The 144,179-nt window shown below is 41.3% G+C and overlaps 1 protein-coding gene and 1 long non-coding RNA gene across 2 annotated transcripts; one reads left to right on the top strand and one right to left on the bottom strand.

The window, feature by feature from the left end:
* Positions 1 to 51,449: 51,449 nt before the first annotated feature.
* Positions 51,450 to 93,009, top strand: LOC117514750 (basic helix-loop-helix transcription factor scleraxis-like). Its single transcript, XM_034175318.1, has 3 exons — positions 51,450 to 52,151; positions 52,398 to 52,614; positions 92,272 to 93,009. Exons 1-3 carry the CDS (start codon positions 51,751 to 51,753, stop codon positions 92,308 to 92,310), a joined length of 657 nt encoding a protein of 218 aa, XP_034031209.1. The 5' UTR covers positions 51,450 to 51,750; the 3' UTR covers positions 92,311 to 93,009.
* Positions 58,194 to 81,721, bottom strand: LOC117514751. The gene is made up of 3 exons (XR_004561953.1): positions 81,711 to 81,721; positions 80,431 to 80,434; positions 58,194 to 58,332 (listed from the first exon to the last, which is right to left on the bottom strand). It is a non-coding gene; the product is annotated as an uncharacterized LOC117514751 (long non-coding RNA).
* Positions 93,010 to 144,179: the final 51,170 nt, after the last annotated feature.

The following is a 144,179-nucleotide window of genomic DNA, read 5'->3' on the forward strand; positions in this document are numbered from 1 at the left end:
AATGAGTTCATTGTGGAGTAACTAGAATCGGCGCCGCCTCTGCTGCCAACATGGTAACACCCAGATATAGCCTTCATATCGGCGTACGAAGAACCTTGTAAATAAGCTCTAGCCTTTTTTCCATCACTATGTCAGCGCTTGATTAAATACCAGAAAATTCATAACATTTCTATTGATTTTGATAAAATAAATAAATAAAATTGCAAGCTGCCACTGCTAGCAGCTATTGGCAGCCAACAGCAACAGATCAATATTTAATGAATAAAAGAAGAAGAATCCTTTGTTGCAAATGGGTCAAATTCAATTTGCTTCAACAAGCAAATGAAGGTATGTCAATTTTGGACTTTTGAAATCGATACTCATCTTGTAAGAAATATCACAATATTGTACTATATGTGATGTTACTTTGCACTGTGTACTGTTACTATGACCACACAATCGCAAATAATGACTCAACAATAAAACGACTGTAAAAACCTGATCAAATATGTGAAACCTAATTTTCTTATAAACTGCAGGAGACCATCAAAGAAAAATCACATCATTTTATACTCTAAAATTAATTATGTTTTTTTGGATGAGCAGTTGCAGCATACAGCTATGGTGCAGATGGTCACAAGTTTGAATCCCACTCAGACGAGTAACTGGAAAACTCTCTGTGACCCCCTGACTCTCTTTAGAGTTGGGATAGGAAATGGGCGCCACCCTTCATAGACCATTCCCTAGAAATGATGGCCTATAGGCCGTACCTTAAATTGGTTACAAGTTTGCGTATTTATAAATTTTGCTTATCAGTATTTTATATTGTTGATTGGAGGTAGTTTAAGTGTCTCTTTGCACAGTACTGTAATTTGACTGAAGATGATTAAGTTTGAATAAAAAAAACACTTTAGATTAATCTGAAGAAAGGTTGTTTAGCGTGTTTTCATAAAAGTAACTGAAGCAGCAATACAATCTCTAAATCCCAAAGTCCGTCCAGTCAGGTAGCTATTGCAGACTCACCAGGAAGTCATCAGATTGGCGGGTGGTCAAAGTCCCATCCTGGCAATACTTTGCTACGCCCCTGGTTTCACGTCGTCTACTTGGACCAAGCACAGCTCAAAACCCAATCCTAACCGTAACCCAAACCCTGTAATTAGATTTTTTAAAAAGGAAAAATGCTCCACACAACTCATTTTCTGGTAATTGACTGCAAGTAGATTTTAAATAGTTACAGACATTTATACGTGCATGTATTCACCAAAACACACCTACTGGCCTCATAGACACTTACTCACATGAATGCACACAGACACATGGCGGTCGTGCAGCTGCAGCAAGTGTGATAATGAGACAATCCTTGGAGAGACTCATCTGGACTGTGTTATATCATGTCTTTGGAAACGCTCCACAGCTCTAAAATAAGAGTGTTTGGGCCCAGTCAGCTGCAGCATGACATCATCGAATATAATTCCTACAATCACGGAGGGAAAAATTGTATTTGATGACCCAGTTGTGCAAAGAACAGTGGTTCTCTTTATAAATATGGAGATTTTTGTGGTGTGGACTGATTTGGAGCGCTGTCGACCGCTAATGTTTGTCTAAGCACAGACAAACAGAAAAAAGTGGTGTCCAATCATTGCACCTGTCTCTTATTTTGGTAAAAGTCATGACGCCAAATCAACATGGAAAAACAATTATTTATAATAAATAACCAGAATATTTACTCTCTTAAGACCCTTTCACACCGGGCATGCGTAGAGTTGCATTGTGCTGCGTATGTTGTGCACAGGGATAAAGCTTGGGCCGCCGCTTCTTCTGTGGTTTTGAAGCTTCACTGCCAGCAAACTTCAGTAAAGTCCAGCGGGATGATTGAAATCTAGCAATGCAGGTATGTACTGATAAAAAAAAAAAAAAGCTAAAAGGATTTTTCACAGGACTAGCGTAGGGTAACGTACAATTACGGAGGCTTGGTGTACAGTAGCGCAGTGTTGCTTAGAGCACTGCATCCAGTGTTCTATGCCAAAAAATTAAACATGCAAAGTGCACCTCAGCGTATTGCTATGTACTCTAAAAAAATGGCTCTCTGGATGAACTCAATTAAATTATGTGCAGGATTTCCATCTAATAAATATATGTAGTCCCAACTCAAATAAAACACATCAATGCAAGATAATGTAATTTAATTTAGTTGGGACTACATATATTTATTAGATGGAATCCAATCCATTGAGTCAGTTTTGTGAGTGTATCACTCAAATAAATAACTCATTGGATGAACTCAATTCAATTATGTGCAGAATTTCCATCTAATAAATATATGTAGCCCAAACTCAAATAAAGCACATCCATGAAACATAATGTAATTTAATTTAGTTGGAACTACATATATTTATTAGATGGAATCCAATCCAGTGAGTCAGTTTTTTGAGTGTATCACTCAAACAAATAACTCATTGAATGAACTCAATTCATTTATGTGCAGGATTTCCATCTAATAAATATATGTAGCCCAAACTCAAATAAAGCACATCAATGCAAGATAATGTAATTTAATTTAGTTGGGACTACATATATTTATTAGATGGAATCCAATCCAGTGAGTCAGTTTTTTGAGTGTATCAGTCAAACAACTCATTGGATGAACTCAATTCAATTTTCGGCAGGATTTCCATCTAATAAATTTATGTCATCCAAACTAAGTTTTAATTAATTATCTTGCATAGATGTACTTTATTTGAGTTGTGGCTACATATATTTATTAGATGGAAATCCTGCACATAATTTAATTGAGTTCATCCAATGCATCAGTTTTTTGAGTGTAGGGCTGCATAAGCTCGGCGTAGTCGGCACGCCGCATTACCCAACTCTACGTAGGCCCAGTGTAAAAGGGGCTTTACCTTTAGATATTTGCATGTAGCACAGCTACAACCCCTGGCAAAAATTATGGAATCACCGGCCTCAGAGGATGTTCATTCAGTTGTTTAATTTTGTAGAAAAAAGCAGATCACAGACATGACACAAAACTAAAGTCATTTCAAATGGCAACTTTCTGGCTTTAAGAAACACTATAAGAAATCAAGAAAAAAAGATTGTGGCAGTCAGTAACGGTTACTTTTTTAGACCAAGCAGAGGAAAAAAATATGGAATCACTCAATTCTGAGGAAAAAATTATGGAATCACCCTGTAAATTTTCATCCCCCAAATTAACACCTGCATCAAATCAGATCTGCTCATTGACATTGACCCTATGCCATGACATTGACCCTATGTGTCTTTTTGCAAGGAAAGTTTTTGCTCTATGGCAAGATGCATTATCATCTTGAAAAATGATTTCATCATCCCCAAACATCCTTTCAATTGTCCAAAATATCAACATAAACTTGTGCATTTATTGATGATGTAATGACAGCCATCTCCCCAGTGCCTTTACATGACATGCAGCCCCATATCATCAATGACTGTGGAAATTTACATGTTCTCTTCAGGCAGTCATCTTTATAAATCTCATTGGAACGGCACCAAACAAAAGTTCCAGCATCATCACCTTGCCCAATGCAGATTCGAGATTCATCACTGAATATGACTTTCATCCAGTCATCCACAGTCCACAATTGCTTTTCCTTAGCCCATTGTAACCTTGTTTTTTTCTGTTTAGGTGTTAATGATGCCTTTCGTTTAGCTTTTCTGTATGTAAATCCCATTTCCTTTAGGCGGTTACTGTTGTGGGCTGGGGTGTTTGGCTGGCTTGGTTTTTGTTTTCTGTTTCTCCCACCAGGTGGTATGCATTCAGGACTGAGTGGCTGAGCATTAGGACCTCACCCTGAACACCTGAGGCTTGTTTTCACGTGCAGGTCATCAGGACTCACAGCTGTGGTGTATTTTGTCTTGATCAGAGATTGCTGCATTTAAACCTTGAATGCACAGTGTGTGATTGCCAGAGACTCGACCTTGTGAGCAGACGTGTGAGATCGACGTCAGGAGAGCAATCTCACCATCACGGACGCAGAGACCGCTCCAGGTTTGACGCCACAGTCTGTGAAGGAGGATTGGGTGAGGTCTCACGCTCTTCAGCACACTTCCTGAGGTAATTTGGTTTTGGTGACTTTTATGAAGTAATGACAGTGGATTTGGTGTCCCTCACACCTTGTGTTATTGAGCTGTCACGTTATGCTAATTGTCTAATCAGCTTCTGCTGCAGTGGAGATTTGAACTGAGTTGTCCCGTGCCTGCAGGGTGAGAAGCTGATGTATAGATTTAAGCCAGGAAGTGTTTCCTGATTGCGTGCACCTTTGAGTTGTGTCTCTCTGTGTGGAGTTGGACTCACCTCATGTTTTCTTTCTTCACAGACTCGGTTTGTCGCGGCCACCTGGGGGGTGTCGGCGGGGTCCCTGGGTCCAAACTGCTGTGGCTCCGGACCGTTTGCACTGTTAAGAACGCGCCGTGTTTCCACCTCACCAGACCGCGGACTTTTTAGTTGTTTAGCACTGCATCTCACTGTTATGTTTATTAAATTCTGTTATCCTTTGAACCGTGCTCTGCTTATTTTATGCTGGGTCCTTTCAAACGCTGGGTCGGTGCTCCGACCGCGTCCGAAACATAACAGTTTCTTACAGTTCGGTCACAGACGTTGACTCCAGTTTCCTCCCATTCGTTCCTCATTTGTTGTGTTGTACATTTTTCGATTTTTGAGACATATTGCTTTAAGTTTTCTGTCTTGACGCTTTGATGTCTTTCTTGGTCTACCAGTATGTTTGCCTTTAACAACCTTCCCATGTTGTTTGTATTTGGTCCAGAGTTTAGACACAGCTGACTGTGAACAACCAACATCTTTTGCAACATTGTGTGATGATTTACCCTCTTTTAAGAGTTTGATAATCCTCTCCTTTGTTTCAATTGACATCTCTCGTGTTGGAGCCATGATTCATGTCAGTCCACTTGGTGCAACAGCTCTCCAAGGTGTGATCACTCCTTTTTAGATGCAGACTAACGAGCAGATCTGATATGATGCAGGTGTTAGTTTTGGGGATGAAAATTTACAGGGTGACTCCATAATTTTTTCCTCAGAATTGAGTGATTCCATATTTTTTTCCTCTGCTTGGTCTAAAAAAGTAACCGTTACTGACTGCCACAATCTTTTTTTCTTGATTTCTTATAGTGTTTCTTAAAGCCAGAAAGTTGCCATTTGAAATGACTTTAGTTTTGTGTCATGTCTGTGATCTGCTTTTTTCTACAAAATTAAACAACTGAATGAACATCCTCCGAGGCCGGTGATTCCATAATTTTTGCCAGGGGTTGTATGGTGAATTTCGATGTAAGTTTGTGTTGATCTCAAATAACACCTGATGCTGCTGTTCTTTGAGGCAGTGGCCAGATTTATGCTCAGTACTGGATTTGTATGATATATTTTAGCCCTTTGCACAATCAATAATGTACCTTGTTTTGGCATGTCTCTGATTTGGGTCCAATCTTATTATTGATTGGACTTTAAACTGACCAGCAGCATGAAATGGAAAACTGACCTCAGATCTGCAATAACTATCAAATCACACCACCTTAGATGTCATGAGTCAGTCCTTCTCACCATGAGGTATTAGTAACTTGGGCATGTGCAAAATGAAGGGAAAGGAAGACGCGGTAGGGCGATGAGAGACTCTTGTGACTGGGCCTTCGTGTAAGGCACAATTTCAGGTTTATCTACTTTGCTATACTTGCTGTTTTTAACATCTGGCAACACTGCATTCCAGGTTCCCCCTCCCGCATGAGTCACCATGGGTTTGGACCTGGGTGCCGCCATGCAGTGAACAATCCCTCAGCGCCTCACCAGTCATCACCCGCCAATGGCAAGACCACCGGTGTTGTGGTTTGCTCTTTTCCAGCGATGAGGCTCCAAATGGCTTTTCTCCATCCCCTTCATAATCCATGCTACGCTCTGAGGGAAAGCAGCAGCTTCCCTCAAGGAGTATGGAAATAAGACTTCTTCTTTTTGGTGTTGAGTGTTGCGAGGTGTTTCATGGCAGCTTGGCCTGTCAGTTTCACCACTAACCCTCTTAGAAAAGGGTTATCTGTAGGCTGGAGGACTAACACCATGTCCAGGATGCACATACATAAAGTACACGTCAGGTCTAGGAGCATGCAGTGGTGCCATGTGTTTCCACATCTACTACAAAACTGCCTTGGGTCTTCAGCTGCTGGTTTCCTCAACACTGAGGCTCTGCATGCTGGAGAAACACACCAAATGGATAAAATGTCCAAATTGTCCATAATGTAAGGGAAATTACTCATCTGAGTCTCCCTAAACAACAACTTGTTTGACACAAAGTCATTCCAACAGCACGCAAGGACCCTCTGAACAGATACAGTTCCAAAGACATCTAGTCAGCACCTTAAGAGCAGCTGACTGAGAAAATCAGCAATGGGGTGGAAAGTCGGGGTTGGCGGATCTTGACAAAGCTCTTCACACATGCTTATTTAGGTGAAAAATAGCATTTTCCAAAGTATTTTTGAAAAATTTAATTTGGTTGCCATGGAAATGAGCTATGCTGAAAAAGGGGCTAAATTAGCCATTGTGGCCACTCAGATGGTCGCATTTTCAGCACTTTTCATGTGCAAATTAGAAAAAGATTCCCTAGACCTATACATGAATGGTACACATCCCTGAAATGTGCATGCTGTATATTTTCAAATGAGGTGCAACATACATATATGCCCATAAAGTGAAAAGAAAATATTTGCGTTTTATAACGTGATCTCTATTCAAATTTTACAAGTTTGAAAAATTCAAAATATTGTCAATTTTCCTTGCGCGACTGCCAGTGTTCGGACCATGGTAGGCCATTTCGCTAACATAAATATGAAAGATAGATTCGTGAGCTACACATTTATGGGAAAAAATCCAATTGCATCGGACCAAGGGAAAATTTGTGAACAATTCAGTCTTCACCCAGACTCAAGTGTTGGTAAATTTTAAAGAAACAGTGTAAATGGCTATTTTGATATGATCTTCCAGAACGTGAGGATCAACCTATCATTTTGTCATCATATGTCATTTATAGAGTGACCCCTGTAGACCATGATAGCATATTAAAAAGTTATTGCAACTTTGTTTCAATCCCAATATGTGTCATATACATCTCACCATATTTGGCTAAAACGGAAATTTGAGCAATTGTAATCTTTCAGAATGTGAGGATCAACCTATTATCTTGTCATCATGTCATTTATAGAGTGACCCCTGTAGACCATGATAACACATTTTTAAAAAAGTTATAGCAATTTTCTTCCAATGCCCATGTGTGTCATATAAATTTCATTTTATTACCATGGAAAAGAAATTTGACAAAAAACGGTGAAAATGGTTAACTTCACATAATCTCATAGAATGTGAGGACAATCCAATCATCCTGCCATCATATCTGATGTAAATAGTAATCCCTGGAGAGTATAAAAACACACTAAAAAGTTATTGTAGTTTTACTTCAATGCTGATACGTGTCCTATAGATGTAACCATATTTCGCCCAACAGCCAATTTTGAAGAAACTGAAGTAATGAAATTCTTGAAACAATCTCCCAAAATGTGAGAACCACAAGTCTCAAATTAACATACACAAGTCAATAATACCAAGTGATAACTGATAACTCACATGCAACTACAAACTATTGACAAATGGACACTTCACAAGTCACTACAACCAAATGTAGGTCACGATAACACACAGTCAAGGACAAGTCACCACCACCAGGTGACACAGACTTGGTAAGGAAAAGAAGCTGGTGCTGAATAGTGTTGATTACATCAAACAGTATACAGCAGAGGGGGCATATCCTCCTGGTGTATAAATTATGAACTGTATATTGGAATATAATTAATGCCAGAAATGCAAGCCATTCTAGAGTTGATAAATGGTCCAGGGAACTAGAAATTGTAGTAAGTGAAGATCACTGGAAAAAAATGTTTTACAAAGTTGAGATCCTGTACTGAAAATAGCCAACTGAGATCCTTCCAATATAAATTTTTGCACAAAGCTATTGTGACTAATGAAATACTAGTGAAATATGGCAAAAAAACAGTTAGACACATGCTACTTCTGTGGAAGCCACATTGAAACTATGGAACATCTATTCTATGATTGTATATATGTAAATGACCTGTGGAAAGATTTTGTACAAAGGTTTTACCATATATAGATTTAAGACCATATATGAATAAATGTAATGTAATGCTAGGAATAATTAGTGGAGAACACTTAGAACTAATGTTTCTGTGTAGGCTCTCAGTTGTCCAGGTGGTTTCCATAGTAGAGAAGCTTGAATCTTCAACTGGACTGGGTTGCTTGACGTGAGGACTTTTCGCTTCAAATCGCAGACGCCTCCTCAGCTAAAATTCTTGCTCTGGTAGTCTGACTTCTGTTTTGACTCTTGTAGAGAAGAATAAACAGAAGCCAACAAAAGCTGGAGCTCTTAACCAACCAGACCCCTCCTACCGAGAGGCCGACTGCTGCAGGCTAGTGACTAAACAATAGCTCTAATTAGCACCTATTGTGCTCTAGTTAGCACCCTCCTAATGACAGGGCAGCTGTCCCTCCTAATGATGGGACAGAAGCCTCTCCTGATGGCTCCCTTGACGACTCTCCTGATGACGTGAATGACTCATTACCATGAACAAAAGACTGAAACTGCTTTGACCTGAGTACCCCATTGTAAACAGGGGACAAAGCGTGTCTGAGACCCCCTCCCCGGTTAAGGCTGGGTTTCAACTGTTTTACAAAGAATGCTTCCTTGACACCTCTCTCAAACCATTTCTTCTCTCTGGCTAAGATCCTCAAATGTGTGGTTAGTGTCTTTCAGGTGGAGATGAACTGCAGACTGAGGTCCACTGGTGCCCTCTCTGCGGTGCTGGCATAGCCTTTTGTGTAAAGGTTGCTTAGTCTCACCTATGTAGTGTTCATTACAGTTTTCCTGACATCTGATAGAATACACTACATTGCTCTGTTTGTAACTAGGGATCCTGTCCTTAGGGTGAACTAATTTCTGTCTCAAGGTGTTAACCGGTTTAAAGTAAACTGGGATTTTGTGCTGTCTGAAGATCCTCTGTAGTTTTTCCCCTACTCCTGCTAAATAAGGGAGAGACACTCCTCTTCTTCTTGTCTCCGTCTCCTGTCTGTCTGCTCTCTTTGATTTCTGGGACTTCTGCACTTTCTCCAGGGACCATTGTGGGTACCCACATACTGTGAGGGCTTTCCGTACAAGTTGTTGTTCTTTAGCCCTTCCCTCTGCAGTTGTGGGCACCTGTAGGGCTCTGTGTTGAAGAGTCCTGATCATCCCGAGCTTGTGTTCAAGGGGGTGGTTTGAGCCAAAGAGCAGATATTGGTCAGTGTGAGTGGGTTTTCTGTAAACCCCTGTCTGGAGCTGCCTGTTCTCTCTTCTCTCATAAGACTCACAACTATACAGTTATACAGCAAGTACCATGAAGAACTTGGATCTTTGCAGGAAAACAAAGATTTTTTTTGCATCACCAAACACCTCGGTCCAACGAGCTCATAACTCCATATGTTCTTCCAAAGCATCTCTTGATCTCGAAGGCTAAAGACACAGTGACATGTATGTCATGCATGAGATAAGTGAAAGTCTCCTCAAGGTTGACTCCATCACCACATACAGACACATGGTTCTGATGGCCCAGTCAGAAAGGTGGTGAAGGCCTGGATCTTAGACCTGGTCCAGGACAATCACAAGACAGAGGCGTATCACCCAAAGAACATTCCCCACAGTGAAACACAGCAATGGGAGTATTATAGTGTGTGGATGCTTCAGTGCAACTGGAACTGGGGGACTCCTCAAGGTGGAAGGAATCATGAAAAAAGAAGGATATCTGAAGATTTTGAAAGAAAACCTGAAGCAGTCAGCAGCATTACTGGGTCTGAGTCCTGACACTGTCTTCCAACGTGACAACGACCCAAAACATACGTCACTCCTGGTGAAGAACTACCTTCAGAAGACCTAAGTGAATGTCACTGACTGGCCTGCACAAAGCCCTGACTTCAGTCCCATTGAAAATCCGTGGCGTGAACTGAAGACCGAGGTCCATGCCAGAAGACGTTCAGATCTAGACTAGCTTCAGAGATTCAGTTAAGACATATGGGCTGGGATTCCTCAGGAGTCAAGTCTGAGACTTGTTGAAAATTATAACCCACAACTAATAGCTTTGGCATGGGGGTGGGGGTGGCTTTTGTGAAATAATTTTGTTTCTGTGGGAAAAATAAAATCATATAATCATCCAAAGTGAAACTAGGATGTTTTAGGAATGCTGTTGTAAATTCCTTATTCTGTTAAAAAAAAAAAAAAACATCCACTTGGGAAAATTTTGAAGAAAACAATACATTTGAAAGTGGGGTTTAATAATTTTGTCCTCACCTGTAAAACCCCTCGGTTGGAATGTTCCAAGTGTTATTGTGTTCTGATGAGTTTCACTGAACTACCCCCCCTGCCTGCTATGGCCACTATTAAAAACTCTACATCTGCAGGCCACTTTTATAGTACATTTAGTCTTTTACAGTAGCACATGCAAGCAAAATGCTTACAAATGAATATATTATTGGTGTCTGTATTTCCTATTGTTGTTTTTTTTTTTTTCAAACCTGTTCAATCAGCTGGTTGGTTTAAAACCTAAATTGGACCGTCCGCATTATGAGTTTCCTCTACAGTGGCCCCTAATTTGTTCTGGCTGAGGGGATATGAACCTATATGCGAGGGTGACCGTGTCACTCTTGCCTTGAAGGAGTTTGAGATTGGCTGGATCTGGCCTGTTTCCCTGCCAATGGCTTTATTAAAGACTGCATCTGCGTATGTGTCTGTGTGGTTTACTGACCGGCTGTGGTGGTTCTCAGCGGACAGGCCTCTGCAGCTGCTCTACTTTATAAAAAAGGAAACATCAAACACACACACACACACACACACACACTTCAATACAAAGGTGTGACTCAATATTTCACTCCAGATTCCTCCCACAAGTTCATTAAATCAACTCTTCTTTTGTCACCTCTCCCACTGTCAACACGCCAGATTATCGCTCTAGCCATTTTGTGCACTACTCTTTCCAGATAAGTTGTAAAAACAGTGAGACAGTTGAAGAGTAATAATGTACTACAAATACTCAGATAAGTGTCAGAGAGTGGGCATAATACACTTGTACTGAGCAGTAAAGACAAAGTCAATTCCCAGACGGGACTGTACTTGGGTTTTTTTTTTATGTGAAAATGTAGTTGCACGGCAGCAAGCACAGTCCTTGACAGATCCTTAGCCTGGTCCGATTGCTGAGAAATCGGAGATGATTGAGGTCTGAGGACCTGCTGCAGTCGTCATCCTCCTTCACAGCCGTTGGGTTACAAGCCATCACCTCCTCTGCCTGATCCACCATTGAGGACTTCTTCTTTCACCAAAGCCGTATTAACCATGTGTTCAGGGTTCCCATTAGCCCTTCATGGTTACCATAAAGGCCAAAGGGCACACAAGGTGCCCACCATATTTCACCCCAACAGTCAATCCCCTACTTGATCCATTATCCAGGTGTCATGACACGAACAAGGGGTTGGATTTTGACACCCCGTATTGACTGTACCAGATGAAAAAGGACGTTATAAATGCAGTTCATTTACTCTTGGAAGTAAAGTTGCCACACGGCGTTCAGGCGGGTGGTTAAAGTTACAACATGTACATGTGCAGTGTGATACCACGTCTATGACCGACTAGTTTCAAACACATTTGGAGAATGCTTTTTTAGACAGATACATTTTTCCAATCCTATTCAAATATCACTTATTGTTTTTGAAATTTTTTATGGCTTCAGGTGAATAAGTAGTTTTTCAGCAAATGGCCCAGAGGTAATTGGACAGTAACCATTTTTTAATTTTACCTCTGTACACCACCACGATGTTTAATTGTAGTTGTCCAATTACTTCTGGCCTTGAGAATAAATAATTGTCTTCTTTTCTCTATCTCCTTTGAGCAATAACAAAATAAAGTCCATTTTGGACTTTTGTCTCTCAGTTGGTCCTGCCTCTGTAGTCTCAGAGTGTCAGGACTCTTCTGGTACTGTGAACTCAGTGGAGTATGACGGAGCCAGCTATTACAGCATGGAACCAACCGCAGCCAGCCAGAGTTTGGAACCATAGTACGAAATGTTTTATTTATTGTCACCTTGTAGACGACATTGAATTATTTATGACTGTTGAGAAATGCATTTTAAACAACTGCTAGGAACCACATATTTGTACAGAGCCTCCTCATTGACACTGGTGACAAAATTATTATTGCACAGCCATATAATAATTAAGTCATGGCCAAGAATTATTAAGATGTGGGAAGGCAGTAATGAAATTAAAGCCACATCTTAATAATATGTGGTGGCACAATAAGGAATCATATTCAGATGTGGTAAAATAAGATCTCAGAGCTTAATTCCATCCTGCAGGTGCATCTAAGAAAAACTGGAATATTGATAAAAAAAAAAGTTCAATATTTTTTGTCAGTTATTTCAGGAGGTGAAAGTTTCAGATTTTCTAGACCAGGGGTGCCCAGTACGTCGATTGTGATTTACTGGTCGACTGCAAAGATAGTGTTGATAGATCACATGGCATTAGAACTGACCAGTAGCCAGGGGGAGGGTTTTCTGGAACAGCACACTTTTAGTGTTTGCGAGCTGTTCGTCTGCTGTTTTGTGCAGCGATTTGCAACATTTTTACAATTTCTTTAAAACTCTGTGCTGCTGTCACACCCTTTCTGTTTGCGGACCAAAGTCAGGTTTAATGTGAATAAATTCTGATCTTATTTCTGCGAAAACAGCAAGTTTTATCTGGACTGAGTTTGTCCTCTCTGTGTGGAGACCAAAATCAGGTTTACAGGTGGGTTATTTTTCTTCATAATTTGATAGACGCTCTCAGTCCTTTCCGCACACAGAACAGGTAAAATCAGTACAGCACAAACTTTCCATTTTTTATGTATGGCAAGGGGTCATTTCAGTCTGTGACATTGCTTTGTGAGTGTCCTCGCTGTGGTTAAACAAAAAACAGAGTTAAAGATCCACGATGTAGTTTTTTTTTCCCAAATGCACCTAAAGTCTTGACGTAAAATGCACTGACAAAACCTTCTTACCTGCCATAAATACACACATTAAAACTAAAAAATTTGAACCCTGCTGTCCCAGAACATAAACTGTTCCAAAAACTGTTTGATATTGTAGAAATAATGAATGTTTATGAGGGCAATGGTGAGAATATTTGCATGAGTTGAAAGGTTGAACTTATTCAACATGGCATCAAAGAAGAAAAATATTCTTTCCATTATAGGAATGGAAAACATTCATTATTGTTTTTTAACACCTAAGTAGATCCATATCATTTTATTTATTTTACGGACTGGTGTTAGAGAGGTGCTTCTTGGAGCAGATAACGGAGAACAGCGGCACCCAGCGGTTCAGCCAGCAGGCAGCTCCGCCGCTATACCGCTGATCAGAACGAGAACCTGAGGAGCTTTTAGCTGTGTGTCAGAGTTGTTCAGAGTTGGACCTGAAAAGAACAACTCAGTTAACACAGAAAATAATCACGCAGGAGACACTGAATTTCTTTTCCTGATCAGGAGAGAGCAAACGAGCTTAACCCTCATCACCAACTGTCCCGTCAGCTCTGAAGGGCCCCACCCATCTGTCTCTCATATTTATTGAACAAAGTTACATACAAGCATATAGGACAAAACAAGAAAAAGACACAGAGTCTGGTCTCACGTTGATATTCAATCAATCAATTTTTTTATATAGCGCCAAATCACAACAAACAGTTGCCCCAAGGCGCTTTATATTGTAAGGCAAGGCCATACAATAATTATGTAAAACCCCAACGGTCAAAACGACCCCCTGTGAGCAAGCACTTGGCTACAGTGGGAAGGACAAACTCCCTTTTAACAGGAAGAAACCTCCAGCAGAACCAGGCTCAGGGAGGGGCAGTCTTCTGCTGGGACTGGTTGGGGCTGAGGGAGAGAACCAGGAAAAAGACATGCTGTGGAGGGGAGCAGAGATCAATCACTAATGATTAAATGCAGAGTGGTGCATACAGAGCAAAAAGAGAAAGAAACAGTTCATCATGGGAACCCCCCAGCAGTCTACGTCTATAGCAGCATAACTAAGGGATGGTTCAGGGTCACCTGATCCAGCCCTAACTATAAGCTTTAGCAAAAAGGAAAGTTTTAAGCCTAATCTTAAAAGTAGAGAGGGTGTCTGTCTCCCTGATCTGAATTGGGAGCTGGTTCCACAGGAGAGGAGCCTGAAAGCTGAAGGCTCTGCCTCCCATTCTACTCTTACAAACCCTAGGAACTACAAGTAAGCCTGCAGTCTGAGAGCGAAGCACTCTATTGGGGTGATATGGTACTACGAGGTCCCTAAGATAAGATGGGACCTGATTATTCAAAACCTTATAAGTAAGAAGAATTTTAAATTCTATTCTAGAATTAACAGGAAGCCAATGAAGAGAGGCCAATATGGGTGAGATATGCTCTCTCCTTCTAGTCCCCATCAGTACTCTAGCTGCAGCATTTTGAATTAACTGAAGGCTTTTTAGGGAACTTTTAGGACAACCTGATAATAATGAATTACAATAGTCCAGCCTAGAGGAAATAAATGCATGAATTAGTTTTTCAGCATCACTCTGAGACAAGACCTTTCTGATTTTAGAGATATTGCGTAAATGCAAAAAAGCAGTCCTACATATTTGTTTAATATGCGCTTTGAATGACATATCCTGATCAAAAATGACTCCAAGATTTCTCACAGTATTACTAGAGGTCAGGGTAATGCCATCCAGAGTAAGGATCTGGTTAGACACCATGTTTCTAAGATTTGTGGGGCCAAGTACAATAACTTCAGTTTTATCTGAGTTTAAAAGCAGGAAATTAGAGGTCATCCATGTCTTTATGTCTGTAAGACAATCCTGCAGTTTAGCTAATTGGTGTGTGTCCTCTGGCTTCATGGATAGATAAAGCTGGGTATCATATGCGTAACAATGAAAATTTAAGCAATACCGTCTAATAATACTGCCTAAGGGAAGCATGTATAAAGTGAATAAAATTGGTCCTAGCACAGAAACTTGTGGAACTCCATAATTAACTTTAGTCTGTGAAGAAGATTCCCCATTTACATGAACAAATTGTAATCTATTAGACAAATATGATTCAAACCACCGCAGCGCAGTGCCTTTAATACCTATGGCATGCTCTAATCTCTGTAATAAAATTTTATGGTCAACAGTATCAAAAGCAGCACTGAGGTCTAACAGAACAAGCACAGAGATGAGTCCACTGTCCGAGGCCATAAGAAGATCATTTGTAACCTTCACTAATGCTGTTTCTGTACTATGATGAATTCTAAAACCTGACTGAAACTCTTCAAATAGACCATTCCTCTGCAGATGATCAGTTAGCTGTTTTATAACTACCCTTTCAAGAATTTTTGAGAGAAAAGGAAGGTTGGAGATTGGCCTATAATTAGCTAAGATAGCTGGGTCAAGTGATGGCTTTTTAAGTAATGGTTTAATTACTGCCACCTTAAAAGCCTGTGGTACATAGCCAACTAACAAAGATAGATTGATCATATTTAAGATCGAAGCATTAAATAATGGTAGGGCTTCCTTGAGCAGCCTGGTAGGAATGGGATCTAATAAACATGTTGATGGTTTGGATGAAGTAACTAATGAAAATAACTCAGACAGAACAATCGGAGAGAAAGAGTCTAACCAAATACCGGCATCACTGAAAGCAGCCAAAGATAACGATACATCTTTGGGATGGTTATGAGTAATTTTTTCTCTAATAGTTAAAATTTTGTTAGCAAAGAAAGTCATGAAGTCATTACTAGTTAAAGTTAATGGAATACTCAGCTCAATAGAGCTCTGACTCTTTGTCAGCCTGGCTACAGTGCTGAAAAGAAACCTGGGGTTGTTCTTATTTCCTTCAATTAGTGATGAGTAGAAAGATGTCCTAGCTTTACGGAGGGCTTTTTTTATAGAGCAACAGACTCTTTTTCCAGGCTAAGTGAAGATCTTCTAAATTAGTGAGACGCCATTTCCTCTCCAACTTACGGGTTATCTGCTTTAAGCTACGAGTTTGTGAGTTATACCACGGAGTCAGACACTTCTGATTTAAAGCTCTCTTTTTCAGAGGAGCTACAGCATCCAAAGTTGTCTTCAATGAGGATGTAAAACTATTGACGAGATACTCTATCTCACTTACAGAGTTTAGGTAGCTACTCTGCACTGTGTTGGTATATGGCATTAGAGAACATAAAGAAGGAATCATATCCTTAAACCTAGTTACAGCGCTTTCTGAAAGACTTCTAGTGTAATGAAACTTATTCCCCACTGCTGGGTAGTCCATCAGAGTAAATGTAAATGTTAATAAGAAATGATCAGACAGAAGGGAGTTTTCAGGGAATACTGTTAAGTCTTCTATTTCCATACCATAAGTCAGAACAAGATCTAAGATATGATTAAAGTGGTGGGTGGACTCATTTACTTTTTGAGCAAAGCCAATAGAGTCTAATAATAGATTAAATGCAGTGTTGAGGCTGTCATTCTCAGCATCTGTGTGGATCTTAAAATCGCCCACTATAATTATCTTATCTGAGCTAAGCACTAAGTCAGACAAAAGGTCTGAAAATTCACAGAGAAACTCACAGTAACGACCAGGTGGACGGTAGATAATAACAAATAAAACTGGTTTTTGGGACTTCCAATTTGGATGGACAAGACTAAGAGACAAGCTTTCAAATGAATTAAAGCTCTGTCTGGGTTTTTGATTAATTAATAAGCTGGAATGGAAGATTGCTGCTAATCCTCCGCCGCTAATCCTATGGCTTTAAGCCTCCAGTCTCCTAGTCCTTCGATAACCACGTTCAGCCCTGAACCAGTGTGCCGGTCACACCGCTCTTCCCTCAAGGCTGACCCGTTAATTAAAGACGCACATCTGCACTCAGCAAAAACATGATCTCAGCAAAACAGTCTGCCCTCTCACTGAGTCAAAGATCATCTTGTGAGCAGTTTAATGATTACTTAAACAGTTCAGTGAATATAGTGGATAGATATGTATCAATCAATCAATGTAGTGAATATAACTACTTTAGCAATTTGGTGATTAACAAATAAAGCAATATTAATGAAACACATTGAAACAGATGTATATAAATGTGTATATGGAGAATGAGATCAAAGACAAAATCAAAGACAGCAAATCAAAGTAAAGACAGTAATATTTGATAATCATATTGCTGATATATAGAAAACCCTGTCACTGTGTGTGTGTGTGAGAGAGTAAACACAGCTGTTTTTTAAATCAGCAAAAAACTAAAAAATCGCAAGAAAAATTTTTCCTATTCGTCTGATTCGCAAAAATCTCTGTGAAACGTTGGCGAAGTTGCGCTCCAGAGGTCCAAATTTTCTGTCTCCTACACAAGTCCATGTAGCCCAGCAGAGGGCAGCACTGTACTTTGAGGTACATTGACTCGCACAGGACTTAGTTTAACTTTTATTTTATAGTGTGCTCCTCGGAGCAGTGGCCTAGCTTGGTGGTGCTAATCGTTGACTTCAGTGTATGAGGCGTCATGATGTAGCCTCCATGTAATTGTGCGAACACTTGCTCCTTGTGTGTCGCTGAGACAGGTTCTATATATTCCTTCACATTTTTTGATATTTCTACATATTTATTCGTGACCAATGGATCCAGAGAAGGTGGTGCATCCAGTCAAGCCTATGATATTGGCCAGCGGATTCCAGCCGAGGGGAACTGGAGAAAATAACAGCACATTAGCAGATGTGACGTAGCGGTAGCGGAGCTCAACTCTTTCCGGCGTTTTAGTATGAATGTTGAAGATTTTAAGCATGTTGAAAAATTTTACAGGACCGCAATGAACATTAGCGTTGCCTGTCTGACGTCGACGTAGCTCCTGTGGAGTCTGGTGGACCTTGGCGCTAGTCGCCATAAGCACCCTTTCCTTCTCCATCAGCAAACGCCGGGCTAATAGCCAGCGTGGGAACAAGCCAAGACTGTGAGCTTAACTTTGGACTTTAACTTTTAAAAAATAAGCTTTGTTTTGTGTTTGTCCCGCTGAGCACAGACTGTTTAACAGCTGCCTTCAGCTCTGGAAACGATTGGATTTCAGCGCAGATGGACTAAACTCATATAACCAGTCGAGGAAAAACCACAGGCCGGGAAAAAAGAAAAAGTGACTGGTAGGCAGAGACGGTGGCAGATGGGGGGAAAGAAAAAGAGAGTGAGAGAGCGATTGGAAGAGTTTAGAAGAAAGTTAAAAATACAAAGAAAGAAGGGAGGTGGTGAGTGAGTCAGGTGGTCAAATTGTTCCTGCCACCTCATTAGTGGCGATGACATCACTGCTGATTTCTTTCTACTACTGCAGCACTACGTTACCACAGCACTGTGCTTCTACTGACGGCTTTAACTACGGCGTGCGGGGAGCTGCTTTTATGTCATTAACAACATATAAAATAAAAAAAACAGCACTAGGTGTATTGTGTCTGTAGCAGACGACCAACCACAGCAACTGGGACACACTGTAGAAGTCTACGCTGGTGTAAACGTTCCCTACCGACAACAAATACAAAAAACGCCACCATTAACTTAACAAAAGATACTTGCATTTAAGATAGCTGTATTATAAAAAACTATTTTGCAAATTGAAAACTTGTAAATGTGGAATACAAATACTGCATAACTTACAGCACACAAAACAAATTCATGTGTTAATATCTTCTGCAAATTTGCACAATGCATGGAAAAACAAAAACAGATGCCTTGGAAAGAGTCACTGTAAATATAGTACACAATCGTATAGAGTCGTCACCTGTAGGTTTTCCGAAGAACGGCTTGGAACCTCAAAAGGGGCGACTCTATATGTAGCCATCTTGGCAGCACTGGATTTCCAGCCGACCCATAAATTGGTTAAGATGTGGATGGTTGGTGAGACTACCATGACTTGAGTGAAATGAATCCCAAACATGCCCCCACCATCCCCTGTCATCTCTGAGTTAACAAACAAGATCACGCTAACATGCTAACCTTGGATCGGGTAGCATATTTTGCTACCTGGGAGGTGCTTTTCATATCTTGAGTATGGGTGTTACCAAAAATGAACTGCATATTGGTTCAGTAACTTTGGCACCATCAGTGTAACAACACCAAGCTATGAATACCTCCTAATTAATTCAATTCAACTTCAATTTATTGTATTTATGTAGCGCCAAATCACAACAACGTTGCCTCAAGACGCTTCACACAAGTAAGGTCTAACCTTACCAACCCCTGGAGCAAGCACACAGGCGACAGTGGTAAGGAAAAACTCCCACTGATGATTTGAGGAAGAAACCTCAAGCAGACCACATTCAAAGGGGTGACCCTCTGTTTGGGCCATGCTACAGACACAATTTACAGAACAAATATACAGCAAATTTTGGGAGTTCATACTGGTGTACAGGACAGGAGGCTTGCAGAAGAAGACACCCACTTCTGAATTACTGTTAACAGTGCTAATATACAAATTAAACACTACTGAAATTTTACTCAATGAAAATACTGGAACACTGATTTCTTAGTTGGTCCGCTAGGAATTTCAAGGAGTTTATTTACACCACACACTAAAATATACAACAAAATTAAAAGAAGAAATATATAATATACATAGGTAGGATGTAAGGCTGTCCAAAAATAACTTAAAAGCTAACCTAGCTGGATGGCAACGAACTGGTTATAACAAATACATAGTCAATAAACCAGGTACTTGTAGTTTTGGTACTGTGGACAGGTGCCAAGTCCTGCTGGAGGGGTACAATTAACCACACAGCTAGCCAAATGATCTCAGATATTTGAAATATAATCTTCAGAATGGACAAGCAGTTGTGTCCACAGCAACATGTGGCCACTAGTAGGGGCTAGTGATGCTTTGACATGACATACTAGCTAAAGCAACTACACCCCTATTTATTCATAACTTTATGGCTTAAATTTGTTCAAACTGATGAGTTATACATCATAAACTGGGAAACACGCTATTTTGTTGTTTTGTTTTTGTACCAGACGATGAACGTGTTTATTCCTGTAAAGTTGGACATTTTGATATTCAGGACTATCGTGAGTGACTCCCTTTTGGAGCCAGCATCAGTGGCCAGTCAAGGAAATGCAAGTTTGTTCTGCTACCACAATACATACATGGGTGGGCGACAACAACGTTTTGGCGTCTTGCTTCTCACCATCGGGAACTTCCCACGCGTCCTAGGGTCCACTAGTCCTAGTCCTAGTATTAAGGAGAGCAGTGGCGTGTGTTTGTTAACGCTCAAACCTTCAGATTTAGTGGATTACTTTAAAAGATATTTTAAACTAATTGCTATTTTCACTTTGTAAAAATGACAGAGTTGTCGTTAATGTTGATATACTGTCTGGAATTAGTTTGGTTTATAAATGAAACCATGAGTGAAAAGTGCTTTGGGTTTGATGTCTCCTGCCCACTGTCTGTACTGTCATATGTGGAAAGTAAATTGTGCTCTTCTGCTGGGGGAGGATTGAGCTCACAGCGGCCTGGCTGTTGCAAAACACGCAACAGATAGGAACTAACATGTATAATTTTAGGGTTTATAAATGTTTTGACCATTAAGCTTTACTCACTATGCCAGCAAAAAAAATGCTAGCAGACTGAAAGTTAGCAGAACTAAATTTAGCGGAAGCTAATTGGTCTGCTGATGGTTTTCAAAGTTAGCTGAAAAGCTAATCATCTAACAAAAAAGTTAGCTTTACTAATTAGCGGTTAGCAGAACTATGCCCACCACTGGACGACAGTACAATTGAAGGTGATTAATGGTGTATGTCACCAGAATCATATGTTTTATTTTTGTAAATAGGATAAAACTGGATCTGGTTTGTTAGCTATATGAAATATTACATTTATTTGTGAACTTTAAAATCAGTTTGGGGTTGTAATATACACCATAAGAAAAAGAGGTTCGGACCAGTGGACCCTAGGACCAGTGGACCCTAGGACTAGTGGACCCTAGGACTAGTGGACCCTAGGACTAGTGGACACTAGGACCAGTGGACACTAAGACTAGTGGACCCTCCCCCTCATATCACGTAACATGCTGTTAATCATATCATGTCCAGGGTTAAACATGCTGATCACGACAAGGTTTCCACTTTGAATCCCTCGAGGAAAAGTGAAGGGGAACGGTAGGTAACACTTTCCCGGCTCCCACCTCATGCTGGTTACGTGCTCTTGAGCAATGCACTCTACCTCGAGTCGAGCCGTGGCCAGTAGCTGTGTGTGGAGCGCAGTCAGAGTAGGTGTGAATGTGTGTAACTGTGTGACACTAAACCAAAACGCTTCACTGACAAAAAACACTCGCCTCAAGGTTAAACGGCAACTCGGACTCGCTGCAGCCGAAAAGAATCAGAAGACAAACGAGTATCCGATAACCAATTCCAGATTGTTTCGTTTATTGGTGCATTGTGTTAAAATGTGGTGAGACTCAAACAAACTGGAAAAGACTGAGTCAGGCTGAAGCAGCTGTGCGACGACAGCTTTCAGACGCACTCAGACAAACGAGATAAAAGTCGTGCAGGCTTTCATTTCCCGCCGTTTGTTTCATTGCTTTACAGCATTCTGAGGGACGTCCAATCAAACAATAGCCTTTAACTATGTGTTTGAACCCAGTGCACCGCGAGCGTGTTTGTGAGAAACTCCGTCATAAAATGGGATATGAACGGAAAAAACTAAGAGCGAGCACGGTTTCAGCTGATGTCTTCCAGTTGTGTGACCTCTCTTTCCTTCGCGCTCTCCTGTTTTTTTCAGCCTCTCGGTTTAATAAGGCCAGCTGTAGAGTCTGGCTCTCTGGGGAAACACGGGAGAGTGTGGCTGGAGTCGGGGCTGAATGAGGCTGAAATTGGGCCTGATGGAGGGTTGGGAGGGGGGCGAGTTTGGGGGCGAGCACTTCCGACCATTTTTCCCCATGCAACACACCGTGCAGTCTGGAGCGCTGGCAGGCCGCCCCTGACTTTCCTCTTCTTCTCCTTTTCCCTCCCGCCTTCATTTCCTTCCTCACGTCCCACTTTTCTTCCTGTGTCCCTCAACCACGACCGTCTCCATTTCATTTTCTGCTTTCTACCATCACCTTCTGGTCATGTCCCACCGCAGATGTCTGCTCAGCGGCACAAGTCCCAGAATCTGACTTTCAGAATCGGCCTTGCCGTCTTTCTCTAAATACTAACTTTGCGGTATCGTATCAGGCAGGCAGGAAGTAAGTCGGAGTTGGGGGTGTTGACAAAAAGTCTAGGCTACTGTATGTGATGATTCTCGAGTCTTCCAACCAGTCGTTCCAACCAGCATTCATCACTATAAGTGTAGCCATGTGTCTTATCATCAGTTATCCTGCCATTCGCTCTATTGTGTTTCATTTTTTGAATACTAACCATTAACGTTCCATTTGTAGTGTCAACATAGTGTTAGTAAATAAAATAATAACTTCTGTGATGTAGGGTGCCGCTATGAGCCTTTGTTATCTCCAACACTTAACTACCTAACAGCTGTGGGTGTCGTTTAAAGTTTGTCAGCCCTTGGGTGCCCCCTACTGGCCTGGGGGCCCAAAGAAGTTCCCTGCCTTACCTGTTGGCGGAAAACGCCTTAGATAATGGTGTCATTCTTCTAAACAGCACAGCATTCATGATTGTTGTATGAATTTGATGAATGACATTTTACATTTAACAACGGTTTAACATTTTATAATAGTTTAAATCTTACACCAATTTTACTACATTTTGCACCAGTTTTACATTTTACACCCGTGTCAAAAAACACTTTACAGCTGCCTTACATTTTATACCAATTTTAAACCATTTTACACACGTTTTTCCAAATATTTTAGATCTGTTTTATAACAAATAGCAAATTTAGATGCCACCTTTCTTTTGTCTCCTAGTGTTATGTAGTATTAATTACAACACCTGTGGTGCTCTGCTGTTGTTCATCAGATAAGCGACATCAAATACATTACATTTGATAAATATCCTAAAATGAAATCAAATATTATAAAAATTATTCAACAATGTTATGTCTACAGTGATGCTGTTATAAAAATAGCAGGAAAAGTAAAGTTTTTCTCAACAGTAAAGTTTTTGACTTGCAGTCCCTCAGACGTAGGGGTGCTGAGGCGGCCGTAGCACCCCTACTCCGAGTACTATCAGGTCCAGACTTGCTTCCGCTGTCCATAAGCGGTTCAGTCGTGTTGGGAGCGGGGATGCAGAAAGTCTACGTGTGTCTTTGTGTTGGTGTGAGCGACTGGCCTGGCTAAGTCGGTGCGTGTTTTTCATCAGTTTAATGAATAATACGTCTGAGCTGAGAGACGAGTATCAAGCGAGAGGAGAAGAGGAGGCGAAAGGAGAGGGGGCGAGTAATGACTATCAGATGGCGTTCTACTACTGTGTTGCTGCTGCAGCCGTCGCTGCCGATGCCACAACCTTAAAGCGGGAATACCGTTCAATTTGAAAAGTCACATATGTGATTATAATTCTCTGGAAGTGTGCAATTATCATTTTAAATGGCTGCATCCTAAAGTTAGAAACAAGAGAGCTGGAGCGCAATCAGTGATGTCACCATGGTTAAAAAGCCGGCACATGTGAAGACAGACAAGAGGAGAGTATGTGGATCCACATAAGGGTTACCAGAGTGTTTATTTTCACATGAACATGATGTGGATTTATTCTTCTAATGAGCAAGTCATGATGACAACGGGTGAAAAGGTCGTGTGAGTGTGGAAGAGGAAACATTACATTTTGGGGTCATCTGCAAAAATGGCACAGTATTTGAATTTTAAATAAGATATGTTATGTTTTGCGGCAGGATTGAACTCAAAATTGCAGACAGGGAGCAGACAGGAGTATAAAAATTTCAATGGTTTATTTACCAGAAAATGAGTGTGGCCAAGTGGTTAATGCGCTTGGTTTCAGTTCAGAAGGTTCCGGGTTCAAATCCCACCCCTGCCACATTTCTCCATGTAATGCGGAGTTGCGTCAGGAAGGGCATCCGGCGTAAAACTTGTAGCAATTCAACATGCAGATCCACCTTGGATTTGCTGTGGCGACCCCAAGTGCAAACAAGGGAGCAGCCGAAGGGACTTACTATTTACCAGAAAATGAGGTAAGTCCATAACTGATGAACAGTCCAAATGTACAGGAACACAGGAGGGGAGTTGGCAGCAGCATAAGGCAAGTGGAGTTGAACAAATACAGAACTAACTAAACCAGACAGCAGCACAACAAACCAGTGTCGCCGACTGAATGATCCCTGCTAAAAACCGGTCCGCCCTGCCTTCACTGCGTGTGCGTCATATCTGTGTGTCAGCCACGGTTCACCAATTGTCACCTCATTTCCAGTCATCATCTATCTCAGCGACAGATATCTGAAGCTTTTGTACAACAATCAATTCCACTTAAATTCAACATTATTTCATCATAAAGAATGGAGGAAGCGATCAGAGCGCCGCAGCCACATGAGCTGCTAGTTGCTGTGTCATTTCAAAGCGTCAGTAGTGACTCACCGATTATCACCTCGTTTCTGCTTAAAACGGCATCATTAACTATTTTAATTTACATAGCGCCAAATCAATCAATCAATCAATTTTATTTACATAGCGCCAAATCAATCAATCAATCAATTTTATTTATATAGCGCCAAATCACAACAAACAGTTGCCCCAAGGTGCTTTATATTGTAAGGCAAGTCCATACAATAATTACGTAAAAACCCCAACGGTCAAAACGACCCCCTGTGAGCAAGCACTTGGCGACAGTGGGAAGGAAAAACTACCTTTTAACAGGAAGAAACCTCCAGCAGAACCAGGCTCAGGGAGGGGCAGTCTTCTGCTGGGACTGGTTGGGGCTGAGGGAGAGAATCAGGAAAAAGACATGCTGTGGAGGGGAGCAGAGATCAATCACTAATGATTAAATGCAGAGTGGTGCATACAGAGCAAAAAGAGAAAGAAACACTCAGTGCATCATGGGAACCCCCCAGGAGTCTAAGTCTATAGCAGCATAACTAAGGGATGGTTCAGGGTCACCTGATCCAGCCCTAACTATAAGCTTTAGCAAAAAGGAAAGTTTTAAGCCTAATCTTAAAAGTAGAGAGGGTGTCTGTCTCCCTGATCTGAATTGGGAGCTGGTTCCACAGGAGAGGAGCCTGAAAGCTGAAGGCTCTGCCTCCCATTCTACTCTTACAAACCCTAGGAACTACAAGTAAGCCTGCAGTCTGAGAGTGAAGCGCTCTATTGGGGTGATATGGTACTATGAGGTCCCTAAGATAAGATGGGACCTGATTATTCAAAACCTTATAAGTAAGAAGAAGAATTTTAAATTCTATTCTAGAATTAACAGGAAGCCAATGAAGAGAGGCCAATATGGGTGAGATATGCTCTCTCCTTCTAGTCCCCGTTAGTACTCTAGCTGCAGCATTTTGAATTAACTGAAGGCTTTTCAGGGAACTTTTAGGACAACCTGATAATAATGAATTACAATAGTCCAGCCTAGAGGACATAAATGAATGAATTAGTTTTTCAGCATCACTCTGAGACAAGACCTTTCTAATTTTAGAGATATTGCGTAAATGCAAAAAAGCAGTCCTACATATTTGTTTAATATGCGCATTGAATGACATATCCTGATCAAAAATGACTCCAAGATTTCTCACAGTATTACTAGAGGTCAGGGTAATGCCATCCAGAGTAAGGATCTGGTTAGACACCATGTTTCTAAGATTTGTGGAGCCAAGTACAATAACTTCAGTTTTATCTGAGTTTAAAAGCAGGAAATTAGAGGTCATCCATGTCTTTATGTCTGTAAGACAATCCTGCAGTTTAGCTAATTGGTGTGTGTCCTCTAGCTTCATGGATAGATAAAGCTGGGTATCATCTGCGTAACAATGAAAATTTAAGCAATGCCGTCTAATAATACTGCCTAAGGGAAGCATGTATAAAGTGAATAAAATTGGTCCTAGCACAGAACCTTGTGGAACTCCATAATTAACCTTAGTCTGTGAAGAAGATTTCCCATTTACATGAACAAATTGTAATCTATTAGATAAATATGATTCAAACCACCGCAGCGCAGTGCCTTTAATACCTATGGCATGCTCTAATCTCTGTAATAAAATTTTATGGTCAACAGTATCAAAAGCAGCACTGAGGTCTAACAGAACAAGCACAGAGATGAGTCCACTATCTGAGGCCATAAGAAGATCATTTGTAACCTTCACTAATGCTGTTTCTGTACTATGATGAATTCTAAAACCTGACTGAAACTCTTCAAATAGACCATTCCTCTGCAGATGATCAGTTAGCTGTTTTACAACTACCCTTTCAAGAATTTTTGAGAGAAAAGGAAGGTTGGAGATTGGCCTATAATTAGCTAAGATAGCTGGGTCAAGTGATGGCTTTTTAAGTAATGGTTTAATTACTGCCACCTTAAAAGCCTGTGGTACATAGCCAACTTATAAACATAGATTGATCATATTTAAGATCGAAGCATTAAATCAAATCAAATCACAACAAAGTTGCCTCAAGGCACTTCACACAAGTAAGGTCTAACCTTACCAACCCCCAGAGCAAGCACACAGGCAACAGTGGTAAAGAAAAACTCCCTCTGATGATTTGAGGAAGACCAGACTCAAAGGGGTGACCCTCTGCTTGGGCCATGCTACCGACACAAATTACAAAAACAATTCACAAAACGAAATACAGGAAATGTTGTCGGTGCACAGGACAGCAGGCCTTCAGAAGTAGACACCACACCCATCTCTGGATGGAGCCGCACCTCAAACAGAAAGAAAAAAATCAGGCATCAGAAAGACAACAAATACAGTATAATTAGTCAGCATTAAGCAACAAGCAAAACAAAAGAAATACTAAGGTGATCGCCGGCCACTAGCCCTCAGCTTCACTAAAAGACCCAGACTTGAGATAAAGTTGAGGCTGCGGCCCGCTCCGTTTGCTGATAAAATGAATTTAAAAGAGTAAAAGCATAGTAACATACCATGCCAGTATGCTAGCCATACGAAAGGGAAAGGAAGTGTGTCTTATGTCTGGACTTAAAAGTCTCTACAGAATCTGACTGTTTTATTGACCTCGTTTCTGCTTAAAAATGACTTTAGAATGATTTAAGAGGTTTTACCTTATCTGATGGTTAATAATCACATTATTCCCTTTGATCACTTTGGGTGTAGAGAGTCAGATTCAGACGTGCTGCTGTGGTCCCAAATGATGCATGCGCAGTGAAGGCAGGGCGGAACCATTTTTAGGGGGGACCGTTTGGTCTGCAACACCGGAATAACCCAGCAAGTGAGGGTGGAACAGTGACAACCTTAAATAGTGACATGCAACAAGAAGACGAAAGACAGGTGTGGTGATTGCAATGAGACATACCTGCAAAGGAGCACCAAGTGACAAAGCAACTACAATCTACAAACACACTGGGACTGACAGAGACAGAATGAAACATTCTGTCTCTCTCCTGGGGGTGACAAGAATCCTGGGGGTGACGAGAACTTAAAAGAAACCATAATACTAATCAAACTAAAGGGGAACCACAAACTAACAGTACACAATGAAGGAACTGTGCTGTCCCTCTAATATGCTCATTCCTATCCTATTCATCCTCATTGCTCCCAAGGAAGCATCTTCAGCTCTCCTACGTCTTTTTGTTAGCAACACCCCCTGTAATACATAGTTTGTCTGATTTGAGACTTGCTGGTTCATGACTTGAGAGTGACTTCGTCCCACCTCCCTTCCCACTGCACACACTGTCCTCATATTAATCCTGCATCATCCTCACATACTTCTCTACTATTCCTGACTTACCACAACTCTCCTCTTGGCACCCTGTCACACACTTTCTCCAAATCCACAAAGACACTACTGTTCCCTCTTCTTCTCAATCAGAAGTCATGCTCGCAGTTTGATGCACGCTTGTTTTGGCAAAATTTATGCGGGATGCCCCTCCAGATGCAGCTTTCCTCAATTATTCGGGTTTTGGATCTCCACTCAGAATGCATTGGCTGTGCACCCCAGGCACCTGAGTTCAATGTCAGATTCTATCACGTTATTTTAAACTGGAAAATAATAAGTAAAGCTGAGAAATTTCTATTAATGACATAAAAAGTCTTCTTATGTAATTTGGATAATATACATTTGGTAAATTAGAAAATTCTTTCTTGAATGTAAACACTAAAAATGATAACAGCAGGAAGTGACATTTATTAAAAAAAATCAGTTGAATTGAAAAGTCATTATTAAAACTTGGTATTTGCTGGACGTTTGCATGAAAATCATTGCCTGCAGCTGTAGGCTGTGTGTTGTATGATATTTTCACAGTTAGTCCATACCATATGTCCATTTTGGTTAAAACAAAAATCTAAATAATTTCTCACACAGCTTGCCACTGACTTCCAGCACTCTAACGTTCAGCGTACCAATGAAAAATCCACTCTGTGGATTCAGGTCAACATTTTTGTACTTTTATGCAAAATCATCCATTACTGTGGTGTAAAGTAGCTATTTTCTTTTCACCTAACATTTGTGTGACAAATGCAACAGTGTGTGTATGAGTATGAAATACTCAGACAAATGTTTTCTGGCCTGCAGGCAACAATTCAGAAAGAATCTGAGACTGTGTGAGACACGTGGGAAATGCAAATCACAGGAAGATCATGCAAACGCATGTAATGACGGACCATAGTGTGTGAGAGGGATTTCAGGATGCACACCCTTATACTGAAGTAGCTGCTCAAAATGGATACACACCAGGGATATCTGATACACATACATATGTATGTGTACACAAATACTATATATATCTGTATCAGACATACAGTGGCCTCCAAAAGTATTGGGGCCTTGGTATTTCACACATTTTAATTTGTAAAAGTAAAAAAGTAAATCAGGTTTCTCAAAATAAAATAAAAAAAATCCTTCCTTAAACTCAAACTGAAAGTAAATCTCTACAACTTGATATAATTTAATTAAAAATATAAAAGCCAAGATGATGGGTTGCATAAGTAATGGAACGTTTTGGTATAATACCTGTAAATAACCAGTATTATATAACGGCTGAGTGGATCCTTGTCATTTGATTGGTGCTTTGTATGTCACATGACATGGATTAATTCATCCCATTTGTGTTGCATTGCATTTAGAGTGCAGCTTGGTTCCATTTAGAGTGCAAATTTGGTTCCATACGTTTGTTACCATTGCACTCTGCACATGCACGCACACACACGCAAGTGAGCATTTCCTCATGCACGTGCATGTACGTGTGGCCACATGTGCTCGTGCACACACATGCATGCGTGCCCACACATGCGCGTGCGTGCACACACAAACAACACGTGCATGCATGCACACACAAAACGAATCCACTGTGCTGTCTGGAGGCTATTGGGACGAAGTTGGAATAAAAAGCTGGACTAATTTCTGGATGTACAGTCTTTTTTTGGTAGTACACGCACGCACAAGTGCCGGCCCGGTTGTGTGTGTGTGTGCGTGGGCGCGGGGGACCACGACTCTCCCGAGACATAATTTCATTGAGCTAACTGATGCAGCTAATTCTTATAAGACACACACACACACACACACACACACACACACACACACACACACACACACACACACACACACACACACACACACACACACACACACACACACACACACAAAACAAATCCATTGAGCTAACTGATGCAGCTAATTCTTATAAGACACACACACACACACACACACACACACAAAACAAATCCATTGTGCTGTCTGGAGGCGGAAGAAAGAATGAAAAGCTGGACTCATTTCTGCGTGATTTTTTTTTTCGCTGCACTGAGGACGTACACAGTCAACTGAGCCGGTTGTGTGTGTGCGCGCACGGGGACAAAGACACAATGATTTGATTGAGCTAACTGACGCTGCTACAGACACACACACAAAATCCACTCGGCTGTAAGCCATCTGGATGCATGAAGAGCTGTTCACATGAAACTCTGATGTGATTTTTGGCGGGACTGAGGAACTACACAAAGCCTTTTTTTAATGGAAGTCCAAAGTCAGTGCACAGCATCACTGGACTACACGTCACAATTTGGACTTTAGCAGCAGTGGAACACCAAAATGTAAGTCCCTTTTCTGTTTATAAATTAATAAAATATCAAATGACAAGGATCTATTTTAGCCGTTATATAAAACAAATAATGAATGTTTTTACATTCTTTCAATGGAACAAATATTTAATTTGATGAAAGCTGGAACAAACCATTCAACTCAGCTTTGCCTTGTTAAATGGTTTTGTTCCAGCTTTCACCTCATGAAATATTCATACCATTGAACTCATAAACATTCATTATTTGTATATTATTGCCAGTCAGGGGATGGATACATGAACATTTCACTGAATATGTCTTGGACTTTATTTTACATCAAATCTAAAGAAACACAAACAGTATGACATTCTATGGTAAATCTGTGTGGAGTAGACACTTCTCACAAATGGAATGTCTACTCCAGTGTGAGGAAAGCCACCACCCAGACAACCCAGAAGAAGTTACATGCTTCTGTGGCTGTGATTAGAGAAATTGTGCATAGTGCACGTTTTGCATTTTGTATCCCCAGGTATACATTTTCTTTCACCAAAACAGATCAAATCTAGACTTGCATGTCAGATGTACCTTCTGGCAAATTGTATCTAAACTTTCAGGTCTTCTTTTTAAGAAAATCCTCCTCTATACCACTTCATCATGAAGCTATATAATTCGGGATACAAAATGCAAAATGTGCACTCTCTGATAGTTGTTGGGGTGTCTTGGTGGCTTTCCTCACTCTTCTCCTTGCACACTCACTAGATTTGAGAACTGTCTACTCAACACAGATTTACCGTAGAGTGCCATACTGTTTGTATTTCTTTGTAATTGACGTAAATAAAGTCCAAAACATATTCAGTGGTAGCTTTACCATCAGAGAGCCTCGTCCACAACAACTCCAAGCTGTCATTGATGTTCAAGGGGGCAACACACGGTATTAAGAACAGGGGGATGTAAACTTTTGATTAGGGTAATTTGGGTAGTCATTATGATTTTAAAAGAGTGCTTTGACAGTTGTTTGACAATAAATGGCTTCACCCAACCACTAACCATGAGTGAAAAAAGTTTTTTGTGTTATTTTTCATATGAACCTTTGAGCACAACTGTATATTATATATATATATATATATATATATATATATATATATATATATATATATATATATATATATATATATATATATATATATATATATATATATATATATATATCAGGTTGGACCCCCTTTTGCTGTCAGAACTGCTTTAATTCTTCATGGCATAGATTCAACAAAGTGTAGGAAACATTCCTCAGAGATGTTGGTCCATAATGACATGACGGCATCAGACAGTCGCCCATTTGACTGGTCTGTCCATTCTCCTCTGACATCTACAAGGCATTTTTGTCCACACAACTGCCACTCAATGGATATCTTCACTCACTATTTCGGACCATTCTCTGTAAACCCTAGAGATGGTTGTGTGAAAATCCCAGAAGATCAGCAGTTTCTGAAATTCTCAGACCAGCCCGTCTGGCCAAAACAATGACCATGCCACGTTCAAAGTCACTTAAATCCCCTTTCTGCCCCATTGTGATGCGCAGTTTGAACTTCAGCAAGTCGTCTTCACCACGTCTAGATGCCTAAATGCATCGAGTTGCTGCCATGTGATTGGCTGATTAACTATTTGTGTTAACAAGCAGTTGAACAGGTGTACCTAGTAAAGTGGCACCAACGACGCACATCTGCTTGTGCCTCTGCAAGATTGGTGTAACGGTGTCCCTATAGATGTTCTTCCAGCATAGAAAAAAAAAGTGGGAGTGCACAAGATCCAGATTTGAGCCACTGCTGCGCATCCTTTGTTTGTCGAATCGTGCACGCATGAGCATTGTCATAAAAGGACTCCATGTTTTCCAGACTGAGCCCATATACATGCACACACATATGAGTCAGAGCTTATCCATCCGCTCTGTGGCTGGTACAGGGTGCCCACTATGGGCCTGGTCATGTAGACTCATTGTGGCTGGACTTCCATGCTTCAAACTCTTTGCCCACTCGTGACTGCAGTGACATCCACAGGTATTGCCATCGACAACACATACAGTATTTGTCGATAAGGGCATGTTTATACTATGACTCCAACTGGCATAACAGATTCTCAAAAATCTCTGTGGAACACTGGAGAACACACACTCTGGGGTCCAAATTTCCTGTCTTCAATGCAGGTTGATGTAGCTCAGCGGAGGTCAGTGTTGTACTGGTGAAGTTTGGGAAAGGTCCACAGACTTACTAGTGGATGTAGTTCAACTTTAACCATTGGAGGGAGGGGTCATTGGTAGCGCACTCCGCAGAACAGTAGCATAGCTGGTCGTTGACTATGCATTTGAGATGTCATGTAACATAGCCTATATAAACTCAATGTCTGTGATTTTGTCACTTGCTACTGGTGCATCACCAAGACAGGTTCTACACATTTCTACATATTTCTTGGTGCCCAGAGGATCCAGAGGAGACGTGTGTCCAGTCAAACCTCTGAACGAATGGAGTACGAGCAGAGGTGACATAGTGGTAGTGGGGCTAAACTCTTGGAGACGTTTTAGCATGAACATTGAAGATGTTAAGCATTTTGAAAACTTTTTTCCGCGACCACAACCAGCATCGGCATTGCACGACTGGCGTCACCGTACCTCCTGCCAACTCTGGTGAACTTTGGCACTGGTTGACGTGAATCAAATTTTCACTTTAAGTTTGCAAATGCCGTGCAACTTGTCAAAGTGTAAATGCAACATAAATGTCCACAGGTGCACAACCCTCCACGTGAGGAAGTCAATAACAGCACATTGTTTCAAATGCCCACCCATGTATACGCTGCCATTTTTTTTTTTTACTGACTGTTGTGCACATTAATGTCGAAAGAGATTCAACATAAACAAAACGTTGGTATTTTTTATTCATAACATATTAATGAAGATACATGGGGTGTGCAGCCAGTACATTCTGAGTGCCAGTCCAGCCCGGATAAATGAGGAGGGTTGCATCAGGAAGGGCATCCGGCGTAAAACAAGACAACCCAACTATGCAGATTAAGAATCGAATTACCATACCGGATCGGTCGAGGCCAGGGTTAAAAATGTCCACCAGCAGTGCTGTTGCCCAACAGGGTGCCAGTGGAAATTGGGCTACTGCTGGGCGAAGACAACGAAGAAGAGGAGGAGAACGTTTCCACAAACAGCGGGAGAAGAAGAAAACTAGAAGGGTGGAAATGAGAGTGGGACTTTGAATGTTGGTAGTATGACTGGTAAAGGGAGAGAGCTGACTGATATGATGGAGAGGAGAAAGGTAGACATATTGTGTGTGCAAGAGACCAAGTGGAAGGGAAGTAAGAACAGCAGCATCGGCGGTGGGTACAAGTTGTTGTACCATGGTAAGAACAGGAAGAGAAATGGTGTTGGGGTCATTTTAAAGGAAGAGTACGTTAAAAGTGTGTTGGAGGTTCAGCGAGTGTCTGACAGGGTGATGAGTGTGAAGTTGGAAATTGAAGGGATGATGATGAATATCATCAGTGCATATGCCCCACAAGTAGGTTGTGAGATGAAGGAGAAAGAAGATTCCTGGAGTGTGTTAGATGAGGTGGTGGAGAGTGTGCCCAAGCATGAAAGAGTGGTGATAGGAGCGGACTTCAATGGGCATGTTGGTGAAGGGAACAGAGGTGATGAGGAAGTAATGGGTAGATATGGTATCAAGGATAGGAATGGGGAAGGACAGATGTTAGTTGATTTTGCAAAAAGGATGGAAATGGCTGTGATCTGTAGTGAGAGTAGAGAGCAAGTTGAGTCTAGTCTGGAGAGGTGGAGATATGCTTTGGAGAGAAGGGGAATGAAAGTCAGTAGAAGCAAGACTGAGTACATGTGTGTGAATGGGAGGGAGCACAGTGGAATAGTGCAGTTACAAGGAGTAGAAGTGGTGAAAGTAGATGAATTTATATATTTGGGTTGGCGTTACCCTGACCTCTAGTAATACTGTGAGAAATCTTGGAGTCATTTTTGATCAGGATATGTCATTCAATGTGCATATTAAACAAATATGTAGGACTGCTTTTTTGCATTTGCACAATATCTCTAAAATTAGAAAGGTCTTGTCTCAGAGTGATGCTGAAAAACTAATTCATGCATTTATTTCCTGTAGGCTGGACTACTGTAATTCATTATTATCAGGTTGTCCTAAAAGTTCCCTGAAAAGCCTTCAGTTAATTCAAAATGCTGCAGCTAGAGTACTGACGGGGACTAGAAGGAGAGAGCATATCTCACCCATATTGGCCTCTCTTCATTGGCTTGCTGTTAATTCTAGAATAGAATTTAAAATTCTTCTTCTTACTTATAAGGTTTTGAATAATCAGGTCCCATCTTATCTTAGGGACCTCATAGTACCATATCACCCCAATAGAGCGCTTTGCTCTCAGACTGCAGACTTACTTGTAGTTCCTAGGGTTTGTAAGAGTAGAATGGGAGGCAGAGCCTTCAGCTTTCAGGCTCCTCTCCTGTGGAACCAGCTCCCAATTCAGATCAGGGAGACAGACACTCTCTCTACTTTTAAGATTAAGCTTAAAACTTTCCTTTTTGCTAAAGCTTATAGTTAGGGCTGGATCAGGTGACCCTGAACCATCCCTTAGTTATGCTGCTATAGACTTAGACTGCTGGGGGGTTCCCATGATGCACTGAGTGTTTCTTTCTCTTTTTGCTCTGTATGCACCACTCTGCATTTAATCATTAGTGATTGATCTCTGCTCCCCTCCACAGCATGTCTTTTTCCTGGTTCTCTCCCTCAGCCCCAACCAGTCCCAGCAGAAGACTGCCCCTCCCTGAGCCTGATTCTGCTGGAGGTTTCTTCCTGTTAAAAGGGAGTTTTTCCTTCCCACTGTAGCCAAGTGCTTGCTCACAGGGGGTCATTTTGACCGTTGGGGTTTTTCCGTAATTATTGTATGGCCTTGCCTTACAATATAAGGTGCCTTGGGGCAACTGTTTGTTGTGATTTGGCGCTATATAAATAAAATTGATTTGATTTGATTTGATATGTTCAAAGTAATGGAGAGTGTGGTAGAGAGGTGAAGAAAAGAGTGCAGGCAGGGTGGAGTGGGTGGAGAAAGGTGGCAGGAGTGATTTGTGACCAAAGAATATCAGCAAGAGTGAAGGGGAAAGTTTACAAGACAGTAGTGAGACCAGCTATGTTGTACGGCTTAGAGACGGTGGCACTAACAAAAAGACAGGTGGCAGAGCTGAAGATGTTGAGATTCTCTTTGGGAGTGACGAGAATGGACAAGATTAGGAATGAACATATCAGAGGGACGGCTCAGGTGGGACGGTTTGGAGACAAAGTCAGAGAGGCGAGATTGAGATGGTTTGGACATATGCAGAGGAGGGACCCGGGGTATATAGGGAGAAGGATGCTGAGGATGGAGCCACCAGACAGGAGGAGAAGAGGGAGGACAAAGAGGAGGTTTATGGATGTGTTGAGGGAGGACATGCAGGTGGTTGGTGAGACAGAGAAAGATACAGAGGACAGGGTGAGATGGAAACGATTGATCTGCTGTGGTGACCCCTAACGGGAACAGCCGAAAGACAAAGAAGAAGAAGAAGATTAATGAAGATATTTCTGTTTGGTTTTACATAACATCAAGCAGTTGTTCCCTTGTGTTTTATTATTGTGGGTGGTCCTGAATAGGGCACCTCAAGTGTACCAACCTCTTGTACCATCATGTTGTCCATACAACGCAAAAATAATGTTTTGAAGTTCCAAATTGTACTTCAGATTTTAAAAATTTCTATTTGATTCCAGATCAAACAATTTCACTAGGTTTCAGTACGTTTTGTTAAAAAAAATGTTAGTTTTGGTGTAATCCTCCAAATAAACAATCAAATGGATGCAAAAAAGATAAGTGGAGTTTATGAAAAGGACAGGATGCACATAAACAAGTAAACAATAAAATAAACCTACTGTCAAAAGTACTGTGCTGTACTTGAAGTGCTCATAATCTCATACGACTGCTGCGTCTCTATTTTGGACTTTTCACTTTAAGAACTGAATCTTCTTGAGTGAAGAACAATCCAGAGATCTGCTGCTAATCCTCATATAAATATCAATGATCTGGTAAGCGACCAAAGCATTGTGAATTCCTGCAGCTGTGTGTATGCGGCGTTATTCAGGAAATGTGTTCTGACTGTGGAGTCCTATGAAATGGATATACTGTATGGGATATTATTTGGCTGCCGTGCGAGCGTGCAGATCGGTTGTGGGGGCGATAGACCCAGTGTAAGTGGCTGCCAAATCCCTCCAGATTCACAAACATGTTTGAACTCACATATGACTTAGAATTTGACCACACACAATTATGTACATAAAGAGACTGCAGAAAAATCGATTATTAAAAAATATGACTGCCTTGTTGCACAGAGACTTCTGCAGCAGATTGTGGAGTTTAGATAGGTGTATAAAGTCTTTGCTCTGCCAATATGTAGACCTGGGTTTGAATGCCGCTCAGGCTGTGTCCTTGGACAAGGACACTTAATCTGTATTGTCTCAGTTCACCCGACTGTAGAAATGGATACCGGCCTCGACAGTGGAGGTAAATGTGAGGCATCATTGGAAAGCACTTTGAGCATCTGCTCATGAAAAGGCGCAATAGAAATGCAGTCCTTCATTTTAAGTGTCATAATGCTAAACTACTGCTTCTGAAACTTGTTTATTCTTTTCAAATGTTTGAAACACAAAATGAAACAATTGACTGGGAAAATGATCAACCTGTTCAAAATGCTGCTGCCAGAATTTTGACCAACAGCAGAAGGTTCGACCACATTACACTGATTTTGGCCTTCCTTCATTGGAGTCCGGTCTCTGTGAGGACTGATTTTAAGGTTCTGTTACTAACTTATAAAATTATTTATGGACTAGCACATCTAGCTACTCTTATTACACTCTACGTACTGGCCCATGCTCAGTGTTCTCAGGGTGCAAGTGTAATGGGGGCCAGCAGGTGTCGCTGTGCAGATGTAGTTAGTAAACCTCCATTCCAACAGATCAAAAGGATTCTCTGGTCACAAGGCCAGAGCCCTGGGTTTTAGCCTTCTGGTTAGAGAGTCCGACTTCCATGCCGAGGATCGCCAAGTTCGCATCCCGAGGGGAGCGAATGGGCGGAGTCATAACAACACAACACAGAGTGCAGCCGCTACAATGGTACCATGTACCCGGATGGGAGTGAGTTTAGGGGTGTGAGTGTAACGGAGGCCAGCAGGTGTCGCTGTGCAGATGTAGTTAGTAATCCTCACTCCCAACAGCTCAAAAGGATTCTCTGGTCACAAGGCTAGAGCCCTGAGTTTTAGCCTTCTGGTTAGAGAGTCCGACTCCCATGCCGGAGCTCATGAGTTCGCATCCCGAGGGGAGCGAATGGGCAGACTCATAACAACACAACGCAGAGTGCAGCCGCTACACAAGACTATTTTGTGTCCTTAATGTTAATTCAAAAAAGTCTGCAGGCTACAGAGTCATCTCTTATCACGTGCCCATATTGTGGAATGATCGTACAAAGATAAAACAGTCAAATTCCGTAAAGACATTCAAGTCCAGACTAATGATGCATCTATTCTCCCTTTCACATGGGTAACATACCAGTGTAGTGTGGAACTATGCTTCCTATCCTTTTAATTCATATTATTAGCAACGGAACAGGTCTCAGCTTCACTACATCTAAATTCTGGGTCTGTGAGTGAAGCACAGGGCTAGCTGCCGGCGACCACCTTAGTAATATCTCTGCTTGTCTGTTGATTTACTGTTGGTGAATTAATGCCTCAAGTGCAGTTATTTCCGGCCGACTGATTCTACTCTTTTTCTCTCTGTCTGAGGCACTGTTGAGACTTTTAACGGATGCTGGCCCTGGACCTAAGGATGCCAAAGTGACCCTTGGAAGTACTACTTTTTCAGGACCTATCTATTCAACCATCTGAAGACCCCAGATGGTCTGCTGTTTGATTTCAATTAAGGACTCTGTTTTTGTTGCACTTCTGCTTCTGTTTTATGATTCTTCTGTTTGTAAAGAATTTTTTTTTTTTCTGTAAAAACTTGTAACTGTTAAAATGGCCCAAACAGTGGGTCACCCCTCTGAGTCTGGTCTGCTTGAGGTTTCTTCCTCAAGGGAGTTTTTCCTTACCACTGTCACTGGTGCTCGGGGGGTTTATAAGGTTAGACATTACTCATGTGAAGCAGCATTGTTGTGACTTGGCACTGTGCAAATAAGATAAATTGAATTGATACACCGTGTCAAAATGCTTTAAGCATTAAATTCAATAACTGCTTCTGAAAACGAGTTTGTGTTTCAAAATGCTGCAAACACTGAATAAAACAATTGCACCAATAAAATCTGCTGTCATGCTACCAACACAAAATGAAACAATTGCTTCAGCAGATGATTTAGTCTTTTGAAATGTTTGAACCACAAAATGAAATCGAGGCTGCAGAAAATAATGCACCAAGTCAAAATGTTACACACATTAAATTGAACAAATGCTTTAGAAAACAAGCTTGTGTTTTCAAAATGTAATAATGTCTCCATACATGAGTGACTTACCTAAGTGCCAAGGGTTAAGAAGAGGTCAGCAGGGCACATAGCATTTTCTTTTCATGCACTGTTTTTGTGTATTTCCCACTGACTTAATTCTTTAAATTTGAATTGTTTATCGAATTTTACTGTTTACTGTTTCTTGCAACAAGCTGGTGCTTCAAAATGCTTGGAGCACTGAAACAAACAATTTAATTAATTTATTTCATTTATAAATATAGCACCAAATCACAACAGAGTTGCCTTGAGGCGCTTTGCACAAGTAAGGTCTAACCTTACCAACCCCCAGAGCAAGAACACAGGTGACAGTGGTAAGGAAAAACTCCCTCTGATGACACTATGTAATACAATTTTTGTTCCTGGCTTCTAAGTGTTATATTTCAACTGCTTATGTCTAAAGTCTATGGAAAAATGACTACATTCAGCACAAACTTTGATTTTATTTTTTTTTTTACATTCTAGAAAGTTCTAAAATTTTCTTGAAATTTCTAGATAATTCTGGAAACTTCTAGAAAATTCTGGACAGTTCTAGCAGTTAAAGAATATTCTAGAAGACTACTCAGTAGTAGTGAAGGCGAATCGAGAATATTCTTGAAAACAGACAAATTTCAAAATATCATTGTCCTGATCACAGAAGCAAAGTTTCTGTGGAATAACAGCTATTTCCTATTTATTTAAGGCATAACAGGTTAGGAAAACACACTGTGTACCCAGGAACAAAACAAAAATAAAAAATTTGTTACATAGTGTGATTTGAGGAAGAAACCTCAAGCAGACCAGACTCAAACAGGTGCCAGTCCGTGAACAATTTTATAGGCTAGCAACAGAACATTAAAATCTGATCTCACAGAGGCAGGAAGCCAGTGAGATGCCAAAATGGGTGTAATGTGGTCAAACTTTCTGCTTCATGTCAAAAGTCTGGCTGCAGCATTTTGAACCAAATGGAGACTCCTAATGCTGGACTGTGGTAAACCAGACAATAGAAGTAAGTAAGTAAGTAAGTAAATTTTATTTATATAGCACCTTTCACAGACAAGAGCCACAAGGTGCTTCACAACATAAAAGCAGAGTACACCACACAAAACATCAGACATTGGCCAAGACATAAAAACATAAAACATAACATAGGATCACAGAGCAGCCTAAAAGCTAAGCAAACGCTTGAGTAAAAAAGAAAGTCTTAAGTTGGCTTTTAAAAGTATCAACAGAGTCCAGTGAGCGCAGAGAGAGCGGGAGACCATTCCAAACCCTGGGAGCAACAGCCTGGAAGGATCGCTCTCCTCTGGTTGCAAAATGGGTGCGAGGAACCATCAACAGATTTTGGTCCACAGACCTCAAAGCCCTGGCAGGGGCATAAGGCTGGATGAGGTCACAAATATAGGGAGGCACCTGGCCATGTAGAGCTCTAAAAGTTAAAACCAAAATTTTAAAATTGATCCTGAAGGACACTGGCAGCCAATGAAGCTCCTTTAAAATTGGGGAAATATGAGTCCTTCTGTTAACTTGTGTCAGAATTCTTGCTGCAGAGTTCTGTACCAACTGCAGTTGACGCAACTCCTTCTTGTTTAGACATGAAAACAAACTGTTACAATAGTCTAAACGTGTTGACACAAAAGCATGAATAATAAGCTCTAAATCATTTCGAGACACCATTTTCCTGAGCTTAGAGATATTTCTTAATTGAAAGAAGCAATTCCTCGTCAGCTGTTTACAGTGCTGTACCAACGACATGTCTTTGTCAAAAATGACACCCAGATTTCGAAGACATGATTTAGCAGACTGGCCCAGGTCTCCCACGTACTGCTGAATACCTGGAATATGGGCATCAGGGGCAATAACCAATGTCTCTGTTTTGTCTGCGTTAAGCTGAAGAAAGTTATTCGTTAGCCATTGTTTAATTTCCGCCAAACAATGGAGGAGGGAATCAAGCCTCTTAATCTCAGATGGCTTAAAGGAGCAGTAAAGCTGGATGTCATCCGCAAATAACTGGTAAGAGACATCAGTAAATCTTTGAATGATCCTACCTAAAGGGATCAAGTACAATAAAAACAAAATGGGGCCCAATACAAAACCCTGAGGGACTCCACATAACAGGTCCGCAGACTCTGACCTTATCTGGTTAGCAAAAAGCTAAAGCTGCGCCCAGACAGATATGAAAAAAACCACCGAAGAACTGACCCCGACAGTCCGACATGATCCCTCAGTCTATTCAGCAGGACCTGGTGGTCAACAGTATCAAAGGCAGAGGACAAATCCAAAAGAACCAACACGGTGGATTTCCCAGCATCAGCAGACATCATAATGTCACTGGACACTTTCAAAAGAGCCGTTTCCGTAGAGTGTTGTCTACGAAAACCGGACTGAAACCTGTCATGAATGTTATTCTGATCCATTAAGAGTGTCAGTTGGTCTGAAACCATCCTCTCAAGGATCTTAGACAGGAATGGGAGCTTAGAAATAGGTCTAAAACTACTTAGCTCCATTTGATTTAAACCTGGTTTTTTCAGTAGAGGCAACACTATGGCATGCTTAAAAGCACTGGGAAACACACCGGTGGACAAAGAAAGATTTACCATTCTAGTAACGCACGGACCAATTACCTCAAATACTTTAATAAAGAGCCTGTAGGGAAGGATGTCCAAAGAGCAAGAGGAAGGTTTCATCTTGCTCACCAATGCCGAAATATCAACAAGTGTCACAGCCCTAAATGAAGACCAAATGCTGGGAGCAGGCTCAATAACAATAGAAGTACCACACAGGGAGGGTGGAATTTTATCCTTAACAACTTGATTTTGTCAGTGAAAAAACTCAAAAAAGCATTGCTGTCAGCTTCAGAAAACACAGGAGTAACTGAAGCAGCAGGACATACAAGAGAGTTGATTGTATCAAACAACACTCTGGGATTCTTCTTATTCACAGACACCAGCTGACGTATGTAGACAGAGCGGGCACTCTCTGCCATTTTGCTATATGATAGAACCAGCTCCCTGAGATGAAGCCTGTGAACCTCAAGTTTAGAGGATTTCCACAGGCGTTCAGTCCTTCGACACAGTCTCTTAAGACTTAAGAGCTCTTCATTTATCCAAGGGCACTCATTTTTCTGTAAAGACACGTATTTGACAGGAGCCAACTGATCAAGAATAGAATCACAGTGTTGGTTAAAACACTGGATAAAATTGTCCATATCAAGAAAATCAGTGAACAAACAAGGATTAAACATAGAAGAAAATCTTTCTGCAGTTTCAGCAGTGATGATACGCCTCCGAGACTTAACTTCTAAGGGCTTCTGATCAGAGCTGGAATGCAGGTCAAACGAAACAAGACTATGGTCGCTCAAGTGGACATCTTTTATAGACATATTTAAAATGTCTAGGCCAAGTGTAAAAACTAAATCTAAAATGTGACCCTTTTGGTGAGTGGGCTCAGAAACATGTTGCACAAAATTAAAAGCTTCAGTCAATGTAAAAGCTCCATAGCAGAGCAAGATAACTTGTCATCAACATGAAGGTTAAAATCTCCAAGAATTAAAACATTGCAGTAGTCCAATCTTGAAGAGATAAATGCATGGATCAGGGTCTCAGCATCAGCCACAGATAGGATGGGACGAATCTTCGCTATATTTCGCAGGTGGAAGAAAGCAGTCCTTGTAATATCTCTAATGTGGAGGTCAAAGGACAACATAGAATCAAAAATAACCCCAAGGTTCCTCACTTTGTCAGTGTAATGTATGACACACGAGCCTAGGCTAAGGGTTAGCTGGTCAAATTGATGCCATTGCCTCGCTGGACCAGAACCATCATTTCAGTCTTATCAGATTTTAAAAGCAGGAAATTGTTAAATATCCAGATTTTCACTGATGCAAGACAATCTTCTAAGGATTTTATGTGGATGAGATTACCGGCAGTTATCGGCATGTATAACTGAGTATCATCAGCATAGTAATGAAAGGTAATCCCAAAATGCCACAATATGTGCCCAAGGGGTGCTATATAAAAGGGGAAAAGCAGGGGGCCTAAGACGGACCCCTATGGAACCCCAAATTTTATGTCACTAAGGTTAGAGGTGGTGTTATTGAATAAAACACAGTGAGAACGACTGGTCAGGTATGACATCAACCATGCAAGGGCACTCCCAGAAATGCTAAAATGATTTTCCAGCCTATCAAGTAGAATATGATGATCCACTGTATCAAATGCAGCACTAAGATCTAACAGCAACAGAACCGTAGTCCGAATCCATTGCAAGCAGATCATTCACCACTTTAGTGAGAGTCGTCTCTGTGGAATGATATGTTCTAAATGCAGAGTGCAGTGGCTCAAAAAGATTATTCTCAGTAATGTGGTCCATGACCTTTTCCAGAATTTTAGAGCAAAATGTTAGATTTCATATCGGCCGATAGTTTTTCATTACACTAGGTTCAAGATTAGGTTTCTTAAGTAATGGTTTAATCACTGCAGATTTTAAATATTTAGGAACAGATCCAGAAGTTAATGAGAGATTAATAATTTCCAGCACAGTCGGCCCAATAATGGGCCACAGGTCTTTAAACAGTTTTTTTGGTATGTGATCAAATAAGCAGGTTGTGCTTTTTGTAGATGTTGCGAGTTTCGTCAGCATGCTTAGTGAGATACTATCAAATTCTGTAAATCTAGGCAAGGTGTAGTGGCCGGGATAAGGCATGCTGGGATATGTTTAACCTAATGTCGTCTATTTTCTTCTCGAAGTAATCCATGAAATCTTGTGCTGTAAAAGGAGAACGACTTACAGGTGGTTGTCCATGAATAAGTGTTGCCACCGTGTCAAACAAGAACTTTGAGTTATACTTGTTTTTGTTGATCAAATCAGAGTAATAGGTCTACTTTGTAACCAGTAGTGCATGCTTATAGTCTAAGATAGCATCACGCCACACAAGGTGGAATACTTCTAATTTTGAACTACGCCATTTCCATTCTAGACCTCTAGCCTTATGCTAGAGGTCTAGAATGGAATAGAACTTGGTCACGCAAGTAATCACTGAACCAAGGTGACTGTGTTTTGGGGGGGCGTGGTTTTAACAAAGGTGGCGCCATCATGTCAGTTGTACTTTTGAGCACTGAGTTTAAACTATCCACAAGACTGTCCACTGGTTGGGCATTTGCTAAACATAAAGCTAAGATAGTAGGCAGTGCAGCTTCGAGTTCAGTCATAGTTGAGGAGCTGGTGTGTCGCTGCAGTCATAAATAAGGTTGTTGTTCCACTAAACACAGCAGCGAAACTGTAAACCTAATAATTAAGTGATCAGAAACCACTGATGCAAGAGGCATGATGCCGATATTTATGACAGCAATACCACGTACGAGAACCAAATCCAGGGTATTTCCACTAATGTGCATCGAATCCTGAATGCATTGCTGGAATGCTAATACATCCACAATTTCCATAAATTATTTGCAGAGGGGATCAGAAGGCTTATTTATATGAATGTTGAAGTTAACAAGAAACAGAATGTTATCTGCACTAGTTGACAAGTTAGAGATAAACTCACCAAATTCATCTAAGAATTCAGAGTATGTGTCAGAGGGCTTATATACAGTGACAAAGTAATACGGCTGATTTTTATTCTTCTGACCTTGACAATACGTAGCATCGTGGGCAGAGTGGAGAATCAAATGCTCAAACGAGTTATATTTGTGACCCCCAACAACTAATAAACTAAACCTAGATTTATAAATAACAGTAACACCCCTGCCTTGCTTTGCATCACAAGGTAGGTGACTAAATGTGTACGCCAGTGGGCAGGCTCATTTAAGGGGAGGACAGCTGTAGGCTTAAGCCAGGTTTCACATGACCCAATCATATCTAAGTGATGATCCATAATTAGATCATTAATCAACAATGATTTTGAGGATAGTGATCTTATGTTAATGAGACCCAGACTAAGGACCTCAGTGGGGTTGACAATTGGACTGTTTGGATTTAGGGGTGGCCCCAGAGTAGCATATATAAGATGCCCGGATTTAGGTTTAGGTTTGAGACATTCCACACAAGTTGTAAACAAATGTTCTGACAAAAAACATCCTGTGTGATAATGTTTTAAACATTAACTGAACCACTTCCTTTAGAAAGTGATTTGCTCTTTTGCAATATTAGAAACAAAACTATACATTTTTTTAAACGGGTCCAGAAAGTGATTCCCCTGAAAACTCAAGTGACAATAACTGCTTCAAAAATTGCAAAATACACATGCTATCAGCATCTGCTAAATTTTCTTTTGACTATGATGAATCGTGTTGTGTGTGAATATCTCACCTATTTGCATGTTTCCTCCCAGAACTTTGCACACTTGGGTGGACAAACACCAGATTGCATATTTGTAAAGGCAAATGTGCTAAATTGACAACACGTGCTATTTTGTGCATTTGACAGACGCAGTCCTCGACTGTTAGTAACTCAGCATGCTGGAGTATGTGTAAGTGCAGTCATGTTTGTGTATGTTTCTGTGCACGGAAACCTTTTGTAAATCTGATCCTTAATGTTTTCGTGTGTTTGTGCAACATATTCTCCTGACGTGTTTTCTATGATATATGAAAAGTTAAACATGCGATTTCATTTGTATTCCTACAAATTTACACACACATGCACAACATGTGTTTTACATGTCAGGGTCAGCGTTAGAATAACAATAATAATAAGTATAAAATGAATTTCTACCTTTTTTAAAGTCAGAAGATCGGCCTTCTTATTGTTGGGATATGTATGATTTTTTTGTGCATTACTTCTCACGATTTCCTATTAATTTTTCATGAGAATGCCTGACTTTATGGCATTAAATCCAAAGTTGTCTTGCAATATCCTATTTGTTCCAGCATTGAGACAGTGGTTTAATCCTCCTCAGTTCACATCCTCTATCCCAAGTGCCTCAAACACTTCTCTGTAATCCAGCACCGCAACTAAATTCAGCCTTCGTTCACTCAGCCGCCACCACAGCATAAACGCCATGACTGAGATTGAAGGGTACTGAGAGAAAAAGAGAACAGAGGGAAGGAAATATGGACAAAGGAAGAAAAAAAAGATGGAAAAGCAAGGACAGAGTGATGAATGCTGACTGTAACATTGTGTAACTCAGACAGATTATTCATCGTGCTATTAGTTTTCGGCAGCTGCTTACTGTTGCCAATCTACACAAAGGAGGCATACCAGCAATGACAGTGGGGTTTAGAGTTTTCATTAATGTACTACTGAGGATTACAAACTTCATACTTGTGTAGTGTGTAGCATGTCAACCTTTAACCACAGCACACTTGAAGAAGGGCACTAAACTCCAAGGTCAATCTGTTTTTTTTTTTTTCTTCTTTTTGGAATGAGCACTTTATGCCATTTCATAAAACACAAAAAGGCTTAAATCTGCCAATAATAACCAATAATGATGACATCACCTCGCACAAGGAGGTGTCAGCATGAAAACTGAACCAGTAATTAGAAATGTTGAAGAAACCCTGCTGCTCCTCTTGTCAAGTCCAGCAAATCCCTTCACTGGTATTCCATTGGTTTTTACACTTTACAGCCAGCTCATATAGGCCCTGAGGCCCATTATCCCCGGATTCCATAGTGTGAGGTGGATGATATCTATATCTCCCCCTCATCAGGATGCCAGTCCATTCCAGGTTACTTCCCAGCCAAGGTTGGTACCCATTTACAGCTGGTTGGACTGGGATGATGCACATGAAGTGTCTTCTTGAAGTACAAAGACAGGCAGCCTGATCGGGAAATGACTCGGAATTAAGAAATGTCACAATGTATCGTCCAAGAGTTAAGCCCCCCGTCACATATAGCAAGAATGTGCAGGAACCAGGGGGGAAACGGCAAATATTGACACAATCGGATGCAGTCCGGAGGAAAAGAGGTGTGGTCAGCAGTGTCAGAACGCATCCAGATTAGCTCGTCCACACCTGCACGATGGCATCCAAAGCGTATGTGGACAACAGGTAGATGACACAGACTGCTGTCAGACGGCCATAAAAGGAGCTGAACACTGCCCGATGTCCAAATGTCTGGATGGCAAACACAGGACCAGAGTGGGAGGGAGCGTTGTGTTCAACTTGGGGATCAAGGACCTTGCCCAAGGGCCATTAGTGATTTTCCGGCCAGGCTGGGATTTGAACCGAGGATCCTCTGGTCTCAAGCCCAACACCTAACCACTAGACCATCATCTTCCCCAAACCCAAGTAAAACCCAAGGCCCCTAGCGTCTGTCACTACAATGACTTTTCGTATTGTGGAGTGAATTTAATTCGCTGCACAGCACCTCCTGCTGGAGACTTGAGCTTAGAGAGGAACAGCAATATTTTTCAACCTGGCGCCTATTTATAAATAGGAAGTGGCTACTGCCTCAGCACTTTGTCACGAATGTAACCTTTTGTCTATTGACACAGCACCAATCAGATGCTGCCATTTCTTCTGTGTCAATAAGTGACTCTGGTACATAAATCATTCTGCCCATTCTGTCTGTTATTGAGTTCTTACCCATGTAAAGTTTGAGAATACGGACACTACTTATTGACACAGTACTGTGGCAGTGGAGTAACAGGACTGCCATTGGTTACAGTCTATCAATAAATCAATCAATCAACATTTATTTATAAAGCACTTTACAGCAGCCAGATGGTGTCCAAAGTGCTTTACCGTAAAAACACAGATTCACAAAAATAAAATAGAACCACATTACTTATTCCATGTTACATCTGTGCCCAATGTAATGTGGAATATGACTGGCTCTGTGTCAATAGACAAATGGAGCTCCTATTGACACGGTACTGTGGCAGTAGCCACTTCCTTATGAATATTTTTGGTAAAACTTTTAACCCAGGATAGAACTGATTTGAATTGGTCCAGTACTTATTTTGAATGTTAAAACCATTACGGAGTAAACACCATTTGTATAGTCTTGTCCTGTAAAAACCCTTGTGCCCACCCCCCGTTTTTACAGTGACATTACTCGATACTCACCGCATACCTGTTGAACTGTTGGTGACTTTCCAGAAATACAAGTTGGACTAGAATCCACACTCTTCCCACATACAAAGCCGCTAGACCCCATTAAGACTCCCTCTGATCGCTCTGTTTAACACTGTGGAGGGAGTGGGAGGAATGAGGAGGAGTGGCCAAGGAGAAAAGTTTTGTTTTCTTGAAGTCTGGTACAAGTGCAAGATCTAGTGACCAAAAAAACAGATTGACAGCAAATGGAACTATGAATATAAATATTTATTCAGATGCAGGTGGCTCCTTGCAGCACCCCCATCACCCCCAACCCCTCAGAAAATCTGGATATGCCCCATAAAGGTTTTATAGCACATGCTTTCCCAAACTGTCAGAACACCTTTACCCTTTAACCACCGTCCTGCACTCAGATTAAAGATAGAATGGTTGAGTTTGCCATTGGTTTTGCTCTCATGCTTCATCCCTCCTCCACGTTTCCTTCCATTTGCTGTCTGTCCTCGTTCTTCTGGCTCTTTAAGAGGAAGACAGATAGTTTAAGGGAGTGCAAGTGAGTGACGCAACAACTCCCAGACTGCAAACCCCTTAGCCTCCCCATCAGCTCGCCACCCAGCGATTTGACTCCCTGGAGGTTAAACTATCTGCAGGCCCCTCGGTGTCAACACTTTTGCAAATAAAAGGAATGTTGCTCGCAGAAGAATAATCCCAGTTTCCAGCTGCAGCCACGAGTCCGGCCTTAACCTTCAGCTTCCAGTTCTGCGGCCGCCGGCCTCCAAGCGTGTTGTCCAGGGACAATCAGAGCACAGAGGGGGAAGCCGAGGGAAGAAAAGACTACACACAGGCAGAAAACCAAACTCTCACTGCACGCTCACGTTCTTGCTGTCAAGAAAATAACTGAACAAAACATCTGTTTTTGTCATTTTAAGCATCGGTCGTGGTCTTTGTTTGATGCACCATCAGATTCAAGTGAATGCCATCCACTGAACACTCTGAGGTTCTGCTTTCTGCGTCAGTTACAAAAGATTTAATCATCTAAAACAGTTTTTCTTTTAAAGACGTTTGTGTGTATAGACAATTTAACCTGCAAACATAGAGACAGCTGGTTTTGGCCCTGGAATTCTGGATGTAGAAGATTTTATGCATTATCTTGGATGTACCTTTCACAGATTTTTTTAAATGACTAAAACTAAGAAATAGCACTACAGCTTGATTGCTTACACCATTTCATGCCACTAGGGGGCACTGTTGTAACACTGACAAGAGATGTAAAAGGTTCACTCTTTGCTTACATGTTTACAAATTTTTGTTCACGAGATGAAACCACAGAAAAGTCAACTCACCTTTGACAACTCCATCACATGACAGAAATTCTATTTTTTTGGGGGGGGGGGGGGCAAAAAAATGCTGAATGGGAAAACCGCAAGACAACATACACAATGTTGTAAATGATCTAAAACATTGTTATTAATGTAGTGTTATTTATTATTTATCATTAATATTAACATTAATTATTATTAGCATTATTAATATAAAGATTAATATTAGTTATTATCAATGTAGTGTTGCATTTTTCGAACGCTTACAACATATATTACTGATGACATCACATTTATGTGGGCTATTCTCAAGGTCGGCAGCGCCCAGCGCCCTCTGGTGGCCGCTTTTGGTCGGTGAAAACACTGCCGAACGTGATGACTTTTCAAAGGGGTCAGACTCGTCAAAATCTCAATGGTTCATTTCAGGTCAGCGTGGTGTATAAATCTCATCGTTTCAGGCAATAAGAGCTGTCAGCTGGCTGATAGAAGCAAGTTAGAGAAAAAACAAACCAACTGATTTCTACAGAAAATCAATACAGCCCGAAGATGTTTTCACCCAGCGGCCAGCCACAGAAGTACTAATTCTCATCTTCGGATTTGCCACTTCACCAGAAGTGACGTGTACCCGACCTCACCAATATTTACTGTGTGCCACATCCAGGGGAAAGAAACCGACTGGAACTATCTTGTAAGCCTAAATTCAGTCACATAAGAAAAGAAGAATGCAAAGGAAAAGGTCAAGCTAGATACGCACTGAATGGGGTCTGTGAGAGAGAGAGAGAGAGAATTTTGCACAGACATTTACTGAATCAGCGAAATAAACACTTGTTTTGTCAATCATTAACAGCAGTTATGTTCTGAAACGTAAATAACACGGTCATACTTCCATACAACCTTACAAAAAGGATTTTGTATGAAGCTAGCCACAAAAGAAAAAAGAGCAAAGGAACTGGTCATGCCAGGTACACAGTGAATGGGGTTTGTGAGAGACAGAGGGAGAGAGAGAGAGAGAGAGTGTGTGTGTGTGTGTGTGTGTGTGTGTGTGTGTGTGTGTGTGTGTGTGTGTGTGTGTGTGTGTGTGTGTGTGTGTGTGTGTGTGTGTGTGTGTGTGTGTGTGTGTGTGTGTGTGTGTTTCTGCACGATAAATCAGAGAAATAAACTGGTATTTTCTGATTGTATAATAGCAGCTATGTTCTGAAATTAATTTAATATGATCACAAATCCACACAACCCGGCAGAAAGGATTCTGTATGACTGTAGGCACAACACAGCTTTCTTCTCTTTCTGTCAACATATGTGGATTTGAAGTTCCATGTAGTCAGAAATGATCTTGGCTATCAGTGTCTTACATTTCCAAAGCTGAGGTGTGGAGGCCACCAAGGCTCTCTCTCACACACACACACACACACACACACACTCATCTTCAACCGCTTATTCCCTTTAAGGGTCACGGGGGGCTGGAGCCTATCCCAGCAGTCATAGAGCGTGAGGCAGGGTACACCCTGGACAGCATGCCAGTCTGTCGCAGGGACACATATAGACAAACAAACACAGTCAAAAACTCGCACACACATCTACAGACAATTTAAAGATTCCAGTTCACCTAATCTGCATGTCTTTGGATGTGGGAGGAAGCCGGAGCACCCGAAGGGAACCCACACAAACACGGGGAGAACATGCAAACTCCACACAGAAAGGCCACAGGTGGGAATCAAACCCATGACCTTCTTGCTGTGAGGCAACAGTGCTAACCACTAAGCCACCGTGCTGCCCACCACCAAGGCTATCACTGATTATTATTATTTTTTTTTTATGTAACATCTTTAAGGTCACCTAAAGTAAAATTACAACATCCTGACACATATTATATTCAGTGAGATGAATGAGTTTCAGCAGTCGAAGGTAACGAAATCCACCCAAAGAAAGAGGGTGATGCAAGTTCTGTTTTAAGGTGGATTTCGTCCAAAACACAGCAGCGTGGAGCCAAAACAAACTCCCGCTGATGGTTTGCCTCTTGCCTCCGGTCTTGCTGGCCTGCTTCTAGACAGCAGCCCGGAGACCCTCAGTGCTCAAAGGGAGGAGCAGAGGAGTCCTGCAGCCCTCCCACCGGCTATAAGACCAGAGGCAGAAGGAAACACTCAGACAGCAGGCACACGTGGAGCTCTGAGCAGAGACAGAAAGTGACGGAGAGACAGAGTCAAAGTCCTGCCGCAGACCGGCAACAACTTGTGGCCTCTGGGACTGAAATAGATCCAGAAAGGAAGAAAGAGAGAGTTAGAAAAACTAAGGGGAAAAAAGAGGATAACACATCGACATGTCGGTGTAGCGACTCCTGTTTATTACCAAGGATTTACTGAAAGATGATCTGGACTTTGGGATGTGAGCATTTTCTGTAAGATTAAATGCAGCAACTGGGACTGGAACCTACATCAACCTGTGACGCAGAAGCTCTGAGGTCAAGCTGTTCCTGCACAGTTTGTGCAGCTGAAGATTCGTCATTGGTGAACGTCAGATCTTCTCAGCATCTTAGAGGCTATGTGTTGACTCACCTGACTTAAACTCTAACAGGTGGACAACTTTACTTTGTTGCATTAATCGACTGAATTTGTTGAACCGACGTTATCGTCTCAACAACCTCCAGCGTTTGTCTTTAGGACATCTCACCAACAGCTGCCCAATCGCTGCCCTAACTAGAGAAGATGACATTCGCCATGCTGCGCACGGCACCACCAGCAGGCCGCTTCTTATACGGCGACATCGCCCTGCTCTCCGAAGACGACGAGGAAAACGGGAGCGAAGGTTCGGGCTCAGAGGATCGGACCACCACCTCCTCCAACTCACACTCCGCCGCCTTCCGCCTGTCCTCCTCATCTCCATCTGCTTTCCACATCAAGGTGAACCGGAAGAGGAAGCTGTGCGGGGGAGGTGTGGGTGGGGGGGTCGGGGGCATCGCAGCCAGGCTCGGCCCCCCGGTGTCATCTCCGCCTGGGGAAATACGCCAGAGGTCCGCCGCCAATGCACGGGAGAGAGATCGCACCAACTCTGTCAACACAGCGTTCACGGCGCTGCGCACGCTCATCCCCACCGAACCTGCAGACAGGTACATGGCAGTGTGTGTGTGAGTGTGTGTGTGTGAGATGCCGTGTCAAACCATCACACTGAGCACACAAACGAGTCCTGACACGGGACTCGGAGTTTGTTTCAGTAGCTCAGTGTGCACCTTTAAGTTCAGTGACTTGGTGACACTGTCACAATACCAGTGTCATTCGACAAACATCGCACTCGTGCATCAAAACACTTTGCTAAACTGCACTAATGCGAAAAATCTCTTATTTTGATGAATCAGGAAGCTGTCAAAGATTGAGACTCTGCGTTTGGCGAGCAGCTACATCAGCCACCTGGGGAACGTGTTGCTCCTGGGAGAGGGACTTCATGACGGACAGCCCTGCCACGCCCCCTCGCCACCTTTCTTCCACGTGAACTCCTCCCCGAACCGAGGCTCGGACCAATCAGCTCAGCCCAAGCACATCTGTACATTCTGCCTCAGCAACCAGCGGAAAATGGTGAGCTGCCGAAAACTATAAACACATCGAGAGACAGAAACAGAAAATTCTGCCTGTTTCGATTGTAAAAAAGCGCCGGAGCAAAAATGCACATGTGCTGTTTCTTGTTCACTCTTATAACTTTTCGAAACCTATAATCAGACCTTCACTTTGCAGTGAGAACAAAAGCCGATGGTAGAATTAAAGGTTCTTCTGGGAAACGTGTGCGGTGGTTTGGGGGTCAGTTTGGTGTTTAAAGCTGACCTGAGATCAGTGACTGTGGCTGTAAACCTCATTGGCCCTGAGGGACATTAAAAGCAGAACCTCTTTAAAGTCCTCTTCTGGGGGCTGAAGGACTGCGTATTATTGTCCTGCTGGGGCTTCGTTTTACTCAAGCAGGTGGCTTGAAAGTTTGAGGTGGTGTGTGTGAACGTCACCGGACAACACGGGCCATCGAGGTGTTGCTTTTTCCAACGAGGCCGTTCCTGAGCTCCAAGTCCATAAACTCCTGCTTGCAGGGTCAAACCGTCACCACAACAGGCAAAGTGAGCATGATGGCTGCATGAATACAGTCAAAACCTCTACTGTGGCGGGTTATTTTTTTCCTCTTTTCTTTTTTAAAAATGTGAACGTAAACTTTACAAGCGTAATTATCCAGAGAGTGAGATTTACGACCGGGAGTCCGCGAACTCTCGCCAAAACCATGTATAATTTTAAGAATGTATTGACGTCAGCCTGAATAGAAGCAGCTTTTAATCAGAACGTCTGAAGGTCTGACCTGAAATATAAAGGTTAAAGGTGTTTTAACCTTTGGTTTTTAAAAGGTTTTTCTGCTGCACCACTACAGTTTGTTCATTAGTATTCAACTAAAAATGTGATCAAGAAGGAATAAATCGGCACCCATTTGAAACGCTACGTCTGACTTATTTAACCCAAGAGGCAGCTACATATTGCAAAACCGTTTCTGGAGATAATTTAGACTTTCGACACAGGTGGGTTAAAATACTGGGATAAGACGCCATGACACACTTCCTGTAGTGACATCATAGATTACCTGAGGGCTCCGATGCCACGACCACACTAACGTTTCATATCCTAGTATTAGTTAGTATCATGTAGCAGAAGAACTGTTGTCGATCTTCAATTGCACAGACAGTGTTAATTTAACACTGTCTGTGTTCGTTTTACACTGGTGATTTTACTGTGCACTTGTGGTGATCCCTCGGTGATGAGGAAGATGGGCTCTTTGTCAAGTCAATCTAGGGATTCTTGCGTGTGGGTTCTTTTAAAGTGGGAATGTCGTTGCACGCCAACAAACACACAGTCCCTGACAGATCCTTAGCCTGATGCAATGGCTGGGAAATCACAGATGATCGGGGTCTGAGGACCTGCAGCAACCTTCATCCACCTTCAAAGCCCTTGGGTGACAATCCATCATCTCCTCTGCCTGATCTGCCATTGAGGACTTCTGTTAGCTCGAACTAGCAAATCAGTAGGCAGTGAACAGGGGAGCAACCAGCGATTTGGCTTCTTTGTTTCCAGTTTTCTGGCCAAACTGTGAAACATGAAAGAGAGTAAGTGTATCCCTTTGGAGCTACGGTATCAACATGGTGACCTCCATGAGGTGGTCCTCTCCCATGTAGGTATGAAAGTCTCATTCTAAACTCACGAAAACACACTGGCTACGTTTACATGCCGTTAATATTCGGGATAAGGTCAATATTCCGGCTTCTGAATCATTAGGAATAACCCGTTTACATACTGAAGCAGACAGAGTTACTCCTGTATACATGGTCATTGGTATCATTTGGAATATCCCCATCTAAACAGCGACGCACATCTTCCACCGGTGCTGGATTTGGTCTGGCATTCGTGCAAATCCTGCTTTGCGTAACTTTTCGGCCACCTTCTTGTAAATGTCGCTATCTCGGTACTTTCTACCTTCAATAAAAGACATTATATTATCTCTTTCACGATACTAATGAAGGACTCGGTTTCCTCCTCGCTCCAAAAGTGTGGTGCTGTGCTGCCGCGTCTGGATTTCCCCATGCTTGTTTACGTCTGCTTCTGTGGTGTCCAGTGGGTTGCGCGCGCCGCATACAAGTAGTTGTCGTACTCAAAAGACCAAGATTCCTTGTGGAAAGGACATGCGCAGAACACAAAATAATGTTCCTTTCTATGGGGATATTCCGATGCGCGTTTATATGACCTGATATTTGGATTAGAAAAGGAGTAACCCAGGGGTCATATTCAGGTTTTTAAAAACCGGAATATGAGCATATTGGGGGTTTTGCGGGTGTTTACATGGCCGTGTGCAACCGGGTTATTGCTTATATTCCCGTTATGAAAGGGTTATTGGCTGCATGTAAAACGTAGTCATTTGATTTCTCATTCTAATCTGATGAATGGTGATGATTATTAATACTATATTACATTTCTGCTAATAAACACCTTTATTTAAATGTTACGTCTCCAACGTACACTGGTGGACACACTACATATCCGGCGAGTTGTGATCGAAAACAGCCTCTGCTCCCCGTCACTCTCATTGAATCCCAGGCTGGTCACAATGGAGTCTCCATTATCGGGAAAAAACAATCCGTCTTGGTTGCCATCACGCCCCATCGGTCTCCAGCAGGTGTGCAAGTGTATTGAAGCGTTTAAAACACTCGCACAAGTTGTGCGACCAGTTAACAGATACGTGTCTCATAATCAGTCTTGATGAAACTCTCCCATCTCAACTCACTCTCAGCTTGATCCTGTGGGTCGTAATAGACTCTCAGTTGACTCTGCATGGGGTTGTATCAATGATCTCGGATATTAAGATATTTTTCACTCAGTTGTAATGCAAGTTCGGTGTAAACACAAATAACAGATCACAGCGGAGACCAGAAGATCATGACAAAATGTCATGATCTTATATAGGTCTCAGTCCAGTAAACTGGGCATTAAAGACAAGTAAATACAAGAGCAAGACCTCAGTGTTAATTACAAATATAGGAGTTGGGGAATTGTCCCTTAAATTAAGATGCACAATTGGAAAACTTCATCCACTGAGAAGTCCAGCTTTCATTGGAGTGATTCAGCACAGGGAATGGATCTAATGCTCTCAGCATGAGCGAGCTGGAGAAGAAATAACAGAGCCGAGGCTCTCTTATGGGTTCAGTTGATCCACTTTTTATATGAACGGTTCACTCAAACTGAACCGACTCCAGGGCTGACTTTTACGATAAGTGCGCAATAGATGATAGAGAGGTGACGTCCACTCTGCTTTCCTCCTCGAACCCTGCCGCTGCCCATTTAGCGGGATTTATGGGTAAAGAGCTGACATCTGGCAGACTCCAGCGTTACCCCAGCAGTGTGTGAAAGCCAATACCGTGCTCGGTGTCTAAACCCACAGGCCCTTTAGCTGGGGGAGAACCGTTGTCTTCTCCCTCCCTCCCCTCTCAACCTCAGGGAGTGAAAGCCTAGACGTGCTCGGTGTCCAAACGCAGACACCCTCGACCTGAAAACTCATCCTTTACTCCGGTCTCTCTGTCCTCCTGTCCTCCGTTCTGAATCTCTCTCTCACACGCTCGCTCCTTTCATTTTCGCCCCCCCTTTAACCCTTTCCACCAGTGCCGTGCGTCTCCCACGGCTCTCTATGTATCGATCAGCCTGGCGGAGGTCGGAGTTGGCAGTCGTAGTGGTGTAATACTATCTGCTGCTGTCAAACCGCTGCTGCAGAGGCCTGGCTACTCTGCAAAGTGCATGCTGGGTAAAAAATACTTCAGAAACTTTCTCATGTCAAAAGCGTCAAACGGAGCCACTTTAACTTAGTCTAGCTTGATTAACTTTACTGTTTACAGCTGTTTCCTCTCAGCTTCTATTTACAAGATTTTCTGCTATATATGAAATATGTGGGACACTTAAAAGGTTTTGTTGAAGTCCACCATTGAGGTGAATCCAGACAAAAGTCATTACTACTTACTGATTTATCATAATACAACTAAAACATTCACAAATGGAAAAACAAAGACAGCTGAGGTGGGTCAGGTTTAAAGCCGCACTGTGTCAAATTTAAGGGTGTTTATTAGCAGAAATGGAATCCAGCATTCATAACCACCATTATTCTTCATCAGTGTATAATTGCCTGCAACAATAAATCGATGTCTTTTCATGAGTTTAGAACGAGCCCTTCATAGCTACATGGGAGCAGGTAACTTCAAGGAAGCTGCCATCTTGATACAGTAACCCAGAAGGGACATACTTAGTCAATAGCCACCTTTACGCTGGCACAAATGTGATCTTCGCACTGCTGCACAATTCGCCATGCCAGTGTATCCCGCTTTGCCCCACTTGACGCCACGCTATATAAATAATCATTTCATAGTCGATGACGCATTTGCTCTCAGAACCATCTCTGATCGCTAACAGAATCACAGAGAAATAATCCACAGCTGCAGGTTGTCGTGTGCACGTCGTGCGGTGGAGAACACATCTGGAATCTTGTCTCAAAGGTAATTATTTAAAATATATATTTTGCAATGGATTGGTAAAACAGGTCTTATGAGTTACATAATGTATCTGTAAAGTTATGTTTATTATAGATGTAACAATTGTTCAGATGCCCTGCGCTCATTGACACGCATTGACATGCAGTGTTTTCGAATAGGTTGCACAATGTTCACGACTAGTTCACAAAATTAATGCGTGCCAGAAATTTTGAGCATTTTTAAATTGTCTTTGCGCACTGGCATGCGGCCGTGCACAGTTTACGCAAAAGTTTACAACAGTTTACGACGGATTTACTCACCAGATTGCGTGCTTGCTCGGACATCAAATTCGTGCAAAGGTAAAGGTACATTGTCTTTCACATTTTACAGCTTGTCTGGAAGACTGAATAACGAGAAGAGGAATCAGTAGCTGCCTCTAGAGGTGCACGATACCAGGAATTTTGGTATTGATCCAATACCAAGTATATACAGGCCCAGTATCGCTGATACCGATACTGATACTTTTTCATATTTAAGCTTCATAGATCCAAAGGATCCAAAAGACCTAGGATAGAATTTTGCCAAACATTGTACGTGACAAAAAAATACTTTATTATCACAATCAAAATTTTTGTTTAAAAAATATCACTCAACACAACTTAAAACAAAATCTACTGAGGTAGAGGCTGACAAACCACAATACAAGGGTGCGCTGCTCCGTGTTGTGTGACACAGCACAGCGCTGCTCTTACAGACAGAGAGTAGACTTTGATGAATCTGCATGCGCAGCAGTCAGTGTGTGCGGGAGAGAAAAAAAGCTTGAGTATCGATCTTTTTACACAAGGATTGTTCAATATCAATACCAGTGTTGGTATTGGTTATCGATATTAGGATCTTTCTGCCCACCTCTAGTTGCCTCCCTTCACACCATCGACTGGTGGCTAGTGTAGGCGAAGGAAACACACAGCAACCATCCCGCTTGCTTTGAGGCTGCGTTGCGTGCTGATTTCATTTCGGGATCCTTGTTAACAGACTAAAACTTGTAGACAGGCAGCAGAAGGGATACATCCCAGATGCCTGCATTATGCCACATGCACTGCAACCTGATAGACCCGGTGCAAAGAGAATATAGTACCAAGAGGTGACACTCAATAGAACACGCCGTAGTAACAGATTCCCTCATGGCTTCATTCTGCCGCCGCCATGTTGGACTGTTTTAAACCCGTCCAACCCACACAGTCTGTGGTCAGACCACATGATGTGGCTGATGACAGCAGCCAAGATCATCACAGCTGTTGCAGAGATGAACTTTTTTTTTTTTGTCTTTTCCTCATACTTTGATACTATGAATAAGTAAAATAAGTACATTAATATATAAGTGGATTTAACACGTTCATAATGTGTAATGAACCGACACTTCAACCCTACAGTCACTTTCACTTATGGTGTCAAATTGGATGTATGGGAATAATATAGTTTGACATCACAAATATAAGACAAATTATAGATAAATGAATATCCGCCACAGACAAACCAAAGTGTCCACATCCATAAAATGATGATCTGATGTATTGACAGCATTGTGACTCTTCCTCAGTATGCTTTAATTTGCAGTTGCGTGGCTTCACACTGGTTAATAGAGTGCAAGTTTTTTGAAGTGCAGTTCATATTTCTGACAGAACCCGACACTGTTAAAGTCTCTATTTCCATTCAAAACAAATCCCCAGCCAGTGAACAGGAAGAATAGCTGTTAGATCCTGTATTTGAACAAAAATGAAGTTTGCATCATTTGAAGGAGACACACAGTAAATCAAGTTTTTTTTAATCTGACCTGTTGGTGTTGTTTCTCTCATAGTTAAAATCACATCCTGAGGAAAACGTATCCACAAAAGACGTCTGGAAGCACTTTGCTTATCGTGTGAATAACCACAGCGTTTTTAAAGAAGTCCCTCTGTGTTTGCTTCGGGTGCGTTTCTCAGCAGCCAACAAGCAGAAAATAAATCACTTATTTTAAGTTTTGAACATCTTTTCTGTAATTATTTTATTAGTCACAATGGTCCCAGCATTCACCGTGGCCATTGTGTGTTCAGTATTCTGCTTGAAATGAAAATAAACCCCAATAATGATCCGTCAAGACAAAAAGTATGTTAAATTGCACTGTCGTGAATGCTGATGTTGTCATCAGCAGTACAAGAATGATCTGTCACATCATACTGGAAACATTAACAGGTTTTAATGGAAGTTCTATGACTGGGTAATAAATTACTGCCAAGGAAAGAAAAGATAAGATAAGATCAACTTTATTTAACCTGAAGGAAATTATTTCGCCAGAGTACAAAAAACATTAAACATGCTAACCAATCGTTAGCTTACCTGGAATTTATGCCTCTCCGTCATGTTAGTTATTGGCTAACCTGGCCTACATGTTGCTGCAGCCACGAGCCTCGAGTTCTCTTTAGCCTGGAATATAATCCACCTTTATATCCTTTCACTCAGGTACTTATATCATGTCAAATATACATTTCAACACGCTTTACTTTTTCTTGTCCCCAACCCACCCCTTTTTTTATATTATTATATTTATGGAAAAATTGGAGGAGTCGGGTACAATTAGTTATACCTAACAGCTAACGTTAGCTTATCTAGCTGGCTGTAGCACCGTTTACTGTAGCTTACATAGTAGTTGGTTCTTTTCTGTTTGATAACCCACATTAATTCATACTTTTGTACACATTTATTTTTATATGAATTTGTTAATACCGTTATTGTAGGTTTAACTACGCTATTATGCTTTATACACTAATTACCTTATATGGGGTGTGCAGCCAGTACATTCTGAGTGCCGGTCCCAAGCCCGGATAAATGAGGAGGGTTGCGTCAGGAAGGGCATCCGGCGTAAAACAAGCCAACCCAACTATGCAGACTCAGAATCGAATTCCCATATCGGATCGGTCGCGGCCCGGGTTAACAATGTCCGCCACTGGTGCTATTGCCCAACAGGGTGCTGGTGGAAATTGGGCTGCTGCTGGGCGAAGACGACGACGAAGAAGAGGAGGAAAACGTTGCCACGAACAGCGGGAGAAGAAGAAAACTAGAAGGGTGGAAATGAGAGTGGGGACTTTGAATGTTGGTAGTATGACTGGTAAAGGGAGAGAGCTGGCTGATATGATGGAGAGGAGAAAGGTAGACATATTGTGTGTGCAAGAGACCAAGTGGAAGGGAAGTAAGAGCAGGAGCATCAGCGGTGGGTACAAGTTGTTGTACCATGGTGAGGACAGAAAGAGAAATGGTGTTGGGGTCATTTTAAAGGAAGAGTATATTAAAAGTGTGTTGGAGGTTAAGCGAGTGTCTGACAGCGTGATGAGTGTGAAGTTGGAAATTGAAGGGGTGATGATGAATATCATCAGTGCATATGCCCCACAGGTAGGTTGTGAGATGAAGGAGAAAGAAGATTTCTGGAGTGTGTTAGATGAGGTGGTGGAGAGTGTGCCCAAGCATGAAAGAGTGGTGATAGGAGCGGACTTCAATGGGCATGTTGGTGAAGGGAACAGAGGTGATGAGGAAGTAATGAGTAGATATGGTATCAAGGATAGGAATGGGGAAGGACAGATGGTAGTTGATTTTGCAAAAAGGATGGAAATGGCTGTGGTGAATACCTACTTTAAGAAAAGGGAGGAGCACAGGGTAACATATAAAAGTGGAGGAAGGTGCATACAGGTGGACTACATTCTTTATAGGAGATGCAAGCTAAAAGAAATCACAGACTGTAAGGTGGTAGCAGGAGAGAGTGTCACTAGACAGCACAGGATGGTTGTTTGTAGGATGACTTTAGAGGTAAAGAAGAAGAAGAGAGTGAGAGCTCAACAAAGGATCAGATGGTGGAAGCTGAAGGAGGAAGACTGTTGTGTGAAATTTAGCGAGCAGGTGAGAGAAGCACTAGTTGGAGGGGAAGCAGTTTTGGACAATTGGAAGAGTACTGCAGATGTGGTGAGGGAGACAGCTGGGGAAGTACTGGGTATGAAATCTGGACAGTGGAAAGAAAACAAGGAAACTTGGTGGTGGAATGAAGAGGTCCAGGAAAGCATAAGGAGAAAGAGGTTGGTGAAAAAGTTTTGGGATAGTTGGAGAGATGAAGAAAGTAGACAGGAGTACAAGGAGATGCGGCGTAAGGCGAGAAGAGAAGTGGCAAAAGCAAAGGAAAAGGCATATTGCGAGCTGTACAAGAAGTTGAATAGTAAGGAAGGAGAAAAGGACTTGTACCGATTGGCCAGACAAAGGGACAGAGCTGGAAAGGATGTGCAGCAGGTTAGGGTGGTAAAAGATGCACATGGTAATGTGCTGACAAGTGAGGAGTGTGTGCTGAGAAGGTGGAGGGAATATTTCGAAGAGTTGATGAATAAAGAAAATGAGCGAGAGAAAAGGCTGGATGATGTGGTGAGAGTAAATCAGGAAGTAAAAGAGATTAGCAAGGAAGAAGTGAGGGCTGCTATGAAGAGGATGAAGAGTGGAAAGGCAGTTGGTCCAGATGACATTCCAATGGAGGCATGGAAATGTCTAGGAGAGATGGCAGTAGAGTTTCTAACCAGATTGTTTAATAAAATCTTGGAAAGTGAGAAGATGCCTGAGGAGTGGAGACAAAGTGTGCTGGTTCCTATTTTCAAGAACAAGGGTGATGTGCAGAGCTGCAGTAACTACAGAGGCATAAAGCTGATCAGCCACAGCATGAAGTTATGGGAAAGAGTAGTAGAAGCTAGGCTTAGAAAACAGGTGAAGATCTGTGAGCAGCAATATGGTTTCATGCCGAGAAAGAGCACTACAGATGCAATGTTTGCTCTGAGAATACTGTTGGAAATGTACAGAGAAGGACAGAAAGAGTTACATTGTGTGTTTGTGGACTTAGAAAAAGCTTATGATAGGGTGCCAAGAGAAGAGTTGTGGCATTGTATGAGGAAGTCTGGAGTGGCAGAGAAGTATGTTAGGGTAGTACAGGACATGTACAAGAATAGTGTGACAGCGGTGAGATGCGCAGTCGGAATGACAGACTCATTCAAGGTGGAGGTGGGATTACACCAAGGATCAGCTCTGAGTCCTTTCTTGTTTGCAGTGGTGATGGACAGGTTGACAGATGAGATCAGACAGGAGTCCCCATGGACTATAATGTTTGCAGATGACATTGTGATCTGTAGTGAGAGTAGAGAGCAAGTTGAGTCTAGTCTGGAGAAGTGGAGATATGCTTTGGAGAGAAGGGGAAAGAAAGTCAGTAGAAGCAAGACTGAGTACATGTGTGTGAATGAGAGGGAGCCCAGTGGAATAGTGCAGTTACAAGGAGTAGAAGTGGTGAAAGTAGATGAGTTTAAATATTTGGGGTCAACTGTTCAAAGTAATGGAGAGTGTGGTAGAGAGGTGAAGAAGAGAGTGCAGGCAGGGTGGAGTGGGTGGAGAAAGGTGGCAGGAGTGATTTGTGACCGAAGAATATCAGCAAGAGTGAAGGGGAAAGTTTACAAAACAGTAGTGAGACCAGCTATGTTGTATGGTTTAGAGACAGTGGCACTAACAAAAAGACAGGAGGCAGAGCTGGAGGTGGCAGAGCTGAAGATGTTGAGATTCTCTTTGGGAGTGACAAGAATGGACAAGATTAGGAATGAACATATCAGAGGGACAGCTCAGGTGGGACGGTTTGGAGACAAAGTCAGAGAGGCGAGATTGAGATGGTTTGGACATGTGCAGAGGAGTGACCCAGGGTATATAGGGAGAAGGATGCTGAGGATGGAGCCACCAGGCAGGTGGAGAAGAGGGAGACCAAAGAGGAGGTTCATGGATGTGCTGAGAGAGGACATGCAGGTGGTTGGTGTGACAGAGGAAGATACAGAGGACAGGGTGAGATGGAAACGATTGATCTGCTGTGGCGACCCCTAACGGGAACAGCCGAAAGACAAAGAAGAAGAAGAAGTTTATCGTGTTAGCTTGCTGGGTACGGTTGGCTTATTAATGGCTAATTTAGCTCTTCTAACTATAACTAGCTTATTTTCGTTATTTACAATTTTATTTTACATGGTGTTGATTTTTAATTATTCAGCAGTTTGTGTTCTTTTAAAGATATCAACATATAGTACCTAAGTTCTTAGGTTTCCATTTGATAGCATATAGATTATGCTTTTTATTTTCCTATAGTGTGCTAACAGAGTTACTTTAGCTAGATACCAATACACATTACATCATGGCTTCTGTTTCTATAATAAAATACCAGATTTATAGCTTAGCCTACTAACTATAATTTAATTTTACTACTAGACTACATACTAAATTACCTATACTACAATCTTCTCCTGTATTAATATTTTGATTTTAATACCTACTCCTGTATATTATATAGTACAATATTTATTGTATATGTTGTTTATTACCCTTAATATTTAAATATAAGTTATATATATACATATTTGATGTCTTATCTTTCTTATGTATTATCATTTATTATTATATATACCTTTTTTCTTGAGCCGCTTGGGTGGGTAGGGAGAGTTCCCATGGGATAAAAAAGCTTTTCAACCTACCATCCCTGGTTCTCAAGACCAGGCACCTAAATGCCTCTACTCTACTCTTTTCTAGTCTTCTATTTTACTTTTCCTTTTTATATATTTAAATATTTCTTAGTATGCTAGCATAGTTCCACCTTAGAATTGGAATATAATAGATAAGATATACCTTACTGAATTTTCATGGTGTTGATGGGATGCCGGTAGTAGGGCTCTGAATAAACTCAAACTACTTTTTTTTTACAAAGCTTAAAATTCATATTTCTCCTAGTACAGCTAGCATATACTTATGGTGATATTGGTAAATTTCTCTGCATTGCATTAGTGATCAAAAAAGTGAATGCCGCAAGGTTGATTTAAACCAGTTCATTTATTTTCTATACCTGCTTATTCCAGTCAAGGGTTATGGGGAGACCGGAGTCTATTCCAGCTGTCACAGGGCACAACAGCTGGGTTCCTGATATTCGTAATGACATTTTCAACTGTTCACCAATGACAAGAAGTGGTTCATTTTTAAATTGGCTCAACCAATAATGTTATATAGCTGGTTAGCCTGTGAAATTTTAAATCAATATTGCACCAATTAATTACATTTTTTTTTTCTGAATTTAAAAAAAAATGGCCTTTAAAATATGTAAAAACAGAGTCTTGGTTGAAGAATTCTGGAGTTTCTTTCTAAATCTGTGAAAGACATTTTGCATAGGACATTTTGTCTGCAGCAACATCAGTAAGGGTAAGATGTCACTGATGTGCGACTGGTTGAGAGGAGGCAGAGACCAAAAATCACGTAAAAAACAGGCAAGAAGGTGATAACGTTCTCATGTGGAATCTTTGCTGAATTGGTCCTCCGTACACGTGTGCGCATGGGGGCCTGCTGTCTGCTGAATGCCATCTGGAGTAGCGGTGAAAATTACAGCCACAAATCTCAATCAGTCCACACACATACTGTGGTAGAGACACTGACATGGTGCACAGCACACACGCAAAAGTCAAACGCCACTGGTGCCATCTTTGCAGGCGCAAGAATTTGCGTGTGAATACCACACAGCACTCTCAGGATGGCTAGGGGCTATTATATTGTTATTATGTGAAAGAGGCTGTGAAAGTTCCCCCAGCTTTAGGCAGAAAAAGCACTGTAAATAATAATAATAAAATAATAATTTAAAAACAAGAAGAAAAGCATGAACGATCACTCACAGACTTACAGAATGATGTCCAGGAGCTGTGTTTCTCAACTTCCACTGATGTCCTCACAGACAATGAAAATAAAAACAATAAATCCGAATTATCTCGTCCATGTTCTCCACACAGGTGAAGCCCGCTGTCCCTGTGTGCATGATGGCTGCCGCCGGCAGCATTAGACTGCAGTCCTCAGAAAAGTTAATAAATAAAAAGTGAAAACACAGGAAATCCAGTTTGTGTGGCTTCTCTGTGGCCGGACAGAACACGTCCAGCGTGGGTGCACAGCCGGGCTACGCAGAAACCTAGTTCCATTAGATGTAGCGGCGGCTCCAAGGCAGGACAGAACTCTCAGGTATTGCGAGCTTTTGGAAGTGCGCTGATAAAAATAAAATTAACAAAGTCAGAGTGCTGACATCCTCTGTCCAGTGCACATGTATGCATGCACAGCAGGTAGCCGCCGGCTAGCATCATTAAACTTAATTCCCACTTCTGTCCTCAGGAAAATAAATAAATAAATAAATAAAGAGGTAAACACAAGAAGCCAGTTCGAGCAGCTCGTCCGTGACTGGACAGGACATGTCCAGCCCACTCACACGTGTGCATAGGGCCACGTGTGTGTGTGCCGGCCGCCTGCAGATTCCAGAAGTGTTGTTCTGCCCTGATTATACAAAAGGAAAAGTGTGTGTCAATCCCTCACAAGTTATCCTATGTTGCACACATTCTGAGTTGCACAGACTACAACAGTTAGGGGTACAAGGTGTCCACCTGAGGATTTGGTGAGAGAGTTTACCATGCGAAATTTTTGGTCTGTTCAAGAATCAAGGGATGCGTGGGCGCCGCCCCTCGATTAAGGTGAGGTGATGGTGAACGCTGCAAACCTCACATCAGACTGCATGAATTGCCTTGCCGATGCTATTTGCAGGCTGTCACAGCCCAGTCAGATACCCTAACAACCCCTACATTCATGTCATGTGGCAAATTTTCAGGCATATCTGTGTTATCTGTGCAACGTGAGCCACAGAGGTGCACAATCACATGTGCTGTGCAGAATGATGTCCGTGCCTCGATTACATCCCATACAGTGCGTGCACCTTGTTGCACCCTTGTAGCTGATTTTGAACTAAACAGTAGAGGTGGGCGATACCGGGAATTTTGGTATTGATCTGATACCAAGTAAATACAGGCCCAGTATCGCTGATATCGATACCAATACTTTTTCATATTTAAGCTTCATAGGGCCAAAGGATCCAAAAGACCTAGGATAGAATTTTGCCAAACATTGTACGTGACAACAAAATACTTTATTATCACAATCAACATTTTAGTTTAAAAAATATCACTCAACACAGCTTAAAACAAAATCTCCTGAGGTAGAGGGCTGACGAACCACAATACAAGGGTGTGCTGCTCCGTGTTGTGTGACAGCGCAGCGCTGGTCTTACAGACAGAGCGTAGACTTTGATGAATCTGCTTGCGCAGCAGTCAGTGCGTGCGGGAGAGAAAAAAGCTTGAGTATTGATCTTTTTACACCAGGATCGTTCAATATTAATACCAGCATTGGTATCGATATTATCGATATTAGGATCGTTCCGCCCACCTCTACTCAACAGGCTTTAGAGGCTTCACCTCAGATGTGGATTGTGCAAAGAAGGAGCTAAAAGTCACTCCACCTGTTATTTAAGAAATGTAATGGCTTCGATTCACTCGGCATCTAAAGAGTTAAGTGTGACTGGTAGAACGTGAGACTATTTTCTTTGGAAAAAGTGGCTATACGGTGAGTCTAAGTGGGCTAAAGGGCAGCGTCAGTGCTGTGATTATAGAGCAGAAACGATTGTGAAGGTAAAATGAGTCTTTCTGTCCTGAGTGGTCTCGCTGTATGTTTTCTTGGTCATTGAGGTTCATCATAGCTGTCAAGATTGCTCAGAGCAGCTGCTTCAATTACGCTGATTTCCAATGCGGGAGAGGGTAAAAGTGAGAAAAGTATATGCTCATTTCCTCTTATTATGTACGTATATAGTATCGCTGTTTCAAAACAAACACTTGTTAGTAATGACTACTGCAGAGAAATTATTGCATTTTAGAGTGGAGTACTAATGTGATTACACCGTGTGCTTGTATATGATACAGGAAGACTTACCATCAGTTTCAGGGAGCACATAAAGGCAGTATATCTACTTATTACAGTCAAGCAGTTATATGTAATTAGTTTTGTGTCATAACTTATCAATCTCTGCAGCATATGGACTATTTGGAAAGGTACTACTCTCACACACATGCAGACGCACACGTGCATGCACGCACGTGTGCATCTCCGTACCTTGGTGTACCAAGTGCCTTGGTGTACCAATCACTGTACCCAGTGAACAAATCTGAATAACATATATGTGATGATACAATTACTGCCTGCAACAATCCCAGACATGTCCACCAGGTGGAAGACAAGCTGGATGCAACTTCAACCACACCTGCTCCTAATTTTCATCATCCATCCAGTTGGTGGCAGTGTTCATAAAGTGGCAGACAGGTAGATGGCAAATTATATATGCAAATCAAAGTTGCTTTCTGGACTGATCTGGTGCTTCAAAATTAATCAAGTTACAAGGTGATTGGATTCGTTGCTTTTGAGAAGCTGTGAAAAAAGCCACATTCCCTCAGTGCATAAAATTTTGCAGAAAGATATCTTGTAAGTTTTCCTTTGATCTCCTCATTCAGTTTTGTATTTCAAGACAGGTTTGAATTTTAAACTTTATGACATCACAAAATCTTGATTGGGATAAATTATGACTCCTGTCTTCTGATGTCTGATTGTGGTCAGTATGCAAAAGGCGCACAATATTTTCTCTTTTGCCTCCATGAAAATCTTATTATGCGTGCAGTGTGATTGACTGATGAATCCCTGACTGCATCAAATATTTGGGCAGGACCGGCTTTATGTGGGGAGGCGGGGTGAAGTAATGATCAGTATTTTAACACATAGGAATGTGCCAGACAGACTGCGCACATCCACTGAGTCGGCGCCTTTTACCTTCTATAAAACAAGGTCAAGTCTTGTGTGAACACAAGCGTCTGTGTAAAAGGAGTTTTCCACCATTTTCCCTCAAGCGTGGAGGTTTTGAAAGACACATCTAAAAGACACTTTGTCCCATGCAAACTAGTCCACAGCTCTGAATGAAGATTTTTAAACAAACAATCCAAACACGTCTGTTCTTGTGTAACACGTCTTCTATGTATATAAAAGGTGGACGGATCACCTGCTTTTCACAAGGGATGCATAGAGCTACATTTCAGAGCCTTTGAGCTGACCATCTCTTTGTCTTTTTAGTCTCTTCTCTCACAGTCAGTGTGACAAAATGTTCTCGACACTTCCATGATAATCAGACTGCGTTGTCCCACTTTGGACTTGATGCTGAAATTTGTCCATGTTTGTGTGACTGTGTCCATGAGGTGTCAAAATTGAACATCCAGTTCACAATCTGAACCAAATCTGTAACCAACACACAGGGACATGTGTGTGTCATGCATTTCTTTTTTTAACTTACCCAACGTGTCTGAGTGATCTGCACACACAGACCACATGCGTCCTGTGATGTCTGCATGTCCTCAAACAAACCAACTGCCCCGAAACATCAGGAGTTCCTAACATACTTGGTACGATTTGTGTTGAGAAATATGTCTTAATTACTTTTTTATTGATAATTAGGGATAGACCGATAATTGGCTCAAGCAATTATTGGCTGATTATCTGCATCGGCCGATTATCGGTTCCAGACAGTTATCGGTCCCAGCCAATTATCAGCAAAACCAATTATCAGTCTGTTCCTACAGAGCACTCACAGAGATTATCGGACAATGCCGATTATTGGCCCAAATGATTGTCGGTCCCAGACAGTTATCGGTCCCAGCTAACTATCGGCAAAACTGATTATTGGTCTGTTCCGACAGAGCACCCAGAGCGATTATTGGATGATCCAGATTATTGGCCCAAATGATTATTGGCCCCAGACAATTAATGGTCGCAGCCGATTATCGGCCCAGCTGATTATCGGTCTGTTCCTACAGAGCACCCAGAGAGATTATCAGGTGATGCAGATTATTGGCCCAAATGATTACTGGCCCCAGACAATTATCGGTCCCAGCCAATTATCGGCACAACCAATTATCGGCCTATCCCTACAGAGCACCCAGAGAGATTATCGGGTGATGCAGATTATTGGCCCAAATGATTACTGGCCCCAGACAATTATCGGTCCCAGCCAGTTATCTGCGCAACCAATTATCAGCCTATCCCTACAGAGCACCCAGAGAGATTATCGGACGATGCCGATTATCGGTCCAGCTGATTATTGGTCTGTCCCTACAGAGCACCCAGAGAGATTACACTATGTAACACAATTTTTGTTCCTGGCTTCTAAGTGTTATATTTCAACTGCTTATGTCTAAAGTCTATGGAAAAATGACTACATTCAGCACAAGCTTTGATTTTTTTTTTTTTTTTTTTTACTTTCTAGAAAGTTCTAAAAGTTTCTTGAAATTTCTAGATAATTCTGGAAACTTCTAGAAAATTATGGACAGTTCTAGCTGTTAAAGAATATTCTAGAAGACTACTCAGTAGTAGTAAAGGTGAATCGAGAATATTCTTGAAAACAGACAAATTTCAAAATATCATTGTCCTGATCACAGAAGCAAAGTTTCTGTGGAATAACAGCTATTTTCTATTTATTTAAGGCATAACAGGTTAGGAAAACACACTGTGTACCCAGGAACAAAACAAAAATAAAAATTTGTTACATAGTGTTATCGGCCAATCCCGATTATCGGTCTATCCCTATTGATAATCATGGTACGTGGTAGGTGGGTTCTCCCCTTGTTAACGGCAGCATTCACGACAGACTATAGCGTAAAAAATAGCGTATATGAACCAACATTTTTACAAAGCAAAAATCATCGTTAGACCAGAAAAAACACTAATGGACTCTGGCCGAGGTCCTTAATCCTCAGTTTGTCCCACGGTGAGCGCCTCGTCTGCATCTGTAAATGAAATGCACAGGGCTGAGGATGGAGGACTGAGGTGTGCTCTGGGTGGCTTAACTCCCGCCGCTGTCTGCTTGATTGATGCAGATATCCTGTTGTCGGCTCGCTTCTGCTGACCGCTGAACCTGTCAGACTTAAGCCTTCAGCAGGAATTCTGATTACAGCTGTTAATTATTACCTCCTGATTTCAGTTTCTGCGGGTTCACCGTCTCCCGGCGATCTCAGCCAAGAGCGGCTTTGAGACCTGTTGCACATGTTGCTGCAGCAGTGCATTTGAAAGGACGGCAGCATATATGGAAGCTGCATGTGAACGCCAACAAAACATCTGCAGGACACAGCACATGGAGAGTTTTTTCCACCTACTGTGTCTCATTTCTTCTGGCGAGATGCAGGAAAACAGTGTGTTAAAATGGTAAATAGAATGATGTCATCGGTCAATATTAGCAACCGTGCTGAATATTTTTTTTCTCTCATGTTTGGATGCCACAGGCTCTTTGATGGCAAAGATTTTCCAAAATTTGAATTTTAAACGGACTGAAGGAGCATAAAAAACACAAGAAAAATAAAGCTACTATCATAATTAGAGTGCGGTCGCTGTAAACTGACTTGTTCCTTTGAGATGGGTAAATGTAACTGGGTTTACAAGCATCATAAAGCACAACCCTGATTTAATTATCACACCAATGAACATATTTATTTGGAATGTCTTAGAAATGAAAAAGAAATGAGTAAAATTCACGAAAGAACAAACGAACCAAGTGATTTACAGACTTTGTAATATTGTGAAAAGCTCTAATTTACATCTGGGACATAGTAAAAGTTTTACATATCATTTTTGTGGGTGGCTGGTAAAGAGGGCGTGTGGAAAGACAGCGGCACTAAAACGGCATCATGCAAAAGGACCCATCTGTGCTCCAGTCAATGCTAATGTGCATTAAAACAAGTGCACGGAGAAACTGTGGACACACAGCGTTACGTGTGTTTGCATGAGATAAGTGCACAGTGGATAAAATATTGCGTGCACGTATAGATTCTGTTGACACACGATGTGTTCCCCATGTCTGGAAGTCATTGGCAGCTCAGAGCAGAGCAACAAATGAGCTAATTGTTCTGTAAATGATTTATCCTCTGCTGTGGCCTGTAGAGCCAGAGTTTAATTCAGCGGCTGCTATTAGAAACACATTGACGTTAGCCTTTGATGGTGATGGTAAAGAAGCCTGGAAACCACTCTGTGGAACGCCCTCTCTGCTTAAACACGCACACCCGCACACATTACACTAAGTGTGCCCTCACACACGTGCAGCTCCATGAAAATACACCACAAACTGACACATAATCACACAGTGGATAGCAAAACTTGAAATGTTACTTACTATTTGACTTATTTTTATATCAATTTGTTTGACAGAGATTTGTACAGAGCATCTAGACAAGAATCCCAAGCATTATTGTGGACATGATGTTATATGATTGGCTGTCTGGATCAATTTATATTAAAACTAGAGCACCACGCTCATAGAGCACAAACCTCTGCCAACACGTTTTCAAATTCGCCTATTTTTACCTTGGAAAAAAAAATCCTTGGTCAAAGTCCTGTTAGCAGTGGCTTTTCATATACTAGGGGAGCTACGGCCACTACCTTTGCAGCCACCCCCCTAGGATGAAACCAAACTAACTTTTTAGGTTCCTTAGATGACCCCAAAACACAATCAGGATGTTCCCAAAAATAAAAGCTGGCCTCAAGCCAGTTATCCAAGATGGCGTCTAAGTGGCCACCAAAATAGGGTTTTTTTTCACTAAAACACCTACTATGTATTTTAATGATAAAGGTCTATTGGCGGCCATTTTGGACACCATTCTGAATGTGAAACCCATGAATGAATTTAGTTTAGGCACAAATGAGTTTGCTGTGACCTGCAATGGTCTTCCCATTGAATCTCTGTGATATGTAAGTTGTTTATATGTTGTTTCAAGGTGTTTTAGTGAAAAACCCCATGTTGGCAGCCATCTTGGATGTCATCTTGGATAACTGGCTTGAGGCCAATTTTTATTTTTGGGAACATCCTGATTGTGTTTTGGGGTCATGTAAGGAACCTAAAAAAGTTGGTTTGGTTTCATCCTGGAAGGGGTGGGGGGGGGGGGGGTGCAAAGTGGTTGTAGCTCCCCTAGTAATAAACTAAAATATAATACAAAATATAGATCAAAAGGGCTTTTCAATGTTAAAATTAAATCTCCACTAAATCCGCAATAAGGTTCAGTTCCAGATCAAACTTTATGTCAGGTGATAGTGAGTGCCAGTCTGGACCTCACTTTCAAATATGAGAGTGATTGGGCCGCGTTTGATTAAGATATAATCAGTGTTGCCAAAGTAACTGTGAAAAGTTACTTTATTAGTTTCTTTATACAGTTATATTTTACAGTTACTTTATACACTTACTTCATTAGCAGCTGTGGACAACTTGTGAGCAGCTGCTGAATGTAATTAATAGAATAACTCATAATTTAACTTGGTTATTTTTAAGATTTAGTACTCAGAAAAGTAACAATTAGCTACTTTGCTGATTAGTTACTTTGCTGACTGCTCAATCTTAAGTGTAACCAAGTTAGATTACTAGTTACCTGTTTAGTAACTTTACCTATTAGTTGCAAGTTTTCGGCAGATTCTAATAAAGTAATTGTATAAAGCTGCTAATGAAGTAACTGCATAAAGTAACTGTTTAAAGCACCTAAAAAAAAGTAACTAAAAAAGTAACTTTTCAAAGTTACTTTGACAACACTGGATATAATGTCAAATATACATTAAATGGGGTTTTCAATGATAAAGTTAAATGGCCACAAAATCTGTAATCTGGATCAGATCCAGCTCAAACTGTGTCAGTCCATACAGGATACCATCCTACATAACACTCTTAAATATGAAAGAAATTTGATCTTTTTTTGACAGAGTTATGATTTTTTTGAAAATTCATTCAATGTTAAAGATAGAGATTTTTTTTTTTTTTTTCTCCAAGATTTTTCTGGACTATTCTTTTTGACCTATAACCTTGAACATTGAATCAGTTCTTGCCTATCATGATATTAATCTTCAGTAAAAATTTCATAATGATATATGAAAAATTGTGTTCTCCAGGCTGTTCACAAACAAACAAACAAACAGACAGACAAACAAACAAACAAACAGGGGCAAAAACACAACCTCTGCCCAACAAAGTTTGAGGAGATAATGAATCATAGTACAGCTCACTTACGCAGTCTGTTTCACGGGGGACCGTAATCAGTTTGATTTATTGCACCATTATAAAGATTAGTTGTAACAGGTCTGTTATTGTGTTGCCTTGTTAGAGATGTGGGAATGGACTGGTTGTCTGCCTGGGTGGTTGCCATTGCCCATGCTCCGAGACTTGACTCAAACTTCATTTCATTTATTTATATAGCGCCAAATCACAACAAAGTTGCCTCAAGGTGCTTCACACAAGTAAAACTTGACTTGGCAGATGCATGATGCCTCCCCCCCGACTGAGTCTGGGCTGCTTGAAGTCTCTTCCTGCAAAATAATAATTAAAAAAAGCTGAGGACATTTTTCTGTACCATTGTCAACTATGTGTTTGCTCACGGGGTGCAGTCGAAGCATTACATGTATGTAGCACCTTGAGGTGACTTGAAATGATTCATACCCTGCACGTACACCGAACACTGCAGAGAAGAGTGTGTATAAACTCTCAGTTTATACACACTCTGTGTTAATCTGCTCATACTGGGTGCAGATATCCAAGAAATGAGGATTTCAAACATTTTCATGGAACCGAAATTACACCACTTCTGCAACATGACATATGACAAAATCAGAATCAAAAGATTTTATTAATTCCAAAGGAAACTGCTTATGTTACAAGTGCATAGATAAACTGAGACAGAAGCAGACACAAAGAGCAGTACACAAGTCTAAGAAAAGTAACCATATACGCAGAAATTAAAAATAAAAGTAATTAAGGGACATAACTGTTAAGTTCATATTTGGCTGTCAGGCCATCTTATTTTTGCCAAAAGTTAACTTCTCAAATGAATAAACTTTCGAGACCTTGCTGCACATTTGCGCAGGTTTTGTTGCCATCTAGTGGTTGATGTGAGCATTTCAGGGCTTCTGGTAACTAACCTCAAATTTCAGTTAAAAAAAATGTGAGTAAAGTAAATGTGAGTAATGTATGATTTTCTTTAAAAATTGATTCATTCATTTTATTTTTTGGCCTAACAGTATTAATGTATAAAAACTTTTTCTTGAGATTTTCTTGCGTTTCAGGACGCGGAAGGTTGTGCTGTATGAACAGATGTAAGGACAGCAATTTCTCGTCACAAGCAGAACTTACAGTTGTGAATAAATATCCAAATAAGACTTCTATAAAAAAAAAAAAAACTGAACCAGAATAAACTTTGCGTCACCTCTCCAGCCCTACGTATTTGTTGTAAGGATTGTGTAGAAAATGTGTTTGTGATTTTTCATAATGTCACTTTACATCATCGATCTGGTCTTATTTGTTATAAAAATAAACCTCTTAAATGTGTTTTCAGATCATTATGACATGATTTTATGACATCTTTGTCACACTGTCCTCATGCCCCTCATTTTACATCAATAAAATTATTTACTGATTAATATAAGCTTTACATCATCTCCCTAGCTCAATTTGTTGCAGCGATATCCTAGAAAATGTGTTTTTCAGATTATACTTTTGAAAAAATCCAAAACGTTAATCACCTGGAAGACACTCAAGGAATATTCCCATCAAGTTTAGTGAAAATCTACTCACACATTTTCCAGGTGAATGTGCTGACACACAGACACATACTCACAGGAGTGACTGGAATACTTTGCACTCACGCTAGCGCATAAACTAAAAAGAATATAGATGTAGCACAGTAAGCAGAATTCAAGTTGAGTTTTGTCTTCAATTACACTGTTAGGTTTACACTACATAACAAGTATTTTCAGCAGTTACCAAATTCGGCACACCGTTTAAAACCCATGTGTGCAGCTAGCAGCTGGGAAATTTTCCTGCACATTGTGAACAGGCCATAAAAACTCCAGTACACTTGCCCACAAAAGTGCAATCACTGGATGCCATCAGCGATTCTTGTGATGAAAAGTGGGCAGGCTTTTCTCATCCAAACACTTGCCTTTTCCAGCAGTTTGAGACTTTAATTAGACTATAATGAGGTCATAGTGATTCTATGTTTTAGCTAGAACTTTAGTTGCTAACATTTGTGGAACTGACGAAAATTGTGCTATCATTTGATTTGACAACACAACAAATATTGTACATTTATTTGTTGTTTAATCTTTCTTAAATGCTGATGCTACAAGAACCTATGCTACACAAATTTGGCATGTTGAAAGTTAGGTTTTGTTTTTTGTTAGCACTTTGTAAGAGCTGCAACATGGCAGCTGCTTGTCAAAGCTATATTTAACTAAAGTCCTGTGTGTGCGTCGCGAGTTCTAGTTTTAAGTTCAGCTGCCTCCTGAATGGTTGGCTTTGATTTTTGTAAGTTAACAGGTTAGATAGACTAGCTAGCTACCACTTTGTTTTCAACATGGGTAACTAAGACTGTTAGCTAAGACTTACCACACAAACATTTATATTTTTAACTTCAGTTAGCTAATTTCCTAGGTTTTACTTAGTAACTCAACAATTGTGTTTCTTTTTGTTACCAAGTGTAAGAGTCTGTTAACTTAAAACATGAGTTTTGATTTTTACATAGCAAAAAGAGATGCAATGAGGTAGCTAACGGTTGCTTCAAAGTTCATATTAATGTCATCCACTGTTGCATTTATGTTAACACTGAAGCTAATGTCAGATGTGTCAGAAATGCTTTAACTATCTCAGTGCTGATAATAAACAACCCAGTCTCACGGCAAGTCGTGATTCAGGAGCACAAAATATACATTAATCTATTGGTTTGTGATATTGTGACGAAAAGCGCCTCATTTTTGTCACAGCAGCATGAATTCATTGTCATTCATTCTGTGATGGCTGCATGAAATTAAAAGCATAGGGTTGGGGGAAGGAGTAGGGTTAGTAATAATGAGTTAAAAAAAAAAAACCTGTCACGAAAATTTGAATCATTTCATGACGGGAACATGAAAAAAAGTGAGACTGGGCTGGAAGTCGAGGGTTGTTTTTTTTTTTTTTTTAGTTTGGGAGGTCCCACAATTTATACTCCAGAGTGACATACTGGAAAAACTACACATTCCTTGTTGATAATAATAATTATAATGACCACTTATGTAAGTCACTAAACAAATTAATTCCAATAATAAAAAGAATTCCAAAAAACCCAAATGAAAGACCTGATACTACACAAAAAGGTGCAACTTCCAGTATATTCCAGTGTGACTTATACTCGTATATGGGTTTTTGCTCTTCAAGAAGCATTTTTAACAAGTGAAACTTATCCTCCAGTAAAAATTATACTCCGGGAAATACGGTGTCAAGTTGAAAATGTCTTTATTTCCATAAGGTAATCAATGGAACAGTCTAAAATTTCAATGATGACAGCAGTGGTTCAACAGGTTGTACAAACAGGATTGGGCAATTGGACATCAGTAGCTGACTGATATTAGGAGTTTTTCTGCCTGGATGCTGATCCAACCATCATGAGGCACATGCTCTTGACAAATGTCCTGTGCTGTGTTTCTCCTCACAACACACCCTACAAGTTCTTCATCCATCACTATGTTTTAGTGTAGACATTGTGATTTTCTAATTAGTTTAATTAAGCTGACATCACAGAACCCTATGTGCAAACAAATATCACACTTTCTATTTGCTAAGAAATCCTTTTTCTTGTGCATTTAACCTTTCATCATGTCCAACTGGTGCAGTATAACATGGTTTTATAAGGACTCATAGAAGCAACAAATAAATATCATGGATTAAAACTTGTTTTAAGTAATGTAACCCAACTGTAGACAGCTTGACTCACAAAGAAGATGACCACACTGCTCACACTAAAACTGAAAACACTTATACTGTCACTTTTTAAATAGTGCCCCCTTGTGGTTAAGAAGTAGTGTCAGCAAACCTAAGTGGCAAACAGCCCCAGTCTCCCCTAGAATTACATAGACTCATCATTTTGACCGTTGGGGTTTTTACGTAATTATTGTATGGCCTTGCCTTACAATATAAGGCGCCTTGGGGCAACTGTTTGTTGTGATTTGGCGCTATATAAATAAAATTGATTGATTGATTGATCACGTCAAAAGACAAATAAACACACACATACACAATATATATATATATATATATATATATATATATATATATGATTAATTCACTCACTCTTTTCTAAAACATGCAGTCAGACAACAATCTGCTACTTAATTTGATGCACACACACACACACACAGACACACACTCTCTCTCTAAGGCGTATATGATTACACAGTTAAGGAGTCCTGGATCTAGACGGTGCTTTCAACACTTTCTAAACTAATGGCCTGCAGAAAGTTGTGGAAACAGACACGAAGAAAGAAAGGGCGAGAGTAATAGCATGAAACTCAGCGGCACAGTCAACGTCGCTATTTATCCTGCAGTTTGGACAGTTGGTTTTCGACTGCGCTGAAATTACACTTTGCTTCTTTATAGAGATGAAATGAAGCATGCACGTGGGGCTTAATGCATGGATAGGACATGTGCACGCGCGTGGTGAAGACTGTGGTTTTACACACGTTTGGTTATTACTAGTCTGTTTTTACTGGAAAAAAGGATTGCGTCATTTGTGTGCATGAAGGCGGCTTTTCAAGGTCATAGATGAAACATAAATTACCCTCATTTACTGATAATGTTGTGTTGACTTGAACTTAATGGTTTCTGCCTCATAAACAAGAACTTTGCCTGCTTCTCGTTTCAAGTTTGATGCTGATGAGCTGCATCGACTCGAGCTAATTTACTGGAGGCAATCGTCAAATTTATTCCTGCACACGTTTGGTGTGAATGTGCATGCCTTTTTTTTCTTTTTTTGTCTGCCCTTTCATTCGCAGACCCGTCTGTATATTTTCAGCACACATGGAAGCAGTTAAACCCTAATTTAGCACCAACAGAAGAAGTCGGGTCAGATAACTAACAAAATCTATTAATAAAACTATCATTCTGTTGTCATTTAGTCTACAGGGAAAGAACAGCTCACGGAGCAAATTAAAACAAAACTACAGCAATGTAATCCAGGTATAAAGACACAACATCTAAAGGAGGTCTACCATTGGAAAACAAAGAAAGAAAAATGTGATCTTTTAATTGTGCAGTTTCTTTAAACCATAAAGCTGATTATGTGTTGCTTTCTGCAGGATGGACATCTCAGTGCAGATGATTAATGCATAATGTGAGAGCTGTTCTGCAGTCACAGTTTACACAAACCTTAAGAATAACGTGGTTTGCTGCCGAGCACCTAATCTAAAATAAATCAAGCCACACTAAAAGGCTGCATCATGGAAAACTATGTTCATATTTAGTGGTAGTTTAATGTAAACGTCTTAATAACACTTTCTATGCACCTTTTTTTTTTTTTTTTAAATTGCAAGGCTGCATTTAATGTTAATTTTCATCATTACATCAGCCAGATGGATCAGGTCAGGTCTGGGAGTTGGCACTGGTGCCGTTGCAGCCACCACACCACACCAGGGGCCTCATGTGAAAAGACTTGCATGGATTTCCTACTAAAACATGGAGTACGCCAAAACCTAGAATCAACTTCAATCAACTTTTTTCTTGTATAGCGCCAAATCACAACAAACAGTTGCCCCAAGGCGCTCCACATTGCAAGGCAAGGCCATACAATAATTATGAAACACAGTCTACGTCTAAAGCAACATAACCAAGGGATGGTCCAGGGTCACCTGATCCAGCCCTAACTATAAGCCTTAGCGAAAAGGAAAGTTTTAAGCCTAATCTTAAAAGTAGAGAGGGTATCTGTCTCCCTGATCTGAATTGGGAGCTGGTTCCACAGGAGAGGAGCCTGAAAGCTGAAGGCTCTGCCTCCCATTCTACTCTTACAAACCCTAGGAACTACAAGTAAGCCCGCAGTCTGAGAGCGAAGCGCTCTAATGGGGTAATATGGTACTACGAGGTCCCTAAGATAAGATGGGACCTGATTATTCAAAACCTTATAAGTAAGAAGAAGAATTTTAAATTCTATTCTAGCATTAACAGGAAGCCAATGAAGGGAGGCCAACACGGGTGAGATATGCTCTCTCCTGCTAGTCCCCGTCAGTACTCTAGCTGCAGCATTCTGAACCAACTGAAGGCTTTTTAGGGAACTTTTAGGACAACCTGATAATAATGAATTACAATAGTCCAGCCTAGAGGAAATAAATGCATGAATTAGTTTTTCAGCATCACTCTGAGACAAGACCTTTCTGATTTTAGAGATATTGCGTAAATGCAAAAAGGCAGTCCTACATATTTGTTTAATATGCGCTTTGAATGACATATCCTGATCAAAAATAACTCCAAGATTTCTCACAGTATTACTAGAGATCAGGGAAATGCCATCCAGAGTAACGATCTGGTTAGACACCATGCTTCTAAGATTTGTGGGGCCAAGTACAATAACTTCAGTTTTATCTGAGTTTAAAAGCAGGAAATTAGAGGTCATCCATGTCTTTATGTCTGTAAGACAATCCTGCAGTTTAGCTAATTGGTGCGTATCCTCTGGCTTCATGGATAGATAAAGCTGGGTATCATCTGCGTAACAATGAAAATTTAAGCAATACCGTCTAATAATACTGCCCAAGGGAAGCATGTATAAAGTGAATAAAATTGGTCCTAGCACAGAACCTTGTGGAACTCCATAATTAACTTTAGTCTGTGAAGAAGATTCCCCATTTACATGAACAAACTGTAATCTATTAGACAAATATGATTCAAACCACCGCAGCGCAATGCCTTTAATACCTATGACATGCTCTAATCTCTGTAATAAAATTTTATGGTCAACAGTATCAAAAGCAGCACTGAGGTCCAACAGAACAAGCACAGAGATAAGTCCACTGTCCGAAGCCATAAGAAGATCATTTGTAACCTTCACTAATGCTGTTTCTGTACTATGATGAATTCTAAAACCTGACTGAAACTCTTCAAATAGACCATTCCTCTGCAGGTGATCAGTTAGCTGTTTTACAACTACCCTCTCAAGAATCTTTGAGAGAAAAGGAAGGTTGGAGATTGGCCTATAATTAGCTAAGATAGCTGGGTCAAGTGATGGCTTTTTAAGTAATGGTTTAATTACTGCCACCTTAAAGGCCTGTGGTACATAACCAACTAACAAAGATAGATTGATCATATTTAAGATTGAAGCATTAAATAATGGTAGGACTTCCTTGAGCAGCCTGGCAGGAATGGGGTCTAATAAGCATGTTGATGGTTTGGATGAAGTAACTAATGAAAATAACTCAGACAGAACAATCGGAGAGAAAGAGTCTAACCAAATACCGGCATCACTGAAAGCAGCCAAAGATAACGATACATCTTTGGGATGGTTATGAGTAATTTTTTCTCTAATAGTCAAAATTTTGTTAGCAAAGAAAGTCATGAAGTCATTACTAGTTAAAGTTAATGGAATACTCAGCTCAATAGAGCTCTGACTCTTTGTCAGCCTGGCTACAGTGCTGAAAAGAAACCTGGGGTTGTTCTTATTTTCTTCAATTAGTGATGAGTAGAAAGATGTCCTAGCTTCACAAAGGGCTTTCTTATAGAGCAACAAACTCTTTTTCCAGGCTAAGTGAAGATCTTCTAAATTAGTGAGACGCCATTTCCTCTCCAACTTACGGGTTATCTGCTTTAAGCTACGAGTTTGTGAGTTATACCACGGAGTCAGACACTTCTGATTTAAAGCTCTCTTTTTTACAGAATCTGTAATACGTACAAAAATATCCAGATGTATCAAAGTATGCATACGCTTGAATGCAAGCACATTCCGTTTGTACATTCCAGTCAACTTGGAATTGAATGCACATACAGAAGTACCAAACCCCTCCCTTTCCATGCCCTATTTAAATATGCAAATTCATGTAAATTGGCTCTGGGAGCTAGGATTCCCCTCTCTATCAGATCAGCCAACATGAACACAGAAAAGAAATCATACAGTGTGAGCTACAGATGATGAAAATGACATGGAGACATGCAGGAATAGTTTATTTGGTACGCTGTCAAACGGAATAAACATGAAACGGAAAAGAAGTTAGTGGGAGCATGTGTGTGTGTGTGTGTGTGTGTGTGTGTGAGGCCATAAATGCTGTGAGCTCAGAGCAGCACACCCACACTGACGTTACAACAAATATGGTGCGCCGCAGCTGATAGTGTGGCATCCACAACTTTACACACGTGTTTATTGACAAATACTGAACACAGGGAGACAATCGGGGGCCTGTTAAGAATCTGCAGCTCTAGTTTCACCATCATTTGGAATAATTACACAAATAAAGTATATACTCAACAAGCAGCCACCCATCGTGCACCATGCCAGCCTCTAGCCTGTTACCAACCCAACACAATGCATTTCTGCAACACATATGGTTTGAACATTGATGGAATGAAAATGTTTCGTATTAACAAAAACAAATTCATCATGTGATGGTGCCTTTATAGCAATATGTGTGCAGTCAATAGCTCCGATTACATTAGGGAAACTGGCTCTTGCTGCAAACTGCGCTTTAATGTTGGAATGTGATGTACCTGGATAACATTCGGATGATTCCATCACACACAGGTTGACTGGCACAGTCTTGAATGATCAGCCAGCTCCCGCTGGAATTGTTGCCAGGACGCCCAGCGTGATCAGCACCTGTGTGGCTACAGACAACCCCTGGTTCCTCGCTGTGTTGCGCTCTGGGCCGGTATGAGACCCCAGCAGTCTCCCCAGGGCTGCCACGATACTAGAAATTCAAACTTCATACCGATACCCAGGAAAATACTCAATACTCTATGCCATTTTTGATACCAGTGATTTTTTTATAAAGACTAGTACCACACAAACAATAACATCCAACACTACAGTATTTTGAAGTTGTCAGATGTAGTGCAAAACAAAAATACAGTTACATAACTGCAAGGTGTATATACAACAAAATTTTGGAGTATTTTTTTATAGGTAGTACAAAAAAGGACAATATTGTTAGGGTGTCTGAGGAAACAGGAAAATGTTGTTATAACAACTTTATAACAATTTATTTCTGTTTTCCTTGTAAAAACAACAAAGCTTGAATATGTTAGTGCAGGTGATCAAGCAGTTAGCAGACCTGGACATCATGACTGACACCAAACGGCACTTAGATAAGAGCGTGCAATCTGGTCACATCTAACACCACTCCATGACTTTTTTTTTTTTTACACACTTTCATTTTTATGACCAAAGGTGCGGCTGCATCGTGGCTGGCTCTCTCTGACTCACGAGGTGCTACGAAGCACTGGTTCTCCATTCACTTCAGACCTGACAGTCACGACTTTGACATCAAATGACACATGAGACAGTGTAATCACTTTGCTCTGTGTCTTATTTATCTGCTTCAAACTAAAAGGAGAGCAGTCAAATTTATTATTTATTCATTTATTTTGTGCTTGAGGTTAATGTTGGCATCAATTCTGCTGCAAATGAGCATCTAATCCAACAGCAATTCTTAATATCAGATAACAATTTTTTTTTTCTTTTGCCAACCCTTATCCCCACATCCTGAATGTAGTCATCCATCTGCCACAATAAGGTGATACACTACATGAGCACCTTCTTGGTCTTTTCCATGTGCTGAGGACCTCACCACCTCGGTGTCTGCACACAAGCTCATGTTCATGCTCAACCACGTGTGCCACCTGACCATAGTGTCACTGCTGATGTCAGTGGACTACACAACCATACCCAACATCAAGTCCATACAACCACTAGATGGGGTAGAAACCACAACACATTCCGGTCAAACACCAGAATTCGCTAGAAAGAAGTCTGAGACTATGTTATCAGTTGTCACAGTAACTGCATACTCTCAAAAAACCGATGCATTGGATGAACTCAGTTCAGTTATGTGCAGGATTTCTATCTAATAAATATATGTAGTCCCAACTCAATTAAATTGCATGATCTTGCATGAATGTGTTTTATTGTTGAGTTGGGGCTCATATTATAAGATGGAAATCCTGCACATAATTGAATTGAGTTCATCCAATGAGTCATTTGTTTGTCTGATGCAGTAAAAAAAACTGGCTCACTGGATTGGATTCCATCTAATAAATATATGTAGCCCCAACTCAAATAAAACATATCCATGCAAGATCATGTAATTTAATTGAGTTGGGACTACATATATTTATTAGATGGAAATTCTGCACATAATTGAATTGAGTTCATCCAATGAGTCATTTGTTTGTGTGATGCAGTAAAAAAAAAAAACTGGCTCATTGGATTGGATTCCATCTAATACATATATGTAATCCCAACTCAATTAAATTACATGATCTTGCATGGATGTGTTTTATTTGAGTTGGGGCTCATATTATAAGATGGAAATCCTGCACATAATTGAAATGAGTTCATCCAATGAGTCATTTGTTTGTGTGATACAGTAAAAACTGGCTCATTGGATTGGATTCCATCTAATACATATATGTAGTCCCAACTCAATTAAATTACATGATCTTACATGGATGTGTTTTATTTGAGTTGGGGCCTCATATTAATAGATGGAAATCCTGCACATAATTGAATTGAGTTCATCCAATGAGTCATTTGTTTGTCTGATGCAGTAAAAAAAAAAACTGGCTCACTGGATTGGATTCCATCTAATAAATATATGTAGTTCCAACTCAAATAAAACATATCCATGCAAGATCATGAAATTGAATTGAGTTGGGACTACATATATTTATTAGGTGGAAATCCTGCACATAATTGAATTGAGTTCATCCAATGAGTCATTTGTTTGTGTTATACAGTCAAAAAACTGGCTCATTGGATTGCATTCCATCTACTAAATATATGTAGTCCCAACTCAAATAAAACATATCCATGCAAGATCATGAAATTGAATTGAGTTGGGACTACATATATTTATTAGATGGAAATCCTGCACATAATTGAATAGAGTTCATCCAAAGAGCCATTTTTTGAGTGTATGATGTCTAGCAAAATAGTGGGAATCACACAAAGTCTCAGAATGGACAACATAGGAGTTGGACTATCAAGGTGTAGACCTGGGCTCAATTCCCAATCAGGTTACCGCTCTGCGACTGGACAAAACACTGTCTGCAGGGGAAGAAGGGGAAGGGCCTTTATTGTCATGGTACATACACTGCAGACCCAGGGATGCTGAGAGGCAAGAATGTTAACCAATGATCATCCATGCCTTTTGTTTGTCAATCAATCAACTGTTCCAGTCCACTCAGCTGTAAATGGCCACTGGACTTGGATGAGGAAGTCACCTGCAGTGGACTGTGGTCCAGTCTGGGAGGTGTCATAGACTCTCATCCACTTCATGCTGGAGATAAACACGGGCACCACTGAGCTGTACAGCAAACTGAAACAAGCCCTTGACTAAAGACGACATAGGATGATATTCGTGCTTGTATTCAATGAGCACTCACAGAGTTAGCATGCAGTCAATGGTTGACTTATTGGGTGTGAGGATTCAGTGCCAGGCTGGTAAGCAGCTGGCACTGAATCATGTTGAAAGTTCCATCAATCATCTTTTCCAGAGAGGAACAATTCCTTTTTTCCAGTCTGCTGGGATGACACTTGCCTCCAGAATGGAAGCCAAGTTTGCTTGCAACGCCAGTAGAACAGCACTGGCGTTCCAATAACAGATCCATGCAGCTTTAGCCGTTCACAGCTATTTCACCACCTTTGCAATCTTGCTGAGACTTGGAGGTCTGCAGGTGACTGATGGATGAACCACAATAGTCCTGACACTCGAGTTGTCCAACATCCATTAATCTTTTTTTCCTTTTTTTTTTCCCCCTTACAAGGTATCTTGAAAAGTGGTGAATGAAAACTAAAATTTGTGGAGGGATGATATCTGGGTCTAAGACAAGTTATTCCCAAATTTTACAATTTAATCTACAGAATTCTTTCATCTGGTTTCAATTATGTGGTGTTAATTTAGCCACTAAAGGGTGATTGCGCACATCTGTCTAAAGATCACAGTGAAATCTGAAATAAATCCATAATTTATGTTCATAAATTTGCTTTATTATAAAAAAAAGACAGCTATAAAAATGGAAAGAAAATTGGCTTTTGCAGAAATATACACTTGAGGGTACAGCAACCTTTTTTTGGTCTATAAAATATCTTTATATGAGTTTTTTAAATTATTTTCAGTGATATTCCCTAGATGCAATATAATTTATTATTAAATTAAATGCTTTATTTTGTCTTGTCAACAGTCCAAAGCCCAGTAAGATGCAGTTTACAAAAATATTAGAAATCAGCACAATGCTGGAGAAGCCAGAACTGGTCCCATTAGGGATTTTTTTTTTTCCATTTTTAATAACTGTTGTGGCTGTTTAATTGATTTCCAGAACAGCTACCACTGGATGTATGAGCTCCACTATATTGTGTGTTTTTGTGTCTGTTGTGTAGTTGCTGATTATTTATGAGTTAAATATTGTTGCTGTTGTCAGACACTTGAGGTACTGACACATTTTCACTCAGTACGCTAAAGGAATATTACATGTTTTTGTGTCACGGTTGAATGGCAATCTCCTTATATGACTGTCGGGCCAGTACCCAAGTGGAATTATTTTTTCCAACCAGTCATTGCTGTCCTCGTGCAGCCAGAAACTAAATTAGATGTTTGTATTTGACAGAATAGCTGAATGCAGGAAAAAAAGAGTGTGTGCATGGAAAACCCACAGCTGTAGGTAAAGGAATGGCCCAGATTGCACTTCGGAAAAACAATACTAGAACTGGAGCTGGAAGCGTTGATAAGAGTCCTTATATGTTGGTCATATTTATATGTTAATACAAGCTCCTTTCACCTCATTAATTAAAGCAATAATATTGTTCTTATGTGATAATATCTTGGTGAGGTATCTAAAGTAAATATCGTGGGGTAATCGCATTAGTGCTGGACAAATGGCCCCTCAGGGAATGTAGTGGGATGCCTGGGTGTATTTGCTGGCAGACTAGAGATGCCCAATAAGTCTTCATGCAGTTGTTTTGACTATCAGAACTGGTTAAAATCAACCTCCCCCTGTTTTGATGAACTCCACTTACACTCCAGCTGAACTTTATTGACACCTACAGCAGTTTTTCTGACAAAATACCACTCTGGACTCAATGCTAGATGTGGACTGGTTCTTCAAGGCTTATAGTATGGCATTAAGGACTTGGGCAGTCAATACCATGGTCAGTCATTTTAAGTCTAACCCTGACTGATACAATGAGATAATGATGGAAATCAAGTCAAACCAACACTGGTCACGTCTATCACACCACATAGCCACCTTGGGTCCTGGATGCCTGGACAGACAACTGGTCCATCCCCACCTCTTCATAGCAACCATGTACCTGCTGCAGCCAGGTGAAATGTGTGTGCATCTTTGTCCTTCTCCAGCCACTGGGGTCATCAACACTGAAGCACCTGCATGATGGATCATGGACAGATAAACGCCACGTGGCCAAAATGTCATAGCTGAGGCTCCCTCATCAGCTAATCATAGATATACGCAACAAAAATATAAATGCAACACTTTTATATTCACTCCCCATTTTTCATGTGTTGAAGTAAAAGACCTCCTATGCATGCAAAATGTGGATTTTCCATGAGTTGTGCTCATAGATTCGTTAAACTCCATGTTAGTGAGCACTAACCCACCTAGCTCCCAGGGCATATGAAGATGCAGATTAAACAGCATGATTACTGCACATACTGTATGTGCCTCAGGCTGGTCACAATAAAAGGCCAATCAAAAACGTTGCAGTGGATCTTGAGAAAAGATGAAGAACCTAGGTGTGTAGATCCTAGCAAGGCATGTTACCTATAGTCCACAGATTATGTTGTGATAAAACTGCACATTTTTGAGTGGCGTTTTTGTAACCAGTCAAATGCACACGTGCAATAATCATGTTATTTAATCATGATCTTGATGTGCTACAGCAGCCAGGTGGATGGATTACATTGGGAAAGGCGAAGTGGTCACCGACGTGACATTCATACATTTGTGAATAAAATTAGAGAGAAACTAGTGCAGTGCTCTAGTTTCCAATTCCAACACTAGTTTCCAATTCCACAAATTTTTGCCATGGAAAAATTTTCAAGGTCAAAGTCCTGTTAGAAGTGCCTTTTCATAAGCTAAAATAGATATGATTAAATGTCAGGAGGATATATTTAGTTCATGCACTTGAATCAAAGTTTTTTGTGGTGTTGTCAGGTTGTTTTTTCCAACTTTTTTGGGTTTCTGAATTCTTTTTTAGATCATTTTCACAGAACACTGGTTATCTCTGCTACGCACAATTTGTCATTGATTTTTGGCACTTGGTTTCTGACTGATAACTGGAAGACAAACAGGCATAAAATAGGAACCTCTGTCCAATTTTGGTGGTGTAGGTAAATCCATAACAGAAAAATAAGAGTGATTCAGGCACTTTTGATTAAGATATAATGCAAAATGTGCACCAAATGGGCTTTTCAACATTAAATTCAAATGTACACAAAATCTAAAATCTGGATCAGATCTAACTCAAACATTGTCAGGTGATACTGAGTGCCAGTCTGCACCTCACTTTCAAATATGAGAGTGATAGAGAGTGATATGACTGGGGCACGTTTGATTAAGATATAATGTAAAATATACACTGAAATGCGGTTTTCAATGTTAAATTTAAATGGCCATAAAATCTGTAATCTGGATCTAATCCCTATCATACTTTGTCAGTTGATAAAGGATAACATCCTACATAATGCAAATGTGAAGGAAATTCCATCTGTTTAGACAGAGTCATGAATTTTTAGGATAGGGATTTTTCCAATTTTCCAAGATTTTTCCTGATTTTGACCTTTGACCTATGATGTTGAAAACTGAATCAATTCTTGCCTATCAGGATATGAATCCTCTGTAAAAGTTTTGTAATGGTATATGAAAAAATGTGAGCTGTTCACAAACATGAGAGAATGTAAGTCAAAAAAAAAAAAAAAAGGCACAAACCAGATGTGTTGCTTTTACATTTTTGTTGAGCATATTTCTAATGTATGCAGGAAAAAAAAAATCAGAGGTGCATCTACATTTGTTGTTAAACTGGCCAAAATGTAGAATATTTGCTGTTTTTTTTTTTGCAAGATTAAGAAAAAAGTTAATTTGTGAATCTGGTGCACGTGAGCGCACTCTCCTACATTTTCAAATGGTTTTGGGTCATCCAGCCGATGTTTTTATGAGTCAGTGGGGAAGTGCAGTAAGAGTCGCAATAGTAACGGGAGGAAAAAAAAGGACTACTCAGTTCTTGGATGACCGTACTGAGAATAATGTTTCCATGCTTGGGCTGAAGTCAGACACATTCGTGGTGAGTGTTGGACTCTGTTGGGGTCATGTCATCGATTCTGTCTATGATTTTCATGGCCAGAGTCTGAACGTGCAGCCGCGGGTCGGAGAGTGTCCTTTAACCAGGTCTCGGGTTGTATTGCTGCTTTTTCCAGATGATATAGCTCTGATGGCTTCTTCAGAATGTGAGCTTGACAGTTTGCACCTGAGTGTGAAGTGGCTGGTAGGACAATCAGCTCTGTCCAGTGGAGATGTGTTATTGCCCTGATTGAAGGTGTTAAAACGCCTTTTGTTTTTGCTCATAAGTGAGCAAAAAAATTAGCGATCGACAGGGAGATTGGAGTGGCATCAGTCGTAGTGGAGGCATCAGATGGGATTATCATCCTTAAAGTGGAGTTGAATCAGAAGACCAGTTGATCTAATTTGTAATTGGTCATGACACCTGCTGCTACTCTGCAGTGGAAGGAGACAGCTGAGGTGGTGTGGACATCTCATCCGGAACACTCCTGGATGCCTTCATGCGGTGGTGTTCCAGCAGGTCCAACTGGGACCAGACCTAGAATGTCCCGGAGTGATTATATATCACATTTGGCCTGGGATTGCTGGAGGAAGTGGCTGGAGAAAAGGGCGCCTGGCCTGCCTCACATAACCTGCCACCGCCACAACCTGGCCTCGGAAAGGCGCTGGAAAGCCGGCGGATGGAAATTTTGACTTGCGACATTTACAAGGACAATCGCTGATCCAAATGTCAGGAGCTGGAAGCGGTGGCCGAAAAGTTACAGAAGGCTTGTGACCGTAGGGTCGTCGGTTTGTCGAGTCCTCAGCAGAAAAGCTTTGGTCCCACCCTCATTATCACCACTTAGGGGCCCTTGAGAAAGTCATTTATTCCGCAAGTGCTGCAGTGGAGCTGCTCAGCGGCCGACAGATTAGACTGCGGTTGTACTGGGCAGCTTCCAAGTGTGAGTCTGTGGAAGCTTGTGAATGTGAACAAACCGCTTTATGGCTGTAGCGCATTCTGGTCTATCAGAACATCCATCTGGTATCTCCTTGACAGATTTCTTGCTTCAAGACACATGATATTTCATGTCAAATGCAGTGCATAAAGACGGCGTTATCGTTGGAATGAAACAACGTGACATTCACCAATTATGTCTTGGAAATCATTCCTGTAATTTTCTCCTACCGAAAATGTGCTACCACAGAGCCAACATGGCAAACGAAGAAAATCACATTACCTAATCGCAATCTGATAATGACCCTCTACTCCGAGTCCAGCTGGAGGATGATTTGACAATAATAGTTCCTCTGTCTCCTCGCGCTCACCTCAATCAGTGGGAGGACCGATTCCTGTCCAATTCCAGTGAGCTCACGCTCTCATTACCGCTTGACACCAGTCCAAACACCTACCCACCTTTGTTGATGTCAGTCAAATGACTTTTTTCCGAACACCTACACCTTCGGCACGGTCTGAGAGGAAATGTGGAACAGGTGTTCAGCCGAGGAGGCGAAGGAGTCGGGGGCGAGCGCGGCGGCTCGTCAAAATGATATGAGAAGTCAGGAGAGGACAGAGGAGCTGCGGTTGAGACTGGGGAGTAGGTTTGGGGGGGCGCTTTCTCTCTCTCTCTCTCTCTCTCTCTCTCTCTCTCTCTCTCTCTCTCTCTCTCTCTCTCTCTCTCTCACTGGTGCTGAAATTAATTATAAAAGCAAAGACAAAAGAAATACATCATAATTTTCAGCGGCCTGTTTGATAGATTGATCAAATTCCCCCGGCTGCTGTTTGAATACGATGTGGTAGATGGTCTGAGGAGGGAGCGGAGCAGAGGTTAGGTGAGGAAGGAAAATGTGATGTTATTTTTCCTGGCCATAGAGAAAGTCTCCTCACCAGCCAGGAAACCAAGGCCTCTGTGTTCTGATACCACAGATAAATGAGACGCACATCATGCACTGCAGTCATACGTCAGCTCATGAGGTCACTGCTCACATATCAAATACCACGGTCAAGGTACGCATACCGCTGTGCACCACGTAGGGGTGTGAGCGCACGGCCAAGGTTATTTCACTTTTTTTTTTTAATAGAAATCCATAAATCTAACCTGACGTCTGCAGTAAAACAAGACTTATTCACAAAGTCTACTATTGGTTGTTTTTTTCAAGCGATATACTAATTTAAAGAAGAATGACAGTTACTGATAAGGCTTGATAATCAGAAATGACTTTGTTGTAATTGCTTTGAAAGTGCTACATACATATTAAATTTGGCTTATGAGGGTTTTTTTTATCTCCGTATGTGCAAAGATGTGGAACTGTGACATTTTGAAGAAGAAGTTTAAAATGAAATCCCAGCTTTATCTACATAAAAGGTCGATCAAAACAATTTGAAAGTCTGTTTCGACATAATTGTGGAGCCAGTGCAGTAAGGCAGATGTTACAGATTCATTTCTTCAACTCAGGGTTGAGGACAAGTAACTGAATTTAGAGTATCAAGTTTCATAGAATTCCTAAATTGAGAATTACTATGGCAAAAAATGTGGTGGTGGTGGTGGGTCTTATTTACAAACTTTGGAGAATATTTGATGATTAAATTTTAGTGTATCAACAAATATTTTTCTGTTATTTATTATTATTTATTACATTTATTTCAATTGAGGATTGCTCAGGGTCGTGATGCTGACATTGTTTATTTTATATTAGTTATCTATTGATAGGTATATTTATTCTTTTTATTATTTATTATTATTAGGACTGCCAAGACACAATTCGTTCTTTTGGGGTTTTTCCTTGGGTGGAATGACAATAATGAATCCTTGGTTAATATAAAATTTGTGTGGCAGAGTCATAAAGGGTCCTTGCAATAAGCATAGCTAGTAATATGCGTTCTTAGAAATTGTTTATAATATTCTTTGTTAATCAGACTATAAAAGTGTCAGTAATAGCATTATAAACATTTATAATGTGTTTATAATCTTGTGATTTGGCGCTATATAAATAAAATTGATTTGATTTGATTTATTGTTTGATTATATGGCACTATTCTAGTTCTAATAGATGTAAAAAGCACAGTTAAATGTTAATGTTAATAAGTTAGAATTAATAATGACTTAATTTAACTGCTAATAAATGCATAACTATGTATTCATCTCAATACAGCAGCAAACCTTAGTAAAGGTAATACAATGCCTTAATAGGCAAGTTATTTGAACTCATTAAATGTCTAAAAGAACCTTAATCTACAAACTAAATAAATGTGTTTGTCATGCTTTGTCAACAATTATAACAAACTCACAAAGATTTTCTTAAAATTCATGAGCAGTTAATAAATTTTTGGCAGGTTTCATGTTTATAAAGTCATTATTAACACTTGTGTAATCTTGTTAACAAAATAACATTAAAAAGCATCGTCTACCACTTCATTATAAATGAACTAACACTTATTAAAATAACCTTAATAAAAATATGTTGTTTGCAGTTTAGCACAAAACTCAAATTTTATCTAATTGTAAACGGGATATGAGTTTATTACTGGAATTAAATTTTGAAATGTATGACTATTAAGTATTGTAGAAGGCATTTATTAAGTTTTATTGGGATTGAAAGGGTGTTAGTTTTTCTATTTAAATGCTACGAAAGAAAGCTGCTCAGCCAGATATTGTACATGGATATTTGTTGTAACAATACCTGTTCTAACATTGCAAACCATAATTAATAATGACAATTAAAAAAAAAATCATTATTAGCACTTGCATACTCTTAATGAAATAATATTAAGATGCATCTTCTACAACCTTATAAGGGCCTTATTATTAACTCACTAACACTTATTTCAAGGACCTTAATAAAAATATATGCTTATAGAGATCAGACTTGTATTGTGTTTGTTCACCTGCTCAGTCACGGTAACAGGAGGTTTCCACATTCAATCGCTGATTTTGTTTGTCTCTCTTCCAGAACAAAGACAGAGACAGGAAGACCGCCATCAGAAGCTAACAACGAGGACTCCGCCACACCCAACGATTCCTTGTCACTTTTCCAGTGCCTTCAGTGGTTTTTCAGATGCTGTATCAAAGACTTTTTGCCTTTCACGGACTTTTGAAGGACTTCAACAGCACTTCCGAGACTTCATCCAAGAACTTTATGATGTTTTTTTTGTAAACGTTTTGTACTTCTTGACATGAACGTGCTTCTATTTAATTGCTTTTGAAACAGTACTTTCAATAGGCTTTGATGTGCTTATAAACATAATGAAGGACGTTTTAACGATACGCGTAAGAACGTTTTACTGTATCACTCAGAGACTCTGTGACTTTTAGTTCAGCCTGTCAGTCTAAAGTGGCACATGATCAGAAAACACACACAAAAAGACAAATCTGTATACATCAAAGGCTGTGTGTTAACTAATGTGCAAACTGAAATACAAATGTATATTTATGTGGCATAACATTATATAATGAAACTATGTTATTTAACTGGCATATCACATTTTTGACCATTACTGAAGGTTAATTACCTGTTCAACATTGGCATTTAAATACCTTTAAAAAAAAAAAACCCTACGGATGAAAAAAAAAAAAAAAAAACCATGCTGGAACTTATGTGGTTATAATGTTTCTAATATTCATTTTTTAAAGTGTCTTAATGCTGGAAGAAACTCAAGGTTACCAATAAATTGTTTGTAGATCTGGTAATGAATTTCCTTCATATGTTTGTGGTATACTGAGCAGATTATACTGTCAAACCCATCGATAATTCTTTCCATTATCAATGAATAAAGGTTTTCAAAGTTCCCATTCTATTTTTTGATGAACAGAGATACAGCCATACTAAATGGTACCACAGGAACTGGGAACCTTTGAGGGACTTTTTTGTTGTTTTACACCAAGGAACCATTAGCCATTTTAGAACTTAAATTATATTTACTCCACCTTTTTTAGTGGCTACTCCAAAGCAGATGTTTTCCCATGGTGGGTGGAGCATGGAAGACTAACCAATGACTGGCTGGTGAGTGTTTAACGTCCATTAAGGAAAGAAAGAAGGGTAACATTAACAGCACCTTTTCAGAATTAAAGCAAACAGCATTTACGAAGAGCTGTTATATCAATTATACGAATGAGTTGTTGACTTGAAATGAAAGTCTTTCAGTATTTTATTTGCTTGATGCTAATCAGTGCTGAGAAAAACTTAACAAGTCAAAGAAACAAGCAAAAAACTATTAGTATAGTAGTAGTAGTAAATGGTAAGTGGACTGCATTTATATAATGCTTTTCCATCTGCATCAGATGCTCAAAGTGCTTTACAGTAATGCCTCACATTCACCCTGATGTGAGGGTGCTGCCATACAAGGCGCTCACTACACACCGGCAGCAATAGGGCAATAAGGACCTTGCCCAAGGGCCTTCAGTGATTTTCCGGTCAGGTTGGGATTTGAACCGAGGATCCTCTAGTCTCAAGCCCAACACCTTAACCACTAGACCATCACATTCCCTAGTACCTACGATAGGCCCTGACACCCACTGGTGCGTAGCCCCGGATTCTGTAGCATGAGGCAGTTGAGAGTCAACAAGTCGCCCTGCCAGTCCCTCACTGGTTACGTCACCAGCCAAAGCTGGTGCCCATTTACAGCCGGGTAGATTGAAACAATGCAAATCAATCGTCTTGACCAAGGACACAGACAGATACGAGTGTGACTCGTAGTGATACTCATAGTGTGACCAGGAATCAAACCCAGGTCTACGAACTGGGCAGCCCAGTCTCATGTTTTTTGTTTTGCTTTGGTTGTTTATTTTTTTCTGTGATACTGTGATGAAATGTATTAACTTTTTGTGACGCGGTCACCCATCACTGACTAATTTTAATCCTAACCATAACACCAAATGCCCCCCTGTGTAATCCCAAATTTCCTGATATCATTATATATACACTATATTTCATGACGGTATCACAAATTAATAAGTTAAATCACGTCATGATGCCATCACAAGCTTGGCATGAGATCGGGTTGTATCAACTCTTATCCCACTGCTTATCTACACTGACGTTGTCTATTTGAAGTGTAGCACAAATACACCTGGTGGACCCGCTGCAGCACCACACACACTTCTCATCATTCTGGGCTAAAATGTGTTGTGTGCTGGGGTGTTTGGCTGGCTTGGTTTCTGTTTTTCCCACCAGGTGGTATGCATTCAGGACCGAGTGGCTGAGCATTAGGACCTCACCCTGAACACCTGAGGCTTGTTTTCACGTGCAGGTCATCAGGACTCACATTTGTGGTGTATCTGTCTTGATCAGAGCTTGCTGCACTTAAACCTTGAATGCACAGTGTGTGATTGCCAGAGACTCGACCTTGTGAGCAGACGTGTGAGATCGACGTCAGGAGAACAATCTCACCATTACGGACGCAGAGACCGCTCCAGGTTTGACACCACAGTCTGTGAAGGAGGATTGGGTGAGGTCTCACGCTCTTCAGCACACTTCCTGAGGTAATTTGGTTTTGGTGACTTTTATGAAGTAATGACAGTGGATTTGGTGTCCCTCACACCTTGTGTTATTGAGCTGTCACGTTATGCTAATTGTCTAATCAGCTTCTGCTGCAGTGGAGATTTGAACTGAGTTGTTCTGTGCCTGCAGGGTGAGAAGCTGATATATATTTAAGCCAGGAAGTGTTTGCTGATTGTGTGCACCCTTTTGAGCTGTGTCTCTCTGGGTGGAGAGTGTTGGACTCACCTCATGTTTTCTTTCTTCACAGACTCGGTTTGTTGCGGCCACCTGGGGGGGTGTCGGCGGGGTCCCTGGGTCCGAACTGCTGTGGCACCGGACCGTTTGCGCTGCTGAGAGCGCGCCGTGTTTTCACCTCACCAGACCGCGGACATTTTGGTTGTTTATCACTGCACTTATTATGATTATTAAATTCTGTTATCTTTTGAACCGTGCTCTGCTTATTTCGTGCTGGGTCCTGTCAAACGCTGGGTCAGTGCTCCGACCGTGTCCGACACATAACAAAATGTGTAAGAAAGGTTTTTACTTTCACTCCAAACTATAAGTGTTGTAACAGATGGGTTTTTTTTTATTCTTTTGACAACTTTGGAGTCCGGACCAGAAAAAAAAAAAAGAAATGATGGAATCAAAAGTATCGGATTTGCATAGAAATTTCAAACAAATTCCTTCACAAATTCACTGGAAATTGCACGGAGGCTACACCTGCGTCTTAAAACGCTGCTGAGCTTTTCAGCTGGTGTTTTCTCCTCCTTGTTCTTTTTTTTTTTTTTTCTTGCCTTTTGAGGGTTAGCGAGTTCTTGACAGAAAACTCCTGATCAGAGTCAAATGCGGCTAAAATTATGAGGACAAGAGGGCTTTGAGGAGCAGAAGAAAGAAGAGACAAAAAAAAAAAAAAATTGAAACTGCAGGTATGGATAGCTTGGACATCTGCTGGTGTCCCCTTGCTGTCTTTTTTTTTTTACCTTTCCACATGCTCTTTTTCTCTTCTCATCCTCTGCTCTTCCTCTCTTTTCCCTGGTGTCCTACTGGCCTGGTCGGGCTGGTGATGGGTTTCCAGCATGTTTAGCCATGCACCATTTACGCTACCTGTCTGTCTGTCTGTCTCGCTCTCCATCTGTCTGTCTGTTTGTCTATTTATCTATTTGTGCAATCCTTGAAAATTTTGTTTTCACTTTTTTTTTTACCTTTTTGGTTATTCCCAAATTCCATTTTCTCTCTCTTTCAGCATCTTTCTTCTATTTTCTCTCCCTTCCACTGACACATTTGTGCTCCTGTGGAAAATAATCAGTGTATTAGCGATGCAAAAAAAATGTTGCCCAACTTTCTTTTTTTTTTTTTAACAAATAGTCACATTTTTCATCATCTCTTTTTCCCGACATTTCCTTCTGCTTTGGTAGAAAATAAACGGCGACGTTCCTTCCCTCACACGTAGTGCAGTAGTTGGATTTTCTCAGTTTTCTAATAGTTTTGTTGAATCGATCTTACAGTATTTGTGTTGCGGTGGGTTACGACAAAAAGTGACTCGCTGCACCAAACCGCTGATGGAACCAACTCCCCTCAAATAGTCGTCTCACATGTTTGGCAATCTGAAATATCAATGCGTTCTATAATCCAGACTAGTTCAGCATTTTAAAAAAACCACAGAAGAGTTTTTTAAACTCTTTTCCACTATTAAATAAACTGTAACTGAGGCGTTGTTTTAATGGAGGCTAACCGCTTCTGCTGCACACGTTTGCTATTTCCAAATTTCATTAAAAAATTTTTTAACACTGCTAATAAGCTTCTTCCTGCAATTGACGTGCCAAATTATGACACTTTTTTTCTGCAATGCCACAAGTGGCCTGAAAGGAAACACAACCAACAAAAAAGGTTCAAACGCCATTCAGTAATAATGCCAAAACACAGTTTTTAGTGGTCAAGACACCAAAGCAAATAAATAAATGAAATTTTGAGGGGGGAAAAGATTTATTATGTGAAACTATAAACCACCCCAAAAACCTGCACTTGGTTAAAATGTTTGACTTGAGCTCAGATTGCAATTATGATGATGATGATGAATACTTTATTGAGCAAGTTAAAAACATTTATACATTGCGCACATTCATCTTTGAAAATCCGTACATTACTCAAAGGGAGTAGAATGAAGTAAAACTTATATTTTCTACCCCCTTTCACATGTTTTATTTTCGACTACGCAGACAAGAATAAATAACAAAAATTTTGAGATCATATATACCTATATAAACACACACCTTGCATTATACATATCAACATGTATTTACATAAATACACTACCTCTATACACAAATACCCTTACATACACCAATATACACACTAAATTCAATGAGATTTGACAATATAACACTTTTAACCCACATACATGCACCCATGGGCACCCAAGCCCATGCATGCATGCACACACATGCGTGCATGCATGCATGGGCTTCATCATCTAAAGAACATTTGTTTGATAAAATTACTCACAGCTCTGATGAGGTACAGTGGACATTGATTAAAGTGCAGTACAGAAACGTGCAGAATAAAAGAGAAAACAATTCAATTGCATCAGCTGGTAACATTCAAATTAATTAATGAATTAATTATGTTAACAAGTGTGTGTCAATATTACTTATTCAATAGTTAAGTTAGTCGACTGATTCTCTTATTTCTTTTAGTGTAATCAAATACTAGAATTTCTTTTCTATATGATTCATGTTTAAGAGTGAACTCATATATTCCAGAAAAAAAGTTATTTAAATGTTATTGTTACACCAAATTAAAGAACAGTGACTTTAATTAAATTTATTTTGTTCCACAAAAAAGGTTACAGAAATTGTTATGATAGTTAAAAGCAAAAATAATAATTGCATTTAACTGAAAAACTTTAAAACACGTGTTTCAAGTAAAGTGAACAAAAATCATTAATATAAGAAGTACAATTTACCTCATTCTTTAAAAAAAAGAAGTTCATCCAATGGAACCTTTCGTATTTATGTTCTCTAAAGAAAACTATACTTAAAAAAAATGTAACTTGAGTTTAGAGCTAATTCAAATTTAAAATATTCTATTATTCAATTATTTTAAAAAACATTTTTAAATTATTTTTATCTATATAATGTTGCAACTTTTGTCTATTTGTGTAGCATATTTAACAAACTATGTTGGATCAATTAAAAATCCTGATTACTTTGTAGGTTTAAATGTATGGTTCCAAACTGAATCATATGTAAATAATCAATGAAAAATAAACTGATCAACACAGTGTTATTACAAAATAATTTCAGAAGAGCACCATTATTGTACTTTTTAATGCATAATACCATTTATGAATTATTCTTCAAAGGTCTTCTTTTTGCGGCATATTTACGTTACAAATTTTTAAAAAATATTTATAAGATTTTTTTCCCCCACATAATACTCTGTGTCAAAACCTACAGAAGTATTTTATATTCATGTAAAATGTGGAAACAATGAACTAAATCTCGAGACACACTGGTCTCCCTTGTTGACTGGTTTCTGACACACAAATGAGATCTTAAATCTACTATAAACCAATTAGACCGATGATCTTGCTGCTGTGTTTTTGTGTTTCCCCCAAAAGGAAGCAGTAGATCTGAAAGAAGCGCTGTGTGTCTCTGTGTGTCCTAATGACTTCTGGTCCAGTCAGTCTGAGAGTCTGATCTCTCTAACAGGCCGTCTGTCTGTGCAACAGAAAAAGGTGGGGGGCGGGCGGGAAGGAACTGGTTCCTCCTACACAGACCAGATCAGGTTCTCCCTACGCCTACACACTCAATTTAACATGCACACGCACAAATGACCATTTACACACTCACATCAATGAACTTGCACATGCACAAATAGATGGATGTATGCATGTGCATGTGCTGTTGCACACTCGCATGCATCGTGAAGCAGCGGATCTGCGATTTAGCTTAGCTGTCTAATGATCTCTGTGTTTTGCGTTGGTGGAAACAGATCAGCTGAGGGGCAGACTGCTGCGGCGTATTAAGTGGGCGGTTTTCGGACCAAGGTGAACCGGAGGTTGGACGAGTGACTGACTCTCATTGTCAATATAATGGTCTCTGACAAAAATACCCCCATGGAAATCTGGCATGTGGCTCCTGATATCTAATAATAACAAACTCTGATCCAAACGGCTCAGCAACTTTTGTCTTGTACCCTTATAGAGTCTTAAAGATGGACGATGTCGGGTTTGGAAGCATATGGAGCTGCTTTGGGTTTGTCGACCTGTGGTCCATCTTTATATGCGGACAGTAAAGATCTGCTCGTATCTGCCACAGCCCGGTGTTATTTGTATCTCCTCGGTTTTGTCCACTCACTGGGGTTTCTAGCAATCAGGCACCTGTGGACTGGATCCCACTCAGGAAAATGGAACACATTCATACAGTGTCCCAGCACTTGATTCCAGCATGCCTCATCAAGGTCTCCTTCAGCAACTGCTCATTTGAGTCGTACCAAAATGATTCTCTGGAGAGTACTGAAGTTATCTGTTGTCTTAGCTGACTAACGTGTGTCCATGTTTCACAACTGGATTGTAAAAACAGATGCAATAAGACTCTGAAGACTTAATCGTTCTGCAAAGATAATGGCAGCACAGTACACCTACATCCAGTGAATCCATGGTTCCAAATGTCTCTTGACCTCATAAGTTCAAGTTCTTCGTAAATGTCACTGATGAGACAAGTAACCCTTTCAATTTCAATTCAATTCAGTTTATTTCATTTATATATCTCCAAATCACAACAAAGTTGCCTCAAGGAGCTTCACGAAAGTAAAGTCTAACCTTACCAACCCCTGGCTGCAACCCCCTCAATGAATTTGAAGCTCTACAAACTCCTGACTGTTGATTCCAGGAAGTCACTGAAAGCCTCGAACTTGCAGCAGCCTTTCTGGTCTAAACGCACCTGAACCAGTCTGGATCTCAGACGTGAAGCAAAGTAAGTCTTGATCAGTACTCAGCTGGGAGCCCACTTGGAAAAACCAAGAGCTGTGACCATGTTTCTCCATGCAGACCAGGGCCCAGATTCATAAAACAATCTAATCTTTTAGTCAACTAAACTTATTTAGTCGACTAAGGTTAGTCATCCAACATTATCCATCTAATCTCAGTTTTACATCAACGGCTAAACTTGTAGATTAGCCGTCTTACATTAGTCGACGATTTTCACAGTCATAGCACCGCCAAGAAACACCTCCAAGGCGCAATAGTTTTGTTTACTTCTGGGTTAGTCAGTCTACTAAAAACATGGCCAAGTCTGCCGCAGCAGAGGAGAAGCGCTCCCGACCTCGGCATCCATAAACATCTCCAATTGATTATTTCCGGTCCAGGAACACGCACTCCCGCCGCAAGTCTCCCCTTCCTTCCTCCCCCGTCATGTGGTGGTACATGAAAGTCACCTTTTTTTGAGATAAGACACTGAAGTTTTGTCGACTAAAATAGATTAGCCCCGTCTGTACCAGGCTAAAAACTTTAGTCGTGCAACGGTAAACTTTAACCAACTAAGCGCTTTGTGCAACAACTAACATCAAAAGATGAGTCGACTAAGTGAGTTTAGTCCACTAAAACAATATTAGACTGCTTGATGAAACCGGGCCCTGGAATTGCATCTGAAAGGGCTTCCAGCATAAAATTTGTGCCAAATCAGTATTGGATCCAACGTGGCAACCCTGATCAACTTGGGGCAGCCAAAAGACAAAAATACACGGGAAAACCTAGAACAGAACTCAGCACACTCACAAGTCTAGACACTCTAGACACCTAAGTGTGGATCCTCCAACTAAAGCAAAACATGGATTCCACAAAGCTCACATCATCTGTAAAGTGGAGATCGTTGAACCTTTACTCACCCGTATAGGCTCTCAACTCACTTGAAGTCATGACCTTTCTCAACGCCAAGTCCCTGAAAACACTGACTTGAGTTCAGTGCTGAACAAGCTTCCCTGTGTGACCACTTAGGGTGAGATTGAAATCCTTTGTTTCCATAAATAAAAAAACATAGACATCTGTTTGCTCAAAATAAACACATCATTCATACATTACTAGACTGTTTCTGCAGAAAGCATAAAAAATACAGATATGGGAAAATTATGACTTAAGTCCTACATGTTTCACGTATCCTGCGATGTTTCGTTTTGCATGTCCCTGCCTGTGGTGCCGACGCCTGTGCGGTACATCCATGAGTGCTGCAAAATGGACAATACTCAAAAACTGGATCTGAAGCACTCCCCAACCAGTTGGTGCTGTCCTGCATGTCTGCCTGGACTTAATAATTCTCAAAAACTTGATGTTACTCTGTATTGTTAGAAATATTTTTTATTAGTATGACCTAAGCAGTGGGTCACCGCTTTGAGTCTGGTCTGCTTGAGGTTTCTTCCTCAAAATCACCAGAGGGAGTTTTTCTGTACCACTGTCGTCTGTGTGCTTGCTCAGGGGGATTGGTAAGGTTAGACCTTACTTGTGTGAAGCACCTTGAGGTAGCTTTGCTGTGATTTGGTGCTATATAAATGAAATAAATGAAATTAAAAGGTCTAATAAAGGCTTCACAGTAGAGGTGACATTAAATTAGAAAATATTCCCTAATTTTAATGGCAATAATATATTAATTTGATTGGGGGGGGGTTGTACACCCATGTGAAACCTAAGCTAGAACCAGGAATGACAGGACAATGTGCATGACAATCTGCTCCCTGAGCAGCAGAAGGGTTGAGGTCCTGAGAAAGACAGTGTTTGTTGAAAACATGCCATGGTAGTGGGGTGGTGTCTGTCTTCACTGAAAACAGCTGGGACACGGCTGAAGAAGTGCGGCGAGCTCCGTTAGATGACGGCCTTTTCTTTTTTAAAATGTGCATTTATATAGCACTTTAAAAGTGCATTCATATAGTATTTATATAGCACTTTTCCATCTGCATCAGATGCTCAAAGCGCTTTACAATAATGCCTCACATTCACCCCAATGTCAAACTGCTGCCATGCAAGTGCCCACTACACACCAGAGAGCAACCAGGGGATTAAGGACCTTGCCCAAGAGCTCTTAGTGATTTTCCAGTCAGGCTGGGATTTGAACCAAGGATCCTCTGGTCTCAAGCCCAGCGCTTAATCACTAGACCATCACCTCCCCTTTTTACATATATAGAGCAGGTAGGTCAGTGGGATAAGAGTTGGGCCACCAGTATGTAAACCTGGATAATACTTGAACAAGAAACCTCACCTGTATTGTCCCAGTCTGTCCAGCTGTAAATGGATTAAAGTCTTGTCTGGGGAAGTAAACTGCTTTGGATTGGCGTCCCATCCAGGACAGGGCATAGGATCCCGCCTGCTTCTTGCTATGGAATCTGGAATTAAGCACCAATGGGTTTTGTGCTTCATTCCATATTTGGAGTCAGGTTTTGTGTGTGTATGCTCATATTTTAGCCTTTATCTTCACACCCCAACTATATTGACTCAAGTAATTGTTAAGCGCCACAGTTTTTGAAAAGGTAGATGAGACACACTCTTGGACAAGTAAGCACAAAGTGAAGGAGACAGGAGGCTTTCCTGTTGGGTTTTTTTTTTTTTTTTTTTACCCCAACTCAACCATGTTTTTGCATTAATTAAAGATGGATAGGTAGCGCTGCTTTTCCTGAGGCATGACCTCGTGTTGACATTGGAGCAGAAGTTTCCTCTGGTGTCCTCTGCTGCTCTGTCTGCCAACTTCCTCCCTCCACTCAAACTGTCTCAGTAAACCAAAAAGAACAAAGTTATAAAATGTGGAGGAAAGAGGGAAATGCACCTTTAGGAACATTCGTCTTTCTAAGCCAACCGGGATCTGAGCTCCGCACACATGGCAGGAGGCTAACCGCTCCAAGTGGGAGCTGTGCTGCCGAGGGCCGGATGAAAGGAAACACTAAAACTACAACGAGGGAAAGACAGGTGGCCGGTTTGGCAGGTCCACACACTCCAACACACACATGTACGTATGAACGCAACCTCTTTCCTCCTCAAACCCCCCACTGTGCACACCTGTGAAAGTGCCAGATCTTGGCGTCTTTGAGGTCCCATTCCGCACTGACTTTCTTCCTATCTTCTCCCCTCTCTGTCCGTGTCTTCTCCCCCCACGATGAATCTTTCTCTCCCTTTCTTCTGCTCTGATGACTCTGCTGTGTAAACATTCCTCTGGTTCGCCAGCAGCCCTGCTCACCTTTAATTGCTTGTTAAAAAGACATTTCCTCCTGATGAGGATACCGCCACGGAAGCTTGTCATGGATGTAGACGCATCCGCTCCCCAGGTCATCACACATTAGTCAGGTTACACTCTTTATGCATGTGTGGTGGATTTATCCCTGTAATGCTCATCGGTTACTGTCAGTCACCAGATCCAACATGTTACACAAAAATTGTTTTTGTCTCCTCTCAGTGGGTTTGGAGCAAAACAAAAAAATTGAACATGTTCATGTGATCGTCCCCATACATGAGCCAAGCACGTTTCAGTCCCAACTAAGGAGGCAAAACATTTAAATACACTCTCAATGCTCCATGGCCTGCACAAAAACAGATAAAACCCTACCAGGGTGGTAGCTACCCCAAACTCAGCTAGTGTCCAGGGTTCAGTTAAATTTACACAGGGATCAGAGTCTAAAACTGCTTAAGTCATGTTGAGAAATATAAAAGGTCTAGTCGGAACAATCTACATCCTAAAATTACTGAGTCATGCGGTAAAAAAAAAAAAAAAAAAAAAAAAATCCAAAAATTGTAATAAAGACCATCAGACCACAGCACACTTTTCCACTTTGTGTCTGTCCATTTCAAATGAGCTTGGGTCCAGAGAAGGCGGTGACATTTCTGGATGTTGTTGATGTTTGGCTTTGACTTTGCATGGTAGAGTTTTAACTTGCACTTGTAGATGTAGCGACAAACTGTCCTAAGTGACAATGTTTTTATGAAGTGTTCCTGAACCCACGCAGTAAGATACTTTACACAATGATGTTGGTTTTAATGCAGTGCTGCCTGAAGGATCGAAGGTCACGGGAATTCAATGTTGGTTTTCAGCCTTCCCACTTACGTGTAGAAAGTTTTCCAGATTCTTTGAATTTTATGATTATATTATGAACTGTAGATGATGGAATCCCTAAATTCCTTGCAATTGAACGTTGAGAAACATTGTTCTTAAACTGTTGGACTATTTTTTCATGCAGTTGTTCACAAAGTGGTGATCCTTGCCCCATCTTTGCTTGTGAATGGCTGAGCCTTTTGGGGATGCTCCTTTTATACCCAATCATGAGTGTCCTCAGTTCCCAAATGCTTATTGAGTGTTGTTTGAAGGAAAGGTGATGTAACACAGTGATCATCATACCACTGTCCCAGCTTTTTTGAAACGTGTTGCAGGCATCCATTTCAAAATGAGCAAATATTTGGACAAGAACAATAATGTTTATCAGTTTGTTTATCTTGTCTTCATGGTGTATTCAGTTGAATACAGGTTGAAGAGGATTTGCAAATCATCGAAATCTCAGAATCAGAATCACCTTTATTGTCAATGCACAGCAATCAGCACAACGAAATTTGCTTGTGCATCCTCAAAAGACAATGTCCACCCTCACACATAACTTACCCACACATATACTTCAATAAATATTAAAAACATCAGGAGATTTGGGGGGGGAGCAAGCTCAGAGACAAACATAACTCGTATTGCACTGATCCCGCATTGTCATTGTCCCATATTGCACTTATCCCTCTAAAACATCAATTAACATTTAAAATACACTATTCTGTGTAGTAATAATTTTACACAACGTCCCAACTTCACTAGAATTGGGGTTGTATTAGCAAATAATGAAATTCCACATAAGGCACTGCAGTAACAGGAAATGAAAGACGAACAAGCATGAATCAGTTTGGGAAATTGCAGAGAACCTACAGGCTATGTTTTTGCTATAGTTACACCATCTTTCGGTGTGATGTTATTGTTCTCATAAGTCATGTAGTGTCCTCATATGCATAAAAATCAGATTTGACCAAAATATTGCCCTAGCCAAAAACTCAACAGACATATTCCTGTAAGCATGGGTCAGAATGGGTTTGATTCTCAGGCCCCTAGGGCTTTGCAAAAGGCATGTTCCCATTTTTCACATTTCTGTCATACGTCCTGTCTTTTGGGAGTTGGAGATGTTCCGGGTGTCAGCCTTCAGCTTAGTCTCATGTTTATTTGTTTTTTCCATGATGCTGTCAAAAAATGTGTCAAATGTTCACGACGGTCAAGTTTAGTTCACTATTCATTCTAATACTAACCATTTTTTAGACATCTGCTTACATCTTGGGTTGGCATTTTATTTGCGACTGGGCTTTTTAGCAGTGGCTTGGTTGGAGGCACACTCTTTTTAGGGCGGATCTCCAGATGTGTAGTGCGTAGGGCTGGGCGATATGATTTAAAATTCATATCACGATATAAATTGAATCCTTTCACGGTAATGATATATATCACAATATAAACTTAATTGTAAAAGTTATAATGGAAGTGTTTCTGAATGGGTCATATAGTCCCTTTGCAAAGATAAATTGATTAAAATAAACAAAGAAATAAATAAACAACAAAAAAACAAAAACAGGTATAATTAGGTTTGAGCACCTGATTCTCTCACTTGTTAGACATGTATTTTTGTGCATTAGAATAATCTCATTTCACCATTCCTGCTTCTATCCAACAGGAGGCAGTGTTAGTTTGTCTGCTTTTGGTGGCGTTTTGTCCAGAAAGACCTCAGAGATGCCACCACATGGGTTGATGATCCTGATTGGCTTATGTCGTGGGGTTCCACCAGTGATAGAGCGGAAGTCCTGGGTTTTTTTTTTCTATGCTCTCCTGGGTGAGATGGAGCTCTCAGCATAGTTGAATGAGGAAATGTGAGACTGTTTACTGTGGTTTTCTGCAAATACGAGCACCAAATATGACCATAAAATTCACAAAAAACATTGCAGAAATTATTAATCATAATTCAGCTTATAGCAGGCCTATTAACATAATTTAAAAACTTGTATAAACCTTGAAATGTGCACTTTTAAAACACATTGAAACAGAGACTGAGTCTGGTGAATTGAATGGGAGAACTGCTTAATTTGTTTATGTGACTTTTAAATGACCGAATTCAGATATCTTACAATTTTACACTCTTACGGAGAGAAGTTTTAATCTGCCGAGGTAGAGATGGAGCCTGTAACCAAAGCACTGACTGCAGCCTTTTCCAGTCGTTCAGAGTCACTGAGGAAGATTCAGTGACATCATCAACAAGCCTTACCACGATTGGTCGGTGGAGTCTAAATTTCTACCATTGGCCAAATTTATAAGGGTAACTGGTTTAGGGTTAGGGTTTAGGATTAGGGTTTAGGGTTAGGGTTATATCGTTTATATCACCCACCCCTAGTAGTGCTTTCTGCTCCCCACAGCCTCTCCAGCAACCAGTTGTCTTGACATTCTCTTGCCATCGGATTCCAGCTGTGAGTGGTTAAGATGGTGGCGCTGGGAATTGTGCTCCCTGTCTGTTACCTTAGTTTCTTCTCATGGACAGGGTTCTCTCGCCCCTTGCTCCGGAACCAGCTTGGGTCCTGGATGGCAACTGCCCAAGCAGACAAATGGTCCATTTGCACCTCTCAAAAGCAGCCGTGTATCTGGAAAAACTCTAAATCTTACAAAATATATTTGTCTAGTTACTGGTCAAAATATTGAATTACACTTAATATAAGCAACCTGGTCTCATGGCCAGTCGTACAGCAGCACAAAATATACATTAATCTATTGGTTTGTGATATTGTGATGAAAAGCGCTTCATTTTCGTCACGGCAGCACAAATTTATTCTCATTCATTCCATGATGGCTGCACGAAATTAAAAGTGAAGCGGGGTGGGGGGGGGGGGGGGGTCGGGGGTTATGGTTAGGGTGGGAGGAAGGAGTAGGATTAGGTTATGGTTAAGGTTAGCATTGGGGGTAGGAGTAGGGTTAGTAATAGTGAGTTAAAAAAAAACCCGTAATGAAAATTTGACTCATTTTGTGATGGGAGGACGAAAAAAAAAAAAAAACTAACTGATATAAGACAGGGTTGGGTTGTAAATCATCAAAAAACTGTTTTCACCAGGACGCCGGCAGAAAACCTGTCGAAAACCAGTTTTAACCAGTTCAGCGCATCTAAAACTGGCAAAAACCAAAAAGCCATTGTGTATCCCGTATTTGATGTACTACCAAACTGACTATCTTACATTAAGTGTAATGACATTCTGCCTGGAAATTAGACACATAAATTTGATGAGATTTTGTCCTTTTGCAGTGTGCTGCAGCAGGAGAAACATCTCCCTGAACTTCTGCAGTCACTGCTCCTCAATACTGAGGCACCTGTGTGCTGGATCGTGAGCAGAAATGCGCCAGATTGTCAAAGTGCTGCAACCAACATCCCCTCATAATGCAAGCGATGCACCTGATCCAAATCTCAAGTAGCCCTTTGACTGCAATGAAGTCACTCCAGCAGTACTCAAGGAACCTCCCAGCCCAGTCTCATGTGGTTTTTTTTCATGCTCTTGTGACAAAATGAGTCAAATGTTTGTGACGGGGTGTTTTTAACTCACTATTACTAACCCTACTCCCACCTCAACCCTAACCTTAACCATAACCTAATCTTACTCCTTCTCCCCACCCTAACCATAACAACCCCTGACCCCCCACTTCACTTTTAATTTTGTGCAGCCATTACAGAATGAATGAGAATGAATTTGTGCTGCTGTGATGAAAATGAGGTGTTTTTTGTCACAATATCATGGACCAATAGATATTTTTTGCTGCTGAATCATAACTTGCCGTGAGACCAGGTTGATCCTCCATAGAAACCTCGTCAAAAAGACATCTATCTCGTCTTCACCTTAGGTCACTTCATTTCCACTGCTCCTTAAATATGTTTCAGGTAAAGGAAGCCCAGATTATTACTATTATTAATATTTATGGGTTTATTTCTTTTGTGGAGCCGGTACAGATCAGAGGATTCTGCTCCTCAGGTACACACAGAATAAAGAGATGGAAGGAGATAGTAAGACAGACAGAAAGAGAAGGATGGAAGGGTTCGGCCAGTAGCAGCTCGCCAGATCGTCGCTTTGCTTCGCCAGCTCCCTGTGCTTCCCGCTCCGTCCTCTCCAACAAGACCTCCGGTTTAACGCTGGAAAATTCCCTCCAAGCTGTCAATCACAGCCTTTAATAAAAACAAAGTATAACATTGCGGTCTTGCTTGCTCTCCATTCCCCCAAGAGAATTCCGACGCGAGGTTTTGTCTGCGGAACTGTGAAAATCTCCTCTGCTTTTATTAGGAAAGCCCGGGTCTGATCGAAAACGCTGGAAAAACCTGGCCGCTCTCTGCTGCGCGTCTCCCATCTGGACTACATTAAAACCAACCACCTGGACCTCAACCAAACCTGAAATGAAACTACGGGTATTACAGAAAATAACTCCGGGAACTGCTGATGCACACACACACACACACACACACACAGATACATATCTTCCTGTGCAGCCTCCAGCTTCTCTCGCTTTCTAAACCATAATCAGATTTCCTGAAGGAAAACTGGTCTTAACCCACATGATGGGATCTGATTTGTCTGACTGGTTGATTGTAATTTTTTATTTTGTTCTTTTTTTTTGTTGTTTAACCTGCCAGCTGATTAGACTCATTTGGTGCTGACAGGCCGACTTACAGGCCCTCTGATGAGCAGCTGTGAGTGGCAGCGCACAGTTTGGCATTAAATTCATAAAGTTTGTTTCTGCATGTCTGTTTAAATCTTTGCACAGCTCGTCTGAGCGTGAAACTTCCTATCGGAACTCAGTGATGCTTCTTTGATATTGTGCAAAGATCTTTTACATTTAAATATGGTTTAGCATTCCCAAAGTGCACAATTCTTTATGTCTGTGTGGAGTAGCTTGGTTTGCCGACTCGATGGGATAACCAGGAAAATACACGATACCGTTTTCGATACCACGGGAGGGAAAAAATACTTAAAAATTAACAGGCATTTTTTAAATAAAGATGGAAACAACACAAACAATGACATCAATCACAAGCAATAACATCAATGACACACATATCATCTATCTATCTATCGATATATATATATATATATATATATATATATATATATATATATATATATATATATATATATATACATATGTATATATATATATATACATATGTATGTATGTATACCAGACCAGTCTCACTGGGTTTTTTTTTGTGCTCCCATGACGAAGCCTAACCCTACTCCTTCCCCCCACCCTAACCATAACCACCGCCAAACCCCCCCGCTTCACTTTTAATTTTGTGCAGCCATCACAGAATGAATTAGAATGATTTTGTGCTGCCATGACAAAAATGAGGCACTTTTCGTCACAATATCACGAACCAATAGATTAATATATATTTTGTGGTGCTGAATCACGACTTGCCGTGAGACTGGGTTGATAATATATATATATATATATACACACACACACACACACACCATTCACCCCTCATAAGGCCCAGGGCTCTTGAAATTCTGTATGAAGAGGGGGTGGGCCGATACATGGCGTATCCGTGGCGTGGCCAATATCATGCACGTCAGAAAGCCAGTTTCAATAAAATGTCTAATTTCATCACAAATAGTTCACCTGACCGTGTCCATTTTTTTGTACTTTTTTCATTCATTAAATGTATTCCATGTAATTTAATTTAATGCCTTTTAAGAGAAAGAGGGTCTGCACTGATCACCTGAAATAGACTTATTGTGTATTTAAAGCATAGGATTGTATTTCTTGTATTTTTAAAAGACACAGTGCTGTGTTGCTCTCAACCTCACAGAGAAGCCTGTGCAAGCCTCCTGCTGCCTATTGATTGGCTCAGCAGCAAAAGCTACAGTCCTCACAAGACCATAACAATAACCCATAACCATAACAAGGCTGCGCTACGTATGAATGTAATTAATAGGCTAAGTATGAATAGCCACTTCCTAAAACCATTCAAACACTGAGTAAATGTAAAGTTGCAGTCTGACCTGTTACGTCATTTCAGTCAGATTCATCATCACAGCCTGACTGTTTACACCAGACTCAGCCCTACATATGGATTCATTCATTCATTCATTCAAGACCTACAAGATCATTACATTTTGTCAGCTCTCACCAGTCTTGGCTGGGCTTGGTTGTGATTTGTTGTGACTGAATTGTGCGAGAGAAAAATATGTCAATATCCGCGACCATTGATACAACCCCATGCAGTGTCAACTGAGAGTCTATTACGACCCACAGGATCAAGTTGAGAGTGAGTTGAGACGTGAGAGTCTATCAAGACTCTCACGTCTTTAATACCTCATAGGTATTAAAGGCACTGCGCTGCGGTGGTTTGAATCATATTTGTCTAATAGATTACAGTTTGTTCATGTAAATGGGGAATCTTCTTCACAGACTAAAGTTAATTATGGAGTTCCACAAGGTTCTGTGCTAGGACCAATTTTATTCACTTTATACATGCTTCCCTTAGGCAGTATTATTAGACGGTATTGCTTAAATTTTCATTGTTACGCAGATGATACCCAGCTTTATCTATCCATGAAGCCAGAGGATACACACCAATTAGCTAAACTGCAGGATTGTCTTACAGACATAAAGACATGGATGACCTCTAATTTCCTGCTTTTAAACTCAGATAAAACTGAAGTTATTGTACTTGGCCCCACAAATCTTAGAAGCATGGTGTCTAACCAGATCGTTACTCTGGATGGCATTTCCCTGATCTCTAGTAATACTGTGAGAAATCTTGGAGTCATTTTTGATCAGGATATGTCATTCAAAGCGCATATTAAACAAATATGTAGGACTGCCTTTTTGCATTTACGCAATATCTCTAAAATCAGAAAGGTCTTGTCTCAGAGTGATGCTGAAAAACTAATTCATGCATTTATTTCCTCTAGGCTGGACTATTGTAATTCATTATTATCAGGTTGTCCTAAAAGTTCCCTAAAAAGCCTTCAGTTGGTTCAGAATGCTGCAGCTAGAGTACTGACGGGGACTAGCAGGAGAGAGCATATCTCACCCGTGTTGGCCTCTCTTCATTGGCTTCCTGTTAATTCTAGAATAGAATTTAAAATTCTTCTTCTTACTTATAAGGTTTTGAATAATCAGGTCCCATCTTATCTTAGGGACCTCGTAGTACCATATTACCCCATTAGAGCGCTTCGTTCTCAGACTGCGGGCTTACTTGTAGTTCCTAGGGTTTGTAAGAGTAGAATGGGAGGCAGAGCCTTCAGCTTTCAGGCTCCTCTCCTGTGGAACCAGCTCCCAATTCAGATCAGGGAGACAGATACCCTCTCTACTTTTAAGATTAGGCTTAAAACTTTCCTTTTCGCTAAGGCTTATAGTTAGGGCTGGATCGGGTGACCCTGGACCATCCCTTGGTTATGCTGCTTTAGACGTAGATTGTGGGGGGGTTCCCATGATGCACTGTTTCTTTCTCTTTTTGCTCCGTATGCATCACTCTGCATTTAATCATTAGTGATCGATCTCTGCCCCCCTTCACGGCATGTCTTTTTCCTGTTTTTTTCCCTCAGCCCCAACCAGTCTCAGCAGAAGACTGCCCCTCCCTGAGCCTGGTTCTGCTGGAGGTTTCTTCCTGTTAAAAGGGAGTTTTTCCTTCCCACTGTTGCCAAGTGCTTGCTCATAGGGGGTCGTTTTGACCGTTGGGGTTTTTCATAATTATTGTATGGCCTTGCCTTACAATATGGAGCGCCTTGGGGCAACTGTTTGTTGTGATTTGGCGCTATATAAGAAAAAAGTTGATTGATTGATTGATTGAAGACTGATTATGGGACCCATGTATCTGTTAACTGGTCGCACAACTTGTAGGAGTGTTTTAAACACTTCAATACACTCGCACAGCTGTGGGAGACTGATGGGGAGTGATGGAGACCAAGAGGGATCATTTTTCCAACCCCACTGCGACCAGCCTCCAATGTCAGTGAGAGTCAGTGAGAGTGACCGCACGCAGAGGCCACTTTTTGATCACAACTCGGTCATTTTTAAAGTGGTTCCTAAGTGTTTTTCTGCACCGGGTGCGTTTCTCAGCCTGAACCAGAGAACTCATTAATAAGTTATGTTAAAAGTTGAAATATATTCCCGCCAGCGTTCACCCAACTGATGTATTTCCAGTGTTCTGTTCACAAAGAAAATAAATCCCATTTAATCCACCAAGACAAAAAAAAAAACATAATAATGACCTGAATAAATGCAGTGTTTTTAAAGAAGTCCCTCGATGTTTGTCTGCTCTGGGTGTGCAGTGCTTTGTCCCGCTAACAGCAACCAAAATAAACAACAGGCGGAAATGAACCTCACCGGGTCTTCTTCTTCTTCCTCGTCTTCTTCTTCTTCTTCTTCTGTCAAGTTTATTGGCGGTTTGCAAACTGACACAGGGCGTTACCGTGTACAGCAATAATGGTGTCTGATGTCCTCACCGGGTCATTGTAAACAGAAACATTTTCATGAATGAACTAAATCACAGTATTAACTGGTTACATTATTTTAAATAAACATTTTAAATATAATATAAAGTTTATGGTTTTCATTTTTGTTCCACAAACCCTTCATCCACAAGCCCTGATTAAAATGATTGTAAAACACAATTTCTCATACTTTACATCATGTTGTTCTTAAAATTATTTTGAGGTCCTGCAACTTATACTCTAGTGCGACTTATATAGCAAAAATAGAACCCAGTTTTTATTTCAATTATCATTAAAGTTGAAATCCATCACATTTAATTTATTTATGAAGATTTATCAGGCTTTCAGGCTTAAGTCTGCCTAGAACTTTTACACAGTACTGTATATGATATATATATATATATATATATATATATATATATATATATATATATATATATATATATATATATATATATATATATATATATATATATATATATATATGCAAGGTAGGGTAGGATCTTTGAAAGAATACATGTGGATTACATGTATGTATGTACATACGTTTGGATTACTTGTAATTTGATTACTTTTGGATTACATTTAAAGTAATTGTTGTGTGGGCCGCTGAAGAGGAGGTACTGCTGGCCTACCACCACCAGAGGGCACCCTGCTTGAAGTGCGGGCTTCAAGCACGAGAGGGCGTCGGAGCAACAGAGAGTGACAGCTGTCACTCATCAACAGCACCAGCTGTCACTCATTCTACTATCATCATCCACATCACCAAAAAAGCCGGACTGTAACTCCACCTCCCCGCCGAGAGATCAGCTACCACTCAGGTAACCTTTTCTGCTGTGCCTTACCGTGACTGAATATTGTTCTGTGTGCAGCCGTTGTTCCTGTGGATACAGTCTTCTGCTGGATTGGCGCATAGTGTGGGTTTGCGACGTCTTCGCCTCTCACTCCATCCAGAGAAGCGACTGACAGGAGCTGCACGGGTGTTCCTATTTTGGAGGTGGAGGTTCTCCCTCCCGGAGGAACTGAGTACTTAGAGATTACTGGGTGTGTATTCACACACCCACCATTAACTGTTTCTGTTAGCAGTACCAGGTCTGACAGCTGGAGACGGTGGCCACCTGGGGACCCAGGACTTGGCGGCTCCGGTGTTCTTCAGATCCATTGGCGGTGGAAGCCGTGTGGGATCCGGCTCTTCTCTGGATAGACGTCTTCTATCCTCGAGCCTGCCCACACGTCACCTTTTGTACAATTGACTGTACTTCTCAGCTGCAATTGTCTGTATTCCGTTGTGCAATTCACAACATTAAATTGTTATTTTTGGATTATCCATTGTCCGTTCATTTACGCCCCCTGTTGTGGGTCCGTGTCACTACACTTTCCCAACAGGATTTCTCAGCCAGTGTCATGGATTCCGAGGGGCGCCAACCATCGCTTGAACAGCCAATGGAAGAGCAAGGTGCACAGGCGCCAGCAGGGGGCGTGTTAGGTGAGCTGCAGCACATCTTAACCGCTTTCACTGCTCGGTTGGACTTGGTAACCGAGCAGAATGTTATTCTCAATCGGAGGATGGAGGCTCTCACCGCCAGGGTGGAAGCGCACGCTCAGGGCGCTGCTGCAGCACCTCCTCCTGCTGGTCATATGCCTGATACAGACGTTCCACTGGTCGTTCAACGACCCCCCCCCCTCCATCCCCTGAAGCTTACACAAGCCCTCCGGAGCTGTACGGAGGCTGTGTCGAGACGTGCGCGGACTTCTTAATGCAATCATCTTTTCACAGCGTCCTGTCATGTACGCGTCAGATGCTAGCCATGTGGCTTACGTTATTAATCTGCTATGGGGAGAGGCACGCGCCTGGGCTACAGCACTCTGGGAGCAAAATTCACGGCTCCTAACAACATATACTGGGTTTGTGAGGGAGTTCAAACAGGTTTTTGATCACCCCAGTAGAGGCGAGACCGCTTCGAACGTGCTGCTGTCAATGAGACAGGGGCGTCGGAGTGCAGCGGAGTATGCAGTCGACTTCCGCATCGCGGCAGCGAGGTCCGGCTGGAATACTGTTGCACTCCGCGCCGCCTTCGTAAACGGACTGTCTCTGGTCCTGAAGGAGCATCTGCTGACTAAAGAAGAACCGTGGGATTTTGACGGGCTTGTCGACCTGGTTATATGATTAGATAACCGATTAGAGGAACATCGTCGGGAGCAGGGCGGGGGGCGTGGCCAGGCACGAGCCGTCCCTCTTCCTTCCGGGTTCGAAAGGGTGCCACCGTCCCCATGCTCCACAGCCAGAGAGCTCCGTGTGGCAACAGCTCCCCCTGCTGACGAAGCTATGGACACGAGCAGGGCCAAAGTCAAATCAAATAACAGACAACGGAGGCTGGCCCGCGGGGAGTGTTTTTTCTGTGGCTCGAGTGAGCACATACAGAAGAACTACCCCAAGCGGTTAAACTACAACACCCACCCTTAGAATCTGGGCTAAGGGTGGGCCATAACACGCACGCGGGGAAACCCCGTAGATCCGCACGAATCCCAGTCACGATCCTAAGTGGGGATCTAACCTTTCACGCCCCAGCAGTGGTAGACACAGGGTCGGAAGGGAATCTGCTGGACAGCAGAGGGGCAAAGGAAGTTGGGCTCCCTCTGGTGGCTCTACCTTCACCATTGAAGGTACGGGCACTAGATGGCACCCTTCTTCCACTAATCACACATCAGACACAGCCGGTAACATCGGTTGTGTCTGGTAATCACAGGGAGGAGATTGTGTTTTTTGTAACGCATTCCACTTCCCGTGTGATTTTGGGTTTTCCATGGATGGTAAAGCACAATCCCCGGATAGATTGGCCGTCTGGGGTTGTGACACAGTGGAGTGGGATTCCATCAGACTTCATCTTGGATCGTGGTCCTCTGTTCTCCTCTCAAGTCTGGAGGGGTTTCTGCAGGGAACTGGGGGCCACCGTGAGTCTCTCGTCTGTGTACCATCCTCAGACGAACGGACAGGCAGAGCGGGCGAACCAGGATTTGGAGCAGGCCCTCCGCTGCGTGACCTCCGTGCACCCAACGGCCTGGAGCCACCATCTGGCCTGGATCGAGTATGCCCACAATAGCCAAGTGTCATCGACCACCAGCCTCTCCCCATTTGAAGTGTGTTTGGGGTACCAGCCCCCATTGTTCCTGCTCGTGGAGGGAGAGGTCGGGGTGCCCTCGGTCCAGGCCCACCTAAGGAAGTGCCGTCGGGTGTGGCGTACCGCCCGTTCTGCCCTGCTCAAAGCCCAGACGAGGGCCAAGGCCCATGCAGACCAACAGCGTTCCCTGGACCCTGCATACGAGCCCGGGCAGGAGGTGTGGCTATCGACCAAGGACATCCCTCTTCAAGTGGAATCCCAAAAACTCAAGGACAGATTTATTGGACCATTCCCCATCCTGAAAGTCCTCAGTCCGGCCGCAGTGAAGCTGGCAGCTTCAGCTTCACTGCGGATTCATCCTGTTTTCCATGTGTCACGTCTCAAGCCTTACCACACTTCACCACTCTGCACCCCCGGACCTGCGCCGCCTCCTGCCCGGATCATCGACGGGGAGCCGGCATGGACCGTGTGTTGGCTCCTGGACGTCCGTCGGAAGGGTCGGGGGTTCCAGTACCTGGTGGACTGGGAGGGGTATGGACCTGAAGAACGCTCCTGGGTGAAGAGGAGCTTCATCCTGGATCCGGTCCTCCTGGCCGACTTCTACCGGCGGCATCCGGACAAGCCTGGTCAGGCGCCAGGAGGCGCCCGTTGGGGGGGGGTCCTGTTGTGTGGGCCGCTGAAGAGGAGGTACTGCTGGCCTACCACCACCAGAGGGCGCCCTGCTTGAAGTGCAGGCTTCAAGCACGAGAGGGCGTCGGAGCAACAGAGAGTGACAGCTGTCACTCATCAACAGCACCAGCTGTCACTCATTCTACCATCATCAATCAATCAATCAATCAATTTTTTTTTATATAGCGCCAAATCACAACAAACAGTTGCCCCAAGGCGCCTTATATTGTAAGGCAAGGCCATACAATAATTATGTAAAACCCCAACGGTCAAAACGACCCCCTGTGAGCAAGCACTTGGCTACAGTGGGAAGGAAAAACTCCCTTTTAACAGGAAGAAACCTCCAGCAGAACCAGGCTCAGGGAGGGGCAGTCTTCTGCTGGGACTGGTTGGGGCTGAGGGAGAGAACCAGGAAAAAGACATGCTGTGGAGGGGAGCAGAGATCGATCACTAATGATTAAATGCAGAGTGGTGCATACAGAGCAAAAGAGAAAGAAACAGTGCATCGTGGGAACCCCCCAGCAGTCTACGTCTATAGCAGCATAACTAAGGGATGGTTCAGGGTCACCTGATCCAGCCCTAACTATAAGCTTTAGCAAAAAGGAAAGTTTTAAGCCTAATCTTAAAAGTAGAGAGGGTGTCTGTCTCCCTGATCTGAATTGGGAGCTGGTTCCACAGGAGAGGAGCCTGAAAGCTGAAGGCTCTGCCTCCCATTCTACTCTTACAAACCCTAGGAACTACAAGTAAGCCTGCCGTCTGAGAGTGAAGCGCTCTATTGGGGTGATATGGTACTACGAGGTCCCTAAGATAAGATGGGACCTGATTATTCAAAACCTTATAAGTAAGAAGAAGAATTTTAAATTCTATTCTAGAGTTAACAGGAAGCCAATGAAGAGAGGCCAATATGGGTGAGATATGCTCTCTCCTTCTAGTCCCCGTTAGTACTGTAGCTGCAGCATTTTGAATTAACTGAAGGCTTTTTAGGGAACTTTTAGGACAACCTGATAATAATGAATTACAATAGTCCAGCCTAGAGGAAATAAATGCATGAATTAGTTTTTCAGCATCACTCTGAGACAAGACCTTTCTAATTTTAGAGATATTGCGTAAATGCAAAAAAGCAGTCCTACATATTTGTTTAATATGCGCTTTGAATGACATATCCTGATCAAAAATGACTCCAAGATTTCTCACAGTATTACTAGAGGTCAGGGTAATGCCATCCAGAGTAAGGATCTGATTAGACACCATGTTTCTAAGATTTGTGAGGCCAAGTACAATAACTTCAGTTTTATCTGAGTTTAAAAGCAGGAAATTAGAGGTCATCCATGTCTTTATGTCTGTAAGACAATCCTGCAGTTTAGCTAATTGGTGTGTGTCCTCTGGCTTCATGGATAGATAAAGCTGGGTATCATCTGCGTAACAATGAAAATTTAAACAATACCGTCTAATAATACTGCCTAAGGGAAGCATGTATAAAGTGAATAAAATTGGTCCTAGCACAGAACCTTGTGGAACTCCATAATTAACTTTAGTCTGTGAAGAAGATTCCCCATTTACATGAACAAATTGTAATCTATTAGACAAATATGATTCAAACCACCGCAGCGCAGTGCCTTTAATACCTATGGCATGCTCTAATCTCTGTAATAAAATTTTATGGTCAACAGTATCAAAAGCAGCACTGAGGTCTAACAGAACACGCACAGAGATGAGTCCACTGTCCGAGGCCATAAGAAGATCATTTGTAACCTTCACTAATGCTGTTTCTGTACTATGATGAATTCTAAAACCTGACTGAAACTCTTCAAATAGACCATTCCTCTGCAGATGATCAGTTAGCTGTTTTACAACTACCCTTTCAAGAATTTTTGAGAGAAAAGGAAGGTTGGAGATTGGCCTATAATTAGCTAAGATAGCTGGGTCAAGTGATGGCTTTTTAAGTAATGGTTTAATTACTGCCACCTTAAAAGCCTGTGGTACATAGCCAACTAACAAAGATAGATTGATCATATTTAAGATCGAAGCATTAAATAATGGTAGGGCTTCCTTGAGCAGCCTGGTAGGAATGGGGTCTAATAAACATGTTGATGGTTTGGATGAAGTAACTAATGAAAATAACTCAGACAGAACAATCGAAGAGAAAGAGTCTAACCAAATACCGGCATCACTGAAAGCAGCCAAAGATAACGATACATCTTTGGGATGGTTATGAGTAATTTTTTCTCTAATAGTTAAAATTTTGTTAGCAAAGAAAGTCATGAAGTCATTACTAGTTAAAGTTAATGGAATACTCAGCTCAATAGAGCTCTGACTATTTGTCAGCCTGGCTACAGTGCTGAAAAGAAACCTGGGTTGTTCTTATTTTCTTCAATTAGTGATGAGTAGAAAGATGTCCTAGCTTTACGGAGGGCTTTTTTTATAGAGCAACAGACTCTTTTTCCAGGCTAAGTGAAGATCTTCTAAATTAGTGAGACGCCATTTCCTCTCCAACTTACGGGTTATCTGCTTTAAGCTACGGGTTTGTGAGTTATACCACGGAGTCAGGCACTTCTGATTTAAAGCTCTCTTTTTCAGAGGAGCTACAGCATCCAAAGTTGTCTTCAATGAGGATGTAAAACTATTGACGAGATACTCTATCTCACTTACAGAGTTTAGGTAGCTACTCTGCACTGTGTTGTTATATGGCATTAGAGAACATAAAGAAGGAATCATATCCTTAAACCTAGTTACAGCGCTTTCTGAAAGACTTCTAGTGTAATGAAACTTATTCCCCACTGCTGGGTAGTCCATCAGAGTAAATGTAAATGTTAATAAGAAATGATCAGACAGAAGGGAGTTTTCAGGGAATACTGTTAAGTCTTCAATTTCAATACCATAAGTCAGAACAAGATCTAAGATATGATTAAAGTGGTGGGTGGACTCATTTACTTTTTGAGCAAAGCCAATTGAGTCTAATAATAGATTAAATGCAGTGTTGAGGCTGTCATTCTCAGCATCTGTGTGGATGTTAAAATCGCCCACTATAATTATCTTATCTGAGCTAAGCACTAAGTCAGACAAAAGGTCTGAAAATTCACAGAGAAACTCACAGTAACGACCAGGTGGACGATAGATAATAACAAATAAAACTGGTTTTTGGGACTTCCAATTTGGATGGACAAGACTAAGAGTCATGCTTTCAAATGAATTAAAGCTCTGTCTGGGTTTTTGATTAATTAATAAGCTGGAATGGAAGATTGCTGCTAATCCTCCGCCCCGGCCCGTGCTACGAGCATTCTGACAGTTAGTGTGACTCGGGGGTGTTGACTCATTTAAACTAACATATTCATCCTGCTGTAACCAGGTTTCTGTAAGGCAGAATAAATCAATATGTTGATCAATTATTATATCATTTACCAACAGGGACTTAGAAGAGAGAGACCTAATGTTTAATAGACCACATTTAACTGTTTTAGTCTGTGGTGCAGTTGAAGGTGCTATATTATTTTTTTCTTTTTGAATTTTTATGCTTAAATAGATTTTTGCTGGTTGTTGGTGGTCTGGGAGCAGGCACCGTCTCTACTGGGATGGGGTAATGAGGGGATGGCAGGGGGAGAGAAGCTGCAGAGAGGTGTGTAAGACTACAACTCTGCTTCATCTTCATCATCATCCACATCACCATAAAAGCCGGACTGCAACTCCACCTCCCCGCCGAGAAATCAGCTACCACTCAGGTAACCTTTTCTGCTGTGCCTTACCGTGACTGAATATTGTTCTGTGTGCAGCCGTTGTTCCTGTGGATAGACATTGATTCATTGCTGCACAGAAATTATACACTGACAGATGGTTATGAATGACATAGTCCATTTATGTTGGTACACGCCCTTAAATTTTACACTCATTTTACACAAAGTTTACTTGTTAATTGTTTGTGTCTTATATGATATATTGACTAGAAAGTAGGCAAACACAAGCATCCTTATATCTAGAATGTTTGTCCTATAATCTGACACAGCATTTCTGCAGTGCATCGCATCGCCGTGCACCTCCACTGACCTTATTGATCTGTCATTCAACATAAAACCAGATTAACAGAATGCAAAATGTACATCATGTGGTGTGATTACGGCCCAGAATGTCATAAAACCTGTAGAACGGAGAACAACACAACAGAGAAGAATTCAGCAGGTCAGTGCTTTCAGAGAAGCCACAACTGCACAAATCGTGCACTTACACACACACAGCTACAGCTGGTTATATTCCAAAACCGCTCTTAGCCTCTCTAAATCATCAAGGTAAAGTGTTAGTAGAGGCAGAGCAAAATGAAATGAAAACAAACATGGCAGAGCAACGTTTACGGCCCAGAACCTGGTATTGCTCCCCTCGGTGGAAAACACACAATAAATTACAGCAGATCATGTTGTGGAATTATGGAAAAAAAAAGTTCTCCCCTCTCTCTCTCTCTCTCTCTTTAAAAAAAGAAAATCTGAGTAGTTGATTTATATCAGCATAAATTGTGCGTGTGTGCACTTGGATGGTTTGTGCGCCTGCTGGGTGTCCTTGTATGAATTTGTTTATGTGCGAGATTTACCTCATGTGCAGAAAGACGCTAAGACTTAGTCACGGACGGCAACCGTGCTGTGGTTTTTGATGATACGATTCCGTAGACTTCTTGAGCTCCGTAGGCAGCTGGACAGCATCCACCACAGCTCATAAGAACAATATGTTCCATATGAATCTGATGACTTGCCCCCATCGACATTTGGCTACAAAAGATACATTGATTTTTTAAAAGATATAAACTTTGACTTCTCTCAAGGCAAAGAAAGTGCAAAAGGCAGTTCTCTGCTCCTCGTCGTATCACTGCAGAAATATAAATCCTAGACAGACCCTGAGGCCCAGTGGTCACCCTGGAGTCTGTAGTAGGAAGCAGATGAGTCTACAAGTACTAACATCGCAGGTTACCTCAACACCCAAAGCCGGGAACCATTCACAGCTGGGAGGACTCGGCCAGTGTCTTGTCTGAGGATACAAGCAGGTAGTGTGATCAAGAATTGGATCCATGTCTACATATTGGTAGTCATTTTTTCAAATTCTCAAAAAAATAACATGCTTATGTTCTTACAAATTGAAGTATATGTTCCATGACTCAAGTACCTGCTGGAAAGCTGACAAAGGCAGAGCATAATAATGTGCCGAATGTCTGCAATATATCAACGCAACAAGCAGTCCCTATTTCAAGACTAGCCCCCGCCAAGGGTCAACAACCGTCTCAAAGAGAACGTCTAAATAATCAGTCATGGAACACAGTTACCTTTCAGTTTTAATCAAAATGTCCAGCAGCTCTAGAGTTAGTCACAAAAATTGTCAAGAGCACTGTATCTCTGTCTTGTGTAGAGCAGGTTTACAGTAGCGACCAACATATAAACCTGTGTTCCATTCCCAGTCACAGTACCTCTCTGTGTCCTTGGACAAGACACTTCTTCTATATTGTCCCAGTCCACTCAGCTCTAAATGGGTAACAGCCTTGGTTGGGCAAGTGACTTGAGTTGAACTGGTATACTGTCCCGGGGAAATTATAGACTCTTAACCACCCCAGACTATGGAATCCGGAGATAGCCACTGGCACCAATGGGCCTCGGGGCCTATACAAGACTTACTTCTTCTTCTTCTTCTTCTATCTAGCAATGAAAGTGCTAATCTGTTGATTAGCACCACATCACCATCTGGATGTCTGACCTTTTTGTAGAAAACCTAGTATTCAAAGGTACGGGAGGTTTTTCCGACTCAAACCCAACTGAAATTCTAACTATCTGTCTTCTGAAAATAAGCATGTTACCCTAAAATTGTGTGGTTGTAAGACACAATAAATTAATAAAACACCCTCATTTGTTTAAATAGAGACACCAAAGTGACAGAGAATGCCATGTGCTACTGCATCCCAAAACAACTACTGCTACCAAATGTACACCTGACGTTACAATAAGGCACCAAAAACTACTTCAATTCAATTTTGAAAAAGGTTATTGACTTTTTGAAGTGTATGTACAAAAGCAATATTGAGTACAGATATTGAAATAGCGTAACTCTTTAGTTATTCAGGTCAGCAATCTAGCTAGCAAAGCAGCTAGGTTAATGTAGTTGTTCATGGCTGGACAAACCACACAGTGGTTAGCTAGGCTGCTCTAGCTGCTTTAGTATTAGCGTGATGAGCTTGTTTGGGAAGGAAAAATTGACCTAAGGTTTGACAAAAGACACACAGGATGACATCATTCTCCCAACTAAAAAACAACACTAAAAAAATCCCACAATTGTACCATTAGGATGGTGTATTTCTTACTCTTCAATGGTTTCTGTAAAACAAAGTTATTTTTTTCCCCAGATAATCCAACACTGTTGTCAGGCAGTACAATAAATCATTCATGATGCTGAAGTAATATTGCCGCTGTTGTTCGCATTAACCCTATAACTCACTTCAATGTGGGTGACATAATAACAGCAGCGTAGAAACTTACATGGCCATTGTTTTCGCTGCTTTATGACATCAACAATGGAAGGCCCTGTACAGAATTATGTAAAAACTCACTGCTCTTTTAATTGAAAACATCACAACGTCACAATGTAACTTCAATTAAAAAATAAACCACAATATTCAGTTGCACAAATGTTGACCACCTCCAATTAAATCAGTATTTTGTTTGAGTATTACAAAAGTATTTATGGTGTCAAATCTTAATCACGTTTTCACTGGGGAGACCGAGATTTCATTGTTAGTGTAAACAAGTGTTCGCGGGTGGTGGAGTGGACAAGCAATAAGCAACTTTGCGTTGTTATGGGGGTGAATTCAACCATAATATGTATTTAGGTGTTTAACTAAGATAATCCTGAGTCTTGAATGTGAGTTTTATAAAAAAAAAAAAAAAAAAAGAAGTGTGTTGCTGTTAGGGTTGTGTGTCAGGAACCGGTTCTTGTCGGGTGTGCTTAAAAAATGATTCGATCCATCGACATCAATAGCCTTTTTGCTTAACAGTTCCCTTATCAGTTCTTCAGTGTGGCCGGTGTTTTTGGGGGTGTTTGTCGGGAAAATGATCATTTCTTTATATTGAGAGCCTGCAGCAGGTCTGTATAATCAAGCGTTTCTGCAGTGTGGCTTTGCTTTGCACCTTGAACCAGTGAAGCAGTGCTTCAATCTTCAATCTGCTTCTTCATTGGTTCTGTGTTTTATTTCGCTTTATCTTAATTTTTGCCCGCTAAAACCCCAAAGAGCATATGTCTGTGAGTAATATTTACCTTTTTTATGTTAAACTGACCTGTTATGATAGATGTATTTTATAACTTAAAAACGGGACTGATGCTAACGCATTAGCATGTCTATGGCATTTTCAATGTTAAAGTTAGCATTAAGCTGAGCCATTATCAAGCATCCCTCCCAGCACACAAAGGATTTGGGGATACTCTAAAACCGTGAATAAAGGTCTTTAATCTGTTTGAGTGGATCTCTAACAGTCGCATATAAGGGGATACACATTATCTTCCCTCTGTTCTTTCTAAATTAATTAATTTCAGTCAGGTGACGTGGGGATCGTCCTTTTTCATATCCAGCAACAGATTCTGAATAAGATTGATTTTTGAACCCTTTCTTGGCCACTCCTGGACATTAATGTTGTTTTTGAGCCATCCCTGTGCGTTTGGCGTCTTGCTCGGGCTTGTTGTCGACTCACTGGAAAACAAAACTCCAGATTCTCATATTTCTTGCAAACTGCACCAGCTTTGCCTCCAGCATTTTTGTATATTTTGCAATACACATTTCCCTCCAACAAGCCTCCCAGAGGAGTGTTCTATGGAGCCAGATCAACATATCCAGGTATTTATTTTACAGCTTTTAAACTTTAAACCTGATGCAGCATGTTTAAAAAGTCAAGAAGTGCATTTAGTTCTGAATTTGAATTTGCATGCCTTTTATTGTCATTATACGATGTACAACGAGATTAAGAGCCAACTCCAAAATCAATGCAGGCAAGTAAGAAAGAAAAGCAGCAATATCCAATAATAAATTAAACATTAAAAGGTAAAGTGCAAAATCCTGGGTGATATCTACATTGCAGAATAAGTATGTTATTATATACATTGTTAAAAATTATAAATATTGCACATTATAAGATGGAATATTGCACATTATCGTCAGTGCATGCAGGAATTCAGGATGGTTACTGCTTTGGGAAAGAAAGAAAGAATCTGTTCTACTCAGAGGATAAATTAAAATTACTTCAGTTTTTGTGCAAATCAAATGGAAATTTATTTTACATATTAATAATAACATTCATTTTTGAAAAAGTGCTGCACAAAGTGAAATACTCACTCACTCATCTTAAACCGCTTACTCTAATTAAGGGTCATGTGGGGCTGGAGCCTATCCGAGCAGTCATAGGGTGTGAGGCGGGGAACAGACAGACACATTCACACCCGCACGCCCACCTACGGACACTTTAAAGTTTTCAGTCTACCTAACCTGCGTGTCTTTGGATGTGGGAGGAAGCCGGAGCACCCGGAGGGAACCCACATAGAGACGGGGAGAACATGCAAACTCCACACAGAAAGGCCACAGGTGGGAATCGATCCCATGACCTTCTTGCTGTGAGGCAGTAGTGCTAACCACTAAGCCACCGTGCTGCTCCAAAGTAAAATACAGTTAGGAACAAAACAATAAATACAATTTAATTTACACTCTAAAACTCAATGAGCTAATTGAACTCAAATCATTTGAGGAAACCGATTACCTTAAACCATTTGAGTTTGCCAGCTTAAATAAAATAATTATCAAAACTTTAATTGTTAAAGTTTTAGTAACTTAACTATTTATAGTTAATTAAACTCATATAAATCTAGTTTATGTTTTCCAATTAAAAAAGTGACAAATTTCTGCCTAAAAAATTTGCATTTTTGATGCATTCTTTGGTTTGGTTTGAAAATGCTAAATGGTAGCCCATGAACAGAACTTGCAGTTTTTCATAATGTTATGAACTCAAATAAAATGAGTGAATGGAATGTACTGGAAATACATCACCAACACTTAAATGCCCCAAAACCTTAAATGCACTTTAAGGAACTGAGTTGTTATGACAACTATTCATTTTTGAGTTAATTTAATTAATGGAAATGAGTGGCGATAACTTTTTTCAAAGTTTGAGTTACATTAACTTAATTAGTGTATTAAAATGGAATGTTCGGTTTAACAGTGAATTCATGATTTAATTTTTTAAGGAAATACATAATAACATTACAATTTTAAAAAGTACCTTCATTTTTTTTTTTCGTCTCTGAAAAAAAAAAAGAAGTCAAGCTTTAAAATCTTCAGTAGAACTGAACTGCTCACTTTTATTTCCATGTGATGCACAAACGGAAATTTGATGGAATATCATCTGTGATGAATACCAATAGATTTTCGGTGTAATTTTTTAATAACTTTATTTTTTTCAATTTGATTAATGGATTTGCACATTTCTGCAACATCCTATCTCACAAGTAACCCTAACTTATTGCATCATTACGAATTTATAAAATAACCATCCCAGTCTCACGGATTGTTGTGATTCAGCAGCACGAAATATACATTAATCTAATGGTTTGTCATATTGTCAAGAAAAGTGCAAAATTTTCATCATGGCAGCACAAATTCATTCTAATGCATTCCGTGATGGCTGCACGTAATTAAAAGTGCGGTGTGGGGGTTGGGGTGGTTATGGTTAGGATTAGGGGGTAGGAGTAGGGTTAGGTTATGGTTAAGGTTAGGATTAGGGGGAAGGAGTAGGGTTAGGTTATGGTTAAGGTTAGGATTAGGGGGAAGGAGTAGGGTTAGGTTATGGTTAAGGTTAGGATTAGGGGGAAGGAGTAGGGTTAGGTTATGGTTAAGGTTAGGATTAGGGGGTAGGAGTAGGGTTAGTAATAGTGAGTTAAAAAAAAACCTGTCACGAAAATTGTAATCATTTTGTGACGGGAGGACGAAAAAAAAAAACGTGAGACTGGGCTGAAAATAACATATCCAAACATTGGTAACTATGAATCAGTTGTGGACAAAACTGTGCTCCAGACCAGGGGTTGGTTAAGTTTGCAACAAAGGTTACCATGGTGATCTAATCAGGTTGTTGTGTCCCTGAAAACTGTGGCTTTCATTTTAGCAGAACTGAATAACTCACTGACACCTAGTTACCCCCCCCCCTACGGTCCTGCAGCGGAGCAGCATCCTCATCGCGTGACGCTGCCACCGCCAGGCTTCCCGGAAAGCACGGCATGTGTGTCGTTAGTTATGTACACCATCCAAACATTGTTTAGTCTGATTTGTAAAAATCTCACTGTAGAAGTTCATCCAGTAGACACCAGACTCTTCACAAATGTCTTATAGTAAACCTGAGCCTAGAAAAAACCTTTGTGATAAAGACAACATATGAAATCCAAAATCGATGTTCTCAGAAAGCGTACAGGAGCCTACAAAGAGTTTCTCGGTGCTGCTGTAAAATACCTCTGTGAGCGGTGAAAGAAGCGAGCAGCAGTTTGCACACTCTCAAGTCACACACACCAAAGCTTGAAACCCTAACACGCATCATATCATATCATGGGTATCTTGGTGGCTTTCCTCACTTCATTCATTTTGAATGCATGGTCAGTACATTTGTGAGAGTGAGCTGTTCAAACTATATGTTCGGCTGCACCGTATTCTTTACTTTAGTTGGGAGGTGATGGTCTAGTGGTTAAGCGTTGGGCTTGAGACTACAGGATGCTCAGATCAAACCCCACACAGTAAATTTTGCAGAGCAAAATATACTCTGTCTGCCGGGATAACATCTGAAGAGTTCAGATGCAAAACCCAGTAAGTACTTTTTTTAATGGAAAAAAATGCAGTTGAAAATGAAGATTTAAAGCAAACCATATGCAGAAATGCAGACTTTTATCAATAAAATGAAAACAGTTTGTTCAAATTCTTTCATATTTTGCACACTGATGGTCCCCTTGACAGCCAAATACATGTTGGCTTCAACTAAAAATTTATCATTTTGGAGATACTGGGTTTTGCATCTGAACTCCTCATTTGGTCCCAGTCTAAATAGAGTAAAATACACTCTATTATAGAGTGAAATCAACTCTACCATCTTGTCAAATCAAGTTTTTCTACTCCAATAAGAGTCATTCACAGCATGATAGAGTTGATTTAGCACTGTGATAGAGTCTATTTAACTCTATTTGGACTGGGACCAAATGTTATCCCAGTAGAGCATATTTTCTGTGCGGCAAGACCAAACAATCACTAAGTGCGCTTAGGCAAGGTCCTTATTCTCAGAGTTGCTCCTAGTGTGGAGTGAGCGGGAACATCCCACTACTCCTATGGTCCACTAGTCCTAGGATAGGGTTAGGGGTTAGGGGGAAGTTTAAAATCAGTTTGGGGTTGTAATATACACCATCAAATAATATAAAGAGGTTAGGATCTGTAGACCCTAGGACCAGTGGACCCTAGGACCTGTGGATCCTAGGACCTGTGGACCCTCTCCATAGTGGGCGCCTTGCATGGCAGCACCCTGACATTGGTGTGTGAATGGGCGAATGTGAGGCATCATTGTAAAGAACTTTTAGCTTCTGATTCAGATGGAAAAGTACGATACAAATGTAGTCCAGTACAACCACAAAGTATACAGAGTGACTGAAATTTTCTGGTGTTATCCCCTGACTTTCTTGCTTTTTAGTCATAGAGTTACAAAGTGTTTGTTCATCTGCAGGATGGAGTCTAATACTATAATATTCAGTGACTGCGAGCAACAATGACTGGGTTATGATACGATATGATACGATACGATATCATACGATACAATATGATACATACAATACGATACGATATGATACGATGCGATACAATACGATATGATACGATACGATACGATACAATACGATATGATACGATACAATATGATATGATACAATACAATATGATACGGTACAGTACGATACAATACAATACGATATGATACGATACAATATGATATGATACAATACAATATGATACGGTACAGTACGATACAATACAATACGATATGATACAATACAATCCGATACGATACGATACAATACACTTTATTGTCTTGGACTCCAAGAGCTGCACAGATAAAACTGCCATGACATAGTTACATAACTCATGCATATTACACAGAACTTAATACACACACACACCAATATTGCACATAGCCCTTTTGCACAAGTCTTGCACAGATGGCTCATGCATATTGCACATATCCCTAATACCATCCATCCATCCACCCATCCATTTTCTTCCGCTTTATCCGGAGTCGGGTCGCGGGGGCAGCAGCTCAAGCAAAGCCGCCCAGACTTCCCGATCCACACACACCTCCCCCGGCTCCTCCGGGGGAACCCCAAGGCGTTCCCAAGCCAGCCGAGAGATGTAGTCCCTCCAGCGTGTCCTGGGTCTTCCCCGGGGCCTCCTCCCAGTGGGATGTGTCCGGAACACCTCTCCAGCAAGGCGTCCAGGGGGCATCTGGAAAAGATGCCCGAGCCACCTCAACTGACTCCTTTCGACGTGGAGGAGCAGCGGTTCGACTCCGAGCTCCTCCCGAGTATCCCTAATACACATATCCAAATTGCACATAAGCCTACTGCACAGCAGTCTCACACAGATGATTCATGCATATTGCACATATCCTTAGTACACATACCCCTGTTGCACAGCCGTCTCCCACATATGGTTAAAATGAAAATGCTGACAATATAGTGAACGACAATGAATAAATAACACTGAATAGCAAGACCACCATGACATTAATGCACAATCCTACATGTTACATTAAACTAAGCATGTAGTTCTGCAACTCATTGTTCAGTATTTTGGATTTTTTTTATAACTTTGCATGACATAAAAATTATTTGTATTATTATATTCATTTTGAATGTTTTTAGTTTTGATCCTACAAAAAATAAAACTTGTCTAAAGCATATTAACTATACTGTGTGTGATTGGCGTGACGATTCAGTTGTGGGAAAGCCAAGTTCTGCGTCATCTTTAAAGCTCTTAAATTGAAAATACTGTCAGAATGTTACACAAAATATTGAAACAAATATCTGGTTTCTCTCAAGCAGAGTTATAAAGTTTCCAAGTTTTGAGAAACAGTTTGAGATGTGCACCTTGGAAGGGTAAAGTGTCAGTATTTCTGTCAAAATGTTCTTCTCGGTTGCTGATGTTACTACTGCAGACCCTATCTGAATATAATGAGAAAACTGGCAGCCTCTTTGGTCGCAATTACGGCTCTGAGCCGATGCTGACTGCTCACAGCTTTGCACATCTGGACCCTGCAATTTCTGCTCAGTCTTATTTTGCTAAATTGCTCTGGATCCAGCTGACTGCTTGGGAACTATGAGTCGAGCAGAAATGGTCAAGGTCCTCTGTAGCTGATGTTTCGGCCTCGGCTGGGCGTTCAGGGTCAACGCCCCATCGCACAGGGTTTCCTCTTGAATTTATCGCTGTATGTTTGCATTTAATTTTGCTTTTTAAATCCTTGTTGGAGCATGATGGACAGGATGCTTCTCGACCACTCTGCTGTAGACGTCGTGCAGCTGATGTCATCAGATCACGTGATCCAAGGTTTGCTCCAGGTCACATGACTAACAAATTGTATCGGTCAAAAGTTTGGGCGTAAAAGATCGATTCTCGGATGGGATGGTGGAACCGGAGCTGACTGAACAGGCCCAGTCTTGACACATACTGTTTCTGACAGACACTGCATGAGGTTGCTGCACGAAGCTTCTGTCGGTCAGGATCTTACTCTCTCTCTCTCTCTCTCTCTCTCTCTCTCTCTCTCTCTCTCTCTCTCTCTCTCTCTCTCTCGCTCCTTCCTGTTTCTCCTCTCTGTAGTTTGTCTGCAATTTTTTAAAGACTTCCACTCTCTTGTGGATCATTTCTCTCGGTCACTTGTTGGTTCTTCCTAGGTCTTCCCATCGATGGAGCAGTTCTCGAGGTTGTGCTTCAGGAGGTCCATGTAGTGTTTCTTCTACCCTCCTCTGGACTGTCTGGAGCAGAAGAATCTGCTTGGGAAGTTGGCTGTCATCCGTCCTAATGATGTGACCCACCCACAGAAGCTGGTTCTTGATGATGACCCTGAAGCTGGGCTTCAGCCAGGACGCTGATGTTGGTGCAGTAGTCTTCTCACCTGAGGCAGAGGATATTCCTGAGGCAGCGCCCGAGGGTCTTCAGGTGGCAGTGGTATATGGTTCAGATCTGTACACCAGAGGGAGCTTTTCCTTACCACTGTTAGCCCCAACATATACTGTCAACATATTTATAAAAGGGCCGATTTGTGCTTGTGTGCATCATTAGTAATGGGTCCTACCATATTTGTACAGTGAGCGAATGGAATCTGCATCTCTTATGTCGACCGGACTCAGCACTGAAGTTCACGTGACAGCGCAGGATCTGGCGAATCTGGTTTTGCCAGAAACCAGATTCATTATCTCGTGAGCAAAATGCAGCCTTGCAAGAACAATTTCATCAACGTTTTTCAAACAGATTCCTCCATTTTTTTTTTCCCAAAGAGCCAAAATCAATAAATCACCTGAGCTACTGAGCTACAGTACAGTGAAATCTGAAGGTGTGTTATCGTTTAAGACAGACATAGACTTGTGTCCTGGTTTCTCGCAGAGTTCATTTGTAGTTGCGTGCTGGTTGGCAACTCAGAATCTCAATTCCTCAGAGCACCTCAGCCTCACGTATTTTATAACGCAGCTCAAATGGAAAAAATGGGGGCATCAGTCACGGGCTTGTGGTTGGAAAATGAACATGTAGGACAGTGCTGTTCCTTTGCCGAATTAACGGAGGAATTCTGAGCACTCTGCTGTGCCGTGTGACCATCTCACAGGATGGGTAACGCTTCAGGATTCATTGTGCACCAGCTGTTCTTGTGAGGTAGGACGGTGCACAAAACCGGGGAAGAAGCCTGAGATCTTTCATTGAACTGCTGATATCTTTTTGCATATTGTCCAGTCCAGATTCCTGTCATGACGTTCCCATGATTTAAGCAAAACCTGTAGGAATATGCTTGAGCCCAGACTGGCTAGATGTTCAGTTCTGTAGAGGGAAAATGATCTCACAATCACACGAGCAAAGCGACTGCAAAGAGAAATGACTTTGAATCGCGCATAATTCATGTTGAAACAGTTCACCGGTTTGGAACATGAGAGATGATGAACCTAAATGTCTGTCTGCATGCAAATCACAGACACCAACCATTTATAATCCTGGAGGACAAAGTCATTGGCTGCCAGGATTTTGATCTGATATTGTTCATTTTGTAGAAACATGCAGTAAGTGGCACACGTGCTGGACACTATATGAGCACGCGTGCAGGACACGCCCTCTGTGCGCCCTGTGGAATGTGGGTGGGATCAATCTGAAGCCACTTCCACAAGCCGATATCCCAGGCAGCTTCAGGAGGGATTCGTGGTGGAGGTGGTGCACCTGCAGTCAATGCCGATGTCCAATAGTTAGGTAATGGACAGTGCAAGTTTTCCATGTGACCTCAGCAGGTGGTTTTCCTTATGTGAGCTCTACCCTGAATTTAAAATCCTGATTCATCTTTGAAATCACCTGCTGAGTTCATTGGTGGCAAAGAAAACCTGCACTGTCTTGGTCCTTCCTGCTTGTCCCTGATCTTGCGTGTTCCATGGGTAATTCCTTGTGCTCGTCCAGTCTCTTGAGGTATATGACCCAATGTGTGATGGGTCATGTTTGGGAAACATCTGCCGCATGTCATAGCTGATGCTCCTCCCCCAATCCATGTATGAGGTCTTATCTGGGTGTTCCAAACAAAACAACGTAACATCACATAACAAGAAGGAGTGGTGGCCTTGGTGTCCACCAGGTCCTGGCTTTGGAAGTGAAAGAAACTGATAATCAAGATCATTTCATTCGGTGTTTCGCAGTTGTGAATCTCATGCGGTCTGGTGGTCCGTAACTCATGCGAGAGGTCAGTTACAGCAGAGTTCCGGTGTCAGGGGGTCAGCACTCAGAGTAAACTCTTTTCGTGAAGTTTGGACAATAAGACAACATCGAGGCACAGCAGAAGTCCATCACAGGTGCTACACCTCCTCCAGATAACCCTCTCAACTTGGGAAATCAATCGTATAATCATCATGATTGCCCGTGAACTCGCTAAATTAACGCCATCGACATCCTCACTTTGCTATTGTTTACATGCGCTGTGAGACAGCGGAATTCTGCTGGCACCGTGGCATTCTGGGACGCACAGGCAGCCACCAGGGGCATTATGGGAAACGCTGAAACACTGAATGCAACACTCTTAGAAATGAAACATAACTCTTAGGCATAAAATGTTGAATTTAATTGATAAAGTTAAGGTAACTTTTCCACATAACATTGTTAATTAAGTGCAAAAAACATTGTCATTGACATTAATTAAATCAAATGAAACATTATTACTTAAATCCTAATATTGTGTTAATTGACAAAGTTATGTGGAAAAAGTTACCTTAACTTTATCAATTAAATTCAACATTTTATGTCTTAGAGTGAACATGTTCAAAACCCAGCCCAGCCTCATGTTTTATTTTTTTTGTTTTGTTGTTTGTTTGTTGTTGTTTTTGGGGGGAGGGGGCAGGGGGGCCATGGTACACTGAAAAAAGAAAATAGTTTAACCAACTTAAATTAATTGATGGACGAATATGATTATGAAATTAAGTTATAAGCAACAATGTTACAGGATTTATTTTCTTTTGTTCCTTGTTCATGGAAACTTTTTTTCATGAATAAAGGTTGATTGATTGATTGATTGATTGATTGATTGATTGATTGATTGAATTGTTTCAATTGGTAAGATCTAAATGTTTGAACTTAAGTTTGTAAGTTAGAGTTGATCTAACTTATTAACTTACATTCCAACAACTTAATTCATGTAGATGTTACCAATTGAAACAACTTTTTAAGTTGTTTCTTTTTTCAGTGTACTGCTACAAATTGCGTGACATTTTCCTGATGTGGTCAAGTTTCGGTCACTATTCTTAACCCTAACCAAAATGCCAACCTACTGCATGGAGTAGAGGTTTAAGGTTTCTGCAGTGATACTGTGGCTATACAAAATCTACCATATACTGTACTGTGCAAAAGTTTTAGGCATCCCAGAATTACAATAAAAGTGATGTTTGATGCCACCCCCACCTTTTTGTATTGGCATGCCAACACAAAATCAGTTCCAACAAAAGTTCCATAATAATAATAATAATAAGAAGAAGATAATAATAATTTATTTGTAAGTGTACAGGCCAGTAGAATACCACATAAACAAATGATCATGTTGTGTGTTGGGGGGGGGCGTGGCTGGATGTTTTGGTGTTCTTTTCTTTTCTTTGCTCTCCAGGTGGCATGAGGGCTGATTTGTCTGTGAAGAAGGTGCTGGCTGAAGAGTCTTCACCCTCATTAACATCATGGAAAGCACCTGTGAGTGGTGCTCACGTGCAACCTGGACGACTTGCAGCTGAAGCAGATAATTGGATGGCGTTCTGCATTTAAGTCATGTGTGATTCAAGCAGAACTGCCGGGAACTCGACCTTGTGACGTTCGTTTGTGAGACGCTGAGGACCGCGCCTGGGTCTTGACACATCGAGTCCGTGAAGCAGGGAGGGGTGAGGACACATGCTGTCAGCACACACGAAAGGTAATTAAGTGTTTAAGTAATTGTTGATAGTAACTTGGTGTTTTGTTACACAGTATACTGGAATTGTGAAGAGAATTGTGCAGTTTGCTTCTCACTGCTGTGGCGTGAAGGATAAGTGATCCTCCACTTGTTGTGAGAAGCTGCTCATTTGCATAAAGTAAAAAAAAGGACACTGACCTGAGTGTGTTGCTGATAGCGTGTGTTTATTGGAAGATATAGTTGTATCTGTTGCCTTACCTGACCTTCTCTTTGCTTCACAGAGAATCAGTTTGTCGTGTCCACCTGGGGGGTGTTTGGCGGTGGTAGGAAGTCCAGGAGCGCCGGCTTTAATCCTTGCGGGCGCTGGAGAGCGAGCCACGAATCACTCCACCAGAGGGATGTATGTTTTTACACTTTTAAGCACAGGTAACTAATAAATAGTTTCTGTTTGGAACCACTTTCTGGTTATTTTTAGCGCTGGGTCCTGTCTGACGCAGGTCCGCTCCTCAACCCGCGTCGACACATAACAGTAGTTCCCGGCCATTCCATAATGGACCCAGCGGCAGAGGCGGTTCCTTTTGCCGAAAAGATTCAAGAACACTTGGAGAAAATATGGGAGCAATTACAGCATCTCGCAAATCAAATTAAACAAACAGACACCCATGTTACGGAGCTTGCAGCTCAAGCCGTTCCGCTTTCCGCAGCATTACGGGGCGTGTTTGTAGACGGGTTAAATGAGTCATTAAAAGACGAGCTGGCGGTCCGTGATGAGCCAAATGATTTAGACGAGCTAATATCGTTGGTGATTCGTCTAGATGATCGGATGAAGGAGCGTGGACGCGAGAGAGGACGCCCATCAGAGCGTTTTTTTTTGTCTCGGGGCTTTCCCCGACACAAAGCTGGGCCGCCTCTTCTTCGCCCCACTGAGGCTCCTCCAACGGGACCTCCGGCTCCTCCTATTGACGAGCCCATGCAGCTCAGACGAGTCGAGATTCCTGTATTGCCCCGACACGTAAGCGTCAAGAGAAATAACGGTGATGTAACTCCAAGTGTTCTGGGACAGGCAAAAGAACCCACATAAAAAAAAAAAATTAAAAAAAAATTCTAGCGCAAGTAAATGTTTTGTTTTCTTTAATCAGGGGTTATACTTGTTTGGGGAGGTAGGGGCGTATCTGGTGGAGTGATAGGCGGTTAGAAGCCCGCCTGGGCTCACTTACTTGTCACGTTTGTATGTGTTTTTAGGTATTTTCTGTTTGGGTTGTTGGGTCGTTTTGTTTGTTGTTTTTATTTCTCTACATTCCTAACCCCAACCTCACTTGCCCTTAGACCGCTTGTCTTGTGGGTTGTGGGGTGGTGCAGGTTGGTCACGCTGAGCATTCTCAGAAGACCTCTGCACCTACGGGGGGGGTGTTAGAGGCGTTCTTTTTAGTTTGGTTAGGGCCCGGTTCCACTCCAGCCTCGGTGAGCCTTTGTACCGATTGTCATGGGTGTTGCCGGGGTGTGGTGCAGCGGAGACATGCCTCAGTCGGAGGGGTGGGCCGATCTGTTGCCGTTTGCCATTTCGGTAGTTCCACCCCTCCCGAGTGGCTGGGGTATGGTCGAGTTGGGGCACCGGACGTATTTCCGGTTCTCCGCTGCGCCTTGGGGTTGGAGCTGGGTTAGTTTTTACCTGTTCCCTTCTCCGCCTTAACATTTTGAGCCGTTCGCCAAAATAGAGCCGCCGAAGGGCTCTGGGAGGGACCTGGGGTCTTTTGGGGTGCCGGGGAGGGTAACAGGGTTTATGGTCGTTTTATATCCCCCCGGGGTTGTTTTTGGTTGTCCTCCGGGGGTTGGTTTTTGGTTTTATTTTGTTTCCTTCCGGGTTCCGCCTCCAGGGTTGATGGGACGGTCCTCTGGGGGGGAATTGGCTTGGGACCGACCGGCCAAGTGTGACCGGATCTGGGGTTCCGCGGTTGTGGGGAGGGTACCTCCTGGGGTTGATGATACGGTCCCCTGGGGGGCACCGTTTTACTCCATGTAGACCTGGGGACCTTTGTGGGATTACGGTTTTGGCTGTTCCTCCTGGAACTGGCAATGAAGGCCTTCTGAGGGGGGGTTGGGCTTTGCAGGTCATTCTGGGGGGGTTGTTTGTTATGTTTCTTTTATGCATTTACGTTTGTACTGTGTTTGTGGGACTGTGTTGGGTTTTTGTGTTTGGGAGTTTTTCTTTTCCTTTCCGGGGTTTGATGGGACGGTCCCCTGGGGAGGTTTTGGGTGGGTTTTATGTTTTTTTTGTGTGAGTGGACTTGTTCTGGGGACTGTTTTGGGGCTTTTGTTGATTCCAGCCGGCCTTCCAGCTGCGGTGCCTGTCTTGCCGTCTGCTTCCTGACGTGGACCCCGGAGGGAGGTGCTGTTCTCGGGCCTGGTCTGTTTGGTCGCCGGGAGGCTTCCCGTTGATGGGGGGTACTGTTGTGTGTTGGGGGGGGCGTGGCTGGATGTTTTGGTGTTCTTTTCTTTTCTTTGCTCTCCAGGTGGCATGAGGGCTGATTTGTCTGTGAAGAAGGTGCTGGCTGAAGAGTCTTCACCCTCATTAACATCATGGAAAGCACCTGTGAGTGGTGCTCACGTGCAACCTGGACGACTTGCAGCTGAAGCAGATAATTGGATGGCGTTCTGCATTTAAGTCATGTGTGATTCAAGCAGAACTGCCGGGAACTCGACCTTGTGACGTTCGTTTGTGAGACGCTGAGGACCGCGCCTGGGTCTTGACACATCGAGTCCGTGAAGCAGGGAGGGGTGAGGACACATGCTGTCAGCACACACGAAAGGTAATTAAGTGTTTAAGTAATTGTTGATAGTAACTTGGTGTTTTGTTACACAGTATACTGGAATTGTGAAGAGAATTGTGCAGTTTGCTTTTCACTGCTGTGGCGTGAAGGATAAGTGATCCTCCACTTGTTGTGAGAAGCTGCTCATTTGCATAAAGTAAAAAAAAGGACACTGACCTGAGTGTGTTGCTGATAGCGTGTGTTTATTGGAAGATATAGTTGTATCTGTTGCCTTACCTGACCTTCTCTTTGCTTCACAGAGAATCAGTTTGTCGTGTCCACCTGGGGGGTGTTTGGCGGTGGTAGGAAGTCCAGGAGCGCCGGCTTTAATCCTTGCGGGCGCTGGAGAGCGAGCCATGAATCACTCCACCAGAGGGATGTTGTTTTTATGTTTTTACACTTTTAAGCACAGGTGACTAATAAATAGTTTCTGTTTGGAACCGCTTTCTGGTTATTTTTAGCGCAGGGTCCTGTCTGACGCAGGTCCGCTCCTCAACCCGCGTCGACACATAACAGATCATGCATTATTAAAATTATTGTAAAACATAGTTACTCATACTTTAAAGGAGACCTGCATTGAAAAAAATGCAGTCAAATTTTTTGAACAAAAATGACTTACATTTACACATAAGATCCTTCTGAATGTAGTAAAGTAAATCTGGAAGCCCAGATCTGTCATTCAACGGAGAAATCTTCATTTGAAAATGACAAATTTACAGCTAACATTTAGCCCTCCGCAAAATTGTCCCTCTCATCATGGACGCTGCCGAGACGTCACGGAGAAGACCCTCTCCCAGCATGCATTGCGCGCCAACTGTAATTTGTGGATTTACGTCAGTTTGCATCTGCACCTTTTTCTTGTCTTATGTGGAAGGATCTACTTTTTTTAAAACTTCATACTGTCTTGCAGCACGTTTGGTGAGTACACATTTCTTTTATTTGTGCTTGAAAATTATTTTGGGGGACTTTTTCATACGCCCGTTTGATTGAGTGGTATCGCAATGAAAATCTACTGTCTTTCGCCTCCGGTACCATCGCGGGATATGGAGGCGAGACCCGCAAAGAATCCCAGTCATTAAAAATATATAAACCTCTCTCAGCGTCCATGGAGCTCTGGGGCTCCGATTGCCGAGACGTGCGGTGCTGTGGATTTTGCCGCAAGAAGTCTGTCTTTGCAGCAACAGGTGTACCAGCCGCTTCGCATTAAAACAGCGAGCGTAATCTCAGGACTTGTGCCAAGTGTGCTGCAGCTCCATTCAGTAGACAGAGAGGTGATGCCGGTGTTGTGCGCTGAATCTGGCGCAACACCGGCTGCAAAGCAGACACGGGTGGTGTGAGTGGCCCGCGTCGGCAGTTAACGAGCCCACAGACTTAATAAGCGCAGTGGAGGCAGAGAGCGGGAGAGGAAGAACGGCGCCCGCTGTCGATGTCGTTGCACACAGATCTGTATCTCACATTCATTGCAGCTTACGTTTGGATGTTGAAACCAGGACATGTATAAGTAACATTACTAACAGATAAAATCAATTTCAATGCGGGATCGGACTGAAGGCGGGAGCGCGTCGTCTTGTCCCTGACGTCATGGAAATGATACGGCTGTACAAACTGTTTTCACAGAGGGCTAAATTTTAGCTGCAAATTTGTCATTTCTAAACGAAGATTTCTCCGCTGAATTACAAATTTGGGCTTACAGATTTACTTTACTGCATTCACAAGGGTCTTATAAATACATATCAGCTATTTCTTTCTGAAATCTGACCACATTTATTTCAATGCAGGTCTACTTTAAGTTACATTCTTCTTTAAATTTTCAGGTTGTGCGACGTATATACCAAAAAAATAAAAAATACACGTCAGTGGAACCTAATTTTCATATTGATTATAAAACTTGAACTTCATCACACATTTCATTTTTTGATAACTATTTTTCAAATTTTCATAATTGTTAATACTTTTAAGAGGCATTAAATATGCCTAACCTGCCTAAAACGTGCCTAAAATATTTGGACAAGACTTTGTGTGTGTGTGTGTGTGTGTGTGTGTGTGTGTGTGTGTGTGTGTGTGTGTGTGTGTGTGTGTGTGTGTGTGTGTGTGTGTGTGTGTGTGTGTGTGTGTGTGTGTGTGTGTGTCTTATTTATATATATATATATATATATATACACACACACACATAGTCAATAATAATTGTTACCTATGCGATTTATCTTGTATAGGTAACATAATTATTATGCAATTCAAACAATATACTTTATGTATTTTAAATAAATACTGTCATTATTCTTGATTTAGAGTAATTATATTTTATTAATCCTAAATACATAAAGCTGAGGATTATGCATTTCAAATGAATAGGATTTATTACAGTAATGAATATGCATCATGTAAGGTTTATTTGGTAGGTTTGTATTAAAATTATCTAAAAAAAAGGAAATGGAAATTTGTCATGTAATAAAATTACAGAAATCTTAAAGTTAGGGTTAAATATTTCTGTGAGTGAGGGAAGCCACCAAGACACCAATAACAAACTCTGAAGTAGTTCAATTCTGCTCTGGTTGTGATTGGAAAAACTGGGAATAACGCAACTTTTTGCATCACTTTTTGCATTTTGCATCACCAGTTATACAACATCATGGCAGAGTGGAGGCTTGAAGGTTCAGCCAGAAGGCCCACAGGAAGCTCCAACCTCAGTTTGATCTGTTTCCTTGTGTGAAAGTCCTTCTCTGTGCCACACCACCACCATGACCATGTGATTGGTAATACAACAGACAAAATTTAAATAATGCACAGTTTCTCCAGTCACAGCCCCAGAAGCCTTTAACTCCTTCAGAGTTGTCATTGGTATCTTGCTGGCTTCCCTCATTTGCCAAGACATTAACCTGATGTATGACTTTAATTATTTCACAGCATTTTCATTTCCCAGTTCATATGGCAGCGCTGCCTCAGTATTCCGACAGACGTTATCACGTAGTTATTGTTAAGACAAACATCCACGCTGAAAATAAAGCTGTGCTTTAAGTGGAAAGGATTAGAACCATCAGAACTCTATTTCCCAGAAGGCCTACAGTCTCCTGCACAGGCTCGCATGACAAAACACACAAGACAGGAGGAGAAAGAGAGAAGGCGAGCCAGACACTGAGCAAAACCAGAACCACAGGCGTAATAAATGAAAAACGCATACAGTGAAGACACACGAGACAAATTAGACTCTGCCAATTCACCATACGAAAGTAAATAATGAGTGACAAATGCCCGGGGACCTCCAGATTTATACCTTCAGTTTATCACTTTTATTTAGTTCCTCAGTGGTAGAACAGACGTAGCTGACAGACGTCATCCTGCCAACTAAATCCTCACCGTCTTCATCCTGACAGCTGAGACTCAAACCTTTGGAAAACACTGGATACGACAAACAAGAGGTTCCTCGGTGAATGTCGCACTTTATTGTTACCTTCCCACCTCGTACCCGTGCGCAATATCAACAGTAATGTCTTAACTTTACACCTTCAGTGTAAAAACTTTGATCTGTGTTTTTCTTCTTCTACTGCTAGTTTGGTGGTTGGCAAACGTGTTGGTGTTCTGCTGCCACCGAATGGCCAGGAGTGTGAATGTCTGACTGAAACAGGTGGATGTTTCTTTATTAGTTTCATTTTTATAATCTGCTGTTAGTCTGAATGGAACAGTTTATGATCTCAATGTGCAATGTGTCCTCCTTGACCTTATGAGTAAAAAAAAAAAAAAGCCTGACCTGTTTAACTTGTGCTAGTTTGAGTCATTCTTGGTATAAACCATTTTTACTGCCTCTGAGAAAGATGTATCAACTCATATTATAATTGTACTATAATTTGAGTAATGGCTGAGTGTTTGTTCCCTTACATGTCCCAGGTCTTTTGTCCATTTTCCACCAAACCTTTTATAGATGATTGTCAACCCAAGAATTGTCATTCAGGGATTAGCTTTAGTCAGTTTTTGATCCCCACCACCACCAATGTCCATCAAAGTTGGCACAAATATGTAGGGGGGGGGCTGTCTGGAATTGCCCATGCAACATCACATTTACCAAAGGTCAGTCACTGAGGTCAAGGTCATATCTGTTTGATTGAAGACTGACCCGGAAATTGCCCTTAAAGAATTCACGTTGGCAAAAGTCAAGGTCTTCAAATTTGATTTTCAACCCAGTTTGGACCAAATCTGGCAGACACATGGATGGATTACAGAAATGCCCTCGCAAGGTCAGCCAGAGGTCAATCATTTGGGTGAAGGTAGTCACTGGGGTCAGATGTCAAATTGCCATTGCCTTCACTCTCTGTAGGCCCTCTGGTAGTATTACCGAGTTCTTCTCTACAAGAGTCCAGACAGAAGTCAGACTACCAGAGCAAGAATTTTAGCTGAGGAAGCTTCTGACATTTGAAGCAAAACGTCCTCGCGTCAAAGCAACCCAGTCCAGTCGAAGATTTAAGCTTCTCTACTACCGAGTGATGTCAGAATATCAGAGCTGATGTCCCTTCACAATGCAAGTGATGATACTCCTCACCTGAGTCTCCATAAGTGTTTGGCACAAAGTCATTCCAGAGGTACCCTTGGTTCTTCTTAAGGAAACCTGGTACTAAATACATCCAGTTGTTGTTTTTGGTCATTGGTTTGTGTCCAAGTCTCTTTCTCGTACAGTAAGACAGGAAGTCCAGACTTTTGACATGAAGCAGAAAGTTAGACCACAGACCACATTACACCCAGTTTGGTGTCTCTTCACTGGCTTCCTGTCCCAGTGAGATCAGATTTTAAGGTTCTGCTACTAACCTATAAAATTATTCATGGACTGGCACCTCCCTACCTAGCTGACCTTAGTAACCTTACGTACCGGCCCGGGCTTTACGTTCTCAGGGTGCAGGACTACTTTGTGTCCCTAAGGTGATTAATAAGTCTGCGGGTCACAGAGCTTTCGCTTATCGTGCCCCTGTTCTGTGGAATGATCTCCCTGCATCAATAAAACAATCAGATTCTGTGGAGACTTTCAAGTCCAGACTTAAGACCCACTTCTTTTTCCCTTTCATATGGCTAGCATACTGGTACAGTTTTGTTTTATGCTTTTTACTCTTTTAATTCATGTTATTAGTAATTGGGCCTAAATTCTGGGTCTTTTAGTGAAGTTTAGGGCTAGTGGCCGGCGATCACCTTAGTATTTCTTCTGTTTTTCTTGTTGATTAATGCTGACAAATTATACAGTATTTCTTGTCTTTCTGATGCCCGATTCTGTTCTTTCACTGTTTAAGGTGCAGCTCCATCCAGAGATGGGAGTTGTGTTTGTGTTGGCGACCCTCCTGTCCTGTGCACCAACAGCAATTCTTGTCAGAAAGTTTCGTCCGTGAATTGTTCTGTGAATTATTTCTGTAATTTATGTTTGTATCATGGCCCAAGCAGAGGGTCACCCCTTTGAGTCTGGTCCGCTTGAGGTTTCTTCCTCAGAGGGAGTTTTTCCTTACCACTGTTGCTCTGGGGGTTGGTAAGGTTAGACCTTACCTGTGTGAAGCACCTTGAGGCAACTCTGTTGTGATTTGATGCTATATAAAGGAAATAAATTGAAATTGAAATAAATTGAAGTTTTACTGCACCCTAAAATCTTACACCTTCATTCTCCTGCTCAAATACTGGGGTCACCAAACACTTCTGTCCAGAGACCTCGTAACTCTATCTGCTTTTCCCAGACTTCTCTTGATCTCAAAGGCCGAGGACACAGAGACATGAATGCAACTGGCTGCAATTCAAAACAGACTAAAACAACTGATTTCAGGACCAGAAGAAAGAAAGAAACACAACAGCTTCTTGCAAAATAAAAGGTTATTTTAATAGATATTATAAGACAAAAGTGAAAAAATCTGTACAGACCTCTTACCAAAGAGGGCAGACACAACAATATATGATTTCCGTAAGAAACAAAAGATGCACAAATGTGAGTGCACAGTGATCACTGTAAAGGCTTCAGTCGTGTTGTAATAATATTTCAAAATTCAGTTTCATGCCTTCTTATTTAAATGAACACGAGTGTGATTTTGAAGGCATCAAAATAAAAGAGAAGTGAATGCTGACGACCCAGCGGACAAATAATACAGAATACATCATGACAAGTGGAGTGACGGGATTACGGGTCCAAATAACTTACGGAAATGTGTGTCTGCCTCTTGTCTCTGCATGGACCATAAACCAAAGTCCTCCTCGATGGACAATGAGCCTCCTTATGAGACAGGAAAGATGTTATGTAGAATGAGAAAAGTCTGCCAACAGAAATAAAGTTGGATAAGATGAAGCACATTGTAAAAATGTGGAAGCTTTCAAACAAAAGGAAGAATAAAATCTTCCCTCCACTGTGAGATCATCAGTCAGTGGCGAAGCCCCCGTCTTTTGCAAGGAGAAGAAATGATGATATTTTGATCAACGTAAAAGTAGATACTGTGTGTTCCGTGTTCCCCCACAGCAGACATGGTCGTGGTTGTTCTAAAATATTTCAGGTCTCCATTCGGTGGTGGTGGGGGGGGGGAAGTATCAAAAACTGACTGAAACTAACCCTTGAAGGGCAATTCTTGGGTTGACGTTCATTTCTTTAAGGTTTGGGACGTGGTATACTTGCATTGTGAGTGAACGTCAGCTACAACATTTTGACCATGTGACACAGTTCTCTGGGTGCAGGTGCCAAAATGTTGATGAACCCAGTTTTAATTGAACCTTTATTTAACCAGGTTAGTCCCACTGAGGTCGAGACCTCTTTTGCAAGGGTGCTCTGGACAATTTTAAAGTTTCCAACTCACCTAACCTGCATGTCTTTAAATGCAGGAGGAAGCCGGAGCACGCAAACACAGGGAGAACATGCAAACTCCACACAAAATCAAACCCATGACCTTCTTGCTGTGAGGCAACAATGCTCACAACTAAGCCACTGTGCCTTCTCCAGTGGCTGGAGAAGGCCAAGGGAAAGCCCATGTTCCACCTGGCTGTGACAATAGATGTTTCTTTCGAGTGGTAGGTATATGGACCAGTTGTCTTACTGGGGTTTGCCCACAGTACCTGTCCTGTCCTGCGCACCAGCAACATTTCCTGCATTTTCATTTTTTAAATTTTTTTCTGTAAATTGTTTTGGTAGCAGAGGGTCACGCATTTGAGTCTGGTCTGCTTGAGGGTTCTTCCTCCGCCTTGAGGCAGCCTTGTTGTGATTTGGCACTATATAAATAAAATAAATTGAAACTGAAACTGAGGACCCTGGGCAATTCTATAGTGTGTTACATGCATTTCCTGGGTATGACATTAAACTGCATCCAGGTGGCATGGGGAGGACGTGCGTGGTTTCCGTAAACTCCAACATTGAAACCTATAAAAAAGCCCACAGTTGACCATTACTACTCACTTTGTGACTGGCAAGTGCGGTTGGCGCCACAAAACCAAGCAGGCCCTTGGGTGACTAGGGTTTGGAACCTTCGAGTCTCCAATGGCAGTTGTTTCGAGAGCCGCGCCAGTCGAGTTGGTGTGTTTTAAGTTGGATCTCGACTATAATTGAGTCATCTGGCAGCTCGCTGGAAGCACCCCAACCAGAGCCAGCACCATACCCAGTGGT

This window comes from Thalassophryne amazonica, chromosome 7 (assembly GCF_902500255.1).
Source record: "Thalassophryne amazonica chromosome 7, fThaAma1.1, whole genome shotgun sequence".
Lineage (NCBI taxonomy): Eukaryota > Metazoa > Chordata > Actinopteri > Batrachoidiformes > Batrachoididae > Thalassophryne > Thalassophryne amazonica.

Excerpts from the sequence above, each read along its gene's own strand:
- LOC117514750 (XM_034175318.1), top strand. The coding sequence starts at position 51,751 with ATGACATTCGCCATGCTGCGCACGGCACCACCAGCAGGCCGCTTCTTA. Across the intron at positions 52,152-52,397 it reads CCCACCGAACCTGCAGACAG|GAAGCTGTCAAAGATTGAGA; the intron begins GTACATGGCAGT and ends TTGATGAATCAG. Across the intron at positions 52,615-92,271 it reads TCAGCAACCAGCGGAAAATG|AACAAAGACAGAGACAGGAA; the intron begins GTGAGCTGCCGA and ends TCTCTCTTCCAG.